Genomic DNA, 144,179 nt, shown 5'->3' on the forward strand with positions numbered 1-144,179 from the left:
ACGCCTCCACGCGCGTTTGTGTGTCTGTGTGAGCGCGCCCCCGCGCGCGTTTGTGCGTGCCTGTGTGTGCACGCGCGCGCTCGCGCGCGTTTGTGTGTGTGTCTGTGTGTGGCACTGGCGGTGCCCAAGAGCCGCCCTGGGCCCTAGGACTAGTAGGAGAGGCCGTAGGTATGCAAATGAGGTTGACTTAAGGCAATAACCAAGCGGGTGAGCTTCCTTGGGGTGGGAGAGACTAAGGGGCGTGGCAACACACAAACCACGCCCACAACGTCGCGGAGGTGACTGGGCGGGCGGGGAGCGCGAGACGCTCTGCCCTACCGTTTGTCGTTGATCGTTGCTCCGCGGTTTAAAGATGGCGGCGGCGGTGAAGGCTGTGGCGGCGGCGTTGAGGGCGCGGAGTCGCCGGAGGCGAAGGGAGAAGGAAAGTGTGTGAGTCGCCGAGAGGTAGCGCGGTGGTTGCTGTGAGGATTCCAGGTGCTGAGCCGCCAGAAACCCTGTCCTAGGGGCTTGGGCTGGGAAGGAGAGGCCGAAGCTGGGCGGGGAGTCTGAGGCCGGAGCCCAGGAGGAATGTGACCGGGGGTCGGCGGTGGCGCGGCGAAACGCGAGCGCCAGGATGGGGCAGCAGGTGGGCCGCGTCGGGGAGGCTCCCGGGCTCCTCCAGCCTCAGGCGCGTGGGATCCGCGGCAGCAGTGCGGCTAGGCCCTCCGGCCGCCGGCGGGACCCGGCGGGGCGTACCGCAGAGACCGGCTTTAATATCTTCACCCAGCACGGTAAGTGCATCCCGCAGCCAGCGGGACGGCTTGGGGGACACCGGGGGTGGAGGTGGGGCGGGGTTCGTAGCCCGGGGCGCTCGGGCAGCCTCGGGGGGCCGAGGGGTGGAGGGTTGTCGGAGCGTGGGGGCGGAATTTGCTGCCATCTGGGCCAGTCACTGGAGGCGGAGTGCCACCCCTCCCCCGCTGGCTCCAGCTCGGCTGGCAACGATGGGGGCGGAGGGGAGAGCGGTGGTCTTGACATGGTGGGGCTGGGTGGGAGACTGGCCTCTACGCTGGGACGCGACTCCGCGCATCTGTAAGACAGATGAAGGGAAGCTTGAGGCTGGATCCACGAGGTGGGAGCATTAACTGGTTGTTAGCAAAGAGAATTTGAGTTTTACCCCCAAGAAATAGGAAAATCAGAACTGAATTCTGGGGAGAGTGTGGCATATATGTAAGTCAGGCGATGCCATGCAGTGGCAGAGTCCTTGCCTAGCCTTCTGTTGGAAAGGTAAGGGGAGAATCTATCATTTTGTATAATTTGCTCCCAAATAGAAATAGAGGGCTTTGCCCAGCCATCCTACTTTGGCTTTGGACTGGGACATAGGATTCCCCGATGGTTGGCAGGGGCTATACATTGGCTGGTATAGTTAGGACGTTGGTGCGGATATGGAGAGGAGTTTTTCCTTTGTATCACTTTTGTGTGTGGTGTGTGTAAACACCCATACCTATGGCGTATAACCTTGGATATATAGCTATATAGTTTGGACTCCATTTGGTCTCATATTTTTAGAATTGTTTCTAAACTTTTTTTTTGCCAGTCCTGGGCCTTGGACTCAGGGCCTGAGCACTGTCCCTGGCTTCTTTTTGCTCAAGGCTAGCACTCTGCCACTTGAGTCACAGCGCCACTTCTGGTAGTTTTCTATATATGTGGTGCTGGGGAATCGAACCCAGGGCTTCATGTATACAAGGCGAGCAGTCTTGCCACTAGGCCATATTCCCAGCCCTGTTTCTAAACTCTTAATGTCATACACTTATGAAAAATTTCAGCATGTACACTAATAATTTATATATCTATTACATATGTGTTTTATAGAAGTACTATGTAATTTATAAATACAAACAGTATAGGACTGGGGAAGTACATCAGAGTTATTGGTTGACTATCTGTTTAGTGTGATAGCACTAGGAAGTTAAATCTCCAGCACCTACCTTACCTCACCAAAAAAACAAAAGACCCAAAACTCAAAATATAATAGGAGTGCTCTGTCTTTCCTTTGGTACAGCCTTGTGGATTCTTTTGCATTTCTTCAGCAAGGAACCGCCCTGCTTTTTTTTTTTAGACCAATATTCTCAAAGAATGTAAAGTAGAAAGGGAGAAAAAAGAAATTAAAACTTCATGGGACTGATATCCTAAAACTTTAGCGGAACTAGAGATATATGTCTTCCATAAAAAATACTGAAGAGCTAAATGCTGATGCTTCAAACTTGTAAACTAAGGAGGTTGAGATATGAAGGATCTCAGTTCAAAACCAGCCCTGCAGAAAATTCACCTATACTCATCCAGAAGCAAAAAGCTAGGTGACAGGCCTGGTTCCAGAGGTAGAGCAGTAGCTAAGGAAGTAAACAAGTCTAGCATGCATGAGATTCCAAGTTCAAGTTTTGGTATCTGACAAAAAGACTGAAGTTAGATGAGAAATATTGGACTTTTCATTTCACCGAAGATTGGTATAGAAAAGAATGAAGTAGAAAAGCTGGTGGGAGGGCTGGGAATATGGCCTAGTGGTAAAGTGCTCACCTCATATACATGAAGCCTTGGGTTCGATTCCTCAGCACCACATACATAGAAAAAAAGCCGGAAGTGGCACTGTGGCTCAAGTGGTTGAGTGCTAGCCTTGAGCAAAATGAAGCCAGGGACAGTGCTCAGGCCCAGAATTCAAGCCCCAGGACTGACAAGAAAAACAAAAACAAAACAACAACAAAAAAGCTGGTGGGTTTTCTGTACAATTAAGGAGAAAAAACAAAAGAGATGTGAACGATTAAGAATCTTTTTTTTTTTGCCAGTCCTGGGGCTTGGACTCAGGGCCTGAGCACTGTCTCTGGCTTCTTTTTGCTCAAGGCTAGCACTCTGCCACTTGAGCCACAGCGCCACTTCTGGCCATTTTCTGTATATGTGGTGCTGGGGAATCGAATCCAGGGCCTCATGTATTTGAGGCAGGCACTCTTGCCACTAGGCCATATCCCCAGCCCCGTGAACGATTAATTAAAAATGGAATTTTGGAGGACATAATGATAGATGCAAGTGAAATGAACCCAAAGATTTCTGATTCTGTGCTTGGACATGTGAGTAAATTGACACCCCCCCACCCCCCCGGCAGTTTTTCTTGTTTGCTGTCCCTAGGATTTGTACTCAGTGTTTCATATTGCTTGAGGCATGCCACCAACCCTTTTGCTCTAGGTGTGTGTGTGTGTGTGTGTGTGTGTGTGTGTGTGTGTGTGTGTGTGTGTGTTGGTCCTAGAGCTTGAACTCAGACTTTGTGCTCTACTATTTGAGCCACAGCTGCACTTCTGGCTTTGGTGTTTTTGGTTTTTTTGGTTTTCTGTTTATGTGATACTGAGGAATTGAACCCAGGGCTTCATGCATGCTAGGCAAGTACTCTACCACTGAGCCACATTCCCAGTCCTTTGGGGTGTTTAATTGGAAAACTTTTCCTGTACCATCTGCCTCCAAATGGTGATCCTTGAGCATCTTGTGCAGCAAGGACTCTAGGTATGAGTACCCTCTCCCACCTCTGTAGTTATTTTTGATATATTGTCTCACCTTTTTGTCAGGGCTGGCCAGAATTGTGGTCTTCTCATCGTGGGTGAGATGATAGGTATGTACCACCATGCCCCATATATATATATATATTATATATATATATTTTGAGATTAGGTCTTGAATGCTTTTTCTTGTGGAACTACTATCTTTCCAATCTTAGTTGTCCATGTAGCTGGGATGACAGTTGTTGATTGAGATCGGATCTCCGGAGCTTTTTGCCTAGGCTGTCCTCAAACAGCAGTCATTTCTAATGTCTGCTTCTTAAGTAGCTTTTGATGATTACACGTATGAACATATGAGACACCTACATCAGGCTTGGTAATTGTTTCTTGGGTTTTTTTTTTGGCCAGTCCTGGGCCTTAAACTCAGGGCCTGAGCACTGTCCCTGGCTTCTTTTTGCTCAAGGCTAGCACTCTGCCACTTGAGCCACAGCGCCACTTCTGGCCGTTTTCTGTATATGTGGTGCTGGGGAATCAAACCCAGGGCCTCATGTATGCAAGGCAAGCACTCTTGCCACTAGGCCATATCCCCAGCCCCGGTAATTGTTTCTTAATGGAGAAGATATAGGAGATTTGGGCCATCCTAGTTTTCCTTTTCTGCTATTAGAAATGTGTTTGAGAATGTCTTTCAGGTACATGACTATTTTCTGCAAATGAGATATGAGTTTATTTTTTATTGAAATCACTTCCTAAAACAGGAAAGAATGGATCAATAGTTTTTAGAAAAGAAGTCTTGTAAGTAGTTTACTTTATGTGAAATGTTAATATGCATTAAACTTGGTCCATGCATCAACAGTGACTATCTCCGTCTAGTATTTTATTCGAGACATAAGATTTTGTAGACAAGAAGGAAGTTATTAAAAGTGAAATAGGAAGAGATTTTGGCAGACGGACAAGATTTGGATCTGTGGAACAGAAAAAGAAAAGGCTTGATAGAAACAATTTGAAAAGGTAGAATGGGAATAGATGTGCTTTGTTGATGGCATAGTGAGGAGGTATCTATTATTAGTAAAGTAGCCTTATGAGTTGGGAAAATAAATTTACAGTATAAATTTTTGGAAGAGTCAAGTTCTGATCCAGACTGGTGTCTGTCTTTGAGTTGCTTTCTGTCTTTTCTCCCTTAGATTTCATTAGATGTTTCTCCTTATGTAGTCTAAGTTGGCTCAAAGTGGAAACCCTCCTGTGTTAGACTCCCACATGGTAGAATTAGGGACATACATGCCTGGCTACCATCTTTGGGTTTCTTTATCTTTAAATTAACAATACCTTACACCATTACAACTTTGTAATTGTACTGAGAAGTTTTGTGAAGAAAATGAAAAGATTGGGTCAAACTGGGTTTTTGTTTTTTTTGGGGGGGGGGGGGACTTGGCGGGCCTGCCCGCGCGCCTCCGAGGAAGCGTTCAAACTGGGTTTTAAGAAACTTTTGTGGTAAATAAGTTTTTTAATCAGTTTAGTTGATTAGTTTGTAGGACCTGTCAATGAACTTAAATATGAAATACTGAAAGATTGCCCTTGGAGGCAGTGGACTGGAGACTGTAGAAATCTGAGGGGTAAGTTTAAGGGGCATTTTGTTTATTCAGCAAACTTTCTTCGTTTTGAATACTTATTGTCCTGGGTTCTGATAATGCATACAATTAGCAAACAATAATATAGCAAACAAACGTGACATAAGTCTGTTTTTTTTTCTGCCTGGGATGGATTTATTCAAGTGCCTGGCTCAAAGCAAGAGGGAGTGGCTGACAAAGTCAGGGTGATGGGGGAATGAGCATGTGGTACCACGTGGCAAAGTCTTCTGACAAGTCTGTTTTTATTTTGTTGTTGTTGTTATGTTTTGTTTTTGTTGTCAGTCCTGGGGCTTGAACTGAGGACCTGAGCACTGTCCCTGGCTTCTTTTTTCTCAAGGCTAGCACTCTACCACTTGAGCCACAGTGCCACTTCCGGCTTTTTCTATATGTATCGTGCTGAGGAATCGAACCCAAGGCTTCATGTATAGGAGGCAAGCACTTTACCACTAGGCCATATTCCCAACCCCAAGTCTGTTTTTTTTTGTTGTTTTTTTAAAATACCAATTGATATTTACTAGTTCTGTAGATCAAGGTGTCTTAGCCTAGGCAGTATTCACATTTTAGGTTGTATAATTCTTGATGTGGGGACCTTTACATAGGAGGATGTTTAGCAGCATCCCCTGGCCTTTACACACTAGATGCCAGTAGCATTCACTTTTGTTGTCTCTGGAAAGCTTTTTTCCAGATTTCTAAACTCTTTGAAAGATAAGGGAAGGCAAAATTACCTTTAGTTAACACACACTGCTTAGAAATATGAGACAGATTCTGAATTAAAAGATGAATAAATTAGATTTGAGTGCTCTTTCTTGTACATCTCTCATAAGACGTGTGAAAAATGATCTCGATTCTAGAAGTATTGTAATATTAGTATTAGAATTAGTAATAATGAGGTTTTTAGTATGTAATTTCATATATGCAGTTTAGGTCTGACAGATTCTTGAGTTTGCATATAGGTTTAAATGGTTTATCAGAGTCAATGAATTTTTTCTCTTTAATCAAAATGATAATTTTTTCTTTGTTAATATTATGTGAGTAGTTTGCCCTGTCAAATTACTTTAGTGAAAATAATGAAGGAAGAATAATAAGTTGGTTTTTGTTATAAAAGGAGTCCTATATGACTTCAGTTAACTTTGTAATGTATTTTTGTTTGTTTGTTTGTTTGATTTTTGTTTTTGTTGCCAGTCCTGGGGCTTGAACTCAGGGCCTCAGCACTGTCCCTGGCTTCTTTTTGCTCAAGGCTAGCACTGTGCCACTTGAGCCACAGTGCCACTGCCGGGCTTTTTCTATATATGTGGTGCTGAGGAATTGAACCCAGTGCTTCATGTATATGAGGCGAGCACTTTACCACTAGGCCATATTCCCAGCCGGCTTTTTTTTTTGAATTGATGTTTTGCCACTACTAATCTAGGGTTGAATATGTGCACTTGTTTTTTTTTTTTTTTTTTTTTTTTGCATCTGGCATACTTTTTCACAGCTAAACGATTTTACTTCAATTTTATTATTCATTTCCTGGAAATTCTATTAAAAATTAACCATATAAGTCAGAAACCAGTGGTTCATGCCTGTAATCCTAAGCCTACTTCTCAGGAGGTTGAGACCTGAGGTTCACATTTTGAAGTCAACCTGGACAAGCAATTCCTTTAACTGAATATCACTTGTATAATAACAATAAAAAATTCCTTGAGACTCTTACTTCCAGTTAGCCACCAAAAAGCCAGAAGTGGAGGTGTGGCTCAGTCATAGAGTGCTATCCTTGAACAAAAATGCTAAGGAACCATCTGCCCTGATTCCAAGCCCCAGTAGGTCACACAGACATATATACACACTCCAATACATAACTATACAATGTGATGATTTAACTAATACAAATTTCCCCTTAAACTCATTTATTTTTATTTTAATTTTTGCCAGTACTGGGGCTTGAACTCAGAGGCTGGGCAGTGTCCCTGAGCTTCTTTGCTTTTGGTTTGCTATTTCTGTTTATGTGGTGCTGAGGAATCGAACCCAGGCCTTCATGCTTGCTAGGCAAGCACTCAAACAGGAAGCCATATAACCAACCCTATTTTTTATTTTTCATGATGTTGTTATACACACATACACATCTCCCCACTCCCCTACCCCATGCCCAAATGTGTCCATGTGTCACAGTACTGGAGTTTAAACTTGGGGACTCACAATCCTGCATGCCTATTTTGTTCAAGGTGGCTGCTCTACTACTTGAGCCACACCTCCACTTCCAGACTCAGCCTTTTAAATCATCTGATTTTTTTTTTTATACTTTGGATCTTTAGCTCATGTTATAATCTTTACACAGTGAAGGATAAAGTCTTTGTAAGTTGAAAATAATACTCTAGAAAGATACAGGGGCCTAGTATGGTGTCAGGTATTTGTTGTTATTGAATGTCTTTTGTTTCTGTTGGAATGGGATTGAAGTTTGGAGGACCTCACATTTGTTAGATAGGCTGTCTACTACTTACTTCTTTTGTGGTTATCTACATTACTTGTGCTTACTCACGTATCTGAGGATGATAGACATATCAAGTCATTGATGTGCCAGGTGGTCTTGATGTGACAAATGGTCTTGATGTGACACAGTAGTCTTTAGGAACTTCTATGTCCAGGCTGGTCTGGAACCATGCTACCTCCCAATCTCTGTCTCCCAAGTTGTTTGGACTAGCTGTTGCACCCAGCTGGTTTATTTATTTATTTATGTTTGTTTGTTTGGTGCTGTTCCTGGAGCTTGAACTCAGATCCTGAGTGCAGTCCGTAAGCTTTTCTGCTCAAGTTATACTTCTGGCCTTTTTCTTTCTTTTTGGTAGTTAGAGATAAGTGTCTCATAGACTTTTTTTTGCTAGTGCTTGCTTTGAATTTTTATCCTCAGATTATCATTCACCTAAGTAACTAGGATTACAAGTACAAGCCATTCGTATGTACATGCATGTGTGTACATATACACAGACACACACTCCACAAGTATATTGGCTAGTGGATTCAACTCCAGGAAGAAAAAAGCTCACCAAAAAAACTCATGGACTATAATATCCTCTGATACTCATCCTTCATATAGTACCTGCTACATAGCAGGTATTCTTGCATAATTATGGGAACAATTGCCTTTCTTAATCTACATAATACTCTTAATATATTTGTATAATAGTCCATGTATCCATGTCAGTTAACACTTTATTTGACAGTATGCCTGCTTAGTAACAGTTTTACTCAGAGGATTTTATAAGCAGTCTTTTTTGTTTGTAAGTTTTTGCCAGTTGTGGGGCTTGAACTCAGGACCTGAGCCCTGGCTTCTTTTTGCTCAAGGCTAGCATTCTACCACTTGAGCCACATCGCCACTTCCAGCTTTTTCTTTCTTTCTTTCTTTTTTTTTTTTTTTTTTTTTTGCCAGTCTTGGGGCTTGGACTCAGGGCCTGAGTCCTGTCCTTGGCTTCTTTTTGCTCAAGGCTAGCACTCTGCCACTTGAGCCACAGCGCCACTTCTGGGTGTTTTCTGAATATGTGGTGCTGGGGAATTGAACCCAGGGCCTCATGTATACAAGTCAAGCACTCTTGCCACTAGGCCATATCCCCAGCCCCATTTCCAGCCTTTTCTATATATGTGGTGCTGAGGCATCGAAGCCAGGGCTTCATGTATAGGAGGTGAGCACTTTACCACTAGACCATATTCCCAGCCCATAAATAGTCTTTTTATTTCTTGCTAATGGAATATAAGATGTTGGAGCTTACCTACTAGGGTATTTGTTTTGATGATAAATGTGGCTTTGTTTGGAGTAGCATTACTGTATATCATGTTAATAATAAAAATCAAGTACACTGGTAACCTTTTTTCTGAATAATTATTGTCAAAGTGATGTACAGAGGGGTTACAGTTTCATACATAAGGCAGTTGGTACATTTCTTGTACAATTTGTTTTTTTGTAAAGAAAGCATTTAATTGCTTCTCATATATTTTTGTTTGAAATTGGCCTTGTACTTGTTAGATAGGCATTATATCAGTTGAGGCAGGCTTTCAACCCTGCATGGATCTTGTATTTGTTAGTTACATAAAGTGATATATTTTATTTATTATGCAATTTTTAGGGCCATATTCATTTCTTTATTTATTTAATTATCTTTAAGTATTGGGATCTTTTTAGTTCCTGAACATCACAGGAGAACTTATTAAGCAATTTTAGCTTAACATTCAATTAATCTTCTTTATTTATGTATTTGTTTATTCTACAATAATTTACCATGTTAAAAGTTCTGAGAGAAATTTTAGATAAAATTTAGGTAGAAGTGCTGTCTAAGAGAAAGTTCTACTCAGGTAAATGTTATTGCCTATCATTTAAAAAAAGTTGAAAAAGGTGTGTGTGTGTGTGTGTGTATGTGTGTATGTGTGTGTTTGTGAGAGAGAGAGAGGAATAAGAAAGTGAGATATTTTGTACAGTAACTCAGTAACTGACTTTTTGGATTATATTTCAGAATATGTTGCAGTCAGTAGTAATTAGAACATTCTCTGAATATTGTGTTCAATTAAACTTTCACTGGAATATATGTGCATATATACACACATTCAGTATAATACTATCTCAAATATAATGTTTGTTGTTTAAACAACATTGGGCTTTAATTTTATGTGTTGAGTCTGTTGTGATGGTGCTGTAGGCTCCTCCATAGTTAACTCTGTCTATGTTCGGTTTTGATCCAGCAGAATGAACACAGACTATAGCAGGTCTAGACCGTTTGTTTCTCTGGTTTGCTCTTTAAGGAGAGGAAGAGTTTAGAAATCTTTTGTTTGATGTGGTCCGGGTCAAAGAACATGTTACGTAGTTTAAGAAATACAGTATTTCTCTTTACAAGTTTTTAAAGCATTTTTCTCACTCTGCTAATTACAATAAATTAATATGACAACGCTGAATTACAAAAGATTGTCACTGATCATTCTGTTGTTCCAGGTGAAACTAGTAAGCACTACTACTTGAACCATGAATCCAGACTAGCTTACTGCTAGTTAATTTGATATGGAATCTTGTATACTTTTCTGCCTGGGTTTGGCTTTGAATCTATCCTCTGATCTCAGCTACTGTGTAGATAGAATTATATGTGTTTACCATAGCATTTTATCTGTAAGCCATTAGTGCCTAAAGCTATTTCATTGTTGGTGAGTTATTAGTTTATAAGAATATGATTTTTAATACAGGATCTTCCTATGTAGTTTATTATTATTATTATTATTATTTTTTGGCCAGTCCTAGGCCGTGAACTCGGGGCCTGAGCACTGTCCCTGGCTTCTTTTTTGCTCAAGGCTAGCACTCTGCCACTTGAGCCACAGTGCCCCTTCTGGCCATTTTCTGTATATGTGGTGCTGAGGAATCGAACCCAGGGCCTCATGTATACGAGGCAAGCACTCTTGCCAGTAGGCCATATTCCTAGCCCCTCCTATGTAGTTTAAGCTGTCCCCATACATATCCTTATGCCTTCACCTCTCATGTGCTAGGATTGCAGGCATACATTAATATGTTTGACTAAGCTTACTTTTTTTTTCTTGCCTACTTACAGTTTTTTTGGAGTGTTTCATCAAAAAAAATTATTGTTGTCAAAGGGATTACAATTCTATTAAGTCAGATTTTGACAATTCTTAGTCAATGTTACCCTTTCCTTCATTCTCCCCTATTTCTCCCCTCCCTTTGACTAAGATTAGTTTTTAAAATTTTTGCCTTCCTTACATATATTTTTTTCTTTTCTTTGGTAGTGCTGAGGAATGACCCAGGCTTCACATAACATTGTACACATTTTATCACTGGGCTACATGTAACCTTTCCACAGTCTTTTTGTTTATATTTCTAATTTGAATTGGTACCAAATTTATATTTTTGAGGCTGGAATTACCTTAACGTGTTTTACCTCATACTACTACTACTAGTGAATAGGCCATTAATTCTTTATCTATATTGTGCCATTCCTGGGGCTTGATCTCAGTGCTTAGTTGCTGTCCAACTTTACCACTTGAGGTATAGCTTCATTCTAGGATTTTTGGTGGTTAATTTTAGATAAGGCCTTCACAAACTTTTCTACCTGGGCTAGTTTTGAATCGGAATCCTCAGATCTCAGCCTCCTGAGTAGCTAGGATTATAGGAGTGAGCCACGAGCATTCAGCTCTTACTGTGTCCAGGCAAATTTCAGTAAAAGACTTTCCTTTTCTTAGCAGTTGTTTTTGCACTTATTTGGTATACTTACTACTTGTGCCTTGTAATTACTTTAAGTATAATTTTTCTGCATTGAATTTCCTGATTGCTTACCGCTAGTATATGGCAAGAAATAGAGTTGAAATAATCACGAAAAAAAAACTGAGGCTGAAAACTTTATTCAAGCGGAATTATAGAGCTTGACACTTTTGGTTATGTCTCTGAATTTCTTTGAATCTCCTGCTTGGTTTGTTTTTCTTTTCCTTGAGAGCAAATAAATGTAATATATGTGTGTATATATAATGTGTGTAAATACATAAATGTAAATGTATATATGCATATATATGCACACAATATGTGCATGTATATACACACATAATGTGCCAGTGTTGGTAGTCATGTATTTATTTAATTATTTGGTATTGGTCCTGGGACTTGAACTCAGAACATGGTGCTGTCCCTGAGCTTTTGTGCTCAGTGTTGTTCCTCTACCACTTCAGCCACACCTCCACTTCCAGCTTTTTTTGTAGCTAATTTGAGATAAAATTCTCATGGACTTTCCTGCCCAATTGGCTTCAAACCATGATCCTCAGATCTCACCCTCTGCAGCTAGGATTACAGTGTGAATCACTATCATCTGACTGTGTGATGGTAGTTTTTAAGATAAAATTTGTTAGTTTTGTGTGAGACAGGCATAGGTATTAATGTTTGGGACTGAAAGAGTTCTTAGAAATAGTATATTCCAATACTCTGATAAGCATACAGCTATGCTGTTACTTGGAGAGCTGAAACACATTGATATGGATGTTTTCTGTTAATAAATTTAGGGGAGTAAATGTAGAATTTTTTTTCATTCATTACTATGTTTACAGCTGAGATAATTTACCACAAAAGACAGATTAATAAGAATAATATGCAGATTTCAATTTATTTGAATTGGAGCTTTCAGAAATAAAGGCTCAGGGAAATTGAAGAGTATATGTTTTTATGCTTACGTTAGACAGTCATGCAGAAATAGAACAGAACAGAAAGCAATCTATTGATAAACCATGGACGCAAAGCCTTTTGATACATTCTTTTCAGTGTGTCTATGGACATTCCTTTCTTCTAGCTTTAAGGCAGGCCCCTTTCGAGTGAGATGTTTTTGTTTTTGTTTTGCAACAGACTGTGTATGTAGCCCATGCTGCCCTCAAACTTGAAATTGTTCTCCTGAGTGTTGAAATTCTGGGTGTGCTATCACACTTGAACACAGTAGGGTCTTTTGGACAGCTTTAGACGGGAATATCAAAATTCTTCTTTGTTTTATTTCAGGATAGAAGGAAAGGTAAGTTAGAATTTCCTACTTTCTTCCCTTTCTCAAGTGCGAAGGTGTTTTATTTTGGAGTAGCCTGCAAGGGACCTTATCACAGACCCTAGAAAAATTAGAATATGAGCTAGTTTTTAGTCATTGATATGGGTATCCTGTGTGTTGTGCACACGTGTGTGTGCATATGCGTGTATGTGTGTGCATGTTTGTGTATGGGAGCATGTGGTATTGGGCCTTGAACTCAGGTCCTCAGCTTTAATTACCTTTGTTGGCATCTGTCTTGGTTTTGGTAGTATTATATAATAATACTTAATGAGCATGTGCTTGTTAACTTTTCTGCAAGGTTTAATTATCTCATTTAATCATAGCTGGTAGGCAGCAGAGCTTGACTGTGAGTTCTCTGCTGTTCCTAGGAGGCTATAGCCTACATGGATGTCACACTGTCTTTTTAAAGCCTTCATCATCCTATAATAAAGTAATAATCAACAATAACATGCAGTTGGCTTTATTAAGGGTTAATAAATTATTTGTTCATTTTGAGATTAGATTTCATATGCTATTTGTCTTAAATCAGAAATGGCTACTAAGAAATCTAGATAATTAGTATTGCCAGGAAAATATTTCTTTTAAGAAGAAATATATGTAAGAGATTAATAGAATAACTTTCCTGGCCTTGGTGTAAAGTATTTTTTACACTTAAAATTCTTGAGGCTTTTTGGTTTTCTAGTTGCATGCTTTCAAGTATAACATTGCTGTAACCATTTCTAAGCATGCTGCTAATATTTACATAGGTTTATGATTTTGGTATCTTGATTTAAGTATGAAAATAATTAGAACCTGCAGAGACTTTGAAGTCATGTCTTCCTTTTTTTTTCTTCTGTCAGTTGTGGTGCTCAAGGCTAGTGTTGTGCCACTTGAACCCACAGAGCCACTCTGTTTTTTTTGTGGCTAATAGTAGATAAGAGTTTCACAGGGACTTTTCTACCTAGGCTGGCTTCAAACCATGGTCTTCACATCTCTGCCTCCTGAGTAGCTAGGATTACAGCTTGAGCCACTGGCACCTGGCTCAGAAGTCATGTAGTCATGTAATCTTATGAGGTTATTTGTTCTATGTACTTCCTCATCTGTAAAATAGGTTAGTATTTCCTAACTCATAAGAGTTGTGCTAATTATTATCTGTAAAATTCTTTTAGACTACATGGTAAAGGTAAGTACTCCAAAAGTGACAACTGTTTTTTTTGTTTTTTTTCTTTTTACTTCTGGTTCTGGGTCTTGAACTTAGGGCCTGGGTGCTGTCCCTGAGTTTTTTGCTCACGAGTAGCATTCTGCCACTTGAGCCACAGCTCCATCTGTGGCTTTTAGAGCTTAATTGGATACGAGTGTCATGGAATGACTTTTCCTCCTTGGTGTGGCTTCTAGCCACCATCCTCAGATCTCAGCTTCCTTAGTAGGCAGGATTATAGACTGATTTTATTTTTAAAGTTCTTTTCTTTTTTTCAGTAGTGGAGATGGGACCTTTTTTGTGTTAGGCAAGAATTTTACCTCTGAGCTACACATCTTCAGCACGTTATTATCAAAGGGAATGTAACTGAGCATACTGGTGATCCTGGCACTCAGTGGATAGAGATTATTATGGGCCTTAAAGGAAGTGATACAGATAATGTATTAGAAATTAAGTCTGAATACGCCGTTTTTATTACTCAAGGGTTGTTATGTTTTTGCTCTGTTAAGTTTTTCTTTTTTCTAGCTGGCTTTTCTTGGTTTCACCTTGTCTACACATTTCAATGGCTGCTCAGCTTGGTATCTTGCTCAGGGACTTGGTATCTTTTTCTTCTGTGCATCTGTTCAGTTTTCTATTTTTTTAAAAAAATTATTCATTTCTTTATTGTCAAAGTGATGTACAGAGGGGTTACAGTTTCATACGTAGGGCAGTGTGTGTATTTCTTATCCAACTTGCTACCTCCTCCCTCACCTTCCCCTCTCCCCCAGTTTTCTTTTCTTTAAGCGGACTTATATTGGTTTCAATTTGTCTTCGTAGTACAATGGATGATCAGCTCAGCTTTATTATTACAACTCTCAATTATGTATTTTTTTGTATTCATCTTTACTATTAAATGACTCAGTTCTCAAATTTAAATCCTTCATTTATTGGTTAGTACACATCAGGGGTTCACAATTTCAAAGGATTTGGAAGTCTTCTTGCTATTCCTCTCATTTTGTCTATGCTATCTTAATATTAATATTGGTAGTCCTTATCACCGATATGTATGTGTCTGTCCTACCTACTCTTTTTTTTGGCCACACAATTTGGCAATTTGGTTTTTAAAATTTCTGCTACATAATTTATCTCTGAAATTCTTCCATTTTAGTAACTGAAGAACTTCCTTTAAAAAAAGTATTTAATGCATGGGTGAATTACATAATTGGATTACACTACAATAGTAAAAATATTTATTGTCACTTTAGATATATACTAGTGCAGCTGTAGAACAAATGCTCAGAAATGAAATTCCTTGAAGGGGTTTAGGGACTTAAAATAACAATGTATTGAATGTCCTTTTCTCTTCATTTTGTATAAAAATTCAGTATGCTTTTCTGAGATGCTTAGGAATTGAGGCATTTTTAATTTTGGTGTTAAATGAGCTTTAGAACATTCACAGATTCAGAATCAAATAAAAAATTCTGAATTCTGAAATGCTTCAATAGTGCAGTTTGTATTTTGGAGCATTTTAGATTAAACAGGCTTAACTAGCTGTGCTAATAGTCTGGCATCTGTTTCTGGGCTTTTTATTGTGTTGATTTTCTATCTTAACAGCGCCCAGGCCCTGAGTTCAAGCCCCAGGACTGGCAAAAAAAAAAAAAAAAAAAAAACCCAAAACCCCCCAAAACAACCAATAACTAGCTGTCTTAATTACACAATACTTTCATACTATTTCATTTATTGTGTCTATAGCATTCTTTATAGCCTGTTGGTAAGGATATAGAATTGAGTTAAACTGCCTATAACATTTTGTTAACTATGAAAGTGACCATAGATGAGTTACTGAACATACCTGTAATTCAGCATCCATATTTGTAACTATTTGTTAGATATCTATTGTACTTAACTAGATATTTTTCTCTCTGAGAATTGAATGAGTTGACTACACAAAATCCTTAGATCAGTACTTAGCATGGAGTTAGTGCTATGTGTTAGTTATATGCCTTCTTTTGTTGCTACACAAAAGGGCTAACTTTTTTCTCTTAGTTTAAAAAATATTTCTAGCTGATCTTATTTGTGGATTTTCTGATATTAACTCTATATAAGCAGTTGGTTTATCTAATCAGAACAGAATATATTATTATAGGTTAGTAACTAACATGCTCCTGTATAGTTGATAGGCATTTCACAAAAATAAATTTTTTTTTGGTTAAGCATGGTGGGTTATGCCTGTAATCCAAGCTACTAAGGAGGCAGAGATCACAGGTTTAGGGTTGCTCAGGCAAAAACTTACTGGGGACCCTATCTCTACATACTAGCTATGTGTGAGTTATAGATAGATAGGAAGAACACATTTTAAAGTCACCTTGAGTAAAAATATGGGAATCTATCTGAAAATAATTAAAACTTTAGTTTGGAGTGTAACTCAAATGACAGAGTGGTTGCCTTTCATACATGAGTCTCTGAGGTCAAGTCCAAATATCACCCTTCCCCCTCTTTTTTTATTTAACTAAGATTATTTTTAAGTGAGTTTTTCAGTATTACAGCCCAATGCAGAGCCTCACCTGTTTGGTAAGCAGTTATATTCAGCTATACTTCCAGTCTCCCCATCTCCTTTTTTTTCTTTTTTCTTTTGCCAGTCTGGGGCCTGAACTCAGGGCTTGAGCACTGTCCTTGGCTTTTTTTGTTTGTTTGTTTGTTTGTTTTTTTGCTCAAGGCTAGCACTCTACCACATGAGTCACAATGCCACTTTTGGCTTTTTCTATATAGGTGGTGTGGAGGAATCAGACCCAGGGCTTCATGTGTACGAGGCAAGCACTCTATCACTAGGCCATATTCCTAGCCTCTCCCCATCTCCTTTTTCATACACTGGGTCTTAAGGCTGAAGCAGAAGGATTGAGAGTCCTAGAAAGTCCTCCAGTCAATAAAGAGGATATTACACTGCTAACCTATACAGATCATAACTTCTCATTCAAGAGATCTTTTTGCCTCACTATTCCAAGTTTAGTATACAAGTGTACAATAACTCATTTTTTGTAATATTATTGAAATATTTTAAGGTTTAAATCTATTGATAGAGCAACTCTTTATTTTCTATTGATAGTGAAAAAACAATGTATAATTAGTGGCATGGCCAGAGCAGGAGCACGCCGGAATTATTCAACGTACTATTCCATTCAGAATGCCAAGATACTTTTGTAAGTGCATGGAATTCTACATATAGATTGAAACAAGAATAGAGATGTAGTTTTTGTATGTACTTGAAATTCAACAATGAGGGCTGTTAATTTTGAGAACAACCATTGGTATAGTAAGTGTTAAAATGTATAATAATCTACACAAGTTACTTTGAAGCCAGGCACCAGTGGCTTATTCCTGTAATCCTAACTACTTAGCAGTATGAGGTCTGAGAATCAAGGTTTGAATCCAGCCAGCAAAGTATATAAGACACTTTATCTCCTGTAGATCACCATGAAGCTGGAAGTGGAATTTTGGTTCAGGTGGTACCAGGTATAGAAAGCCAGACTTCAGTGAAAAAGCCAGGCAGGGACATTGAGGTATTGAGCCCCAGTGCTGCCACAAAAGAAAAAAGGGCAAAAGAAAGTTACTTTGAGAGGAAGACCTCTGTGCTATGATAGTCTGTACTGATAGGTTTCATTGCATTTACTTAATCTAAGTATAACACTTTTTATTGCTATTTGGATTTGACTGAGTCTACTCATGGTCTTTTTTTTTTTTTTTTTTTTTGTTGTTGTTTTAAATTTTATTACAAAAGTGATGCACAGAGAGGTAACAGTTACACAAGTTAGTAATGAGTACATTTCTTTTTGGATAATGTCACTCCTTAAAAATGGGTTACTTGTAATGAACATAATTAGCTCATGGTTTGGGAGATGGGAAGTCTAAGATAAAGAGAATAGCCACATCTAGAGATGGCCTGCTTGCTAGGATTACAGGCAGAAACCGCTAGTACCCAGCAGGAAGATCATTTCTTTCTCTTCTTTTTCTTTTTTTTTTTTTTTTTTTTTTTTAAATTTTTTTTTTATTATCAATTGAACATAAATTTTTTTTTTTTACAAGGTGCTGTGCAAAGAGGGTGCAGTTACATAGTAGGGCATTGTGTACATTTCTTGTGATATCTTACAACCTGTTTTCCCATCCCTTGTCTAGGTCAGGTAGACCCATATGCAGTATACAATGTATCAAGCACATATACAGTGTTCACAGACTTGGTCTCTACTGTCTCTCCATCTCCCTTTGTTAACAGTCATATATCAGGGAGATCATGCCCCTTTGTTTTCTGTGTTCTAGGCTTGTCTCACTCAACATTATTTGTTCGAGTTCTGACCATTTCCCTGCAAATAACAATATTTCACCATTCCTAATCGCTATGTAGTATTCCATTGTGTATAAGTACCATATTTTTTGGATCCATTCATCTGTGGAGGGGCATCTGGGTTGTTTCCAAATTTTGGCTATTGTGAATTGTGCTGCGATAAACATGGAAGTACAAATGTCCTTTTGATATCTTGGGTTTTGCTGTTTAGGATAGATGCCTAGGAGTGGTATGGCTGGGTCATAGGGTAGGTCTATATTGAGCTTTTTGAGAAACCTCCATACTGTTCTCCAAAGTGGCTGTACTAATTTGCACTCCCACCAACAATGGAGAAGGGTTCCTCTTTCCCCACAGCCCCTCCAGCATTTGTTGTTTCCTGAGTTCAGAGTATAGGCCATTCTAACTGGGGTGAGGTGGTATCTCAGGGTTGTTTTTATTTGCATTTCCTTTACTAGCAGGGATGTTGAGCATTTCCTCATGTGTTTCTTTGCCATTTTTATATCTTCTCTTGTGAAGTCTCTCTTTAGCTCTTTTGCCCATTTCCTAATAGGTTTATTGGGCTTGGAGGGGCTTAGTTTTTTGAGTTCTCTGTAGATGACAGATATCAGGCCTTTGTCTGTTGCTGTGCTGGTAAATATCCTTTCCCATATCGTTGGCTGTCTTTCTATTTTGGTGGCTATGACCTTAGCTGTGCAGAAACTTTTTAATTTGTAGTAGTCCCATTTGTTGAGTCTTTCCCCTATTTGTTGTGCGCCTGGGACTCTATTCAGGAAGTTCCTTCCTGTGCCTATAAGTTCTAGTGTCTTTCCTACTCTGTCCTTCAGTAGTTTCAAGGATTCAGGTCTGATGTTGAGGTCCTTGATCCATTTTGAGTTGATCTTGGTGCATGGTGATAGGCTTGGGTCTACTTTGAGTTTTCTGCATATGGCTGCCCAGTTCTCCCAGCACCAGTAGTTGAAGAGGCTATGTTTATTCCATTGTATGTCTTTAGCTCCTTTGTCGAATATCAGTTGGCTGTAAGAGTGCGGTTTTATTTCTGGGTCTTCAATTCTAATCCACTGGTCTTCCGATCTGTTTTTATACCAATACCATGCTGTTTTTGTTATGATGGCCTTGTAGTAGAGCTTGAAGTCTGGTATGGTGATACCTCCTGCACTATGTTTTTTGCCTAGAATTGCTTTGGCTATTCTAGGTTTTTTGCTGTTCCATATGAATTTATGGATTGGTTTCTCTATTTCAGTGAAGAATGTGGCTGGGATTTTGATAGGTATTGCATTGAATTTGTATAACAATTTGGGCAGTATGGCCATTTTCACTATATTGATTCTGCCTACCCATGAGCATGGGAGGTCTTTCCATCTCCTTGTGTCTTCTTTGATTTCCCTTATTAGATTTTTGTAGTTTTCATTGAATAGGTCCGTCACGTCCTTGGTTAAGTTGATCCCTAGGTACTTTATTCTTTTTTTGGCTACTGTAAATGGAATCGTTTCCATAATTTCCTTTTCTGTTTGTCTATTGCTGGTGTACAGAAAAGCTGCTGACTTTTGTGGGTTGATTTTGTATCCTGCTACTTTGCCAAATTGGTTTATTAGATGTAGGAGTTTGGGTACTGAGTTTTTTGGGTCCTTGAGATATAAGATCATGTCGTCTGCGAATAGGGATAACTTGATTTCTTCCTTGCCGATGTGGATCCCTTTGATGTCCTCCTCTTGCCTTATTGCTATGGCTAGGGATTCCAGTACTATGTTGAACAGAAGTGGGGAGAGTGGGCATCCTTGTCTTGTTCCTGTGTTTAGGGGGAATGATTTAAGTTTCTCTCCATTTAATATGATATTAGCAGTTGGTCTGTTGTATATGGCTTTTATTGTTTTGAGGAATGTTCCATCTATTCCTGTTCTCTCCAAAGCTTTTAATAGGTATGGATGTTGTATTTTGTCAAAGGCTTTTTGGGCATCGACTGAGATAACAATGTGATTCTTGATTTTAGTTCTGTTTATGTGGTGAATTACATTGATTGATTTACGGATGTTGAACCATCCTTGTGACTGAGGGATGAAGCCTACTTGGTCATGATGTATGATATTCTTGATCACTTTCTGGATCCTGTTAGCTAATATTTTATTGAGGAGCTTTGCATCTGTGTTCATTAGTGATATTGGTCTGTAGTTCTCTTTTTTTGTTGGATCTTTGCCTGGTTTGGGGATGAGTATGATATTAGCTTCGTAGAATGAGTTCGGGATTTTTCCCTCCGTTTCTATTTCGCGGAAGAGTCTGAGGAGTATTGGAATTAGCTCCTCACTAAAGGTTTTGTAGAATTCATTGGTGAATCCATCTGGGCCTGGGCTTTTCTTAGTAGGGAGGTTCTTGATTACCTCCTGTATCTCACCGTAAGTTATTGGTTTATTTAGTTGATTTATTTCTTCTTGGTTCAGTTTGGGCAGTTTGTACTTCTCTAAGAATTGATCCATTTCTGTAAAATTATTGTTTTTTGTTGAGTAGAGGTTTTGGAAATAGCTCCTTATGATTGTTTGAATATCGTGTGTATTTGTTGTAATTTTTCCTGTGGAGTCCCTGATTTTACGAATATGAGTCTCTTCTCTTCTTTTTTTTGTGAGTCTTGCAAGGGGTCTGTCAATTTTGTTTATTTTCTCAAAGAACCAGCTTTTAGTCTTATTTATTTGTTGAATGGTCTTTCTATTTTCAATCAGATTTATCTCTTCTTTAATCTTTGTAATCTCTCCCCTCCTAGTCATTTTAGATTCTGTCATTTCTTGTTTCTCCAGTTGTTTTAGTTTCATCGTGAGGGTATTCACCTGCTCTGCTTCCATTCTTTTAATGTGGGTACTGAGTGCAATGATCTTGCCCCTCAGTACTGCCTTAGCTGTGTCCCATAGGTTTCTTTGTGATGTGTTTTCTTTGTCATTGTGGCTTATGAATTCGTTGATTTCATCTTTAATTTGATCTGTGGCCCAAGTGTTGGATAGCAGCGTGGGGTTTAGCCTCCAAGAGTGTGTATAGGCTCTGTGGTATCCTTTGTTGTTGAGGGTTACCTTTAATCCACTGTGATCAGATATAATACATGGGATGATGTCAATTCTTTTGTATTTGCTGAGGTTCTTTGTGTGGGCTATGACGTGGTCTATTTTGGAATATGATCCATGGGCTGCTGAAAAGAAGGTGTATTGGGTCTCTGTAGGGTGGAAGGTTCTATATAGGTCTGTTAGATCCATTTGGGCAATGGTGTTATTTAGGTCCTCAGCTCCCTTACTAATCCTCTGGGTGTTGGATCTGTCTCTTGGAGAGAGAGGAGTATTAAAGTCACCCACTATGATTGTGTTTGCATCTATCTTGCTCTGTAATTCTGTGAGAATTTGCTTGACATATGTCGGGCCTCTTTTGTTCGGTGAGTATACATTTATCACCGTGATGTCTTGATTCTGGATTTTTCCTTGTATCAATATGTAGTGTCCTTCTTTGTCTTTTTGAGTGGACTTTAAAGAGAAATCCAGCTTGTCTGAGATCAGGATGGCTACACCTGCCGTTTTGGTGGGTGCATTTGCTTGGTAGATCTTGCTCCATCCTTTCATTCGAAGCCTGTTTTTGTCCCTTGCTGTAAGGTGGGTCTCTTGTAGACAACAGATGTCAACTTTTTGCTTGCGGATCCATTCTGCCAGTCTGCTCCTCTTGATCGGGGAGTTTAAGCCATTTATATTTAAAGAGATCAAGGATAAGGGTGTTTTTTCTCCTTCCATTTTCTTGTTGGGCTGTTTTTTCCTGTTGTTTTTTTTTTTTTTTTCTTCTTGTCTTTAGTGAGCTTGTGTTTCTGCTGGACTTTGGCTATTGAAGTTTCTTTCTGAATCTGTCTGTGTGTCTTTTACGATCTCTGTTGGGTGGGCTTCCCCTCTTAATATTCGCTGTAGGGCTGGTTTTTTATTCACATACTCCTTTAGCTCCTCTTTGGTGTGGAAAGATCTGGTTCTCCCTTCGAATGTGAACTCCAGTTTCGCTGGATATTTGATCCGAGGTTGTAAATTGTTATTCTGAAGTACTTGGATGGTGTTCTTCCACTCACTTCGAGCTTGGTAAGTTTGTGTGGATAAGTCGGATGTTATTCGAATCCTCTTCCCATTGAAAAAAGTTTCCTTCTTCGCTTTGGCTGAATTCAGAATTTGCTCTTTAATCTTGAGGTCTGTAGTCTTGAATATTATGTGCCTTGGGGTGGTTTTCCTGGGGTCTGGCCTGCCAGGTGTCCTATAGGCTTCGGTTACCTGGATGGGGTCCCCTGTGAGATTGGGGAAGTTTTCTGCAATAACTTTATTGAGAACATGATTAAGCCCTCTGCTCTGATATTCGGCTCCTTCTTCTATTCCAATTATACGCAGATTATATCTCTTGTCTTTGTCCATTAGTTCCTGGAGTAATCTTCCCTGAAGCTTCACCTTTTCTTGGAGTGTGGTCATTTTCTGGTTGTTGTCAGCTGCTTCATCGTCCAGGCGAGAGATTCTGGATTCCATATGGTCCACTCTTTGTGTTATGGTTTCAATTGCGGAGTTTATGGATGTCAGAGAGCTATTCATGGTTGTCATATCAGCTCTGATCGTGGAAATTTCTTCCTTTAAAGAGTTGTATTTTAAATCTATTTTTTCATGCATTTCAATTCTCAGGGTGTGGAGATTTTCTTTAAAGGCGGCTTGCATTGTATCCATTTTTGCTTCCATTTCTTTAAACGAGGCTTGCATTGTATCCAGTTTTGCTTCCATTTCTTTCTTGGCTTCCTGGGTGTCCTTCCAGATTTCCGCTCTAAACTCCTGGAATTGTTTTCTGATTTCATTTCTGACGGTTTCGATCATTCCTGTTAACATGTCCTCATTTGCTTTTTTATTCTCCATCTCCTCTCCAGTCGTGCTGCTTTTTGGAGCTGGCGAGTTGGCTTGTCCTTTGATGAACTGAGTTATGTTTCTTTGTGATTTGCGCATCTGGAAGTCTGTGTAGATCTTCCCTCCCTTCTGTGTAGGCGTGTCTGCGTCAGCAGGTGCTGTCGCTGTGGCCCCGCCCACCAGTGCAGGGCACGCCTATCAGAGCGGGCCCTTTCGCCGGGGCCCCGCCCTCCTGTGCACTGTGAGTCCCCTACAACAGGCACTTAAGTGGGGTCTGCCTCCCAGAGCGAGCCCTGGGTTGTTGGGTTGTGCTTGCGCCCTCCCGCGAGTCCGTTGGGTGGGGGAAGCAGTATGTGTGGGGCCCAGTGGGATCGACTGTCCGGGTGTGGCTTGGCACCCTCAGACCTCGCCTCCGCTTCGAGGAGGGGGAACGAGATCAGGCTCAGGTGACCCTGCTGGGCTGGTATTGCCCACCAGCGCCTGTGATTTTAGTTGTAAGAGTCCGCAAGGTCTAGGCGCCTCGGGTGGGGCTTGCCCTGCCGGCCGTCCCTGGCCCCTGTTGGGAAGGGGACGGGGCCGGTTCTGCCAGTTCAGGAACCTTTGGGGGCTTGGGGCTGTTCCGCCCTTCCCCTGCTAGACTGGCTTCCCAGTGCCTGCTGGGAGCTTCCCGCCTGATTTGGGGAATCTTTGTTCCCACGGGAGTGGGGAGGGGGAGGGAGGGAGATATATCGTCTTTGTCGGGCTTGGGTCTCCCGTTGGGGGAAGGGATTATGGGGGACTCACTTTTGCTGCTTTGTGTGTGTGTCCCGCACCGCCGTTGGCCCTTCAGGGGTTGGCGAAGTGTCGTGGTGGCTCCCCCGTTCCCTCTTTCTGCCGCGCTGGGTTCCCTTGTCCGAATCCGGTGTGGACCCGAACTTCTCGTCGCTGCTGGGTGTGTCTTGGTCCGCACCCTGTTTTGTGTCCGTGGGGTCTCCCGCTATATGGATTCTGCGCTCCTGGCAACCTGTCTGCCGATCGCCGGGTTTCCCTTTCCCAGCCTGACCCTGTTTGGGCCAGGGCCGGCTGGTGGGGGGAGGGTGCCCCGATTAATCTCCGGCTCCGTGTAGGTTTTCGGTTCTTCTTTTTTGCTCCTTTTTGTTTTCCTGCGTTTCTCCACTGCTTCTGGATGCTGGTTTTGCTGGGTTCTTGGTGGAGTGTTGGGTGTTGGAGTTCCCAGCTCGCTATTCAGTTGGTGCGAGTCGGGGTGCCTCCCTATTGTCTCGGCGCCATCTTTCTCCTCTCTCTATCTACTCATGGTCTTGATCCCTAGCTTTATATCATTTATTGTAATTTTATTTCCAAATCAGTATTTAATGATAATTTCATAGAATTTTTTTTTGCCCCAACTAGCTTCAAACCACAATTACAAAGGAATAAAATTTGAAGAGATAGGAAGGAAAATTCAAATGTTTCTACAATTCAGTATAAATGAACACATGAAATACCAATTCCTTTGGGAGATAGATAGCAAAGGTAGTAACTACATGGGTAACTACATGAAATTAGAGAAATCTCAAATCAATACCCCTAATGATCCCCCAAAGCTCCTGAAAAAGGAACAAGCCAAACAAAATTCTGTAGACAGAAATAAAATTGACCTGAAATAGAGAACTGAGAAACCACACAAAGTATCAACAAAACAAAATATTGGTTCTTTAAAAAAATTGACAACATTGATGGACCCTTAGAAAACCTAAGAAGAGAAATCACCCACATATAATTAGTGATGAAAAAGGGAATGTCACAAAAGAAGCCAAATTCAAAATATTTTAAGGGAATACTTTGCAAACCTTCATGCCAATAAATTGGAGAATCCAGCAGAATGGATCCATTCCTAGAGAACATCAAGATCCCTAAATTGAGACAAGAAGATGTGAACAGATTAAATAGATTCTTAATAAGCTATGAAATTGTAATGCAATGTAATTGCAGTCCAAGCAAATCCTAGGACTCGATGGATTTACAGCTGAATTCTATAAGTCCGTCAAGGAGAACTAACACCAATACTCCTCAAACTCTTCAATGAAATAGAGAAGAGATTGAAACATTCCATGAAGCAAGCATTATGGTCATCCCAAAACCAGATAGGGATCCATCAGAAAAAGATAACTATAGACATACCTGTGTGATGAAAATAGGTGCAAAACTTCTCCGTAACACTTTGGCCAGCTGACTAGCCAAAAACATCATACACTGTGATCAAATGGGATTCATCCCAAGGATGCAATGTTGGTTCAACATATGTAATTTGGTAAGTATAATACAACAAATCAACAGAAGCAAGGACAAAAATCTAACAGAATTTCAATAGTAGCAGAAAAAGCTCTTGACAAGATACAACATCCCCTTATGATACAAGCTCTAGATATCCTAGGAATATATGGAACGTTCCCCAGTGAAATAAAGGCTGTTTTTGACAAACCTACAGCCACCATCATACTTAATGGTGGAAAAACAATAAAAGCTGGGCACCCAGTGGCTCATACTTGTAATCCTAGCTACTCAAGAGCCAGCCTGGGCTGGAAAGTTCATGAAACTCTTATCTCCAATAAACCACCAGAAAACCAAAAGTGGTGCTGTGCCTAAGTGGTAGAGCCCTGGTTTTGAGCTGAAGAGCTCAGGGACTACTCCCAGGCCCCAGAGTTCATGCCCCACGACTGACCAAAACAAAAAAGAATTTCCTCTAAAATTAGGAACTAAACAAGGATGTTCACTCCACTACTCGTTAATATAGCACTGGAATTCCTAGTTCAGATGACTTGATCCTGTATTTTAAAAACATGTATACTCCTTTTCCAAACTACTAGAGTTAATTAAAAATATGGCTAAAATAGTAGTGTAGAAAATCCACAAAAATCAGTAGCTTTCTTATGTCAACAGTCAGATGGAGACTGAAATTGAAAGCAACTCCATTTGCAATAGTCTCAACAACAACAACAACTTAGTAATTAACCAAAGATGTAAAGGACCTGTACAGTGAAAATTATAAAAATGTGAAGAAGAAAATATTAAGATAAAAATCTTAAGATAATGGTTTGGTAAGAATGGTATTTCTGGAGCATAGAGTAATTCCATATGAGTTCAATTTTTTAAAAATATTTTTTTGGCATATATTGAAGCTTGATCTCAGAACCTTGTACTTACTGGTCTTCTACGTAGCTCTTTTTGCTTTATTTTGGAAAGTGTGTCATGATTTTACTAGGGCCAGCCTCAGATCAACATCTTCCTACTTAGGCCTCACATATAGTTTGGATTACAAGTGTATACCACCACACTCACTTTATTTGTGAAAATGGGATCTTGCTAACTTTCCCAGGCTAATTTCGAACTTCTATCCTCCTCATTTCTGCCTCCTGATTAGCTGTGGTTGTTACAGGACATATTTCTATCCCTGTTCAGGTTTTTGTTTTTCATTTTGAATATTTTCAACCTTATAAATGAGAAATCTTACTGGAAAATGATTATTCATTTGTACTTTTTAGAATTTTTAATATTTATTCATAGTTCTGCCTTTAATTTTTTAGTATTTTATTTCCTCAAATGTGTAGCCCTGATTCTGCTGAGCTAAGTTTATTGAAGGACAAAAAGTAAAACCATTTCAACAATTATTTTGGCCTACACTTATAATCCAGTGTTGCTTAATTTTCCCAAACACCTAAAAATAAGGTAGTGTTATTTCCTTATACATAGATTTTTTTTAAAGTCCTTTTAGCAATTTTTAAACGGAAGTGAAATGTCCTTGTCATGTTGAATGTTTTTGTGAGACCCTTTGAGCAGAATATAATGTAAGGCATTGTTAACTACTGAAAACAAAAATGTGGAGGATGACATCAAGGTTCTATTCTAGTCTTTTTTAAATGTTATGAATTTAATTTCTCTCATGTTGAAGGAAGCGTAGGTTTCCTGTGTAGTTTTTAGGTGGTGATTTAAATTGCAGTAGCACTCCATGATGTTATTAACTAATTTGTAAATTTATATTTACTCAATTCAATTATTACTTTGGAAGTAACTGGCAATAAGTCGAAGTATGTTACAGCTAATGCACATATTTGTTCTTTTCCTTCTTACAAATGTACTAGCAGTTATTTCTTTTATGATGTAGATGACCAGCATGTATTAAGGTGCATCAAGTAACATTTATAATTTATGAAGTGTCCTGAGATTGGTTTTGTTTTACCTTCTTTAAATCTTTTTTTGCCGGTCCTGGGGCTTGGACTCAGGGCCTGAGCACTGTCCCTGGCTTCTTTTTTTTTTGCTCAAGGCTAGCACTCTGCCGCTTGAGCCACAGCGCAACTTGTGGCCATTTTCTGTATATGTGGTGCTGGGGAATCGAACCCAGGGCCTCATGTATATGAGGCAGGCACTCTTGCCACTAGGCCATATCCCCAGCCCTACCTTCTTTAAATCTTAAAGGTATCCTATTTAAAATATACAGTTAAATGAATTCTGTAATGTATTTGTTATATTTGTTGATTGGAAGAGTTTTTAAAGGCACGCATAAATAGGTGCCCCTCAAAAGATAAAAATTTCAGTAAAGGACATTTTCATTAAAATTGCAGTTAAATGAGGACACTTTTTGTACAGAACACAGATGGTCAAAACCATTATTAAAGCCTGTTATTTCCAAAGTAACAATTGAATTGAGTAAAAAGTACACTAATGGCAAGCATGAAACTCAAATCCTTAGGAAGGCCTATTTGCAAGGTTGGGCTGTGGATGGCATCTGCGAACTTGGGTTTGGGAAGGTTACACATCATTCTCAGAATTGTATTGAAAGGCAGCACACTGCCTAAAGCATTTGGACAATGTGCTATATGCAGAACATCTACCTTCTTCCTCAGAGTCTCATAATTTTGTTTTCATTTTTGGAGTACTGCGTCTTGATTTCAGCCCTTTGTGCTTGTTAGGCATATGCTGAGCCACACTTCTCACTTTTCATTTATTTTGGAGATAGGGCCTTCCATTCTATCCATATACATGTCTAGATTGTGACCCTACTCTTTTACTTCTTGTAAGTAAAATGACAGGTGTGTGGCACCAGACCCATCTCAGGCTTTTACTGAGATGGAGTTCTGACAAGTTTTCTGCTGGGGCTGGCCTAGAACCCTGATTCTCCCCAACTTATCCTCTTCCATAGCTCAGATGATAGACTCAACCCAATATACCTCCCTATTGGTTATGAAAGGGTCTTGCATGTATTCCTAGGACCTACAAAATGTGATCCTCCCAATCTTAGCTACCTTTGTAGCTAGGATTATAAGCATGAGCCACTATTGGTGTCTGGTTTTAGTCTGAAATTTTGATACAGAAGATCTGACCACTTCCCTAGATAATCCTTGAGTTACTAAATCTCTTAAGAGGTTATTTTGGACACAACAGTTTACATAGTTTCAAACTCATTGTTGGAGGAATTAAGCAAGTCTTAGAATTCTAGTAGGAAGAACTTTTTGTAAGCTTGTCCTGTTTTCCTTCATGTTTTTTCTCTTGACAGTTTGGCTTTTGCTATAATAAGTCACAGCCATGTATACAATTACATGTTGAGTTTATTCTGTCATTTTGAATGATTGAACCATGGTCTAGGGGTTAGAACTTCGGGCCTGGGTGCTGTTCCTGTTTCTTTTGCTCAGTAGTACCATTTGAACCACAACTATATTTTTGGCTTTTTTACTAGCTTATTGGAGATAAGACTTTCATGTATTTTCCTGCCTGTATTTGGCCTTCAGACCTTGATTCTCAGATCTCAGCTTTCTGAGTAGCTAGGCTTATAGGCATGAGCCACCAGCACCCAGCTGAGCGCTTCTTCATCCTGAGGAAAAGGTGCTTTTGAGTTGGGATTGTGAGTAAATTTATTGTGATGAAAATAACTGTTCCTTACCAGTCCACTAGGGGATACTGCAGTACATAGGAAGAAAACTGAATTATTACAACAGCTTAAGATTTATCTTCTTTTCAGCATAAGAACCACTCCCCTTCTCCCATTTGTTTATGTGAAAAGTATTGTTTTGGGGATGACTTGGAAAATTAATTTCAGAAGAACCAACCTTTATGGAGGTTTTGCTTTGATTTTAAAATTTTGGAATTCCTATTATGATTTGTTTGCCTTGGTTTGTTTTCTTTTGTTTGTTTCTTGGCTGTGTTACTTCCAGATGCCTTCTCTGAGCACTTAAAAAAATGAATGGACAATTTTTCTTAAAAATAGCATAGTATGAGTAATATAATTTTGCTTTTTAAGTTGTGCTTTTTGTGTTGAAAGGTCAACAAGTCTAGCACTCAGTTTGTGTCTGTTAATTCCTGTAATATGTATTTTTAAAATATTCATCTTATGAAGTGTGAAATATTTGGCCTTAGAAACATACAATACAGAGGAGAATTTATGTAAGCTGGATACATTCCCACCACTTGGGAGGATGAAGCAGGAAGATCACATGGTCAAGGCCAGCCTGGGCTAGAAAACTCGACTAAATAAATGGTTTTCAACAGTTTATTTTATTTTTGGGTGCTGTTCCTGGGGTTTAATCCCAGAGTGTAGGTGCTGTCCCTTAGCTCAAAGTTCTACTTGAGTCTATTTCCAACCGTTTTGGTAGCAAATTGTAGATAAAGTATATCATGGACTTTTTGACCTGAACTGGCTTCAAACTGTGATTCTCAGATCTCCACCTCTGAGTTGCTAGGATTATAGTTATAGGCTACTGTTTAACTGTTTTTTAAAAATTTATTCCTAGTAATATAACAAATATAATGCAGCATGATTTATCCTTTAAAAATGTATAGAATAGGGGCTGGGAATGTGGCCTAGTGGCAATTGTGTTGCATATTTAAAACACCAAAATAGGTTTATGGGAACTCTAATTTTTCTGAATGAGTTATAGTTCAAAAAATATATGGTAGCCTTTCAAGGATATAAAACTGATCATTAAAAAATGGAGTTCATGGGGCTGGGGATATGGCCTACTGGCAAGAGTGCCTACCTCATATACATGAGGCCCTGGGTTCGATTCCCCAGCACCACATATACAGAAAATGGCCAGAAGTGGCACTGTGGCTCAAGTGGCAGAGTGCTAGCCTTGAGCAAAAAGAAGCCAGGGACAGTGCTCAGGCCTTGAGTCCAAGCCCCAGGACTGGCCACAAAAAAAAAAAAAATGGAGTTTACCTGTACTAAAGTAAGACAAAAATATATTGAAGTCTGCAAAAGTAAAACAAATCTCACCAAGGAAGCCCCATTTTTTAAGGTGATAATCAGGAGAACAGGTAAGGAAGAATAGTTAAAGCCTGTGCTTGTAGTTGTCATCTTAAATGCGGAGTAGTTCTCTGAGATTTGGTCCATTGTTCTTTGGCATTTCCAGCTAGTGTTAGAATGGAGTTGAGCTCTAGGAAGGATACTGACTCTTCAGTGCCATTCCTACAGTGTGAACTTGGTTGGTTGGTAGGGAAATACCCATTATATCTGATGTCTAAAGGCTTGTGTTGAGTGTGTATGGAAAGACACTTTGGGGTAATATCTATTTCCTCTTCTACTTGCAGTTTGTTGACTGTCTTACCTCAGATAATTGAACTAACGGGTGTAGCTAAAGATTTTCTAGTGATAGATGGATGGTAGTTAAAATATAATATGATACAAGTGTAAGGAGCATTTGAGAAGGAAAGCATTTAATTTAACATGCTCTGAGAAATTCAACAATCTCATTAAATGAGCCAAGTACAACATGAAAAAAATGTTTTACTTTTGCCATTAGTGTTCTACATCTTGAGAATGCAGAGTTTAAAGTTAATGCAGCTTAAGCATTATTGTTAAGTTAAAATTGCACATTTTATTAAAATTTGAAAAGTTAACACATAGTTCAAGATTTAAGAAGTATACAATTAATTTTCATTCTCTTTCTTTAGCTATCAAGTTTTTTCTCTAGGAGGCAGTCAGTATCCCACTTTTTTATATTTAATTTTTTATTGTCACTATAAAGGTGATGTACAAAGAGGTTATGATTACATAAGTAAGGTAAAATACATTTCAGGGGCTGGGAATGTGGCCTAGTGGTAAAGTGGTTGCCTCGTATACATGAAGCCCTGGGTTTGATTCCCCAGCACCATGTATATAGAAAATGGCCAGAAGTGGTGCGTGGCTCAAGTGGCAGAGTGCTAGCCTTGAGCAAAGAGAAGCCAGGGACAGTGCTCAGGCCCCGAGTCCAAGGCCCAGGACTGGCAACAACAACAACAACAACAAAAAACTACATAGCATACAAAAGTACATTTCATTATGCACGTGTCACCCCTTCCCTTACTCGCTTTTTCCTCCCATCCCCACCCACAAATTGGACAATTCATGTTCAACATAGAATTTAGACACAGAAAACTTTCACAATGCCAGGACCTCGGGCAGCGCAAACATTGACACAGATCAACAACTCAAGACTGCAGCATCCAGAGGCAGAAAACTCAGAACCAACACCAGGAACTCAGAAAACCAATACTGGTTGGGCACTAGGACCCTACCCTGGCTGCTGGCAGGAAAACTTGATCTGCTAAAAGACAGCAGGGATAATGCCCCCACACCTGGTGAGGCCCCCCTCCCCCTTTTGAAGCTCACACCCACCCTGGAGGCCTTGATCTAGCCCCTCAGGTTCCCACCGCAGACCAGACCAAGCACCCATTAGTCCGTCAAGAGTGCACCAGCCCAGGGCCAACCACACACCAGCTCACCGGGTCTGAGTGAGCCAGCCTGGGGCCACAGCCCCTCACACTGTGGGAAGTAGATACCAGTCTGGGACTGAGAAGGTGCCAACCCGGTATTTGAGTGAGGACAGTTTCCCACACCACCCTGAGGGAGTTTATACCCTCCGAGGCCCATGCCTGTCCCAATTCAGGGCTCTGGGGAGGACAACCTTCCATAAAAGCAGAGTGGGACCTTACTTCCTTTCCCAACCCCCAGGGCTCAAATGAGGTTTGAGTGCTGGAATGCTGCTCCCAGCCCCTCTGGAAATAGATGCCAGTACATGACTTGGGCCAGAATGAGATCCCCACTATGACTAGTGGGAATCTGATATACATACTAAAATGAATTCAAGATATGAAAATAATAGACATGTCTTCTTTTTTTTTTTTGGCCAGTCCTGGGCCTTGGACTCAGGGCCTGAGCACTGTCCCTGGCTTCTTCCCGCTCAAGGCTAGCACTCTGCCACTTGAGCCACAGCGCCGCTTCTGGCCGTTTTCTGTATATGTGGTGCTGGGGAATCGAACCTAGGGCCTTGTGTATCCGAGGCAGGCACTCTTGCCACTAGGCTATATCCCCAGCCCGACATGTCTTCTTTTTAAACATTTTTTTAACTTTTAAAAATGTTTGATGATTTCTTCTTTACCTTATGTATGGTGTATTCAAGAGTATCTTGGGAAGGGTTCAGGGGAGGGTATAGAACTTGAGAGAAAAAGGGTGAAAAAGTGCAGCAGTGGAGCTCACTAGACGGATGAAAGTGAACTATACAACTTGCGGAGATGGGAGGGAGGGACTGGGAGAGAATGAGGGAACAGATGACACTTTATGAAAGGAAATATACTCATTGCCTGACTTACGTAATTGTAAATCACCTCTGTAATGACAGTAAATTAATTTTTTTTTGCCAGTCCTGGGCCTTGGACTCAGGGCCTGAGCACTGTCCCTGGCTTCTTCCAGCTCAAGGCTAGCACTCTGCCACTTGAGCCACAGCGCCGCTTCTGGCCGTTTTCTGTATATGTGGTGCTGGGGAATCGAACCTAGGGCCTCGTGTATCCGAGGCAGGCACTCTTGCCACTAGGCTATATCCCCAGCCCCAGTAAATTAATTTTTTAAAAAATCTAATGAGTACCACTGCTGCATTTATTCACCCGTTGTCCCTCTATCCTTTTATGTTCTTTTTGGCCAGCCTGGGGCTTGAACACTCTTCCTGAGCTTCTCTTGCTCAAGGCTAGCACTCTACCACTTGAGCCACAATGCCACTTTTGGCTTTTTCTGCTTATGTGGTACTGAGGAATTGAATCTAGGGCTTCATGCATGCTAGGCAAGCACTCTACCACTAAGCCACATTTCAGACGTAAATATATTTTTAGCACTTATTTAATGGACTTTCTTGGCATGTATAAATAACAGTTGCCAACATAGATTCTAAATTCAGACATTTAGTTTTTTCATTACTTAACAATTACTGAGCCTCTATCATGCACTTTTAAGACAATGAAAATATAGCACTGTTCAAGCCATAGTTCTTGCCCTTCTGGATGTTACATTGAAATGTGTGGAGACAGGCACTAAATAGATATTCCTTTATTATAGCATGTGGTGATAAATTCTTTAGATGAAAATAAGGCAAATAAAATGGAGTTATTTTAGATTGTGTGTTTGAAACACAGCCTCTGATGGTGTGACATTTATGCTTGGAAGATGTCAGACCTGTGACTTTCCAGAGAAACATCCCTGGGGAAAAAACTTGAAGGGAAAGTTCTATTAAGGCTTAGTAAACATGTGTGTTTATGTATTTCCATAATTTAGAAGCAGCTAAGTTGCTGGGAAGGACTGACCTCAGTTTTGGATGGAGAAGACTTCAGAGTAATACATAAAAGGAGATAGTGGATAAATGAGTTTAATAGAATTGCAGGTGGCTATTTAAATAGGGCTGTGTACTATCAGAAGGAATTTAGATTTTCTTCTGAGTGGGACAGGAATCTGCTGGAGGATTTAGATAGGAAAGAGTTAAGTCTGGAGAATAAATTCTTGGGGTAATTAAAGGAAAAATGACCAGTTCCATGTAACAGTAGAATATACAACACTGTGCTCACAGTGTGAGCTTTATCACGTTTATTTAGGTGATGTTTTTACCCTAGATTTGTATTCTATTTTTGAAGATTGTAGTACAAAATAAACATAACTCAAATAATGTTTTTCCCCTTTATTGTCAAAGTGAAGTACAGAGGGGTTATAGTTTCATATGTAAGGCAGTGAGTACATTTCTTTTTTTTTTTTGGCCAGTCCTGGGCCTTGGACTCAGGGCCTGAGCACTGTCCCTGGCTTCTTCCCGCTCAAGGCTAGCACTCTGCCACTTGAGCCACAGCGCCGCTTCTGGCCGTTTTCTGTATATGTGGTGCTGGGGAATCGAACCTAGGGCCTCGTGTATCCGAGGCAGGCACTCTTGCCACTAGGCTATATCCCCAGCCCGTGTACATTTCTTACTCAATTTGTTACCTCCTCCCTCATTCCCCTTTCCCCCTTTTCCTCTTCCCCCATGAGTTGTACAGTGGGTTTACACCAAATGGTTTTGTAAGTATTGCTTTTGGAATCATTTTGTCTTTTTATCTTTTGTCTCTCAATTTTGGTATTCTCTTTCCCTTCCCTAGTTCTAATACACATATATACAGTATCCAGGGTACTAAGATGAGATACAGTGATAGCTGGGGTTAAACCATAGGAAGGGAATACGAGAGAAAAAAAAAATAGGTATGGTTTCTTATGGCATGTTGAAAATAATTATAGCAATGATATAACACTTGTTTCCATAATGTGGAGTTCATTTCACTTAGCATCATCTTTCAAATAATATTTGTAAATGGAAACTTTAGTACAGTTTTACAGTTAAATTCTGTTGTTATTTAAAGTTGCGCAATTTTCCTAAGTATCTTGCAGAAATATGGTAAGATTTGGGAGCACCGTGGGGGGTAGTACCTTTATGGTTGTATAGCATGCAATACATTTTTATAGACCATAAAAAATTCAGGTGACTATGTTATCCTATTCATTTCCACTACATTTTTTTGTGACATTTGTAATTAGAAACTCCTTTTTAAAACGCCAATGTGTATAAAAAAAAACCCTTTAAATAAAAATCTAAAAGGCCAAATTCTTACCTTAAGTAGTTTGCTAGTGCTGAAATTAAATGTAATATAAAAAAGGTCAGCATGTAAGTTTTAAGCTTCAGAATGTCTGAATATATCTGTAATTTTTCTGACAAGCTTGCTAATAAGTGTGATATTGTTGGAAAAGGAGGTGAACATAGGAAGTAAACCTGGAGCTGAAACCTCTTAATACTTAACTGGGTGAATAGGAGTACTTTAAATTAGTAAAATCATGAGTAAGGGAGATATGATAACAGAAATACAAAGTCGACATTGTGAAACATGTTAAAATATAGTGTTGGAGAGAGAAAATAAATAAAGTTAAGGGCAAAGCCCCTGGTGTTTAGAGTTCAGTAAAACTTAAATAAGGGTTTATTGGATATAGTCAGGTTTGGGAAAGACATGAAAATCAGTACCTTGCTGTACTAGTATGTGCCAAAACAAATCTGAAATGAATTCTAAGACTATTATATTCATTATATTTATTTATGAAGGAGTTTTAGTCTAAAAGATTATCACTGATTTTGTCTACTATTGATTCTCTTAATTTGGTTCACTTACCTTGGCTTTACAAAATAGGCTTTTGAAGTTGAGAATATAGAAGATGATGTTAGGAAAGCTTTTTAAGATGTTTACATCCAAATGCAGGTGATTCACACCTGTAATTCTAGCTACTCAGGAGACTGAAATGTGAGGATCTGGATTCAAAGTGGATCTGTGCAAGAAAGTCAGTGACCCTCTTAGCTCCAATTAACAACCAAAAAGCTAGAGGTGGAGCTGTGGGTCAAGTGGTAGAGCAGTAGTCATGAGCACAAAAACTAGGACATTGCCTAGGTCAAGTTCTAGCCATATTGCCTGCGTCAGTAGAGGGGGCTGGCATTTAAGAATGATGTTTATTCAAGAGGAGCAGTGTTTTTAAAAAATAAAATTCTTTTTATTGTATTCATGGGTATTTTTTTTACCATAATCTTTATGTACAAATACCTATTCCAATGAAATATAATGCCATCTTTTATTTCTAGATAAAGTAGAAAATAAGTCAGTTTGGTTGAAGAAAGGGTTTTTTGGTTAATTGGAGGTCAGAATCAGAAGGATTTGCTTGGCTTCAAATTGTGGTTCTTAGATCTCAGCTTCCTGAGCACCTAGGATTATAAACATGAGACATTGTTACCATGCCAAAAGCCCTTATCTTTTTGATAGGACTAGGGTTTGAACTCTGGGTTTTATTCTTAGAAGGCAGGCATTTTACCATTGTTCCACACTTGCAGCTCATTCTTGATACATATTTAAAGTAACTAGAGAGTAATCTCCACTCTCCCTTAATTTTACAAAAGGGGAAATGAAAACACAATGGTAAATTACCTTGTGTAGTTATGGTGGAAAAAACACAAGAACTTGTCATTGTTCTTGTTGAGTGCTCTATAACAATTTGCCTTAGCTTCCGTTTTATTTTGAAATAAATTTTTTGTTTGCATTTTTTGGCACATCTCTCTCTATATATATAGCTCAAGTGAAATTCAGCATATAATTTCCTAGACTCTTTTATGTATGTAAACCTTAAAAAATTTTTCAGCTTTGTGGTTACGTTTATGGGTTACTTATTAACTTTGGTTTGAATTAACATTTTATCTATCTAAATTTGTCTAGGAATTTTAAGGGTGCAAAGTGAAACTAAAACCTTTTCTCTTAAAAGCTGTTATAGAACCTTATTAAATTTAATAAGAAGGACCAGTTTGGTTGAGATGTCTGATTTATGTGATATTTTAGGACATTTGTCACTTTTAGAAAATTTATTGTTATAGAAGTGATTTGCAGATAAATTACAATTTCATGAGCCAGGTATGAGTACATTTCCTTCCATACAGTGTCTTCTGTTATAGTATTCTTAGTCTGTTATACTCTTTAAGTATTCCTTTTAAGTATTTAAATGTGTTCTTTTTCACTATATTCCTTGTAAGTATTCTGTTGTAAGTATTCTAACACTGTTATTGTATTTAAGAAAAAAGTGACACTTAAGTATTATACACACAAATTTATGTAACTTGTCTTTTGTCTTTTTTTATTTTTTTAAAGAAAAAGAGAGTCAAGGCCTCATTATATTATTTTGTCCACCCTAGCTCCAATATCTGGGGCTCAGGTGTGTTTCCTGCTCTTAGCCTTCCAAGTAGGTGGGATTAAAGATAGTCCATCACAGTGAATGGCTGTTTATCTTTTCCTTTTCTCAGCATTATGTTTTGAACTCAGGACCTTGCCATGCAACCACTATACCACTTGAGAAGAACTCTTTTGCTTTCATAGGATTTTGCATTTTGCTTGGGCTGTTTTGGACCGTGGTCCTCTTACTTATGGTTTATTTGTTGCTATGAAATGGGAAGGCTGGGTCTAGCCAATGCTGTCTTGGCTATGTGGTGGATGCTAGGGAATTGGGTTTAACTGGCACCATCTTGTCTTAGTGGAGGAAGGTGAAGTCCCACCTCCCAGGTGAGGGGTGTGCCTGAATTCCAAGAGGGAGGAGTGGGGACTTGACAATAGGTTACTGGACCTGTGCAGTCCTGTGCCTTGAACTTGAGAGACTCTTGAGTTTTCTGAGAACCTGCCCCCTGACACACTATCTAGGCACAGACCACCTCAGGCACCATTATGCCATGCCTCATGTCTCCTGTGTCTCCTGGCTCTCCTCAGGTCACCATGGTAACCCACTTCAGTTCTTTACTGGAGCTGATCTGATTTGTTGGTATTGTTTTTCTGCTTTTTCCTCTCTAGCTCCCATAGCTCAGTTTTCTATTAGTGCTAAGTTTATTCTCAGGGCTGCAGGTCTTTGTGACCAAGTCTACCTGCAGACACTGGCTTTCTAATAGACTCCCAATTCAACCTCTCAAAATGAGGCTTCTCTGCTTCTCGAGACTGAGTTACCTTACAACAGCTGGAGTGACAGGGAGTCATGTCTTTTATTTATTGAATGATTAGTATCAATTAATGCATTTTCTGCTCTGGGATAGCCTTGAATTTCCCAATCTATCTGAGTCATTCATTTCTTTTTTTTTTCCTTTCTCTTTCTCTCTTTTATTTCCTCTCTCTCTTCCTCCCTTTCTCCCTCCCTCTCTCCCTCCCTTTGCCCTCCTTTCCTTCCCTTTTTTTGGTAGAAGTTTTATTGGTCATTGAAACCAGCTTATGTTTGGTTTTCCTATTTATAAAACACAGGTAATATTAGTGATTTCCTCACAGGATTATAAAGATGAGCTACGATAATGATATTCACGATGGCATTTAGTAGGTACTTGTTAAGAATGTAGACTCTTTGGGTTCAAATCTAACTTCTGACATTTAGTTGTTTGGGGTTTTTTGTTGTTGGTGGTGGTGTTTTCATTTTTGTTCAAGTCAGGGACTTGAATTCACTGCCTGATGCTTGCTTTCCATTCGTTGGCTGGTGCTATATCTTCTGAGGCACACTTCCAAACCTACTTAGATGTTTTATTTTATAAAAGTTATGTGTTTTTGTTCTGTTCTCTTGAGTCTCCCTTTTTGATAAACATAGCTGTATGGTTTCAGCTGGGTCATTTTCTCATTTCAAAGGTTTCTTTTCATCTTGTCCTTTTTTCTTTGTGTTCAACCTGGCACTGTTTATTGTTTTACTTTTTGTATGCTAGAAAGTTACAGCCTTTACATGTATTGAAGGAAATAATCTGGAGATATTGAGAAAAGGGAATTAATGATTAAGTTGAGAATATCTAGAGCTAATATCCTGTCTTGGTGACAAGTATTAGAGTTAGCACACAAAAGAGCGATCACATAGTTTATTACAATAAGGAAGATATGGCATATACGTATAAGGAGATCAATATAGTAATAGTACTCTTTGTAAATTCTATTCTGGTTGGTTTAGTATTCTAAGTCAACTCATAAGCTATTTTTTTTTAAATGTGGAAGAAATATTAAAAGTTTTAAAAGAGGAGAAAAAGCACACAATACTCATTTATGTCAGTGGGAGAGTGAATGGACTAGGGGAATATAGTACAATTACTAGGCAGTGCCCAGGCCCTGAGTTCAAGCCCCAGCACTGGCGCTCCCCTCCCCCCCCAAAAAAAAGTAAGTTAGTGGAACAAGGGTAAACAAACACAACTATGATACTTACTGGGCACTATGTGGAAAATGAACTGGACATCTTTTTGTTTTGTTTTTTGCCAGTCCTGGGGCTTGAACTCAGGACCTGAGCACTGTCCCTGGCTTCTTTTTGCTCAAGGCTAGCACTCTACCACTTGAGCCACAGCGCCACTTCTGTCTTTTTTCTATAAACCCAGGGCTTCGTGTATGTGATGCGAGCATTTTACCACTAGGCCAAATTTCCAGCCCCTGAACTGGACATCTTGTGTGTAGGAATGGGAGGTCAAAAAACTGGGAGAGTGAAAGAAGTGGAGACATGGTTCAGAAAAGAATTGTACTTATTACTCATTACCTGATTCATGCAGCTGTATAACCCTCTATATCAACTCTATAATAACTTTTTTAAAAAGAACACTTAAAAATAAAACTTTAGGAAGGTAATTTATCTTTCAGAATTTAAAATAAATACTAACTTTTATTCCAAAGAAAAGATGTTAGGAGATCAATTCTGTTGGAGTCAAATAAGTAAAAGAATAGTATTCAAAAGGGATTGCAAGACATATATTTTATGTATGCTGAAGTGTTAGAGTTCTGTAATTCTTAGAGCTTCATTGCAACCCCAATATATTGATGTCCTAAGCATTATTATTTGTTTTATAGGTGAAAATCTGAAGCTTAGATCATTTGAGGGATTTCTAAGATCTTAGAGCTATTAAGTTGGCTTCTTAGGACTACTAGTACTCTTCAATCATAACAAATTAATTTTCTTGCCTGCTTGTCAATCTCAAGCGAAGACTCTTTCCCCATGCCTCCCATCTCCAAAACTGGAGATTGAACCCAAGACCTTTCATATGCTGGTTATATGCTCTACCATTTAGCTATAACTGGCCCGATATGTTTTAGAAATTAGTTTTTTTTTTTTTTTTGGCTAGTCATGGGGCTTGGACTCAGGGCCTGAGCACTGGTCCCTGGCTTCTTTTTGCTCAAGGCTAGCACTCTGCCACTTGAGCCACAGCGCCACTTCTGGCCATTTTCTGTATATGTGGTGCTGGGGAATCGAACCCAGGGCCTCATGTATATGAGGCAGGCACTCTTGCCACTAGGCCATATCCCCAGCCCCTAGAAATTAGTTTTAACAAAATCATTTTCCTGGCCTGGACACTTCACACTCTAGGGGGTGATATTAGAGGAGTTTACTGCTCCTATTATTACCTGCCTTGATCTTGCTGAAAACACTCCCCACCTGGAGGTTTAAAACACTACAGTTTTGTTTAAAAACTCTTTCTTCACCAAAGAACTTAATAATGTGGGTGGAGGTCAGATTCCCAAGGAATGTTAGCAGCTTGCCTGAGCAGACAGCTGTGCATTTAGAATGTCTGCATGGTCCAAATACATTCTTTTTGGTGGCGGTTTGCACTATTTAACAATAGTGAGTTATTATTGAATGTTTCCTATTTGAAAATTTTCTCCTTTTTATCTATAGAAATGTACTTCTTGCTGTTGTTGTGGGGCTTGAACTCAGGGCCTGGGCACTATCCTTTAGCCTCTTTGTGATCAAGGCTTTGTGGTCAAAGTTTTTGAGTGGTTAATTGGAGATAAGAATCTCACAGAGACTTTTCTGCCCCAGCCGGATTCGAACTGCAATTCTTGGATCTCAGCCTCCTGAGTCGCTAGGATTACAGGCATGTGCCACCGGCACCTGGCATGTTGTACTTTTTTCTCTTTGTTTTTGCACATTTATCTTTGTGATGGAGTCAGGGCCTTTAAACAGTTCTTTAAATGTGAAAGAAAAATAAGGGAATTATTAATATAATATGAACTAACATTTTCCATTTTAAATGTTTACCAAAGTGGAAAAATAAAATGCCTGTGTTTCAGATAATTATTTTCTTTTTTATTTTATTGTGACAGAATACCCATAATGTTAAAGCTACCATCTTGTCTAAGTCCTTAATATGTTTTGTATAATATCCTGTTTAAAATAGGAATAGTTCTCTGGACCTGGCTTGCATCTACTTTGGTCAAAGAAAATCTCTGTTATCCTGTTTGTTAACTCCTACTACTTTACTGTTTACTCCATTATAATGGAGAGCCTAGTGATGACAGAACGTGATGTAGAAGTGATAGATATGAGAAAGTGATCCTTGAGAATACAGATTCTGTAAATAGGACATAGCAGCCGCACCCTTCTTCCTTCCCTCTCTCCCTTCCGCTCTCCCTGAAGCCGTTCTTGGAGCTCCTCTGAGAGGTTGTATGGGAAAGCACGAGTCATCATGTATAAAATTCTGATTTTCTTACCTATTTGTTTACCATCTTTAATTTATTCCTTGCCATCTTTAGGAAACAGTCCAAACTCCTTAGAAGAACATCAGAGGCTTTCATACTTTGGTACAGGGTCAGTCCCATACATGCTCCCTAGGTTCTCCTGTAAAGTGTACATGAACACAACAGGCCACACAACAGGTGTGAGACAACACACACAGACATTTGTTTTATTGTTTTAAATGTTAACTTATGTTTAGTCACCAACTCTTAACTTTTAAGATATAGGCCAAGAATACCTTTTAAAAAGGCCTCTCCAGGGCTGGGAATATGGCCTAGTGGCAAGAGTGCTTGCCTCCTACACCTGAAGCTCTTGGTTCGATTCCCCAGCACCACATATATGGAAAATGGCCAGAAGGGGCTCTGTGGCTCAGGTGGCAGAGTGCTAGCCTTGAACGGGAAGAAGCCAGGGATGGTGCTCAGGCCCTGAGTCCAAGGCCCAGGACTGGCAAAAATAAATAAATAAATAAATAAAATAAAAAGGCCTCTCCTTTTGTCTGTATTAGTAGATACTCTTGCTGTATGATACCACAAAACATTCAGATTACATCTCTCTTTTCTTAAAATGAATGGCTGACATTTTTGTTTATGTAAGTTCCAAAGACCATGTCTTATATACCTTTCTACCCCCTAAATCTGAGCCTATTCTTCATAGACTTGGGATTTCAAAGAAAATAAAATAATTTTTTTAAAACACTGTAAGATAGCCGTTTCTCTTGTTCCCTAATAATCACAATATGTAATGTTGCAAATTTAATAGCCCTGTTTTTTTCTTTTTTTTTTCTATACCTACAGTATGCTTGGCAGGACTCTACCCCTTGAGCTCCCATTCTGTGCCTTTTTAAGGTGAAAAATGCCTCAGCACTTGACTTGTACAGTAATAAGCATGCCAATGGTTATATATTTTGGTTTTAATTAGAATTATGTGATTGCCTGTTACAGTATTGGTGGTTTGGGGCAGGACCTTAGAATTATAGAGTTCCCCTTCATTTTTAGGAATTATCTAAGCACACTAAATAATTAGGCTAGATTATGTAAGCCCTTACCCTTCTAGATAAAATGCACCTCAGTTACACACATTTTAAACTCGTGAGTCATTAAGTCACATTTTTGCTTAAGATGTAACTATTGTTAATACAATTTTATTTCTGAATCTCTTACTGCTTTTATCAGTGCTGCTTTTCTTTCATAGTCTGACGTCAAAGGTTGTGTAACCTGGGTCCTTAGAATTAATGATGATAAGTTAGTTGGTGATAAGATTTTTTTCTACAAGAAATCTTTTTTTTAAATTTAATTTATTTATTAATTGAACACAAATTTTTTTGACAAGGTGTTGTGCAAAAAGGGTACAGTTACATAGTAGGGCAGTGTGTACATTTCTTGTGATATCTTACGCCCTGTTTTTCTTTCCCTTCTCTAGGTCAGGTATACATATATACAATATACAATGTATCAAGAACATATACAGTAGCCACGTGGCCAAGTCCAAGAAAATTCACCTAGGACTTTAAATGTAATGTCGATATTATACAATATGTCGACAGTAGTCTTATATGAACGTACATACATAGCTTTTGAGCTATTGTATTCCACTGAGAGGTCAATTTTTTTTTTTTTTTGGCCAGTCCTGGGCCTTGGACTCAGGGCCTGAGCACTGTCCCTGGCTTCTTCCCGCTCAAGGCTACCACTCCGCCACTTGAGCCACAGCGCCGCTTCTGGCCGTTTTCTGTATATGTGGTGCTGGGGAATCGAACCTAGGGCCTCGTGTATCCGAGGCAGGCACTCTTGCCACTAGGCTATATCCCCAGCCCGAGAGGTCAATTTTTGACCTTTATATGTTGAGTAGTTGTTTGGTTTTAGTTACATACTGTTGGGTCGCTGCCCCAATCCTGTGGGAAATACCATTTAACAAGCAGTTTTTGGTTTCACAGACCTGGTCTCTACTGTCTCTCTGTCTCCCTTTCTTAACAGTCATATATCAGGGAGATCATGACCCTTTGTTTTCTGTGTTCTAGGCTTGTCTCACTCAACATTATTTGTTCGAGTTCTGACCATTTCCCTGCGAATAACAATATTTCACCATTCCTAATCGCTATGTAGTATTCCATTGTGTATAAGTACCACATTTTTTGGATCCATTCGTCTGTGGAGGGGCATCTGGGTTGTTTCCATATTTTGGCTATTATGAATTGTGCCGCGATAAACATGGAAGTACAAATGTCTTTTTGATATCTTGGGACTTGCTGTTTAGGATAGATGCCTAGGAGTAGTATGGCTGGGTCATAGGGTAGGTCTATATTGAGCTTTTTGAGAAACCTCCATACTGTTCTCCAAAGTGGTTGTACTAATTTGCACTCCCACCAACAATGGAGAAGGGTTCCTCTTTCCCCGCACCCCCTCCAGCATACAAGAAATCTTTTTAAGCTCAACATAGACATACCCTGTGACCCAGCCATACCACTCCTAGGCATCTATCCTGAACAACAGGGCTCAAGATATCAAAAAGACATCTGCACTTCCGTGTTTATCGCTGCACAATTCACAATAGCCAAAATATGGAATCAACCCAGATGCCCCTCCACAGATGAATGGATCCAAAAAATACGGTACCTATACACAATGGAATACTACATAGAGATTAGAAATGGTGAAATATTGGTATTCACAGGGAAATGGTCAGAACTTGAACAAATAATGTTGAGCGAGACAAGCCTAGAACACAGAAAACAAAGGGGCATTATCTCCTTGATATATGACTGTTAAGGTGGGGGGAGGGGGAGACAGTAGAGACCAGGTCTGCAAAACCCAAAAACTTCTTGTCAAATGGTGTTTCCCTGAGGTTTGGGTCAGTGACCCAACATTATGTAACTAAAACCAAACAGCTACTCAACATATAAAGGTCAAAAATAGACCTCTCAGTGGATCACAATAACTCAAAAGCTATGTATGTATGTTCATATAAGACAAGGATAAGCAAACTCTATTGTTGACGTTACATTTAAAGTCCTAAGTGAATTTCCTTGGCGTAGGCCACGTGGATACTGTATATGTTTTTGATACACTGTGTATTGTATATATGTCTAACTGATCTAGGGAAGGGAAAGAAAAACAGGGTGTAAGATATCACAAGAAATATACACACTGCCCTATTATGTAACTATACCCCTTTTGCACAACACTGTGTCAAAATTTTTTTTAATTAAAATAAAAAAGAACACAGAGGCTTTTCATATTAAAAAAAAAGAAATCTTTTAAGTGTTCTGCCATTTTTAAAAGAACTTTAATCTTTTTACTATAAAACTTTTTATGTGTGTCAAACAGTAATTGGGCTTGAACTTGGCCTTCGTGCTGTCCTTTAGGTTTTTCATTCAGGACTAGTGCTCTACCACTTAAGTCACAGCTCCATCTCCTAGTTCTACCATTAGTTTTAAAATTCTGTCCTTTTATCATGAGTGTAGGTAAAACACTAGTCAAACTTTTTTTTTTTTTAGCACTGGTACTGGGACTTTAATTCGGGGCCTGGGTGCTGTTTTTAAGCTTTTTTGCTCAAGGCTAGTGCTCTACTACTTGAGCCACACTTCTACTTACAATTTTGTGGTTAATTGGAGATAAGATAAGAGCCTTACAGACTTTCCTGCCCTGGCTGGTTTGGAACAGAGATTCTCAGCCCCCTGAGTATGTAGGCCAAAGATCAATTTTTAAAAAGTTGTGAACCATGGCACCTAGCAGATGGAACTTTTAAGCACATTAAAAATTGTTGTGGTATTTCTTTGTTTGCCTGAATCTAAGTACAATAGAAAGTTATTACACATGATTGAAGATGCAATTATTGGAGCTGGGAATGTGGCTTGCGGTAGAGTTGCTTGCCTAGTATGCCTGAAGCCCTGGGTTCGATTCCGCAGCACCACATAAACAGAAAAGAAAGCAGCATGTGACACTGTGGTTCAAGCAGTAGAGTGCTAGTAGTCTTGAGCAAAAAGAAGCCAGGGACAGCGCTCAGGCTCTGAGTCCAAGCCCCAGGACTGGCAAAAGATAAAAAAATAAATAAAAGAAAAGAAAAGAAGATGCAATTAGTTTGTCTTAGGTTTCTTATCTAGCATGGGTAAGATCCTAGGATCCCAGCACTGAAATTTTTTTTTTTTTGCCAGTCCTGGGCCTTGGACTCAGGGCCTGGGCACTGTCCCTGGCTTCCTTTTGCTCAAGGCTAGCACTCTGCCACTTGAGCCACAGCGCCCCTTCTGGCCGTTTTCTGTATATATGGTGCTGGGGAATTGAACCCAGGGCCTCATGTATACGAGGCAAGCTCTCTTGCCACTAGGCCATATCCCCAGCCCCTGAAATTTTTTTTTTTTAAAGAGAATGTTTTATTTGTTTATTTGTTTTGTTTTTTGGCCAGTCCTGGGGCATGGACTCAGGGCCTGAGCACTGTCCTGGTTTCTTTTTGCTCAAGGCTAGCACTCTACCTCTTGAGCCACAGCGCCACTTCTGGCTTTTTTCTATATATGTGGTGCTGAGGAATCGAACCCAGGGCTTACATGTATACAAGGCGAGCATTTTACCACTAGGCCTTATTCCCAGCCCTAAAGGGAACGTTTTATATGTACACTTGTGTGAAATCCCATCCCAAATTTATTTAGATAATTTTTAATAATCAATGTAGTTTATATATAAAACAACAATAGTCTCTGTTGAAATTTTTTTAAAGAATGTGTGGGTAGTGGGATGGGGAGATTGAGAGAAGAGTATACATGAATACATTTTATACATGCTTTACACACCTACACACAGTATTGGTGGTCTGGGGCAGGATCTTAGAATTATAGAGTTCCCCTTCATTTTTATATATAGAAACAATATATAGACATGCCACAATGAAACCTACCTTGAAAAACTAAAGTATACCTGCTAAAAAAGAAAAAAGGAGGGTGGGTGGGAAGAAAGAAGGAAAACCGAATCCTGAAAGTGAATAGGATGAGACCCTATTTTTAAATTTCAAGTCAACTACAAATAATGTATCTATGAGCTAGGAGATGAAGGGGCTTGGGATTAGGGAGCGAGAGTGATGGAGGACAAATAATACTGGTGTACATTTGTCTATATGCAGATGGTAGCTCATTGGAAGCTAACCTGATTAGAGGTTATGAAGGATAAAGAAAATGGAACAACAATTGACGTTAATCTGACTTATTATATATGCACATGTGAATTACCATAGTGAAAGCTTTTATCCAATTATACATAAAAAAGAATGTCACGAGTTGGGTCCTGGTGGCTCATACCTATAGTCTTAGGTACTAAGGAGGCTAAAATCTGAGGATCTCAGTTTGAAACCAGCCCAAGTAGAGAAGTCCGTGATACTGTTATGGCCAGTTAGCCACCAAAAAAATCCAGAAATGGAGCTGTGGCTCAAGTAGTCAATTGCTACCCATGAGTAAAAAAGCCCAGAGTTCAAGGCCTAGGTCTGGCACCAAAAAAAAAAAAAGACAAAATAAATTAAATAGGTTATGTTGGAGGATGGGTATTAGTGGGAGAATGGGTGGCCAAAGGAAAGAGCAAATATGATCCTTGTACTTTGTGTGTGTATATATACTTTACATAGAGCAGTGAAACAGATGACATTTGATTAATGTGTAATATAAACTATACATATCAATGGAAATGTCACAATGAATCTACTCCCAAATATACAACTGATATATCTTAATGAAAGAATCTTTTAAAAAGTCATCTGCAATTTGAAAGACAATACTTTTCATCATGGCCTAAGAAGCCTTTTGGTTTCTTTTTTTGTGGTATGAGGGATTGAACTTAGGCCTTTAGCTTGCTAGGATGGCTATTCTACTGCTGAGCCATACTTCCAGCCCTAGGGATATTTGGTTTTGGTTTTGGTTTAGGGTACAGGTCCTGGTGCTTAAACTCAGGGTCCATGTGTTGTCCTTAAGCTATTTTGCTCAAGGATAGTTCTACTCCTACTTTGTGTGTGTATGTGTGTGTGTGTGTGATTAAAGATAAGAGTCTCAAGGCCTTTACTGCTACTGCCCGGGTGTTCTTGAATCGTGATCTTCAGATCTCAGCCTTCTTGCAGGTGTGTACTACCAGCACCTGGAAAAGTGGCATTTTTTGAAATAGGAATTTTAAATGTAACGTGGAAATGACTTTGGCTTCCACAGCTCTACTTGGGAGAACCAGTGAGCACTTGGGACATTTGTCCACTTCTTTACTCTGGAAGGCTTTGGCTTCACTTCTATGACCTTAAAGGAATGGTAAATATTTGAGAAGAGCTTGAATTCAGGGACTTGGTGCTGTCTCTGAGCTACTTTTGTTCAAGGCTCACACTCTTATCACTTGAGCTACAGCACCACTTTTTCTGAGTAGTTTATTGAAGATGGAAGTCTCACAGACTTTCCTGCCTGGACTGGCTTCAAACTGTAATCCTCAGATCTCAGCCTCTTGAGTAGCTAGGATTGCAAGCTACCGGCACCTGACATGTTTGATAATTTCTAAAATTAAATTGTTGGATTAAGAACATCATGTGAATGCTGGGTGCTGGTGGCTCATTCCTGTAATCCTAGCTACTCAGGAGGCTGAGATCTGAGATCTGAGGATTGCAATTTGAAGTCCAGTGAGATCTTATCTTCAATTAACCACCAGAAAACCAGAAGTGGCACTGTGGTTCAAAGTGGTACAATGCTAGCCTTGAGTGAAAAAGCTCAGGGACAGTGCCCAGGCCCTGAATTAATCCCCACAATAGACACCCCCCCCCAAAAAAAAAGAAAAAACAAGGTTCATGTGATTACTTTTTTGTGATGTAGGCCCAACTTTTTCCATGACAGAGATATTTGCTTATAGATCAGCTTTTGTGAGATTCTCTCTTGAAAAGACTCGAAATTATTATAAAATATGTACAAAATGAAAACTTTCATTTTGGGTAAAATTTCAGTGTTACCAATTACATTCATAATGTTGTCCCACTACCATTGCTATTTCCTAAATTTTATTAGCCAACATGGAAACCCTCACGAGTGAACAGTGATTTTATTCACCCTCTTGGTTACCTGTTTTCTATCCCTGAGAATTTGCCAGTTGTAAATACAGAAGCCAAGCTGTTTGGTCAAGATCAAACCCCCCTCTCCCCCCAAAAAATACTGCAAATTTTCAATCTGAACAATTATAGTTCTCATAACAAAAAAGTAGAAAACTTCCCGTGGAAGTGTAATTAATTGGCATAAGAATAAGAACTTGGGGCTGGGAATATGGCCTAGTGGTAAAGTGCTCGCCTTGTATACATGAAGCCCTGGGTTCAATTCCTCAGCACCATATATACAGAAAAAAGCTGGAAGTGGCTCTGTGGCTCAAGAGGTAGAGTGCTAGCCTTGAGCAAAAAGAAGCCAGGGACAGTGCTCAGGCCCTGAGGCCACACCCCAGGACTGGCAACAAAACAAAAGAATAAGAACTTAAGTCAGTATAATGTTTGATCTTGTTGAACAGACCCACATTTCTGGAGTATTGAACTCAGGGCTTCTCATGCTTGCTTGTTTCTTTGTTCAAGGCTTGTACTCTGCTAGCTGAGCCATATCTCCACTTTTGACTTTTGGCTAATGAATTGAAGGTGAGAAGTTTTCTTTCCTGACTGCCTTGAAATTTCTATCATCAGATCTCAGCCTCCTGAGTCCATAGTGTTACAAGTGTGAGCCACCAGTGCCCTACTCAGTATACATTTTAATTGTTTTATTAGTAGAGTATGGGCATATTGGAACTTGAATTTTGTTATTGCTTAAAATTTATATTGCATTCAATGTAGTTATACCTCTGAAGATATACTAATTTAAGTTCATTTGCAAAGCACCATGAATAGGAAACCTATTCTGTATTATGGCTGTCCTTAAAATGGTTGGCCAATCCAATATACCTAAAAATACTAAATAATAGGGGTTTGAATTCAGGCCTTTTATTTGCTAAGGTACTCTGCCACTTGAGCTACATTCTACAACCCATTTGGCTTTAGTTATTTTAGGTGGGGCTTGGTGTTTTTGCACATGGCTAGCTTGAATGCTTGCCTGTGGCCTTCTGCATTACTGAGATCATAGTTTTGTTTTGTTTTTTGCCAGTCCTGAGGCTTGAACTCAGGGTCTGAGCACTGTCCCTGGCTTCTTTTTTGCTCAAGGCTAGCACTCTACCACTTGAGCCACAGCACTACTTCTGGCTTTTTCTATATATGTGGTGCTGAGGAATCCAACCTAGGGCTTCATGTATACGAGGCAAGTACTTTACAAGATTTCAGTGTGGTCTCACTTAACTTTTGCCCTGACTAGCCTAAAATCTTCCTGAAAAGCTGAAATTTTTTGTAGAAAATGTTCCCCTGACTACTGATGACTCAATAGGGAGGTGGCTATGAATAATTCTTACAAAATGTGTTAAGATCCAAAAGCCACTTTATAAATAATAGTCTACTGTAAGTTTGCAGAGATTATACTGACCACCTTTTATGTGTTTTAAAAGTTGATTTTAGCACCTATGGTTTGCCAGAGAATGGTTGAAGAGATCAGATTTACAAAAGAGATAGCCATTTAAACTGCCTCCTCTTGAATCAAGTTAACTCATTACTATTAAATGAATTAATTACTGTTAGATTTGGGTTGTTTTATATATTTATTTGAGTTTTGGGATAAAGTAGGAAGCAGAAGTGTAACAACTGACTGCCCTTCTTTACCTTGTGCTTAGTCCTGGACATAGATCCTTCCTCAAGGACCTACAGTCTCCTGGAGGATGACTATATTGAGAAGTGGGTTGGGGTTGACATCAAGACTATTCTTGGAGCTTGACTTGATTGTTTTGTGAGTCTTTGGCAGAAGCTGAAAGGTTGGGTTGAATCTTAGGGTATCTCGTGAAATAATCAGCTTTTGTAGCTTAGCAACATTCTTACAACTAGGCCTGGATATTTTATAGGGTTTATATACATATTATTTTTGCTTTGTTGTTTTTATTTCTTAATAGTGTTTTTAATCCTTGCTTAAAAATTAATTTTATTATTATTAAGGAGTTGTACAATGGGGACACTACTCTGTAAATCAGGTGATGAGTTCATTTCTTTTTTGAACAATGTCACTCCTTCCTTCTCTTTCCTTCGGTTTCTCCCTTCTGTTCATACTCAAAAGTTATCTTTTTTTCCCCTAACTCTTGCTCTTTTTGTTTGTTTGGTTTTGTTTTTTGCCAGTCCTGGGGCTTGAACTCAGGGCCTGAGCACTGTCCCTGGCTTCTTTTTGCTCAAGGCTAGCACTCTGCCACTTGAGCCACAGTGCCACTTCCGGCTTTTTCTATATATGTGGTGCTGAGGAATCGAACCCAGGGCTTCATATATACAAGACAAGCACTTTACCACTAGGCCATATTCCCAGCCCACTCTTGCTCTTTTTGTTTTATTTAGAAATAGAAACCCTGTTCCTCATGTTTTCTCCTAGGCTACGGTACTAAATTAAAATTTATGTTTCTGCAGATTCACCTTTAAGGTTTTTATGTCAAAAGTAGAACTTCCAAAAAAGATGTTCAAATGCTTGCATTTATATTAAGCTAGAGAGATGTAATATTAAAAACTACTAAGAATTATTATTATTATTCTGAATCCAGAGTCTTGAACATGCTTGCCAAGCGCTTTACCATTTGAGCCAAGTCCCCAGCCTTTATTTTATTGTTGAGCATGGGGCTTGAACCAATGCCTGGGCTCTGTCCTTGAGCTCTTTTGCTTGTACCGCTTTGAGCCACAGATCCACTTCAGTTTTTGGTGGGGTTAATTGGAGATAAAAGAGTTTCAAGCAGGCTTCAAATCTACAGTCCTCAGATCTCAGCCTCCTGAGTAACTAGGATTACAGGCATGAGCCACTGGTGTGCAGTTTTGTTTTTTTTAATGGCACTGGAATCTGCTTTGTAATTGTCTTTATCTCTCAATGAGTCACATCTGAAAAGAATTTTAAGAAATATGTAATGCATGTATTTAAAAAGGAGTGATGATTGGCTTTGACCAGCTTCCTATAACTGCTTTATAACCTACTCTGCTAAGCAGATTTTCTGGGGCAGTAGCTCACATTGTCATTTATTAGTGGCAGGCTATACAGTAGTAAAATTTTGGGGGATATCTGTCTTCCAAGAGACTAAAATTAACTTAGATGTGTTATTTCTTAAGGACATTCATTGAAGGAGAGTTGTTCCTTAAATTGCTAGCTTACTTCCTTTAGATAATTTCAAAATTGTTCTAATAGTTGGGTTGAGCCTCTACTTATATACTGAGTTTTATTATGAAACAGTCTTGGCAATGGTAGTGGGCCCTGTAGCGGTTCAAGTAAATGGAAGTAGGTTTTGTGTTCTAGTAAATGGAAGTAGGTTTTGTGTTCTGGCCCAAGGTGGGGAAACAAGACTCATTCTGAGGACTTGGGAGTGGCGCAAAGGAACTTAGCTGAGATTTTTTGTTAGCCTGTTCTAATATCTTTTCCCTCTTTATTTTCTCTCTTTGACTTTCATTTCCTGTTGTTAATATAACCATGTATGTTTGCCCATTGCTAGGTACAAAGAAAAAGTAGATAATAAAAAATCTCAAAAAACCCAACCCTAAAACAAACCATCTCATATATTTCTCCTGTTTTTGGAATTTACTAGGAATAACAAAGGGGAAAGATTTGGGGGAAGCTCCTCTGTTTTTCTCTCTGTTTTCCTTTTTTCCTTTTTACTTAGAGCCAGTAGGAAAATTGAGGATATGAAAAATGCTGTAGATTCTTTAGAGAATAGACTGTGGATGGAATAAAGTAATTGAAACGCATTTAAAGATTTCATTTTTAGTTGTACATGTAGGTCTAGGGGATAGTAGGAATATCAAAGAACATTATTACTAGAAAGGCATTGATCTGCATATTTGAAAGTAGGTGAAGTTTCTTATTTAATCTTAAGCATGAAGAAGTAGGAATTGGTTTATTTTTGTTTTTTTATTTTTATTTTCAGGTTTACTTTTATTTTTCTTACTTATTGTCAAAGTGATGTACAGAGAGGTTACAGTTTCATACGTTAGGCCTTGGGTATATTTCTTTCTTTCTTTTTTTTTTGGCCAGTCCTGGGCCTTGGACTCAGGGCCTGAGCACTGTCCCTGGCTTCTTCTTGCTCAAGGCTAGCACTTCTGCCACTTGAGCCACAGCGCCCCTTCTGGCCGTTTTCTGTATATGTGGTGCTGGGGAATTGAACCCAGGGCTTCATGTATACAAGGCAAGCACTCTTGCCACTAGGCCATATCCTCAGCCCCTGGGGTATATTTCTTGTACTGCTGGTTACCTCCTCCCTCATTCTCCCCTTTTCCTCTCTCCTCCATGAGTTGTTCAGTTGGTTTACACCAAATGGTTTTGCAAGTATTGCTTTTGTAGTTGTTTGTCTTTTTATCCTTTGTTTCTCTATTTTGATATCCCCTTTCACTTTCCTAGTTCTAATACCAGTATATACAGTTTCCAATGTACTCAGATAAGATACAGTGATAGTGCGGATACAACCACAGGAAGGGGGATACAAGAGGATCATCAACAATAGAAGCTATGGTTTCACATCGCATGTTGAAAGTAATTACAACAGTAATATAACAGTCATCTCCATAACATGGAGTTCATTTCACTTAGCATCATCTTATGCATTCATAAGGGCATAGCTATTAGGCTCTTGTGGTCCTCTGCTGTGACTAGCCTAAACCTGTTTTTTAGGTATGGTCTTGTGCTTCTTAAGAATCATTGCATTTTTTTGTAGCCAGTATTACAGGTACTCACTGTCACACCAAGTTATTTTATCCAGCTAGGACTTCCCAACTTTTCTCCCAGGCCAACCTGTAATCACTATTTTCCTAATTCTGTCTCAGGTATTTTCAACTTTTAATTCTATTCTTTGCTATTGGAAAATTCTAATGAGCTACTACTTTTTTTTTTAAACAGTAAATTGCCTTGCTTTTTCTTTGCTTCTATTTTTCCCCCCAGGTTTTGCTTTCCAATTAATTTCTGTGAATGTTTAAAGCCTTTATATGTCTGCGTTTTTTTTCTTTAGGGAAACAGACGAATCAACAAGCAACATGTGACCAACAGTAATTAAATTTGAGGGTTTTTTTTGTTTGTTTATGTCAATCTTGGGGCTTGAACCCAGGGCCTGGGTGCTGTCTCTGAGCTTTTTTTTGCCCAAGGCTTGTGCTCTACCACTTGAACCACAGCTCCATTTTGAGCTATTTTTTGGTAGTTAATTGGAGTTAAGAATCTCTTGGACATGCTTTCCCTGGCTGGCTTCAAACTGAGATCCTCAGATTTCAATCTCCTTAGAAGCTATGATTTATAGTTGTAAGCAACCCATACCCAGAAGAGTTATTTTTTGCTTTCTTTTTTTCTTAATCTTGTCAATGATTTTACTGTTTTATAGAAATGAAAACAATTGAGAGAATTTTTATTGGAAACATGAACATAAAAAGTCATTCTTTTTTTTTTTTTTTTTGGCCAGTCCTGGGCCTTGGACTCAGGGCCTAAGCACTGTCCCTGGCTTCTTCCCACTCAAGGCTAGCACTCTGCCACTTGAGCCACAGCGCCGCTTCTGGCCGTTTTCTTTATATGTGGTGCTGGGGAATCGAACCTAGGGCCTCGTGTATCCGAGGCAGGCACTCTTGCCACTAGGCTATATCCCCAGCCCCTAAAAAGTCATTCTTTGGGAATTTAGAGTTCCGTACAGAATTTTATATCTATTTCTTTGAACTTCATGTAACATAACTAAGTACATGTTGTACATTATTTCAAATAGTATAAAGATGAACTTATCCTAAACCTCTTATACTAAGCTGTTTGACAGAGGGGAGCTATGTCTTTCATATTTTTGTTTCTCATAGTATCTAGCTTACTGTTAAGCAGCCAGAAGTGGAACCAAAAAATGTGGGTAGTATTAGGTATATTATTAGTGGGATGATAATTGTTATGCTTCACACATGATCACACAGATCAGTGTGATCATCCATTGTATCTTACAAAGTAGTTGCTCAAATTTTTTGTAACAATGAATTCTAATGTAAATTATTTAAGTCCTCACTAATTCATTGCGATTTTCAAAATCAGCTATCTTGGGGGATTTGTGTTCTAAAGTCTTTTAGACAAAGACATTTAGTATTTCATCATAATGACTAAAATAACTCACTTTTGTTACCAGATTTTTCTAGTTTGATAGTTTTAAACTGATGTTCTTAAATAAACAATAAGAATTACTTCAATTTACTTTCAATACTTGTTTTTTCCTCATTATATCTGATAATTTTAAGATACAGTACTCAGATTTTGTGCTTCTTTTAGTTGTGTGATATGCCAGGTGCTTTGAGAAAAACTGGTTGAACCCTTTGCTTTCCCTTTTTTGTGCAAAGGTTTTGTTAGTGTACATCTTTACTATTTATTTTATTTCTTTTTAATGATGTTATTTTGATATCTAAGTCTTAATTTATCAGAAATTAAGGCTAACAAAATGGGAAAAAGTTCTAACTTTGAGCTCTCTTACTTTTTATTAGTATATAGTAGTGTTGTAAGGAAACTCAGTCACAAGAAACAGGGAAGCCACCACTTAAAAGGCCAAATTATGAATGTTTATTGGAGAGCCTGACAACTGTTGGTAGACCATGTCTCAAAGACTAGCAGCCCCAAATGCAGCTAGCACAAAGCTTATATAGACCAAAACCGCCCCAAATGCAGCTAGCACAAAGCTTATATAGACCAAAACCACACAAGGTATGTGGAATCAAACCCAACAACAGTGTTATACATTATTAGTAAAGTAAACCAGATGAGGACATTTAAACCTAATAGAAAAGCAAGCCATCTAGGGAAACAGAATCAAAGGCTGATTATCTAAGGGAAGCATAGACCCAGTCTCCTTATGTCAGTAGCTATACAAAGGGGAATTTGTGACATTTCTTTGCATAAGTACAATGCACTCTTATCAATACACTCTCCCCCCAGTCACTCCTCCAAATTTTCTGTTGGTACTGGTGTTTGAACTCAGGGGCCTTAAGCTAGCTGATAGAAGGTACTCTATCATTTGAAGCTTGTCTCCATCCCTGAGATCCTCTAGTATTTTCAGTATAACCAAACATTTCTGTTAGATTAGTTTCCCAGTATCTTCCTCTATGGACAGTGTCGAGAAACTTAGATTTTATTTGTAGTAGAGAGCATTTAAGTTAGTAAGTACATGAATTAACTCTTAATATTAACTCTTGATTACTGTGTATATTATTTGGACCAAAAGTAGATCCAACCATTTCTTCCCCCCCCCCCTTTTTTTTTTTTCTCGTGAGGCTTGAACTCTGGGGCCTGGGCGCTGTTCCTGAGCTCTTCAGCTCAAGACTACTGCTCTACCACTTTGGGCCACAGCTCCGCTTCTGGTTTTCTGGTGGTTAATTGGAGATAAGTTCACTGAGTGAACTAAGATTGGTTGAAAATTGAAAGCTTCAGTAAATAGACTATGAAGTCATCCTACCATTTTTTTGCTTCACATATTGACGGCTAATTCCTTGGTGCAAGCAATTTTTCAGGTATGAGCCTTTGGGGAATTGATTGACTCTTGAGGACTTTTCATTTAATCGATTTAGAATATGAGTAGACTACTGGAACATAGTGCAACTTTAAACGATGGGGCCTGGCTGAAGGAAATAGGACACTATGGACATTTTTGTTGTCTTTTTTTCCATGTCTCCCCATTCACAGTACAGATCAGGCACAGGGCCTGGCCTGAGGTTTACTTTTTGTCCTCTTTCTATACAGTTGGTGTAGGATTACAGCCTGAGGAAAGTACCAGGAGGCCTAAAAATGTTTCTGAAGCTGTCTTTCCTTGTTCCTCCTTGTCTTATGAGGTAAACAAACTCAGCCACATATTATTGTTGAGGAGATGTTCTTCCTCACCTCTGACCCAAACTTGATTGAGCTGGATATGGACTGAAAGCCTGAGCTGAAATAAATGTTTCCACTTGTCAGTTGCTCACTGTGACCAAAAGAACTTAAAAAAATATCATATACCAGGTTCTTTATACTTAATTTCATATGTATTTCTTCAAAGTTCCATATGCCTAGCTAGGGAGTGAATGTGTCTGTAAACAAGATTTATGTGTTCTGTGTCCTGTTCAGACAAATGATGATTATATGTACTTATATATGCATTAAATTTATATAATTTTACATTAAGAGAAGAAGTTAGCTACTCTTTCACATGTTTTGGGTGACATAAAATTCTTTCATTACAGGATTAATTGTAAATTATTTTTCCTATGCTATAAACAATGATTCTATAACATAGAGCTGTCATTACATTATTTTAAATAAATGCAGAAATCTATATACCTCAGCAGTTATCTACTTTTCAAAAATACATGAAGAAGCTGGGAATGGTGGTCCGTGCCTGTAGTCCTAGCTAATCTGGGACTGAATTGGAAAAATCACTTGAGTTCATGAAATTGAGACCAACCTGAGCAGCATGTTGAGACTTCTCATTTCAAACAAAACAAAGCAGCATTTTTATGCACAATGCAAACGAGAATATGAACAAGTCCTGGTATTAGTTGCTTATAACTGTTAATACTAGCTACAAATGAAGCTGAGACCTAAGAGTCTTGGTTCAGATACAGCCTGCACAGGAAATTCTGTGAGACTCATCTCACAGACTAATCTCAGCCAGAAGTAGAGTTGTGGGTCAAGTGATAAGAGGCTAGCCTTGAGCACAAAAGCCTTGGCACACACACAAATGTGAACAGGCCTTCCTTTTTAAGTTTTAAAGAATATTTTGTATTACCATACATTACATTGTTCAAAGAATGCTTGCATTGTGATTCTTCCAAACAAGCATAACATGTATCCCATCAACCTCAGTCTCCTCTATCTCACTTCCTTATCTTCTCTGCAGCTGGTTTCACTGCTCTGTTTTTAAACTTACATATCATGTATGTACTTGGACCACATTCATCCTCACTTACCCTGTCCATTCACACAGTCTCCCTCTCTATGAAGAGCATGTCTTACCATTTGATTACTCATTTTTTCAGTGTATATTAATTGTATCAGGGTGTTTTGCCAAGGTGTTTTGAATGTTCATGTGTTACATTTTAATGAAATAAATCCCCTTTTGCTCCTGTTGAGGACAGTGCTTAGCTGTTGTTGGGGACAGGGACCTGTGGCAGGAAGGGTCTCTCCTAGCTAATCCCAATCAATACCCAACAGTTTCCCTTTCACCATTACCTGCCAAGACTAGCACTTTACCACTTGAGCCACAGTTCTACTTCTGGCTTTTTCTATATATGTGGTGCTGAGGAATCGAACCCAGGACTTCATGTATGGGAGGCAAGCACTCTACCACTAGGCCATATTCCCATTCTCCATGAGATTTTTTTTTTTTAATGCTCACAGATAGTATTTACTAGGATGAGATACTAAAACAGATCTTACAGACAAAACAGGAGTAGAGGCAGTCATTTGATAATATCTTGAGATGCCTTAATAAAGTATGTCCAGTATATGGAACACGTCGGTTAAACTATCAGTTTTTTTTAATCAAAAATAAATGAAATTAATGGTGAAAGACCTTGCAAAAGAACCTTTTGTGTCACGTATGAAAGTTAAGACTTACTTGAATGTTGTGGTGAGAAAAATCAGTGAAAAATTTTAAAAATAGAATAGTTACATGCTTAGATTTGCTAGTGTCTAGACAAAAAATAAATAAATCTTTACTGCCTTTGCATATTGGCTTGGTGTTAGATCAGACCAGTGGGTGAGAAAGTGGTAGGTAGACCATTATAAAAACTTGGATGAGGAAGAATTAAACCTAAACTGAAGTTATGACATTAGAGCCAGAAAAATAATTTGAAACTTTTTCAACCAGCTACTAAATTAGTGCCATTCTCTTATATATATTTTGAATAGTGGAATAACATTTCCAATTCACATATACCCTCAATATTTAAGTGTGTGAATGTTATGGTGCTTTTAAAATGATTTGTAAAGAGTGTTTACTAAAAATGCCAATTTATTATACAGAATGTTCACTTTTAATACTTAATGAATAAATATTTTCTTGAGTCTAGTGAATTACTGTTTAGCTGTTATATGAATTGAGTGAAAATATGCTAATCTACTCCCATTATCATGACAGTTAAAAATGCTTTAAAAAGAAAAACTGGAAATTTTCACTGCTCTTTAATGTCTCTAGCTGTCAAGCAAGATCTGAAATTCTTGGTGTGGTGTTCAAGGCATCCAGAACTCTTCTGTTTTCACTTTCTTAGCACCATATTCACATATTCTGTACCCCAAATGAACAGAAATCCTAAGACAATAATATATTTTCTCTTCACTTTCTAAAATTTATTAAGATGTTAATGTTGTCATTTGCCACTCTTGACCTGGAATGCCTTTACTTTAGATGATTGACTTTTTAGTGTATTAGATTGGAGGTGGTACATGGGAGCACAGATCTCTTATTTCCAGTTTACTGACATATCTGTCTCTGGTCTTATTATATAGTACTTAACATAAAGTAGATGTTTAGTAAGTATTTTAAAATTAATACATTGAAGTATTATTGATATTTTTTGTGTGTTCACAGATACATTCCATTCATATGTGTGTATAAAAGCAGTTGTTGCATGCTTCCATAACCCCAGTGAAACAGCTGACTGCTTAGATTACAAAAGATTGTTTATAGATCCTTAGGAATGATGGAGATTTATTTGATAGTCCCTCCCTAGGAATGTGCATTGAAGTCATTGTACCAGGTGGTAGCTACGTTGACTGAGAATTCCAGGAGGGAAACTGGATTATAGCACATTCCTTTTATTTCATTGTCTTTTGGATTAACATAGGCAACAATCCGTTTCTGCTAAGAGGAAAGAATCTTAGATTGCTGAACATATATATATGTTAATGTTTAGGAAAGACCTTTTATTTAAACCTGTGTTAGAATTATGAGCAGAAGGCCTATTATAAGTTTTGAAACTTAAATTCGGGGTAGGTTGCAAATTCTTACCTATAAGGATTGCTAATATTTATTGTTCTTTGATATGTCCTTTATATTATGGCCTTTCATATAACTGGTATGAAAATATGCTTTAATACATTCATTGCTTTTTCCCTCTCTTTTAGAAATAATTTCTATCCATTTGGGAATTTTAAGTGCAGCATTAATGGCCCACACATGGAAATCTAACTATGCAGGAGGCTGATATCTAAGAATCCTAGTTTGAAGCCAGCCTGGGAAGGAAAAGAACATCTCTAATTTACTAGTAAAAAAACAGAAATGGAGGTGTAGCTCAAGTGATAGAGTAATAGCCTTGATCAGAAATAGGTAAAGACAGTGGTGAGGCTCTGAGTCCAAGCCCCAGTACTAGCATACATGCATGTATACAGGTGTGTGCATATACATGCACATACAAACACAATCCTTCTTCCTTTTTTCCAGTTTGTTGTATATTTCTCTTTGGTTTTTTTTGTTTATGAGAAAGTGCCTCACTGTATAGTGCAGGTTGGCCTTCAACACTAGCCTTGCCCTCCTGAGTGCTGGTATTACAAGTATGTAGCACCTTGCCTGCCCAGCAATTTCTTAGTAAATTCACATGACCTTATTACCAAAATAATTACATCCACCCAAGGCATGATTACATTACATGGGATCCCTGTGTATATTTCATAATCCCCCTGTAGTCACCTTTTCTTCTAGTCTTGCCTCTTCACAACCATTATTTCATTCTCCATCACTATAGTTATAGCTTTTCAACGGTCATAAATGGTGTCATATAACATACAGCATTCTGAGAACTGTTTCTTAGGAAAATGCACCATATTGTCATTGGTGTTCATCCAACTTGTATGTATCAAATCCTTTCTTTTTATTGCTCACTGTTATTATATGGATATACTTTATCCTTTCGTCCATCATTTAGATTGCTTTCAATTTGAGAGGAGTGATAATAAACATATCTATGCAGGTTTCTGTGGGAACTTAAGTTTACACTTCCTGTGTAGTTAGGAATGGATTGCCTATTTGTAGTGCCTGTGTTTTGCTTTGTGTGGAAGTGCTCATTATCCTCAGCAATGTATGAGAGTCCCAGTTTGTTTGCATCTTCATCACCACTTGGTACCGTTGGTTTTTTTTTTTTTAATAGTAGCCATTATAATAGTGGTATCTCATTGTGCCTCATACTTTACAGATGTTTGGTGTTCAGTAAAAGGGAGTTATCACTAAATACTGCTAAACATAACAACAAAGTGTGACCTAGAGTTGCAATACATATTTAAATCAAGATTGCTTGCTTTTAAATTGTAAGTGTTCTCATATAAAAAGAATTAAGAATTATATTGGAAAAGGTTATTTTGAGATGATCATTTTTGTTCTTATTCTACCCATATGGTATATTACTTTAAAAATATATTTTTTTTGCCAGTTATGGGGTCTTAAACTCAGGGCATGAGTGATGCTCCTTAGCTTTTTCACCCAAAACCAGTGCTCTACCAATGGAGCCATGGCTTCACTTGTGGCTTTTTGGTGGCTAGAGATTAGAGACTCATGGACTTTCCTCCCTGGTCTTTGATCTCCCAGTTGGCTTCAAATCATGTTGAAATCAGCTTCCTGAGTAGCTAGAATTACAAATGTGAGCTACCAGCACCACCCCCTCCAACCACACACACTCAATCTCCAAAAAAAAAAAAAAAAAACCAACAAAAGTGGGTAGTTCTCTTCCTTCGCTTTCTTTTTCCCTTCCAAAAAACCATGAATGCATTACTAGTAAACTAATTCTAGTCGCATTATTAAAATAATTACACAGTAGATGGAGTGAACTTTATTCCAAGAATGGAAAGCCATTGAACATATGAAAGGGATGAGGGAAGTGAAGAAATTCCCTTAAGACTTGTAAGTGCTAGAGACTGGATTTCAGTTCCTACTTCAAAATTCTAAATCTGTATCACACCATATTACTATAGGTTTGACCTTGAATGTTACAAAGGCTCATGTGTTTAAAGGCATGTTTAGTTTCTTGTTGCCAGTGTTAGGAAGTGGTGACACTTGGAGAAAGTAGGGCCTATTTCTAGTCCTTACAATCTTGCTCAGTATTATGGAAGAATTTTGCTTTGTCTGCTTTACATTGGCTCTCAGAATATTCTGCTCTTCTTCCCACCATTAAGATAGAATCAGCTTAGTGCTGAGGTTCATACCTGTAGTCCTAGTGACTCAGGAGACAGAGACCTGGGAAATACCAATTTGAAGCTAGCCCAGGAAGAAAAGTCTATGTGAGACTCCATCTTTAATTAGCCAGCATGGCCAGACTTGATCAAAATGTAAAATGACAGCCTACAACATGAAAGCTGAGCCTTGTGTTCAAGTCTTTGTAACTCACCATGAATTAATATTATTCCACCTCCAGTATTCTCTTTTCTTTTTTCTTTTTCTTCTTATTTTTGATGTTAGCAGTTGGTCTGTTGTATATGGCTTTTATTGTTTTGAGGAATGTTCCATCTATTCCTGTTCTCTCCAGAGCTTTTAATAAGTATGGATGTTGTATTTTGTCAAAGGCTTTTGGGGCATCGACTGAGATAACAATGTGATTCTTGATTTTAGTTCTGTTTATGTGGTGAATTACATTGATTGATTTACGGATGTTGAACCATCCTTGTGACTGTGGGATGAAGCCTACTTGGTAGTATTCTCTTTTCTTCTCCTACCATCCCTTCATTCCTCACAACAATTCAACAATTGCAATCATGTTATATACACACACAAGCACATACACAGCACTCACAAATATCTGTTAAATCTAGATTCCACACATAAGTGAAAATATTCAGTGTTCATCTTTTTTATGTTTATTGTTTTTTGTAATTTATTAATTAAACAAAAAATTTTTGACAAGGTGTTGTGCATAAAGGGTACAGTTACATAGTAGGGCAGTGTGTACATTTCTTTTTTTTTTTTTTTTTTTTTTTTTTTTTTGGCCAGTCCTGGGCCTTGGACTCAGGGCCTGAGCACTGTCCCTGGCTTCTTCCCGCTCAAGGCTAGCACTCTGCCACTTGAGCCACAGCGCCACTTCTGGCCGTTTTCTGTATATGTGGTGCTGGGGAATCGAACCTAGGGCCTCGTGTATCCGAGGCAGGCACTCTTGCCACTAGGCTATATCCCCAGCCCACAAGTGTGTACATTTCTTGTGATATCTTACACCCTGTTTTTCTTTCCCTTCCCTAGGTCAGGTAGACATATATACAATACACACTGTACCAAGAACATATACAGTAGCCACAAATGTTCATCTTTTTTTTACCTTAGTTTATCTCACTTAACATGATGTTTAGTTACAATTAAAACGCATGAAATATGTTATTTTGCTTTGTTTAGTTCCCTGTGTAGGTGTCATCCTTGGAAGAGGATATTGAATAAGTGAATGATCTGGTAATGCTAAAACATTCTATGATAGCACATTCTATTAGTAGATGAAATTGTTTTAAGGGAGACTAATAAGAGGTGGTAGTGTTGGGCTGGGAATATGGCCCAGTGGCAAGAGTGCTTGCTTGCTTCGTATACATGAAGCCCTGGGTTTGATTCCCCAGCACCACACATATATAGAAAACAGCCAGAAGTGGCACTGTGGCTCAAGTGGCAGAGTGCTAGCCTTGAGCAAAAAGAAGCCAGGGACAATGCTCAGGCCCTGAGTTCAAGCCCCAGGACAGGCACAAAACAAACAAACAAAAAAAAAGAGGTGATGGTGTTGATAGTTATATTATGTCCAGCTATGGAAATGACAAAATAAATGCCTCTTGTACAACTAATGTATGCTAATTTAAAAAATATAAATAAGTAAAACAAGTAGTGCTCAGGTAGCTAATGGCTATGATCCAACCTACTCAAAAGTCCAAGATCTGAAGACCAAAGTTCAAAGCCAGCCCAAGCAGGAAAACCCTAGATGTTCTTATATCCAATTGACTATAAAATGCTAGAATTGGAGCTCCGGCTCAAATAGTAGAGTGATAGCCTTGAGTGAAAAAGCTCAGGGACAGCACCCAGGCCCTAACTTTTAAGTCCAGTACCAGCAAAAAACAACAACAAAAAATTTAAAAAGAATTTTAAAAAACCAAGCAAACCATTTTGATAACAGTAGCTTGGCCTCAAGTACCTTGAACTGATACCAATATCCAGAATTGAATTATGTAGATTTTACTTATGCAGTTGGATAAAAAGGCCATACTTTCTACAGCTCAAGCTATAGAATGTTTGCCTGGTAACTGTAAAGTCCTGAGTTAGGGCCCCAGACTTTAAAACAAAATAAAAACAAAAACTAACAAATAAAAACTCAACTTATAGGAGACAGGGAGAAAATAGTAAGACATAGTAAATGATGGGGCTGGGGATATAGCCTAGTGGCAAGAGTGCCTGCCTCAGATACATGAGGCCCTAGGTTCGATTCCCCAGCACCACATATACAGAAAATGGCCAGAAGGGGCGCTGTGGCTCAAGTGGCAGAGTGCTAGCCTTGAGCAAAAGGAAGCCAGGGACAGTGCTCAGGCCCTGAGTCCAAGGCTCAGGACTGGCCAAAAAAAAAAAAAGGACATAGTAAATGTTCACCAATGAGCATCTCTGAATATAATAAATCTTCTGTTGCTTTGACAATGATATTGAAAAGATTCTCCATAGGGTGGTGGTGCACTAATTGTTGGGCTCGGGTCGCCTCCCCTGGCGTGGGGATCAAGGCTCAGCTAAGCTTCTAACAGCCCCCTTTCTCACCCTCTCCCCTGGTCACCCAACCCGCAGGCAAAGCCAGGGTGGAGCGGGGGAGCCAGCACAGACCTCACGTGCACGCGGCCGAAGGAGAATGCTTTGCCCACCTCCTTAACAGTAAAGAAAGCCAGGCATACGCGGGTCTCAGAGAAGCTGCAAGAGCAATCTGATTTATTAAGGTGGGGGCAAGGACTAATGATAGGAAGAGAAGAGAGAAGGCGATTGGCCAGAATGCTGATAGGCTGCGGGCTTGTCATATGACCCCCTCATGAGCTAACATCACTGGAAAGCGCAGTGCCAGGGAGAGACTGGGGACGCATGGGCTGGCGAGAAAGTTGGGGGCTGTTTGCAAAGCCGGTTCTTCTGGTTCCGGACCCAGAGAATTGTGGCCTGCTTCCGCATTCCCCAGGGCTGGGGGAAGGGCAGCGGCTCGGGTGCGCTCTCCAATGCCCTTTCCCCGTCAAGTCCAAAGGCTGGATCCCAACACTAATGAGGCTCTGCCTCAAGAAAAGAATTTTTTAAAAATACCTTGATTTACCCTTGTGGAAAGAATGAGAGAAGAGAGGAAACTTTAAAAAAAATTCTCCTTCATAGAAATAAGTACATAATTGAGCATGGTGTTTAAAATGACTGAAAGCATAGGCTCATTAGAATAAATTTCACAGACATTTTTTGGCTTAGATTATTTTGGGATTAGGTTTTGGATTTTTGTCCAGGCTGGCCTGGTACTGTGATCCTCCTACTATGCCCCCCACTAAGGTAGGAAGTCACAGGCATGTATCACCACATCAGTCTTGTTAAGATAGTCTCCTTGATGACCTCAATACTCCCAATCACCATCTATAGAGGACCTGGAATTATAGGCATGAATTATTGTACCTAGCCCCACGGTCTTAAATTTTACTTCTTCTTTCATCTATATTAACAAAGATTAGGCTTTTATTTTTTTCTAGTTTTAAGTGGGGCTGAACACTGGTGGTTTTTAACTGTAATCCTAGGTACTCAGGAGATAGGAGTATCAAAGCCTGTCCAAGCTGCATAGTCTGAAGACACTCTTTTTTTCTTTTGCCAATCATGGGGCTTGAACCCAAGGTCTGGGCACACTGTCCCTGAGCTGCTTTTTGCTCAAGGCTGGCACTCTACTACACTTCTTTAAATTTCTGTTTATGTGGTACTGAGGAATTGAACCTGGGACTTCATACATGCTAGGCAAGCACTCTACCACTGAGCCCATTCCCAGCCTAAGACACTCTTTATCTCCAATCAACCACCAAAAAACCTGGAAGTGGAGCAGTGGCTCAAATAGTAGAATGGTAGTCTTGAGCACAAAAACTCAGGCAAGAACATAGGCCTAGAGTTCAAGCCCTAGGACTGAAAACAATAAAGGAAACTCACTGGAAGCTTTTGAAAAATAGAGGAGTGAAACTTGGAAAATGACAGCAGTAAATGAAGTTACTCCCATACTAAAGTATAATAGATGTGTGTGTTGATTGCCACAATGCCCTTTTTACAATTAATATATACTGACAAAAAAGAATGACAAGTAAAACAGCCTATGTTACAGTGTTGTACCAGCAGGAAGGAGAGTGTGAATGAGGGTGAATATGCTCATAATATTTTAAATGCATGTATAAAAACAAGAAAAATGAAACTGTAGAAGTTGCTTTAAGAAGGGAGATAAATGGGGCTGGGGCACAGATGGATGTGTGAGAGAATGATTGGTGAGTTGATTGTGATACATCATGTATATTTATGGGAATTTCACAACAAATACCCCTTGTAGAATTAATATTTGCTAATCTTTTTTTTTAAGTTTTAATATTACAGTTTTTCAGGCCAGGCATGGTAGACACTCTTGAAGTTACAGTAGTTGGTAGGTTGACATAGGAGAGAGAGGCCATCTCTGTCTCAAAAAACCCTAACTCCCAGGTTGTTGTTTTCTAGCATTGTGCCATCTTTTTTAACCTGTATTAACTACGTAGATAAAAAGTTTTGAAGACTTCTGACTATGCTTATGAGTCATGTAACTATTAACTTGGTTGGTGTAAATGATAAGTTTTTCTAGGGCTTTTTTTTTTCTTTAAAAAATGTTCTCAGTGTTTTACTGTATACAGGTTTTCTCCAAGGAAATGTTCTGGTACAATCTTACCACACTTCCTTAAGATAAAAGCCTTTGTATGTACTAATCCGAAGTTTACATTATTGCTGAGCTATTTATTTCTCAAGAATGTGAGTACATATATGTATAAAACATTCCTGAGCTACTGAAGTAGTTCTCTTTCTGACTCAGTCTTTTGGGGTTTACTACATTTCCCATTCAGTTATTCCACCCCATGGGTTGTAAATGCTTACATTTCATTGGTTCCCTTTGGCCACTGCACATCCACATGCCATTGTTTGTCAGACAGTGGGATTTTAAGGGTTGCTCTTTGCTTGGGACACTTTAACTTTTGTGCTTCTGGTTGGAGGTATGATGCTAGGGACAGTTCTGCTTCCATCTCATGGTTATGACAGGGATCAGGACACTGCACTTTGTTGCCTATGCCATGAAGTCTCAGAATCTCCTCTATCCAACTTGACAGATACAGGTATGGATATTTAAGAGTTGATAACTTGGGGGAATCCCCATAGACTGCTACAATAATCAAGTGTCAGTGGAAATATTAAAATAATTTACTACCACTTCATTCTTGGTCAGCAAGGCTTATCTGCTTGTTCTGCTGTTTTGTAGTAGAATAAATACTTAATGATAGAATATATGTAATATGTCTTACTTTGTGATGGTAATATATGCATGTCTTGATTGAAGAATTTAAGATATATTGAAAACTTTAATTATTAAATAAACACAATTTTAAACAGAAGTGTTTAAAATGTATTAGTTTCTTAGAAAATATATAATCAGGTTGTAATTCAGGCAAGATAAATGTCTATAAAGTACTTAAAATGTCTAAACTGAAAATGTGATATTTTAATTTCTCCAATTATTGTATGACATATTATTAATTAAACTGAGGAAAATTTCCATAATACTAATTGGTGAAGTGGCTGCAATAAGGTTAAAACATTAAGTTCTAAATTAGGCCTGAATTTGTGTTTCACTTTTATTATTTTCAATTTTAATTTGTTCCATAGTAATAGTCCTAACTTTGCTTTTTCTGATACTTTGTTTTATTTTTCTTGTATCCTTCATGTGTATCAATAAAACAAGATGTCATAATTACATTTTTAATTGTCATAAAGTGTTTCTGCTATACCCGAGTTCTTTACATATATAAAAGTCAGGGTCTTGTATTCTTAAGTCCATGATCTACCTCAATAGAAGTGATTCATGGAAATTAGTTCAGTTGGTATCTAAGTAATCTAACATGCAGTAGTCATTTATATTGTTCAAAAATAAAACATTCCCAGCCTACACACTTAAATTCCTGTGGTACAGTACATCTGAGTCATCTAGATATCACTGTTTTAAATGAAGAAAGTGGTTAAGACGAGACTCCAGTACTCTCTGTGAAACACTTTGACATTTGCTCATTCTTCCCACAGCTTTTGTTTCATTTTGGTTTAGCCTTTGTTCCTCAGCTGGTTCTCCTCTATTTAGTTCTTTAATTCCTCTTCAATACATGTTCTTTCTTGGCCTCAGAAAGTTTAGGATTTTTTTTCAAGTGGTTTTCTTTTTGTTTGATTTTAGTAAAGAGGATGTCCTTTTGGTTGATAGCCAGTGCAGATGGATTGGACAGGAAAATGACCCTTAGTTCTATGAGAACAAAAGAGTGAGGGGTAAGAAAGAAGAGCTTTTCTTTCAACCAAAAGGACCCAGATAAGAAGAGAAATAAAGACTGAAAAATATTGTTTTCTAAGTTATAAGTTGTTTGCGTTTTTTGCCTCAAATATAATCTATATCTTCTATTTAGTACTTCATATGTTTAGAGCATATATGACATTGTTTGACTTGGATATGTCCTTTAATTTACACAAAATGGTTGTATAAGTCTGTCTATTTTGTTCTTTTGTCAAATAATAGAATTTTTAAGAAGTTGACTCTTTTTGGGCTTGGAATTCCTCCCTTGAAGCACATGTTCTAGACACATCATCTCACATTAACAATCATCAGTACAGAATCTGTATTCATCTTACTTAGATGGTTATCCAATTTAAAGTTTTATATTCTGTCTTATAGCATCCTCTATGAGTATGGCAGTCCATATGATTTATTCGTTCAGTAAAGCTTTTTTTGAAAGTCTCACTATTCTGTTAACAAAATAGAAAATTTTCTGTCCCTCTGTTGGAGTAGTTAGATAATATCAGTTAATACAATAAGTAAACAAGTTAGCAGTAATAGATGCTATAGTAATAAAGTAAATGAGGAAAGGGAATTTGGGGATGTGGGAGTCTTATTAGGAACAACATTATTCTGTACTTTTAAACACAATAGTTAAACATCATACTGACAGGATAATACCTGAGTGAAATGTCTTGAGGACCAGGCTTTTAAGCAGAAAGTAAAGCTATTAGGTAAAGCCCTTCGGTAAAACCAGTACAAAGATCCTGAAGCAAGAGTGTGCCATCATATTCTGACTATATAAACAGCAAAGCTGGCGATTAGCATGAGGCAGGCTAGGGGAGTAGTTCATTGAGCTGGACTGGGAAAAGAAAATGTGAAAGTCTTTTAGGTTTTTTATGACTTTGGTCTTTTACTGTAAAATTGGGGGACTAATTGGTTTGCTTGTTTTTTAAATGTGTGTGCGTGCGTGTGTATGTGTATGTGTATGTGTATGTGTATGTGTGTGTTGGTACTAGACTTAAAGTCAGGGCCAGGGTGCTGTCCCTGAGCTTTTTTGCTCAAGGCTGTCACTCTACTACTTGAACTACAGCTCCAATTCTGGCATTTTATGGTAAATTGGAAATAAGAATGTCTTGGGTTTTCCTGCTTGGGCTGGCTTTGAACTTAGCTCTTCAGATCTCAGACTTTTGAGTAGCTAGGATCACAGCCATGAACCACCTGAGCCCTACTTGTTTTCCTTGTTTTTAAAAGATACATTGGTTGTACAAGAGCCGTTCATTTTGACATTTCCTTAGTTGGATGATGTACCCATCAATATTGCCACCTTTTATTCTCCTTCTTCCTTCTTAAAACAGTTTCAACTGGTTTTATTGTTTCATTTCATAGTTTTAAGCAGAATAACACAATCTGACTTATGCTTTAAAAGATGGCCAATGAAAAATGCCAATATCTATTATTATTAAGAGTTGTGCTAAGGGTTTATAAGTCAGATTATGAATACAATACTTCTTGGTCATTGTTACCCCTTCTGTTGTTCTCTTCATTTTCCACCTCCCATTCCTAACCCCAAGTTACGCAATTTAATTTTCAAATAATGTGCATTGGCAGTAATGACTACATTTTCGCACCCTCCCGTCCTTCATTCCTGTGACCCTGTTTGTCATTTTCCCCCGAATATTTCCATTTCAGTTTGTGTTTATATGCATATAGCCCTGTATGTGTTATTACACATATTGTACTTTAGATCCTGCTCCTACATATGAAAGAACACATGTGGTATTTGTCTTTCTAAGCCTGGCTTTTTATTTCACTTAACATGTTGTTCACGTCCATCCGTTTCTCTGTAAATGACCTTTTTTTTTTTCTAATGGATGATAAAATTCTATTGTATATATGTTCCACATTTTCTTGAACCACTCGTTTTAAGGCAACTGTGCTCTTTCCATAACCTGGCTATTGTGAATAGAACAGAAATGAACATGGATATGCAAGTGTCTTTCCTGTATCCTGACTGGAATTGCTGTGGTATCACTGGGTCATAGGGTAGTTCTATGTTTAGTTTTTTTAGTAATCTCCAAACCACCTCCCAGAGTGGTTATCTAGTTTATATTTCCACCAGCAATATAATAGCGTCCCCACTCCAATCTCTGCCAGCATTTGTTATTGTTTAATTCTTGATGCTGGCCAATCTTGCAGGGTGAGATTGAATATTAATGTTGTTTTGATTTGTATTTCTTTTATGGCCAGAGATGTTGAGAATTCCTCATGTATTTATTGGATTTTTGTTTGTTTGTTTGTTTGCCATGTAGTGACTGGTATTCATTGGAAGAGGGGAGGGAGGCTTTCGTTTCTTGAGCTCCTTTTATATTCTGGATGTTAGGCTTTGTCAGATGTATATTTGGTAAATATCTTCTCCCAATCTGTTGACTCCTTTTTTCTTTTTTGTCCTTTACTGTGCAGAAACTTTGCAGTTCAGTCTTGTCAAGTTTCTTGTATTTGCTGAGCCCCTTGGAGTGTCTTCAGAAAATTTTGCCAGTGTAGAAGATGGCCAGTATTTTAAAAATAAGCAGTAGAGAGCAAGTATATAGAATCATGGAAAACAGTTGCTTTCTGACAAAATGTAGGTGACAGATGAAGGTGATGATAGGATGTTGGTAGTTGAGAAGGTGAGGCTTGGGGTGCCTTTTTTATGATGGGGGCTTGAACTCAGGGCCTATGTGCTGTCCTTGGGCTCCCCCCACCCCCCAAGGATAGTGCTCTGACACTTGAGTCAAGGCTCTATTTCTACTTTTTTGGGGGTACATAATTGCAGATTAGAGTCTTTTGGACTTTCCTGCCAAAGCTGGCTGTGAATCACCATTATTCAAATTTCATCCTTTTGAGTAGCTAGGATTAGAGGTTGTGAGCGACCCCAACCTGGGTTGGGTGCATTTTTTAAGGCGAGTACACTGGATATGGTATGCAATAGTAATAAAGGAGTCATGAATTATTACCAAAGTTTTGGCCTCAGTACTTAAACCAGTAGAATCACCATTAGCTAAGACGGGGAATTCTGTGGGGGAAGCATTTTTGTGACTGAGGTTAGAAGTGCATATGGTATGATTTGCAAGGTAGCATTTTAAAAAAATATCCTATTAGGATTAACATTGGCTTCAGTATTTGCTTATGATTTCCTTATTTGGGTTATTAATAATGCAAAACTTCTGAGTTCAGGTTTTCTCCTTATAATTTCAAACAAGGAGAACTTTGTCCTGTGAAAAAACAATGAAATGTAATTAGAACTATTTAAAATCATTAGATACAGTAGTAATAAAAATTGTAACATACTACATAATAACAATGTTTTGTCCTGGTCATGGAGTTCTTTATGGACAGTAATACATGTGAGTGTGGTTTTCTTTTTAAAATAATTTTATTTCAATAAAGGACAATCTTTAGTCCAGTAGAAATTTTGCTGAGGTAGATAATCTTTTCATTGGAATAAAGAAAAACAGAACATGTGAGCAGTTTAAAAGAATTTTCATTTATTTATTTATTGCCAGTCCTGGGGCTTGGACCCAGGGCCTGAGCATTGTCCCTGGCTTCTTTTTGCTCAAAGTTAGTACTCTGCCATTTGGGCCACAGTGCAACTTCTGGCCATTTTCTATATATGTGGTGCTGGGGAATCGAACCCAGGGCTTCATGTATGTGAGGGAAGCACTCTTGCCACTAGGCCATATTCCCAGCCCCTTAAAAGAATATTTCTTAAAGTATGATGTTTCATTTGTTAGTTCTAAATGCATTATCTTTGTGTATATATACTTTATCTGTTCCATTCACTGTAACTTTGTAACTCTATGTTTAAACACAAGAACATATTTGCTTTCAGTTACTTTTCAAAAATATGAACATGTATTTTAGAAGTTTAGCATACGTGTTTTTTTCCCTCTTGGTGATTGTGGAGTTTTAACTCAGGACATTGTGCTTTGTAAGCAGGCACTCTTTGTCATTTGTTTCATACCCCCTGTCCCCTATACTAATTGGTTTTGGTGGGGTTTTTGTTGTTTTGCATTTTTAAATTGTTACTGTTAAGGGATTACAGCTCCCTAAGTTAGATTATGAGTAGAATGCTTTTTGGTCAGTATCACCTCTTCATTTGTTCTCCCCCATTGTTGTCCCTCTCCCATCCTCTACCCATAAGTAACATAGTTCTTTTTCTTTTTTGGCTCAAGACTAATGCTCTACAGTGGTAGAGCCACTGTCCCTCTTCTGGCTTTTTTTGTGGTTAATTGGAGATTAGAGTCTCATGGACTTTCCTTTCCCCAGCTGGCTTCTAGCCAAGATTCTCATATCTCAGCCTCCCCAAGAGTGAGTTTTATAGGCATAAGCCATTGGTGCCCATTCATAGTTTTTTTTTTTTTTTTTTTGCCAGTTCTGGTGCTTGAACTCAGGGCCCCTGGGTATTGTTCCTGAGCTTCTTTTGCTTAAGGATAGCACTCTACCACATGAGCCACAACACCACTTCTGGCCTTTTCTGTTTATTTGGTACTGAGGAATTGAAACTAGGGCTTCATGCATGCTAGGCAAGCACTACCACTAAGCCACCTTTCCAGCCCCATAGTTCATTTTTCATATAGTGTACCTTGAGTATAATGTATTTTCTCACCTTTTCTCTCTCCATTTCTGTACATTCCCTTTGCCCACTCCCAAAACATGTTTCTGCTTTCTGGTGTTCATTTGATGAGCAGTCATTCTTTTTTTTTTTTTCTTTTTATGGCCATTCTTAGGCCTTGAACTCAGGGCCTGGGCGTTGTCCTTGAGCCTCTTTGTGCACAAGGCTAGCACTATACCACTTGAGCCACAGCACCACTTCTGGCCTTTTCTGAATAGTTTATTGGAGATAAGAGTTTCACACAGACTTTCCTGCCCAGCTGGCTTGGAACCATGATCCTCAGATCTCATCCTCCCGAGTAGCCAGGATTATAGGTGTGAGCCACTAGTGCCTAGCCCCAGACAACCCTTAACGTAAAACAAAATTTAATTACCTCTAGAATTTTAAACATGTATTCCTTCAGAGAAGGAAGAATGTGATGGAGTGAAAGAAACTAATAAAACTGCGAGTTGCAGATTTACCTTAGAATGGGAAATTCTGTCTGTATCATGTAGATAGTCATGAAACTAATTTTTAAACATTAGTTAATGTGATTTGTAGATTAAGATATACACCTCAGTTTTCTATCATTTATGTTTTTGTACAAATTGGGAATTCAAGCAAGTGTTACTTAACACATTTTCAGAATTCTTGACAAAAAATATAGCTTTTAAGGCTAAGCAATATATTGAGCCTTGGGAAACAAACATATAGCATGTCAGGTTTTAAGAGCATAGGAAAGAGACATGTGAAATTTTTAGGGGAGCTGAATGTTGTTCAGTAAGAAATCAATTAAAAGAAGAATTGGAAAAAAAACCCTTCTAGGTGTCATGGACCGCAAGAATAAAGGCCAAAATGTGGGAAAGCATGGGGTGTGTGTGTGAAAGGTCAATTTTAGGTGGGAAGAGGAGATATGAAGCTAGAGAAGTAGGTGTCCACTTGCTGCTTATGGATGGTCTTGAAGGCCATTACAAAGGAGTCTTCAGATTAATGTGAACCATTGAAGAAGCTTAAGAAAAGTGATATGGTCAAATTTTTTTCTTAAATAGATCACTTTGCCAGCTGTGTGGAGGATGGATTTGAGGGAGACAAGACTGGAGGCGGTAGTCCAGGTGAGATCTGTTGGTAATCTGCACTAAGGCTTTGGAACTAGAAGTGAAGGAAAGGGAATGGTCTTGAAACAAATAAATCCACAGATCCTGAGGGGTTCTCTCCTTTTCACATGTGATTATTTTTTAAAAAGCAGTTTTAAATTAATGAAGTGAAGAAGCAAGCATAATAGAAAAATGTTATTTGAGATAGCTCGCTAGTTTGTGTTGACAGCCATAAAAGCAGTCTCTGGTATCTAGAATTCCATAACTGGAAGAGCAGTGTATTTTTGTGTGTGTATAATCTACCTGGGCTATGGGAAGGAGGTGATCTCCAATGAAAGTAGTACAAGGATCACCTGTCTGTAGCATGAGCAGATTTTGAAACTGTAAAGCCTTGAGGAAGAAACGATTACAAGGCTTTAGCTACTGCATATGGTAGAAACTCAAATATCCAGTGGTGCTGGTATTTTCTAGAACTTCTGCAGGAAAAATAATTTTTTTGCCTTTTATTGGGGGGGGGTGTTGGTTTTTGTAGTGGGACTTGAACTCAGGGCTTTAACTTTTTACTCCAGATTAGTGCTCTGACCCTGAAGTCATAGCTCCTCTAGTTTTTCTTTCCCTCCCATAGTTAATTGGTGATAATAGTCTTAGAGCTTTGGTGTTTTGTTGTGTTTGTTTGTTTTTTTAGTCTGGGCTGGTTTTGAAATTCCATCTTTAGATCTCAGTCTCCTGAGTAGGAAGGATTGTATGTGTGAACCTCCAGTGCCCAGATAACAACTAGATTTTTTTGCCAGTCCTGGGTCTTGAACTCAGGGCCTGATCATTGTCCCTGGCCTCTTTTTGCTCAAGGCTAATGCTCTGCCAACTTGAGCCACAGCGCCACTTCTGGCCTTTTCTATATACGTGGTGCTGAGGAATCTAACCTGGGCTTCGTATATAGGAGGCAAGCACTCTTGCCACTAGGCCATATTCCCAGCCCAACAACTAGATTTTTAAAAATTATATCAAAACAATGAAAAGTTGTAAATTCTTGTAACATTAGACGATATTTTGGAATGTCTAGATAAAATGTTTTAATATTAATATAAAGCATGTTGGACTATTTACATTAAACCAAATCTTTTTTATTTTTTTGCTAAGCAGATAATTTTAGGGTCATTTTAATAGACGAATATTTCTATCTTTTTTTTGTCCAGTCCTGGGGCCTGAACTCAGGGCCTGGGCACTGTTCCTATGCTTCTTTTGCTTTTGTTTTGCTTTTTCTATTTACGTCATGCTGAGGAATGAAACCCAGGCCTTCGTGCATGCTAGGCAAGCACTCTACTACTAAGCTACATTCTCAGCCCCCCACTGTTTCTATAATTATATGAAACAGGGGGTCTGGATTTATATATTTTTGAAGAAAAGAAAACCCTTTCTCTGTAATTTCCCATGGCAAGAGTAAGAATAAAAAAGGAGTAGTTTAGGATGACTTATCATATATAACTATTCCTTATTTTAAGATAATCCTAATAGAGCCTATATGCATCTTTTTGCATTTTTGTTTTGCATTTTGAGAAAACTGTACTTTTACTATTTAGGTCTGATTTAAGTGAATGCATGTAAGTCAGAGCTAAAGTGTCATTTTGTGGTCTTTCCTCTGGCTGCCTTTTTATATTTTCATCTAGTAAATTGCTACCTCATAGTCAGGAAACACAATATCTAATTGCTCATTTTTTATGACTTTATAAACCATACAGTTCGGTCCCCACTTTGGAATCGTATGGATCAGTTTTGAAATAGTATGAATGTTCAGCTGCTGAACTGATTGTGAATTTTTTTGCTTTTTCGTGTCTTTCAGAAGCTTTGCACCGCCCATATGGTTGTGATGTTGAGTCCCAGGCCCTGAATGAAGCCATCAGATGGAGCTCCAAGGAAAACTTGCTTGGAGCTACTGAGAGTGACCCTAATCTTTTTGTTGCACTTTATGATTTTGTAGCAAGTGGTGATAACACACTCAGCATTACTAAAGGTAAGACTTCTATGTAGCATCCTCTCACTTTCTAGTTTTCATTAGTAGTTAAGAAGTAATGAGCCTTGGACTAGCTTCTGTCAGTGACTAAAATTAGCCATGTGATTTGGTACTTTCAGTTCATTCTCTTTTGTTTACATGTATATAGATATGGTATGTAGGTATATATAGTATATAAGTATATACATATATATACACTTATACTATATATATATATAGATACACATCTTCTGTGTGTGTGTGTGTGTGTGTGTGTGTTCCAATTAGTCTTGCCCCCTCTATCATTCTTACTTCCTAGATCTGCGGTGGGGGATGGTGGTTTTGTTTTTTCCCTTTTTGAGGTGCTGGGACTTCATACATCCTAGGTTAAGGCTCCACTACTGAGCTACATTCCCATGCTCTGAACATCAAATTTTAACATTCATTCAGATTCACCAATAGCAAAAATTAGTAAAACTGAGTTTTTCAGATTGAGGTACAGGTATCTCCTAAAGTGGGTATGATTACATGAATGTCAAGAGTTTTCAAAGACATAGGTAAAATAATATTGTGTTGTCTTGTGTCAAAATCTTTGGGGCTGTATTGGGGACAAGATAGTAGTAATAAATTGTGGGGCAGATTATTGTATTTATGCAATTGAAGGAAAATTTGCATAATGTTAGGATACAGTGAAAGAATTCAAAGAAAATTTCTTTGGATGACACTGCAATCTTTTAATTTTACTGTTACTTCATAGGAGAAATTTGCAAAGCAATGACTCAGATATGTTTTTCTAGGTATAATTTTCTTGTTAGTGTTTTCTAAGATAATTTAGTTACCAAGAAAATGTTGATAGTCTAGTAACTTGTTGGTTACCAATTAAGGCACCAACTAGTCTTTTGCTCAAGGACTTAGATTTCTTTTTTTTTTTTCTTCAAATTTTTATTATCAAAGTGATGTACAGAGAGGTTACAGTTTCATACATTAGGCATTGGATACATTACTTGTACTGTTTGTTACCTCGTCCCTCATACCCCCCTCCCCTCACCCCCTTTCCCCTCTTGAGGTGTTCCATTCACTTAGACCAAACAGTTTTGCAAGTATTGCTTTTGTAGTTGTTTTTCTTTTTTTTTACCCTGAGTCTCTCAATTTTGGTATTCCCTTTCAATTTCCTAGTTCTAATACCAGTATACATGGTTTCCAATATACTCAGTGTTACAGAGGTAGTGTAGGTACAACCACAGGAAGCTGATACAAGACCATCATATATAATAGATGCTACAGATACACATGGTACGTTGAAAGTAGTTACAACTGTGATATAACAGTCGTTTCCATAACACGAAGTTCATTTCACTTAGCATCATCTTATGTGTTCATACGGGTATAGCTAATGGGCTCTTGTGATCCTCTGCTGTAACTTGCCTAAACCTGTACTAATTACTCCCAATAAGGGAGACCATAGAGTCCATGTTTCTTTGGGTCTGGCTCACTTCACTTAGTATAATTTTTTCCAAGGACTTAGATTTCTTTTATCTACTTCAACAATGGTTTGTGATTAAACATCCTTAAATATCAGATTTTTCTATTATTATATTTCTATTATTTTCTATTAATATAAATGATGTCATAATAAAGATAGTTTATTTTAAAAGATTAAGAAAATATTTTAGAGGGAAAATAAAATTTTAGTTTCTTCTCAAATTTTAGTCCCATTTTCACATGTTAATATTATGATATCTTGTTTTAATTAAAAATATTTAGCAAGAGATAGTGCTTGCATTTATGCCCGTAGTTTGATTCTATCTTAATTATGAGGACCAGTAATTTTTTACTAGTTCTCTTTAAGGAAACAGCAGTATAAAACTGCATATACAACTTTGTCTTTAGTTTTTATAGACTTAGCTACAGTTTAACAATTCTTCAGATTTTCTGTCTGTATACAGTATATATTATATACATATTTGTGGGGGTTGTGTTTGTTTTTGTACACTGGTGCTAGGGCTTGAACTCAAGATTTGTTTCTTTGAAGGCCTGTGCGCCTTTCCTTTTGAGTCACAGCTCCACATCTGCCTTTTTTTTTTTGAAAACTGGTTAGTTGAAGAGAATAGTCTCAGGGATGGTCTTGCCCAGGCTTGCTTTGAATCATTGTTGTCAGATCTGAGCCTCCTAAGTAGGCAGGATTGTGGGAATGACACTGTTACCCTGCTAAATTCCTCATGATATAAACATTTCTTCAGGCCATTGAAAAAGATAGATTTTGATTATTTTGAGTTATTCCTTTACAAAGTCTTCACTGACCTGGTAACTTTTGAGACTTATGCCTTTGATTAATTTGCCTTTCTTCTGCTTTCTGATACTAGGAAGTAGATGTCATAGCTCCAGAGGCATATGTATTAAAGATAAGAGACTCTAAGGTGCTGCAAATATTCTTTAGCTTAACATTCATATATTGTTAATGATAGATACCTCTTTCACATCCCTTCTCTGTTTTGACAGAAAAAAGCTTCTATCTATGCACACATTTAGACCATGGAAGTCTAAACTTGAGGCTAACAACTTTAATGGGGAAATTAACAACATTGAAGTTGCTAGCACAGATACAGTGAAGAGAGTAGGGTTGTGGTTCCAACTAAGGAGTCTGCTTCCGTTTCCATGTGCTAATTTTAGAGGAATGGATAACAGTGAGTCATTCTTTGTGGGGAATAGCAGGGAAACTGGGAAACAATTACGGTTTTAAATCTTGATTCCTGGAAACTTAGGTCCTTTGGGAATCCTTACTGCATACTTGCATACTTCCAGCTCTACCTAGCCGTTTTCTTGGTGTAAATTAATTGTTTACTTTTATCAATGGCTTGTTGCTTTGGTGCCAAGTGAAAATTAGAAATAATTTTATATTTCACATTTCTTATTTCTAATCTTATTATCATTAATACTGAACCATATATCTAGGATTTTTTTGTTTGTTTTTTATTGGTACTGAGGGTCAAACCCTGCCTTGCGCTTTTTTTTTTTGCTAGTCCTGGGGCTTGAACTCAGGGACTTGAGCACTGTCCCTGGCTTCTTTTTGCTCAAGGCTAGCACTCTACCACTTGAGCCACAGCGCTACTTGTGGATTTTTCTGTTTTTATGGTGCTGAGGAATCAAACCCGAGGCTTCATGTGTGCGAGGTAAGTACTCTACCACTAGGCCATATTCCCAGCCCCTTCCTTGAGCTTCTTAAGGCATTCTACCACTGGAGCCACAACCCAGTGAAAATCAATGTATTTCTTTAATGTATTTTTCTTTTGAAGAGTGAACACTATTTGTTTCTAGCTATTTTGTAATCTTTCTATCTCTGTATGCCATCTTACCACAATACATAATTTTAATGAGGATTTTTTAAAGGTTGTATATAATTCCTTTAAAACCTATAGTCAATACTAGAGACAAACCATTTCTTATTTCTTATTGTGTTTCTGTGGTTGTAGCTACAAACTAAAACAGTAGTCAGGATGTGAATAGCCATCTATGATTTCAGTTTTTTTCTTGACAACATTGTCATAAATGTTTGTGATTCATTTTTCAATGAATTTAAACACTTCTTCAGTTTGAAACAGTCTTAACGTCTTTCATTCTGTGATAATTCATGGCCAGGTGAGAAGCTACGAGTCCTTGGTTACAACCAGAATGGCGAGTGGAGTGAAGTTCGCTCTAAGAATGGACAGGGTTGGGTACCAAGCAACTATATCACCCCAGTGAACAGCCTAGAAAAACATTCCTGGTACCATGGACCAGTGTCACGCAGTGCAGCAGAGTATCTTCTCAGCAGCCTGATCAATGGCAGTTTCCTGGTGCGAGAAAGTGAGAGCAGCCCTGGGCAGCTGTCTATCTCGCTCAGGTATGAGGGCCGTGTGTATCACTACAGGATCAATACCACCACAGATGGCAAGGTAAGAGTTACCAGTAACTACCTCTAGATGTGGACTGGCTCCTTTGTAGAAACAATACTCAGAGTAACTAAAGTGGAAAGTACTTTTTTTTTGGCCAGTCCTGGGGCTTGGACTCAGGGCCTGAGCACTGTCCCTGGCTTCTTTTTGCTCAAGGCTAACACTCTGCCACCTGAGCCACAGCGCCACTTCTGGCCATTTTCTATATATGTGGTGCTGGGGAATTGAACCCAGGGCCTCATGTATAGGAGGCAAGCACTCTTGCCACTAGGCCATATCCCCAGCCCGGAAAGTACTTTTTATGCATGAAATGAAATAAAATAATTTGCTAACTTTGTGAGTTAGAGCTTGCACTTTTCAGAAGTTTATTAATGCTATTTAGAAATTGTATATTAAGAGTATGTGGATAAGCTAGATTTAAAGATGAAAAATGAAATTTGTTGTATAAGCTCTTCTAATCACCAACACACAGATGTATACTCAATGTGTTGATGTAAGGCTAGAGGCATGGCTTGGTTGTTAAAGAGCTAGCTAGTGAGCAAAAGTGTCAGGACAAGAATCAGGACAGAAAAAAAGGAAGGAAGGAAACCAATACATTAATGTAAATGTATTCTTGAGAATTAGAATTACCTCCACTATAAGGTCCACAGAGGAAGAATTTAGGCTTCTGAGATTGGCATGTATTGCTAATCTATGTTAGTATAAATAAATAATTCTGTTATGTAGCAGTGTGCATATTAGGAAGACCAAGCATGTTAGAATGGATTCTTGTAATATAACTGCTATATTTTACAAATTATAAAGCCTGAGCTTAAGTAAGGTCTTATGTTGAACAGCAAGTTTAGGTTGAATCCTACCCCCACCCCCACTTTTTCTTTTTATATGATAGGCACTGCGGGGGGGAAGGCATTGATTTTTAAAGCCAGCAGACCCAGTTTGCTTTTTTAAGTATATAATTAATTAAATTTCTGGCCTTACATAAACCTCAATTTCCCTGTCACTTAGTAAATCCCATCCTATAGGATTGTTGTTGGGATTAAGTGAATAATTTTGCAAAACATAGTAACTCCTATGAAGTAGGAAATAAGTAGATTTCTAGCTTTCTTTTTTCTTTTTGTACCACCATATGGATATAGTATATTATAATGTGGCCCAAGCAAATAAAATCAGATAATTCATAAAAGAGACATAGTAGATAGTTTTTTTGTTTGTCCCTTTTCTCCCACCACTGCTGACAGAACAATTTCAATGAGGCATCATTTATTTTGCCTCATAGTTTCAGAGTTTTCAGTTCAAGGTCAGCTGGTTCAATTACTTTTAGGCTGTGGTAAAGCAGAATATCATGGTGAGGAGTAGGGAGTGCCTCAAAGGTGGCAGGAAGTAATTTGGAACATTATATGAACACCCCAGTGACTTGCTTCCTTCAGCTGGGTTTCATCAACTCCAATTTTGGAAAAAATGCCGTTGAATTATGAGTCCATCAATATACAATCCCCCATTGAGGTGAGAGTACTCAGTTCAATGATTAGATCCACCAGCTAGAAACTTCAACACTTGTGCCTTTTTGGAATACTTCATTTCTAAGCCATAACATATAAGTGCATGTGTGAGTCAGAATTCATGTGCAGGAATTTTGCTAGCAATATTATTTGTGATAGTACCCTCTTTTCCCGCTCCCCTTTTCTGGGGTTTGGACTCAGTATCTCATGCTCTCAGCTTATTTGAAGTTGGTGCTTTCCCAGTCTTTATGGCTCTTTGGTTATATTTCGGCAGCATCTCATATTTTTACCTAAGCTGATTTGGCCTACTTGGAAAGGATGATAGTCACATATCATTACACCCAGTTTTATTAGTTGAGATGTGGCCTTATGAACTTTTTGCTTAGGCTGATCTTGAAATGCAGTCCTCACTAACTCTGCCTCCAGTGTTGCTAAGATTGTAGGTGTAGCAACTGTGCCCATCCTAGAACATTTCTTTTTCACCTATTATATATATGAGGGTTCTACAGTCTTTACATTGTCATCATTGTTGACAAAGGATCTGTGTATCATAGACTGGCCTCAAACTCAAGATCCTCCTTCCTCACCTCTTGAGTTCTGGCAATTAAAGGTATACATCACTATGCTGGTCTCGGTTCTACAGTCTTGACGCTCAGAAATTATATGAATAATGAGCTTGATGATACATTTGTACCCCAAAGCATGGTTAATTTAGCAAGAGGAAGCAGGGAGGTTTAAGCTTAACTTGGCATTCTGTTTCCCCTCGCTGTGATCATTTAACTCTTTTGCCGTAACTCTTATTATCCTGTCTTTGTATTTCCAGGCAACAATGGCTCACACCTAGCTACTGAGGAGGCTGAGATCTGAGTATTGGTGTTTGAATCCAGTCCTGCTAGGAAAGTCCATAAGACCCTTAATCTCCAATTATCCATCAGAAAATAAGCCAGAAGTGGAGCTGTGGCTCCAGTGGTAGAGCACTAATCTCTTTTCAAATTATTTTGTCTCCTTTTCTCCTCAGGTATATGTGACTGCTGAGAGTCGCTTTAGCACCCTGGCAGAGCTTGTTCACCACCATTCCACGGTGGCTGATGGGCTGGTGACAACATTACACTATCCAGCACCCAAGTGTAATAAGCCAACAGTTTATGGTGTGTCCCCCATCCATGACAAATGGGAAATGGAACGAACAGATATTACTATGAAGCACAAGCTTGGAGGTGGTCAGTATGGAGAGGTTTACGTTGGCGTCTGGAAGAAATACAGCCTTACAGTTGCTGTGAAAACATTAAAGGTGGGTTGCTAAGAATTACAGTTTTCAGGCATCTTTTTGTGTGTGTGCTGAGTCACTTGGAAATAACAGCATTCCCTTTAACTTTGGAACTCTTCCACCCACTTGTGCCAAACACGTCTACAAATTGTGGTGATTAAACATAGAGCCATGCTGACAGTGCAGGGGCACAGTATTCACTGCAGTGCAGTGAGACCCACACATGGGACAGATTGTTTTTAGAAGCTGTTGATGTACATTTCAGTAGGAGTTTAGAAGAAAATTGTAAGTTAGTAAAGTAAATCAAGCTGTTTTGAGAAAGACCCCTGGTAGACAGAATTCTTCATGCATTATCTAAGAATCATGAGGTTTCTTATTCTGTTCTTTATCTCCCTTATATGCAATTAGATCCCCCCCCACTCCTTTTTGGGGGGAGTTGGGGTGATTTTTGAAGACATTATACAAAGAAGTCCAGGCTAGACTTGAATTCCTAATCCACATGCTCTGGCCTCCAGAATGGCTAGATTACTTCTGTTCTAAAATCTACAGAAATCTTTTTTATTCCCCAGATACTGTCCTTTCTCTTCTTTAAACATTACAATATAAAAATTACAGGGTTATCTAGCACTCAGTTCTTTGAAGATTTGCATTGTTTCTGAAGCCCTACATATCTCTCACATAGGCTTATTCTTCAGGTGTGAGTGGTGGTCAGTTCTGTTTATTAAGTATATCCTACATGTCCAGCAATGTGTGATGCTTGCAAATATGCATTGCTCCTTAAGAAATCTGTGGTCAAATCAGGAAGAGAAAACTATAAGCAGCTAATTATTCTGTCTCTTTATTCTAATACTAAAGTGTCTACAGAAATAAAAAAAACTGAATCATCCAGTTAAAGTCTCCCATGCTTCAGTTGATTACAGGACATAATTGTTAAGTTTTCTAGCCCTACTAATTTTTACTCCATTTTCTAATATTGTATAAGCTTAAATACATTATTCTTACTTGAATTTCTATAAAACATATTATATTGTAATAAGCTTTCTTAAATTAACATGCTAATATCTTCAGAAAAGCTATTCCCTTTGAAACTGAAGATGTGTGAGTTGACTGAATTTGGATGGAAGTTTTTCCCCTCTTCTCCCACCCCCCCCCCATTTCCCCCTTTTTAGGAAGACACCATGGAAGTAGAGGAGTTCCTAAAAGAAGCTGCAGTGATGAAGGAAATAAAACATCCTAATCTGGTACAACTATTAGGTGAGAAAGCCTGAACCACAGATTTCCTTCCTCAGATATTTTGTATATCCCCCAACCCTTTGTTACTACCTTCAGTTGCCTTTTCTATTTGAAAGAGAGAGAGAAAAAAAATAAATTTTAATTATTGGCATTGCTAGGATCTAGATCTAGGGAGGTGGCTCTACCACTTCAACCATGACCCTAGTCCTTCAGACCCTTTTTTTGAATCACTATTTGGAAGCCGCAAGTATGATTTACTTTTACAAATTATTTTTATAAGCTGGAGATTAGTCGTAATGTATCTGATATCATGTATGAGTCCTTATGTTCAACTCTTATCACCACACACACACACACAAATCAAAACCATTATTTTCATCAGTTGGTTTTGTGTTTAAAACAAAATAATAGTGGCCTGAGTTGATTTCACTGTATATATATATGTGACAAGATACCATAGCAAGAACTGTCAAATACTTTAACAAAATGCAGATATTAAATACAAAGCTATCAAAAAGAAGCAAATTAAAGATTGGGATCACATATATCAGCTTCCCTAAAGAAACCTTTGAATAACCCTTTTTCCATTTTTCAAGTTGGGTTTATTCAAATTGAGCTAAGTTTACCCAAGTTCTTGTTTTTCTTAATAAGGAATCTGCCTTTAGCATATCAGATCATTTCACTGATTACAATGTTTTTTTTTTTTTTTTTTTTTTTTGCCAGTCCTGGGCCTTGGACTCAGGGCCTGAGCACTGTCCCTGGCTTCTTCCCGCTCAAGGCTAGCACTCTGCCACTTGAGCCACAGCGCCGCTTCTGGCTGTTTTCTGTATATGTGGTGCTGGGGAATCGAACCTAGGGCCTCGTGTATCCGAGGCAGGCACTCTTGCCGCTAGGCTATATCCCCAGCCCTGATTACAATGTTTTTACAAGGAGTTTGAACACTTTCTAATAAATGAGTTTTATCTTTCATCTGTCAGGTGTGTGCACTTTGGAACCGCCGTTTTACATTGTGACTGAATACATGCCATATGGGAATCTGCTTGATTATCTTCGAGAATGTAACCGAGAAGAGGTGACTGCAGTTGTACTCCTTTACATGGCCACTCAGATTTCTTCTGCAATGGAGTATTTAGAGAAGAAGAATTTCATCCATAGGTATGTAAAACCTGGTTATTGCCTGAGACTAATCAGGAAAGCACTTTGCTTGATATGATCATAAAGAAAAGTAAACTTCCCAGATGATTTAAAGGAAGTTGTTCTCTCTTTCACAGGACCTTTTATGTCATTTCCAACTTTTAAAACCTGTTGTGTTCTGTTAAAGTCTGTAGTTTGGAAACAGAGATCTCTATTTTGTCCAGCACTATGATCCTATTGCTCCATCTAGTGGCTGGTTTTTAAAAACATCATCTCTCTTTGAGTAAAACTTTGTAGGAAAAAAATCTGTAGTCCACTATATCCTATCTTGATATGAAGACAAATTTATTTTTATAAAACTCTCCTTATTCAGTATTATATAATTGCTTCTTGATAAATACTGTACAAGTGATACAAATTAGGCTTTCTATCACGTTAGTGATTACAATAAAATACATCTTTGTTGGTTAGTCCTCTCTTACCAACTCTGCTTATAGCACAAAGAACCAATAACAAAGCAAGCATTCATGGCCATTTTTCTCACGATCTGAATGGGTCCTATTTCTCACAGAGATCTTGCAGCACGCAACTGCCTAGTGGGAGAAAACCATGTGGTTAAAGTAGCTGACTTTGGCTTAAGTAGACTGATGACTGGAGATACCTATACTGCTCATGCTGGAGCCAAATTTCCAATTAAGTGGACAGCACCAGAGAGTCTTGCCTATAATACCTTCTCAATTAAATCAGATGTCTGGGGTAAGGTTGGCATGTTTTCCTTGATGTTATTTTATTTTTCTCATAACGAATCTCAGTTCTTTTGAGAGCCTGCCTACCTCCCTCCTTTCCTCCTTCCCTCCTTTTCCTTCCCTCTGCCTCCCTCCCTTTTTTTCTCACTCCTCCTCTTGTATACCTGTACCATGTACCATATCCTCTTCTACCTGTATCATGTCTTGATCTCAGGGCTTCAGGCTCTAACTTGACTTGCTTGCTCACAGCTGGTGTAATACCACTTGAGCCATGCCTTCAGTCTGACATTTGGCTGGTTAATTGTACATAGAATCTCTTGGACTTTTCTGCCCAGGCTAGCTTTGAACCTCAATCCTTTGATCTCAGTCTCCTGTGTAGCCAGGCTTACTCACATGAGCCATTAGTGTGTGGCTTAGAGCTTCTCTTTTATATGATACTGAAAACAGGAAGTGTCCCGTCCCCCTCCCCCCCCCCGCAAAAAAAAATGCTGGACATGACTGTACATGCCTATAACCATAGTATTTTGCAGGCTGAGGTGGGAGAATTACAAGTTTGAGGCCATTCTAGGCTACATATCAAAACACTGTCTCAAAAATTCAAGGGATGCAGTTCATCAATAGAGTACTTGCCTAGCATACAAAATAACTGGATTGGGCTGGGAATATGGCCTAGAGGCAAGAGTGCTTAACTTGTATACTTGAAGACCTGGGTTCGATTCCCCAGCACCACTTATACAGAAAATGGCCAGAGGTGGTGCTGTGGCCCAAGTGGCAGAGTGCTAGCCTTGAGCAAAAAGAAGCCAGGGACGGTGCTCAGGCCCTGAGTTCAAGGCCCAGGACTGGCAAAAAAACAAACAAACAAAATAACTCGATTAAATTTTTTAAAAAGAAAGAAAAAACAGTACTAGAGCTGGGAGCAGTAGTACATGTCTATACTTCTAACTATTCCATAAGCTGAGCTGGGAAATTATTTAAGCCCAAGAGTTTGAAACCCACCAGGGCAACATTGTGAGAGCCTCCCCTCCCTTCAAAGACTTGTAATGTACATCTCACATTGTTTTGAACTTTTAATAGTGCTTTGTTAAAAGCCATGGTAAGTTTTTTTTTTCTTTTTCTAGAATTTTATCTCGTTTCTAGTAGGAACCTAATAGTTAGAACAAGCTGGTATTTGGATTATGAGCCCACAGAAATAAAGGAGAGAGAGAGAGAGAAAGAGAGAGAGAGAGAGAGAGGGAGAGAGAGTCCCCGTCCGCCTGCCTCCCTGTCTGCCTGAGAGAGAGAGAATGTTTATGTGTATGTTGGTCCAATGGGTAGAATTCAGGGCCTCTGGGCACTGTCCCTGAGCTTTTTTGCTCAAGGCTTTATCATTTGAGCCATAGATCTACCTCCAACTTTTTTTTTTTTGGTGGTTAAATAGAGATAATAATCTCAGGGGCTTTCCTTGATGAACTTGCTTAAAGCCATGATACTCAGATATCAGCCTCCTGAATAGCTACAATTATAGGTATGAGCCACCACCTAGCCTAAGTCTTTTTTTTTTTTTTGGCCAGTCATGGGCCTTGGATTCAGGGCCTGAGCACTGTCCCTGGCTTCTTCCCGCTCAAGGCTAGCACTCTGCCACCTGAGCCACAGCGCCCCTTCTGGCTGTTTTCCATATATGTGGTGCTGGGGAATCGAACCGAGAGCTTCATGTGTAGGAGGCAAGCGCTCTTGCCACTAGGCCATAGTCCCAGCTCCGCCTAAGTCTTTTTTTTTAAGCCCGTGCTGGGGCTTGGACTCAGGGCCTGAGCAATGACCCTGGCTTCCTTTTGCTCAAGGCTGGGACTCTACCACTTGAGCCATAGCGCCACTTCTGACTTGTTTCTGTTTGTGTGGTTCTAAGGAATTGAACCCAGAGTTTGCTGCATGCAAGGCAAGCCCTCTACCGTTAAGCCATATTCCCTGCCCCCTAAGTCATTTGACTAAAAATCTCATTATGAAATTTGGTTACAACTAAGTTATAACAAAATAAGCTCCTTCCTTCCTCCCCTCCCCTTTCCCTTTCCCTTTCCCTTTCCCTTTCCCTTTCCCTTTCCCTTTCCCTTTCCCTTTCCCTTTCCTCCTTCCCTTTCCTCCTTCCCTCATCTCTTCTCTTCTCCTTTTCTCCTCTCCTTTTTCCTCTTTTCTCTTTTGGATACTACTAGAGTTGAAACTCCAGAGCCTATGTATGGTTACTTAGCTTGCTTGTTCAGCTGGTGCTCTACCACTTGAGCTACAACTGAGTTTTTGCTGAGTATGTTGGAAATCAAAGTCTAATGGACTTTCCTGCTTAGGCTGTACTTGAACTTTGATCCTTTAGCTTTCAGACTCAAGTGTGTAATTTTACAGGCATGAGCCACTAGTAATAGCTGTGATTACTTTTCTCTGCTGAAATTTTTATTTGCTTTCAAATGAATTGTTCTTTGTGTTATATTTTACTAGCTCATTTTAAAATCATGAAACTAGGGGCTGGGGATATAGCCTAGTGGCAAGAGTGCCTGCCTCGGATACACGAGGCCCTAGGTTTGATTCCCCAGCACCACATATACAGAAAACGGCCAGAAGCGGCGCTGTGGCTCAAGTGGCAGAGTGCTAGCCTTGAGCGGGAAGAAGCCAGGGACAGTGTTCAGGCCCTGAGTCCAAGGCCCAGGACTGGCCAAAAAAAAAAAAAAAAAAAAAAAAATCATGAAACTCATTAAATAGATCAAAGACTATTCTGGGGCTAGAAGCATGGTTCAGCAAGTATGAGACCCTGAGACCAAACCCCTAATAGAGTAAAATAAAATTACAAAGACTGTTCTATGAGTAGTTGGATTATGCCACATACTTTTTATATTGGTCATAATTTATTATCCCACATTGTACTAAAGAAAACCTAAATAAAAGTTAAAAAAAATTTCTGCAGTATTACTATAGCAGGAACCTTACCAGTCATTAAGAACTGGTATAGGATATATTAATGTTGTAATAAGCATTTATAACTATGACTCAGAATTTTAAAGAGTAGTTACTTAATGAGAATAAAGTAACTAATACAAAAGATGAAAAAATAAGCTTTTTTTTTTTTCATTCCTTCATGTAGCTTTTGGTGTATTGTTGTGGGAAATTGCTACCTATGGAATGTCACCATATCCAGGAATTGACCTATCTCAGGTTTATGACCTATTAGAAAAAGGATATCGAATGGAACAACCTGAAGGGTGCCCTCCTAAGGTTTATGAACTTATGAGAGCATGTGAGTATTTTTGCATAGTTTAATTTTGAAACAGTAATTCAGTATGGTTACCAAAATTGGAAACGTTTTGCTAGAATTGAATCTAGACTCATATTTAAAGGGCTTGTTATTGGTTAGCCAGCTGGCACAACATTTGATACACCATTGAATCTTATTGGAATCCTAAGAATAGTTGTCTATGGCCCAAAATAATTGCACTGTTATTTTTTTAATTGTATCTTTAGTAAGAAATTGGGTGCACAAATTAAGTTAAGGAAGGAATGCTAGATAAAATGTTTGCTAAAGCGTATAGATAATGTATAAAAGTAGCCTCAGTGATGAGTGAATAAAAAGATCTGACTGAAGATTATAAATAAGGCAATGAATAGTAATTGCAGCTGTTTGAACATAAATCTTTATATTATTTTCTCATTAAATATTGACAAATATGAACTGTACTTTTCTCATTTCCTGTTAAATTTGTACTTGATTCTGTGTTACATTAAGTTTGAAAACATGATTCATTTGCTTTATCTTTCTACTTCTTCAAAAAAAAACTTGGTCATTTTTCTCACTTCCATTCACTTCTGTATAGTGGAGGGAATAGCAGCCAAGATTAAATGAAAGGACCAGCATTGGGGAGTAGGCTCTTATATTTATATGTCTGGAACTGAGAAGCAGTTTCATTAGTACCATAATGAGCATCCCTTAGCTCTACTTGATGATGAGTGGACTTCATTTTCTTGGCTGCCACTGAATATGTAATCCTCATACCGAGAAAGGTCTTGATATTGTGGTATTATGACATACAGGCTGGAAGTGGAGCCCTGCTGACAGACCTTCTTTTGCTGAAACTCACCATGCTTTTGAAACCATGTTCCATGACTCCAGCATTTCTGAAGGTGAGAATCTAGTGGACTTACCATTGACTACTAGGTGGATGGTAATAGATTGATGGCAACTAGCTCGAACTACTTTGCAAAAATAGTTCTTAAACTTTCTATCTGTTTGAAGATCATGAGTTAACTTTTTTCAATGAGTTTATTGCCCTTTATTGTGTTGTTGCTTCTTTTTCACTTTTCAATTATATCTCATTTTTGCAATTATTATCTCACTGAAACTACATTTTAACTTGAAATTAGTTCAGTCTCACTCTAAATAAAATTAATAAATTTACTAGCTCTCTACCTTTTGGTACAGAGAAAAAGAAAAATATTTCGCAGCTGCACCACCTCTAAAATACTCCAACTAGGTGTTTGTAATCCCACGTACTTGCATGGTTATAGGAAGATCTCAATACACTGCCAATCATGGGCAAAAACAAGAGATCCTATCTGAATAATAACTTAAGAATAAAAAATTGTTGGGGGCATGGCCCAAGTTTTAGAGTACCTGCATGTCAATAGTAAGATCCTAAATCCATAGTACTCCCCCAAAAAGTCAGCTATTTTTTTCTTTTTTCCTTTTTGGCCAGTTCTGGGGCTTGAACTCAGGGCCTAGGCACTGTCCTTGAGCTTCTTACCACTTGAGCCACAGCATCACCTCTGGCCTTTTCTGGTTATATGGTACTGAGGAATTGAATGCAGGGCTTAATGCATGCTAGGCAAGCACTCTACTACAAAGCCACATTCCCAGACTCAAAAGTCAGCTTTCTAAACTACAGATACCAAAACAGAACACAGTCATAAAGGCAATATCTGGAAATTCCCATTTCTACAAATATCTGAAGAAAATCAGATAAAAATAAGATTTAGCTACAAGAGCATAATTGCTTATATTGAAAAATATGGATTTGATGTGGTGATGTATGACTGTAATGCTACTTTCTTGGAGGTACAGACAGAAAGATCTTCTGTTGTTGTTGTTGTTGTTGTCCTGTGGTTGAATTCAGGAACTGAGTACGGTCCCTGAGGTTTTTGTTCAAGGGTAATGCTCTACCACTTGAGCCCAAGCTCCACTTCTGCCTTTTTTCTGGTCTTATAGACTTTTCTGCCCATGCTGGCCTTGAACCGTAGTCCTCAGATCTCAACCTACTGAGTAGCTAGCATTACAGGCAAGAGCCAACAGTGCCTGGATCTTGAGTTCAAGGCCAGTCTGGGAAAATTTTTGAGACCATGTCTTAAAACAAACTAAAAAACGAAAGGACAGCCCAGATATCCTACAGTAGATGAATGGATCCAAAAAATGTGGTATCTGTGTTGTAAGGAAATTCAGTCACAAGAAACAGAGAAGCCACCACTTAAAAGGACAATGTATGAGTCTTTATTGGAGAGCCGGAGGACTGCTGGTGGATTCACGTCTCAAAGACAAACACAAAAGTTCAATGCGGGGCTGGGAATATGGCCTAGTGGCAAGAGTGTTTGCCTCCTTAGCACCACATATATAGAAAACGGCCAGAAGTGGCACTGTGGCTCAAGTGGCAGAGTGCTAGCCTTGAGCAAAAAGAACCCAGGGACAGTGCTCAGGCCCTGAGTCCAAGGCCCAGGACTGGCAAAAAAAAGTTCAATGCCTATTTGCATCTGATAATAAAATAATACTTATCGAGATAAACTCCAGGAGATGGAAATAAGAACTTTTTCCTTTGTTGTTGGTTTCTTTTCTTTCCTTTTTGTCTTGTTTGTTTATCTGTCTTTGGGAATTTAAGGAGGGCACATAAATAGAGGGACTAATGGTGAACAAATGGTACAAAGTGGTACTCAGTAGATGCTTTGTAGAAAATGAACTATACAACTTGTGGGTGGGGATGAGAGGGAAAAACTGGGAGAAAGAAAGGGAATGGGTGACGTTGTTCAAAAAGAAATGTACTATTTACCTGACATATGTAACTAAACATCTAAACATCACCTTTATAATATATATGTACATATATATACACATACATATATGTGTGTACATATACATATTATGGTTGGTTGTGGGGCTCGAACTAGAGGCCTGAGTGCTATACCTCAGCTCTTTTTGCTCAAGGCTAGCACTCTTCCACTTGAGGTATAGCACCACTTCCAGTTTTCTAGTGGTTAATTGAACATAAGAGTCTCACAGACTTTCTTGCCCCAGCTGGCTTTGAACTGTGATCTTCAGATCTTAGCCTCACGAGTAGCTAGAATAACAGGCGTGAACCACCATCACCTGGCTATAATAACAATTATAAAAAGAAAAAAAAAAAGGACAGGGATCCTGCCTCATGAGGAAGAATACTTGCTTGCCCAGTATGTGTGATGCCTTAGGTTCAATCCCCAGTACAGAAAAAAAAAATGATCCAAATGATCTATATGCATTTGAAACCATGCTTAACATCACTTGCCACAAGATGTACAAATTAAACCACAGTCTACCACAGTGTGCCTATAAGAAATTAAAATCACACAAATAATGCCGACAGCATCTAATTTGGTAAACATGACTAAAATTTTTTTGTATACTGCTAGTGTGAGTCCAGGTTATGATAGCTGTTTTTGGACAATTTAGCATGACTACATAAAGCTGAATTACATGTACTGTGTAACCTAGCTGGGACTATATGCATGTTCCACTGTACCTAGCTGCAACTATACACTTTTCTATTCTGTTATCCATTGTTCGTCAGTTGTATGCTTTTTCTGAAGAGAAAAATTCTCTTTCTCTGCCATAAAATTGTCTTCATTGACCCTTTTGTGGTTTTCACAGAGGTAGCTGAGGAGCTTGGGAGAGCTGCCTCCTCCTCATCTGTTGTTCCATACCTGCCCAGATTACCTATACTTCCTTCAAAGACAAGAACACTGAAGAAACAGGTAGAGAACAAAGAGAACATTGAAGGGTCCCAAGATGCCACAGAAGATCCTGCTTCCAGTTCAGCACCAGGTAGAATCAGAATAGAAACTGCCTTACTTAAAGAGTTTTAGGGCTTGGTGCTGTTGTCCCTGCTTTCATGCACTTTTTGTCTAAGAACAGCAAGGTGGCTCTGGTCTTTTGTCCCTCATTGCTATTACTGGCAGTCCTGTCAAAGGCCTAGTACATAATTCTGTCATCCACTCCATTTCTTAAGCTCCTGGCTCCCACATAGATCCCATGCTTCCAATTTGCAGGGGCATAGGGGGAAAGCACTCCTTTACTGAGCCTTATAGATAATGCCAGGTTTATTCACTCTAAGAGAAAAGATGAATGCTAAAGTGATAATCAACAGGTTATTTCTCCCCATCAAAATCTGTATCACATTTGGAACAACAATCACTATGAAATGATAGTGTGTTAGTTAATTTTTTCTGAGTAATGACAGCACCTGACAAGAACTGACAGATCTTTTATAAGGGAGCCTTAGTCACTGTAATAGTTTCACTTCTTGTCTTTCACATTATTGATTTTCTGTTTCTCATCAGGGTTCATTAGAAGTGCACAGGCCTCCTGTGGGTCCCCAGCCCTGCCTCGAAAGCAAAGAGACAAATCACCCAGTAGCCTCTTGGAAGATGCCAAAGAGACCTGCTTCACCAGAGATAGGAAGGGGGGCTTCTTCAGCTCCTTCATGAAGAAGAGAAATGCTCCCACACCCCCTAAACGCAGCAGCTCCTTTCGAGAAATGGAGAATCAGCCCCACAAGAAATACGAACTCACGGGTAACTTCTCATCTGTTGCTTCTCTACAGCATGCTGATGGGTTCTCTTTCACTCCTGCCCAGCAAGAGGCCAATCTAGCACCTCCGAAGTGCTATGGGGGGAGCTTTGCACAGAGGAACCTCAGTAATGATGACAGTGGAGGGGGTGGGTGGTCTGGCATCACAGGCTTCTTTACACCTCGCTTAATCAAAAAGACACTTGGCTTACGAGCAGGTAAACCCTCAGCCAGTGATGACACTTCCAAGCCTTTTCCGAGGTCAAACTCTACATCTTCCATGTCCTCAGGGCTTCCAGAGCAGGACAGGATGGCAATGACCCTTCCCAGGAACTGCCAGAGGTCCAAACTCCAGCTTGAAAGAACAGTGTCCACCTCTTCTCAACCAGAAGAGAATGTGGACAGGGCCAATGACGTGCTTCCAAAAAAGTCAGAGGACAGTGCTGCTCCAACCAGGGAGAGACCAAAAGCCAAACTGTTGCCCAGAGGAGCCACAGCCCTTCCTCTGAGAGCTCCCTCTGGGGATCCAGCCATTACAGAGAAGGACGCTTCAGGGGTGGGGGTGGCTGGAGTAGCAACTACCCCCAAGAGTAAGGAGAAGAATGGTGGTTCACGACTTGGGGTGGCTGGAGTTGCAGAGGATGGAGAGCAGCCAGGTTGGTCTTCTCCAGCCAAGGCTGCATCTATCCTCCCAACCACTCACAACCACAAAGTGCCAGTCCTAATCTCACCCACTCTGAAACACACTCCAGCTGACGTGCAGCTCATTGGCACAGACTCTCAGGGGAATAAATTCAAGCTCTTATCTGAGCATCAGGTCGCATCGTCTGGAGACAAGGACCGACCTCGACGGGTAAAACCAAAGTGTGCCCCACCTCCACCACCAGTGATGAGACTACTGCAGCATCCATCTGTATGCTCAGACCCTGCAGAAGAGCCAGCTGCCCCAACTGTAGGACAGCCCACTTCAGAAACCCAGGAAGGAGGAAAAAAGGCAGCTACAGGAACTGTGCCCAGCAGTGGGAAACCTGTGAGGCCAGCCATGCCTCCACCTCAAGTGCCTCTGCCCACACCTTCCATCTCGCCAGCCAAAATAGCCAATGGCACAGCAGGTACTAAAGTGGCTCTGAGAAAAACCAAACAGACTTCTGAGAAAATCTCAGCAGACAAAATCAGCAAAGAGGCCCTGCTGGAATGTGCTGACCTACTGTCCAGTGCGATTACGGAACCTGTACCCAATAGCCAGCTGGTAGACACTGGACACCAGCTGCTTGACTACTGCTCAGGCTATGTGGACTGCATTCCTCAAACTCGCAATAAATTTGCCTTCCGAGAGGCAGTGAGCAAACTGGAACTCAGTCTGCAGGAGCTGCAGGTTTCTTCAGCAGTCACTAGTGTACCTGGGGCAAACCCTGTCCTTAATAACTTATTGTCATGTGTACAGGAAATCAGTGATGTGGTACAAAGGTAGCCACTGTTAGCCTAACAGGAGATGCACACATTTCTGAGGGAGAGGGACTTGTTTCCCTTTGATCTTGTTTTTAAAAAAGTGAGAGACTGATACTTGAGTGTGTTTATGTGAAGTACCTCAGATCCCTGGGTTCTCACGTTTACAGGTTCATCTCAAATCACAAAAGGCAAGCCACATAAGTATGAGAGTGGTAAATTCAGTGAGGGAAAGACGGTGGAAAAGGTTGGAAGCTGCACTGGAAAATCAGGGAACTTGCATCTGTCGTAAAAAGAAGAAACATAGCCCTTTTCCTGCCTGGAAGAATAAACATGCAAGTCTGGGCTACACTCAGTCAGGCACCTGTCTGGGCTCTGGTAGTGTAATTGTGCTCCAAGTCTCTCAATGATTGTGGAGAAGAATAGAAATGTAACATGAGGTTCTATTCAAGATTGTTGGAGGTGGCTTTTGGCCTTGCTTCCACAGGTCATTGCTGCTGTAGTAAGAACTGCAAATCAGATTACATGAGTTCAAAACAAGGAAATATGGCCCTGTCTTTCTGTTCCTATCCTGATTTTTATTGTTGCATTAGTTGGTGCAGGAAAGAAAGAATGCTGAAAAATTTAAAGCAGTCATTTTCCCCAGTCTCTAGTGCATTGTTTACTATGGACCAGGATTGACGTTCTGCTTTGTTGGTGACTATTGGTAAACTTTATGTATAACGGTCTACTTAATGGTTCTTCTCTGCCCCTTGCCTGGCAAACTGTCTCCCTTTATTTCTAGCAGCATTCAGGGCATTAAACCAACATTGATTTTGAAAATAGTGGCCACTACAGGTTTTCACAGGGAATCCTTTTTTGTGTCAGTACCCTTGCACAATGATAAATTGGCCAAGGACATGAGCCGTTGTGTACTTAACTAAGATCTAGCTAAGCCAAGAGGCTTGCGACTGAAAGGAGCTAGGTTGGTCAAAATGGCTTTTCCTCTGTACCTTTTTTTCCCTTCTCATCTTAAAGCCAATCTGGGTGGACCTAGGGAAAGGTATTCTCTCAGTTACCCGCACATATTTTCACATGCTCTTCTCTGACCACTTTTTTGTCCCACCCCCATCATTGTGCTTGTTTGTGTCATTCACATTGGGAATATTATTTATTTTGTATTTCACCTCAATTTAATTACAGAGTGCAGATTTGGAGGAATCTGGGTTTTGGAGTAACAGACCCTGGGGAACTAGTAACTTAATCTTCAAATGTGTTTGCCCTCAAGAAATAGGCATTTTTCTCCTGCTACTGAAATTGTGGAAGCTAAGTAGGATGGCTTAGAACTGAATCTGATGGGTTAGACATTAATAATGTTCTTGGTATCAAGTTTTGCTCCAGTTTCTCCTTTTTTTTTAATGCTTTATGAACACTGTACTCCCCAAAGAGAACCCAATGCAAAATATTTTAAATTTTTTTCTTCAGAATAATTTCAGATGTATGATAGGAATTCAACATTGAACAGCATGTTTTCTTCCTGGCTTTGTTATTGTTCTCCTGCCAAACCACAGCCCCATATCATAATCTATTAAATGAAGGTAATGGTACATGTTCTCAAGGGTGTTTTGCAAATAAGTATGTAGCTATCCCATGGAGGGTGTCTCTGGAGATCACTTGTAGTTCAGTGCTGTTACAGTGATTTGTTTTTTATTTTCTTGGCCAAGCAGCAGATACTGTTGGTTGAGCTTATATTGAGAATAGTATACTAAGGGTAAAGCTATTTTGGATAGAGTTGGGCATCTTTGTCTAGGGAAGAAATTTTCATTTTCATTAGAAAGAAAGGCAGTAATTCTGCTGCTCCAGAAGAGGCTCAGATTAACAGAAGGACTGGGAGGAAAGATGCAGTATTGGTCACCTTGGTAGATTTTGGATGACCTCTGTGAATTGGTTACCTGCAGCTATAGTACAGGCAACTAGTGTGTAGCTTAAGTTTCCTTACAGTAGTTAGGAGAAGACCTGGGATTTAAAAATCCACATCTTAACCATTTTCCTTGGCCTCCTCATCCCCATCCATGTCCTTAAACTTGAACTTATTTTACCAGTTATCAATCTTTTAATGTTGAGCAGGAGGAAGCTCAAATTTTACAATATTATTATGCTGCTTTTTAAATTTATCCCTGTCATTATGGGATGTGAGTTAAGGGATTATAATTGTTTTCAGGGGATTTTTTTTTTTTTTTTAACAAGGGCTCTGTTTTTTCCTTAAGAGTTCTGAAACTAAGCCTTGGAGAAACACTACTTATTATAATTTGAGACCCTTGGTTTTCTCACCATAGGTGAGAAACAGCCAGGGCTGTTTCTTACTCAGGGCAGCACCTAATTGCTTCTTGCTTACAGTCGGTGCTCAGTAAATTTGTAAATTTAATTTTCAGTTTAACTGTAAGTCTGTCATGGTTGCCATCAACATATTCTATCACACCCATTCATGTAATGCTTGAACTGTTTAACTTCACGGGTTCAGGGTTTGGGATTCAGGTTAAAGAGGCACTGTCAACTTGTTATAAAAGTATCTCTTAGGTGGTTCATTTTTCTGCCTTCAGAGCACCAGCTTAAAAGAAAAAAGCCTCGTGTAAATTAAAAGGTTTCAATTCAAGCCAGAGAAAACTGCTTTTAGAAATTGAAAATGCAGTTTAATTTTATCTATTCTAAAAGCAAAGTAGAGAAAATAAGAGAAAAGGCTCTTGTATAGCATGGCTGCTAATTCCTAATTGGTTATATGCACACCTGCATTTTGGATGCTATGCTACAGCTTGATTCCTTTCATCTACCCTTAATAGGATTTCAGTTTAGATTTCAAATCTGCCTTAAAATTCATTGTTTTATCTTGAGTTCTTCTTGGTTGTGCTTTACACAGATTACTCTCTTGGAAGGCTTTGTGTAAAATTACAATTTAATATTTTAAGTGAAAACCTCCCATCATTATTTCTAGAGATACGGCCTTAAATTCTTTTTTGTTCTCAGCCAGGAGCGGTTGGCACATGCCTGTAAACTTACTTACTCAAGAACTTGAGATCTATGGATTAAAGGCAGCCCAGGTTGAAAGTCTGAGATTTTTTCACTAGTAAAAAGTTGAAAGTGTTGGTAAGGCTCAACTGGTAGAACGCCAGTATTAGGAGAGTGGTCAGAAAAGCTGAATAAGAGCACAAAGCCCTGAGTTTGGTACACACACACACACACACACACACACACACACACACACACACACTTGCTGTCTCATTAACAATGTATTACACATGTTCTTTCAGTGAATTGAACACGGTACCAAGCCGTGAGCTCTATTACGCAAGAAATTTATTCCGTCTTTTTCTAGTGACATCTGCAGAGAGGTCATTATAGTTACTACAGGCCCTTTCCTAGCCACATTTCTAGGCTTAAATTGGAAATTTTCTTACACTATTTAAAATTTGGCAAGTAAAACAGTTCATAATTAGCACAACATGCTGCTTCTGGTAAGGCACAGTTCATAATTACTTAAACCACAGAGATTTTTTAGTTTAATGGCTAAGAACTTGCGCTTTGAAGCCAGTCTAAAAGGCACATCATAATAACCTTCCTAAGCCTCAGTTTCCCCAATGCAAAACAGGGATAATAATAGTAACTACCTCAGGGTTGTTGTAAGGGTTAAATGATAGTGTTTTTAATATGCTTAGCTCAAGTGCCTGGCACACAATGAGCACTCCATAAATGTTAACTACTGTTATGAATACATAATCCAGGACTGCAATAGCATCATTCCTTATGGTTTTGTTTTGTTTTGAAGAAAAACAGATAAATTAGCCCCACTCCACATCAGAATTCCCAGTGGAGTGAAGTCTCAGTCATTGTGTTGTCCAAGAATCTCTTCAGGTGGGCTGGGAGTGTGGCCTAGTGGCAAGAGTGCTTGCCTCCTACACATGAAGCTCTCAGTTCGATTCCCCAGCACCACATATATGGAAAACGGCCAGAGGGGGCGCTGTGGCTCAAGTGGCAGAGTGCTAGCCTTGAGCAAGAAGAGGCCAGGGACAGTACTCAGGCCCTGAGTCCAAGGCCCAGGACTGGCCAAAAAATAAAAGAATCTCTTCAGGTGTTTCAAACTCCCATCACTGAACATTGTCAGTGCCCTTTGCTTTATAGTCTAAGAAACTAGAGAAGAGGGTTAGTTACTTGTCAATGATCTCAAAATAGTAGCAGACTCAAGGATAGTATTCAGTCTCCTGACTTTTGGTTACGATCTTTCTACCATATCTTCTATCTTGTGAGACACTGCTAAGAAGTGACTCTTGTTAAAGAGACAATCAGCCCTCAGTGGTGCACATTCTGTAAAGCACATATGCTCCCTGGCATACTCTGACCTTAGGGGCTTAAATGTTGAGTAATGGTAACATTATCAATGCAAACAACCAGCAAACCTAGTGACTTAATGATTATCTGAGCTTTTTCTCTTAGCCCTCCACAGCAACAGCAATCTGCACAATGGTCTTAAAGAATATCAAGTACCAGCTTAGATTTAAATGAAAAAGTTCAGTATCTTAGTGACTATTAAGATAATATATATAAAAGCACTTTGAGAAAGTATCAAATGTAATATAATATAAAATTGTATAACATTTGATTAGATGCTGATTGACTTAAAGGCTCTCATGTGTTGGGGACATGCAGAATATATAAAGAATCACCTATAATTTATTTCATTTGTAAATATGAAAGTGCTATTAATATGTGCAAGTATAGCAAATGTTTTACTGAAGTTACAGCTCCAAGCTGAATAACCTCAAAATATTTGGAACCAATATATTGGTTTAATTCTTACCTTTAAAAGTAGTATAAATGATGTCACACACTTGTAATTACAGCACTTGGGAGGTTCAGGCAAGTGGATCATAAATTTGAGGCCAGCATGTGCTACAGAGAAAGACCATGTATTTTTTTTTTAATTTGGAAACTAGTTAAAATATTCTTTTATTGGCATGTCAGTTTACTAATTGCTTTTGCTTAGTTAGTAAATCCTCCCATAAGTTTTTAATTTCTAATTTCATCTGCATTACTTCCTTATACAATTCTTCAGTACCCTTCTCTCAGAATTCTCATTCTCTCCTCACTGCATTGAACTGATTCTGATATTTGAGCAGCGGTTCTCTCATTTTGGAGACCTTGGTGGAGAAGGCTTCTGGGATGGCGTCGGCTTGCTGCAGGTGGAACTGCTGCTCCTGGATCTGCTCAGCGTACCGTTTGGCATCCTGCAGCAGCTGTACCTCTGACTCCTGCGTGCTTATCACAGTGTCATGCAGCAAAACGTATTTGGCTTTTAACTATGCCATTCTGATTCCAGGAAGTTTCCCCAAAGCATGTAACATGTGCAGAAAAATGAACGCTGGAGTTTCGGATAAATGAACAAAGCTTCCATTCATAGCGGAAGTTTGTTGTGGGAATGATGGCATAAGGAGACCCTCTGTGTCCTTTCCATCTTCCTCTTCTTTCTATTCCTCTTCCTTTTCCGTGTCCATGGTATCATTTTCCATTTTTCACAACTCTTCTCTTGCAGAGGGAGTCTACATGCCCATTTTTTTTCTTCAAGACCATGTATTTTAAAACAAGAAGTAAAGTGTACGCTATAAAATAGAGGGTCCAAGGGATTCTAAGGAATAGGGCCCTTAGAAGCAATCTTTCTTCATCTTGGAAATTTCCACACTCCATGTTTAGCTATTAACTAGCATCTTCAGTGTGATAGGTGCAGACTCATTATCCATGGTGTTGACAGTTGTTTTTAACTTATGTCCTGCATGGTCTTGTGGGTTGTTTTCTTTTGTGGTGGTGGGGAGCTGGATGACCATAGAACCAGTGCCCTTGAGGAATTACTTTCTTAGTTTCCTACTATAAATAACATTGACATTTATCATCTTTTTTCCTATGAGGAGTAGCTGAACTTAATTCACTTATTCCATTATTAAAATCTTCACAGACAACTTGAGTAATGGCGATTTTTGAGTTTTAGCTGCATTTCTCCCTGACTTTGCCTTCCTTTCTACTTCTGCTGTTGATATCATCGTTATTATTAGGCTCTTCTCACCTTGCACTTCCAGGAGTTCAGATTGGGCTGATGGGGCTATCTCTGGTTTTGTCCTTGATGATTTTTATGTTTCATTATCTTGCTTGCATTGATTTGCTCTGTCTCTATGTGGTGTCAGTTTCTGTGCACTGTGCACTGTTTATGGCCCATCTTTTTTTTATGTAAAAAGGCCCTAATCACTACATGAACACCCCCTCTCTGTATTGATAGACACTAGCTGCTGATATCCCTAACCTTTTCTTCCTTCTCTTCAGTAACACAGATACCTTGAAGAGGTTCACTTCCATTGGGGAATGGTGAACATTTAAGAGAGCTAGAGAAAAGCAGCTTTAAAGGAGCCCATACTTTGCTGATACAGGTTGACCCAAGGGGCCTGTACTTTCCATGTGACAACCTAGGAAACTGCTGCTAGCCTTAGCCTCACCAATCAGAGAGGCCAGGCCTTGGCTGCTTCTAAAACTTGCCTACTCCTAACAGTCAGTGTATCTATACTATTTGAGTAGTTCCATTTTTTTTTCTAACTAGTAGACTTCAAAAAATCAAAGGTGGCTTTCTGGGGCACGTGTCCGCACTGCTGTAGCAGCTACTGTTACCTGCCCTGCTCAGTGCAAGCTTGTGGTTGCTGGAATATACTGCCATCCTCTATGGTCTGTTACTGATGGGCTGCTCCCTGTTCCAGAGCATCCTGTAGCTGATGTCATCCGCTCTGCTTTGTCTTTTGTAAGGTTCAGTATGATAACCATCTAGACAAGTTTCTACCTTGGGCCTATTGTTTTCCATGCCTCCCTCCTGAGAGGCGTGGTCTATCTTGAGTGTGTGAGGAAATCCTTCCTTCTGACTTATGATCCTAGATCCTAGAGGTCAGGAAATGAGGGCAGGCTCCCTTGTGTGGTCAGGATAAACAGAACTGTGTTCCTCCCGGAGGAAGGAGGCCTGGAGCAAGTTGTCTCCATTCTGAGCAGAGTTGGAGTGGTCAGCAGTAGAGATAGGGGCCTTCAAATGTGGGTTCATGTGTGCCGCTGCAGCCGGGAGCAAGGCCGGGAGCAAAGCAATGATGGAGACCAGACCCTGGAATTGATTTCAGGGTACCGGGGGACCTGCTGCCTCTCTCCAGCATCAGATGCTTCTGGTCCCATGGACAGGGTTTTTATTCATTATCAGACAAAAGTACACGCAGGAAGATGGCTACATCAAAGAGACTACTCCAATAAGGGCAGAAAGATGGCTACATCAAAAAAGATAAAGGTGTCAGTTAGGGGGGGAGAAATAATTCTAGGATTGGCAATTACCCGTAAACAAGTAAACAACCAATTTGCATAGGCCACCTGCCTGGCTCCAAGGTCTTGTGATGTCTGGGAATAACAGGAGGATGAAGACTGGCCATTGTAATGCCAAACACAGTAGATCTTGACTGGCTGCCCTCAGCCTTCTGAGGGACAGAGATTGAGGTTCCAATTCTCCTAAGGCCAGCCTTATGGCTTTGCGTTTACTGTTTTCCACATTCATGAGTCTTGCAGAGGAAAAGACTTTCACTGTGTTGATTTTGCGGGGAGACATGAGCTGCATCAGAAGTTAGAAGTCCATTCAATGAGACTCCCTCATTTGTGGTGTTCTCCCATAGAATGCCAGCTGGCCAGTGGCTATACCCTTCTCCATCCAACTTCACTGAGGGAAGGAGGCTCTCATTTAATTCATCCTCCCTCCCTCCCTCCCTCCCTTTCTCCTTCTTTCTCTTCCTTCTTCCCTTCCTCTCATTTTCATTCTTCCTTTCTTCCTCATGCACATACTTCCTTGCACCTGTGTCTTATTTAACTTTTTCTAGAAAAATTGTACCTTTTAATTGGCCGTGTTAGCTCAGCCAGATGTATGTGCAGTCTCAAAACCTGCTGATCATGTAATAGGAAATTATATCTTAAGTTGAAAGGCTAGGTACAACTAGACCATACACACCATCTTTGGGGCAGGATTGTGATGCCTCTCCTCTGTTCTGTGAAATCCTTTGTTGGAAGTTCTTGGGTGCTACATTTCACTTCAAACTATTCAGTTGTACACAGAGCTTGGTAGCTTTGACCATACTACTTAATACTAAAATCATGGTGGAGGCAAACTGTCAAATGCTAACAAGCTTCGTGGAAGGGAATGCAGAGAATTGTGTAGTTGGAGTTTGCTAGATTTGCTTTTCCTATATTTAGGCCCTATAAAATTTCATTGAAGAATGAGACTTGTGGCTAATACAACTATCACATGAGTACCTAATTTTCAGCATTTACAACAAAATAGGATATTTTGCAGTACTTTAGGATCATCGCTAATATATCTGAAATAGCACTCTGTATTTTTTAAGTACCATACTGTGTATTGGAAGTGGCAAGAATGCCAGGGGCCAGTTGCTTCTGAGAGATGGAGGCCATATAAGCCAGCTTACTTTCATTTTGACATCTAGTTTTCACTCTGCACTCCACTGTGAAAGAATTTTCTGAGATCTTGGGAATTCTCCTTGTGTTGACTAATTAGACAGTCTCCTTAATTTAGAAAGATTATCCTTCAGGAAAATTAGTATTCAGAAATCTGGAAAGAACAATGAGATGCTTTATTTCATAAAATCCAGTAAAGGAAATCCCTCACTTCTCAGATCTGTGTAGAGGCTACAAGTTTATGGGCACAAATAATCTTATGCCCATTAATAGAGGGGGAGTTGGAAAAAAGAGGAGTTACATATTTGCTTGTGGACAGAAGCAGTAGCATGTTTGGTGTGCTGCATGAACAGGCCGACTGAGCTGTTATATGTGCACAAAAACTCATCCCCCTACAGACCCTGTACTTATTACCCCTCTTTCTAATCCCCCTCTGTAGTGACTCTCATTGCAGAACCCCCAGTTTAGTGCTTGCTTGGTTAAAAAAAAATGATGTTTGAACATTTCATTGTGGTTGAAAGAACTTTGTCCTCCACTATGCTAATTGAGTCTTGAAAAATCTGAGTTTATACCAAAGGTTCCAGTCTACAGGTGTATGTGGGGCACAGAGGGTGAGGTCTGGAGCAGGCATTGTGTGCATTGCCAAGGGACACAGTACACGGTGAGACAACATGGGATCCAACTGAAAACACGTCAATCATGGGTCACACTAGCAGTGTTGGGTGTTTGTTCTTAATTGTTATTGTATTATATTTTCAGTTTTTTGTTTTTCTAATTTAATTCTCTGTTGTCTGACTGTGAACTGCTAACAGTGTTAAACTTGATGTAAATAAATTATGCCCTTAAAAGGACTGCTCTTGTTGTCTCACAAGGTTTGCAAGTTGTGTTTTGTTTTAAATAAAGTTTCCAATATTTCATTGGCAAAGTAGGTTTGAGATTGGAATATTTCTCCGATGACTTTATGCGAGGGTATCTGAGCAGAATCTATATAAAATAGGTAACTTCAAGATAAAAAAGATGATTTTTAAAAAATCACATTCTTTCAAGTGTGAAGGTGTGACCACTCCTCGTCTGATGGATTACATTTGTTTTACATAAGACTTCAGCTGGAATCCGTACTGGTGTTCACAAGGTAGGTTTTGTTTTGTTGTTTCTTTGAATAATGTTTTAGTAAAGCATTGGTCTCCCCTTTGACCATTTCTTTGTGATGAAAATATTCAAAATCCTGTCTTGTAGCATGTGGAAATCCATACTACATTATTATTGTCTATAGCCATCTTACTGTGCCGTAGCACAATAGGGAAATTACCAATGTAGACTCAACTTCTATTAGATCAACTTTTGTAGATTACACATCAGAGTGAGACTATGCAGTACTCCTTCTTGCCTGATACAACATAGCTGATGTCTGCTCCCATACATGTTGTCATGAATGATTTATTGTTTATCTCCCTATTTATTTTAGCCAGTTCTTGTGTGGTTTTGTGTTGTATTTCTCTTATATGTGATACTGAGCAGTTTCTCATATGCTTGCTAGCCATTTGTATACTGTTGAAAAACATGTCATTGCTTTCGACTGGAGTGGTGCTGGGGATTGAAATCAGTGCCTCACATTTGTTACACAAGTGCCTTACTACTTGAGGCACACCTGCAACTTCTATTTTGCGTTGGTTATTTTCAAGGTAGGTCTTGCTTTTATGTCAGGCTGGCTTGGGCTGCAGTCCTCCTAATTGTGCTTCCTCTGTAGCTGGGTTAGCAGGTGCACACTACCATCCATGCCCAACCATTGAGTGAGATGGAGTCTTGAGTATTTTTATGCTTGGACTGGCCTTACACCTCAGGTTGACAGTCGAGTTTCTGTTGCCCACTTTTTTTCTTTTCTTTCTTTTTTTTTTTTTTTTTGCCAGTCCTGGCGCTTGGACTCAGGGCCCGTGCACTGTCCCTAGCTTCTTTTTGCTCGAGGCTAGCATTCTACCACTTGAGCCACAGCGCCACTTCTGGCCTTTTCTATATAAGTGGTGCTGAGGAATTGAACCCAGGCCTTCGTGTATATGAGGCAAGCACTCTTGCCACTAGGCCATATTCCCAGCCCCCCATTTTTTAATAGGGTTATGTGGGGTTTTGTTAATACATTTTCCAAGTTTCTCATATGTTCTGGATTCTGTATCCTTTGCAAATACTTGCTCCCATTCTCTGGGTTATTTTTAATTCCATATAATCTTACTGGTCTATTTTCCTTTTGTTTCCTGTGCTTTCAGGGTCTTGTCCAAGAAATACTTGTACATTCTAATGTCTTGAAACAGTTCCTATATCTTTTAGTAGCTTCAAATCTTGCATTTACATACTCAATTCATCTCCAGTTATTTTGTATAATTGGTGAGATACTTTTCATGTTGATTTTTAATTTTTGTGTTCTGTTCTGCAATGTTGGGGATCAAACTCAAGGCCTTGCACAAGGCTGTTCAAGCTTTCTACCACTGACCTCCATCTCTAGCCCCTGTTTCTTTGAGACAGGATCTTCCCATTTAGCTTATGCTGGCCTCAAACTGAAGATCCTCATGCTTCTGCCTCCCAAGTGCTCGGGTTCCAGGTAGGCACCACCACACCTAGGTATTCTTAGTTTTGTGAGGACTATCCCTGCTGTTTTCATTGTGGCTGTGCCAATTTATGTTCCTGGTGTGTAGCAGTTTTCCTTTCTCCACATCTACATCTACACCTGGATTCTGATTTTCTTTGGGTTTTTTGTTTTTATAAGAACAACTGTAATTGGGATATGGTAATATCTCACTTTTGGGTTTGATATACATCTTCGATGGGTATTGATTTTCAGCATTTTTCATGGAACTATTGGCTTTTTGTGTGTGTGGTGGCGGTACTGGTTCTTCAGCTGAGGGCCCAATGACTTGCTAAGCAGATCCTCTACCACTTGAGCCATGCCTCTGTTGCTAATCACATAGCACATGGAGAAGCAGCAGGGACCAGGGGGCCCAAGGCTCACCAGCTCACCAGGCTCACCAGGGAAGGTTATCATGGGGAAACAGTTTGTATAATTAATTGGCTCCCTTATTATTTTGAAAGTGAAGACTACAAACCAGGCAGAATCCAAAAGCATGTTCTACTTTAACTTTCAAGGTCTAGCTCTCAGCCCTTCCAGCACTAAGGAAGGAAGGGGTGGCATTGTAGCCTCTTAACCTTCTACAGAGCTGTCTGTTTTAACTCTTTCATGGCCAGCATTCTGAGTACTGTCCACATGGCATTCCAACCTCTCAAACCTTTTCCAGGTTTCACAGCTTAAGAGTTCCCTACTAGGGGAGAAGGAGGCAGGAAATGAGGGAGGAGGAGGTAACAAATTGTACAAGAAATGTACCCACTACCTTACGTATGAAACTGTAACCCCCTGTACATCACTTTGACAATAAATAATTATTCAGGAAAAAAAAAAGTTCCCTACATGCCTCCACCTTTTTTTTTATAATGGAAGGACTTTTTTGTTTTGTTTTGAAATAGTCACATTTTGGCCCGCCTCAGTCCATGATCCTCCTACCTATTTATTCCTCCTGGTAGCTGGGATTACAGATATGTACCAATTTTGCTTTTGGTTGAAATGAGGGTCTTGAAAACCTTTACCAGGGTGGTCTCAAACTGGGATCCTCCTGAGTAGCTTGGATCTTGAGGATTCACCACTGTGTCCAGCCCTTTTGCTCACTTCCAGGTTCTTCAGTTATTGGGTTTTTTTTGTTGTTGTTTTGGTTTTTTTAACGGTACTAGGGCTTGAACTAGCTCAGAACTAGCTTGAACTAGCTCAGAACTTTGTATTTGTACTCACTAGGAAGTCACTTTACCTCTTTGGTCACACCAGCAGCCCTTTTTGCTCTAGTTATTTTTGAAATGGAGTCTTGCTTTTTGCCTGGTCTGGCCTGGAAGCTCAGCTTGATCATAGCAGTAATGTTTTTAATGTTAAATTGGGCAGTATTCTGTTGAATATTTTTACATGTATGATAATCAAGATAGTGACCAGTAATTTTTTTTTGTTGTTATTTGGTTGATTGTTGTGTCTTTGTGTAATTTTGGTATCAAGGTAATGCTTCCTGGAATAAGTTTGGAAGTATCTCCACCTCTTCACATTTTAGAACAGTTTGAGTAGAATTAGTACGTGCTTTTTTTGTGTGTTGACTTTCTGAGACAGGTTCTTGTTATATGTAGCCTGATCTGGACTAGGACTCAGTGAGTGTAGAACTATCAAGCTGGCCTTGAACTTTGAACCTCACATCTTATTCTCTTTTTTAAGTCCTAGAATTATAGGTTTATACCACCATACTTGGCTTTTATTTATTTCTTTTTTTTTTTTTTTGGTTTTTTTTTTTTTTTTTTTGGCCAGTCCTGGGCCTTGGACTCAGGGCCTGAGCACTGTCCCTGGCTTCTTCCCGCTCAAGGCTAGCACTCTGCCACTTGAGCCACAGTGCCGCTTCTGGCCGTTTTTTCTGTATATGTGGTGCTGGGGAATCGAACCTAGGGCCTCGTGTATCCGAGGCAGGCACTCTTGCCACTAGGCTATATCCCCAGCCCCTATTTATTTCTTAAATGAATTTAATGTGACATCATAGGTCCTGGGCTTTTATTTAATGGGAGACATTTGTACTGATTTAATTACACTAAGTTGTATGTGGCCAAGAATTTTTCAATTTATACAATCCAGTTTGTTAGTATGAAGTTGTTCATAAAGTTGTTAGGATCTTTTGTGTTTCTGATTATTAGTAGGTCAGTCTTTTTTTTTTTTTTATGTCTGAGAGTCATTCTCTAGTGGTAAGGTCATCAAGTGCCTATGTAGGAAGCCTTAAGTCCCTGAGTTCAGTCCCCTCTATTCAAAACAAAAAACCACAGAGTTCTTTTTTTTTTTTTTTTTTTGGCCAATCCTGGGGCTTGGGCTCAGGGCCTGACCACTGTCCTGGCTTCTTTATGCTGAAGGCTAGCTAACACTCTACCTCTTGTTTTTGTTTGTTGCCAGTCCTGGGGCTTGGATTCAGGGCCTGAGCACTGTCCCTGGCTTCTTTTTGCTCAAGGCTAGCACTCTACCTCTTGAGCCACAGCGCCACTTCTGGCTTTTTCTGTTTATGTGGTGCTGAGGAATGGAATCCAGGGCTTCATGCATGCAAGGCAAGCACTCTACCACTAATCCACATTCCCAGCCCGAGTTCTATTTTTATTTAAAAAAAGAACAACAAACACCTTTGTTGCTGCTACTTTGCATTTTAGCGTATTTATATTTACTGTGCTGTTTATAATTTTTTTCCTTTTAGGTTTAGTTTATTTTTGTTTTCTAGTTTCTTTACATGTAGTATTAGGCAATATGAGCTCTTTCTTTTTCTGATGTAAACATAAACATATATTACTATAAATTTTCTAATTAAAACTTTCTTTGCAGTGTTTCATAGATTTGAATATGTAAATTTATGTATTTCATGCGTGTGTGTGTTCTAGGGCTTTAAAACAGGCTTGAGCTCTTGCTCAGCACTTGCCCACAGCTAGTGCCATGCTTGCTGTTTGGCATTTTGCTGGTTAATTGGAAATGAGTGTTAAATTTATAAGCCTATACTGGCTTAGAACCAAGATCTTCAGATCTCAACTTTTTGAATTAGCTAGGATAATAGGTGTGAACCACCACTGCCCAGAAAGATAAGATAGTGTGTTTTCATTTGTGTCAAGTAACGCCAAATTCCGTGCGCCACCCCCTTTTTTTGTGCCAATCCTGGGGCTTGAATATAGGGCCTGGATGTTGTCCCTGAGCTTTTTGTGCCCATCCCAGCTCCACTTCCAGCTTTTTGGGTTAATTGGAGGTGAGTTTTACACTCTTTCCTTTCCAGACTGGCTTCAAGCTGTGATCCTCAGATCTCAGCTTCTTAAGTAACTAGGGTTACAAGTGTGAGCCACGAGCTCCTGGCCAAATTTTCCCTTTTTAATTCTTCACTTGATCTATTGGTTGTTCTTGAGTATGTTATGAATGTCTATGTTTCTAGTTTCCAATTTAATGCCATCATCAGAAAAAGTTAATGATTTCAGTCTTTCTAAATCATTTTTGGTCTAATCTGTCTTACTCTGGAGAATGTTGTGTGTTGCATTTTGCAGCTGTTACAGTATAGTAGGCGTTTTTGTTTTTATATTTTGCTTTGCTTTCTTTTGAGCAGTCTTGCTGGGTAACCAGTGCTGGCTTGTGACCTAATGTAGCCCCCAAAATCATGATCCCCTGCTTTACCCTACCAAGTGCTGGAATCATAGATGTGTACTACCAACTTGAAAATTTTGACAGTTTTACTAGACTTGTCTTTCCCCCCCCCCTTGGTCCTGGGACTTGAACTCGGAGTCTGGGCACTATCCTTGAGCTTTTTTACGTAACACTAGTCCTCTACCACTTGACCCACAACTCCACTTCCAGCTTTTTTGGTGGTTAATTGGAAAAGTCTCAGGGGCTTTTCTGCCCCCAGATGCCTTCAAACTGTGATCCTCAGATATTAGCCTCTAGATTAGCTAGGATCACAAGCATGAGCCACCTGTGGCTGGCTAGTCAACTTTAATATCACTTTATGATGTGCAGTACATATTTGATCTTCAGCTTTCCCTTGGGACTTCCTGTGTACTTTGGTAGCAAGAAGGTCTTGTTACTCACATGCTCCTTTCAAACATGCCTATTGTGCTAATAAGTTGAATACAAGAGGATGGGGTTTGGTGCTAGGGGAAGCAGTCATAGTAGAGGTTTAGGGAAAAGGCAGGAAACAAACTTAATCATTGGTTAAATGATTTTACATATTGTAAATCCTGCCTTGGGTTTGGAGAGCTACCAGGGATGCTGAGAGGGTGGCTCCTGAAGAGGGCATGGGAGAGCTACCCCACCGTCCCTCCCAGTGCTTTTTTTTCCTCTGCATCTCTTCCATCTTGCTGAGTTGTATTCTGAGATCTGAAGATCCTGGTTTGAATCCAGTCTGAGCAGGAAAGTTTGTGTGACTGTTATCTCCAATTAACCACTAAAAAGTTGGAAGTGGAGCTATGGCTAACATGGTAGAGCACCAGCCTTGAGTGAAATGGCTAATGAACAGTGCCCAGGCTCTGAGTTCAAGCACCAGTACTGGCACATTCAGGGGGGAAAAAAAAGAAAACTAGAAGAACTGGGTAGAAGTCAGGCTTATTTAAAGCCACCCTCAAGAAGATAGCGAGGTTTCTTTTTGCTCCAAACCTCTTAGGAGGCTCAGGAGCATGGTGGCTTGTTAGGTGGGAAGGTACAGTCGCTGTGTCCCCTAGAACACTGAAACAGACCTCAGCCCAAGGTATTTATATGAGGTGAAGGAAGGAGTTGGGAGTATCAGATGAAAGGTGTGAATGTGAGGAGGGGAAAGTATGTTATAGCTTCTGAAGGGAGCTGCTGTCATATGACTGAAGTATGACTGGAACTACGTGCTCTACTTCTGTCTTTCTCAAGATGTGACGTTCAGATCCTGTTTTTATGACACCAAATATGGCTGGCCTGTGCCTGAAGAACATTGACTGATTCCTCTGAAACTGCTATCACATACTTTCTATATTGGGTTTGAAGCATTTACAGCTGGTATGTATGGTGTGTGATATGAAACCAAGTTCCTTTAGCTTATTTGAATGTTTATCAAGTACCTGCCTTGGCTAGGCGAGGTACTCCCCAGCCTTGGGATGGCTGAGTGCTTAAGCCCAGCACTTCCATTTTACAAGTGCTACAGTGAGAGGGATGAAGAGCGCTTGAGAGTATGCGATGACATAGAAAAGACCTGTGCGTTACAGCAGAAGTGCCCTGAGGAAAGAACAAAAAAAAAAAAGGAAAAACTGGGAGGTGTAAAGGTACAACACTGCAAGTGTCCAACTTCCAGAAGTCACTAGTTCCATGTAGAGGAGCACTGGGCGTTGGAAGTGCTTTCCCATTTGAGCTGGAAGGGCAGGAGTGAGTGGTTCCATGTGCAGGCACACTGGTGAGCAAACAAAGCGCAGCCTGTACACAGCCTGCCCTGTGAGGCAGGTTTGCCCCTTGCCCACCAATCCCATCAGCATCACTTCGGTTTTGCTAAGTGACTAGTAAGAAAGGAGACCAACAATGTTAGAAAAATACAAAAGTTTAATCTGTACGTGTAACATCCAAGGCTCCTATTTTTCTCAAGATAGGCTTATTCTTGCCCTTCTGCCAGAATTACTGGTATGCATATCACCACACACAGCTAAGACCCCTAATCTTTTTTTTTAAGTGTGGGTGCCTTACATTTACCTGATTTATTTATTTTTCCAGTCCTGGAGCTTGAACTCAGGGCCTGAGCACTGTCCCTGCCTTCTTTTTGGTCAAGGCTAGTACTCTACCTCTTGAGCCACAGAGCCACTTCTGGCTTTTTGTGTGGTGCTGAGGAATCGAACCCAGGGCTTCATGCATGCAAGGCAAGCACTATACCTCTAAGCCACATTCCCAGCCTCATTTACACGATTTAAGTTTTCTCTGTGCACCTTTCCTTTTAGCCTAAAGTCTTTGCTGAGCTGCTCATCCACAGCTCAGTTGTCCTATAGGAGGAAGAACTGTAAGGCAGACCTAGCAGCCTGCAAACTTGGGCTGTACTCACTACCCTTGGGCTAGAACTTCCCTGTTCTGTAACCCAGCAACCCTCCAAACTCTCCAGTCTCTTGGCCCATCTTGGCAGGTCTTTAAGGCACCATGGGATTTTATGAACTGTCTCTGCTAATTACAGGCCATGCTTGTCCACACAAGTCATGTGTTAGTGATTGCTGGACACTACCTGATGCCTTGGACAGGTCACAGTAGTAGAGACAGGCAGCTTCAGAAAGCCCTGGTGTAGCCATCAAGGCAGGAAGTAATTAATTCTCTGGGAAATCAATTTGCAACCCTGGGAGGAGAAGAGTTGCACCTCCTTGGGGACATAGATCATCATCTTGGCGATTTCATCCAGAGCTGCTTCTGTGTACTGGAGCTCCCGACTCACGAAAGCATCACGTACGCACAGCCTCACATGACGGTACTCCAGTGGCAGGAAGGGGACAAAGAAGTCAACCAGGTTTTTCTTCACAAGACAGCTGTGCCCAAAGCCACTGTCTGAAATCAAAACCCAAATTTAGCTGGACACTGGTGGCTCGTGCTCTAATCTTAACCACTCAGGTGGCTGAGATCCAAGGGATGGCAGTTCCAACCCGACAGAGAAAAGCCCACCAGATTCCATCTTCAATTAACCACTAAAAAGCCAGGCAGGGGATAGGACTCAAGTGGTAGGGCAGTACCAACAAGAAAGTTGAGCAGTCGGGTGCTGGTGGTGCATGCCTGTAATCCTAGGTACTCAGGAGGCTGAGATCTAAGGATCAAGGTTCAAAGCCAGTCCAGGCAGGAAAGTCCATGAGACTCTTATCTTCAGAAAACCGGAAGTGGCACTGTGGCTCAAAGTGGTAGACCACTAGAATTAAGCTGAAGAGCTCAGGGACAGCACCCAGGCCCAGAGTTCAAGCTCCAGAGCAGACCAAAAAATAAAAAAATGAGGCTGGGGATATAGCCTAGCGGCAAGAGTGCCTGCCTCGGATACACGGGGCCCTAGGTTCGATTCCCCAGCACCACATATACAGAAAACGGCCAGAAGCGGCGCTGTGGCTCAAGTGGCAGAGTGCTAGCCTTGAGCGGGAAGAAGCCAGGGACAGTGCTCAGGCCCTGAGTCCAAGGCCCAGGACTGGCCAAAAAAAAAAAAAAAAAAATGAGCATTTGCAAGGCTCTGAGTTCAAATCCCAGTTCCAGCCAAAACAAGAAAGTCAAAGTTACCTAGAGTCTGAACCTAGCTGGAATTTTAAGTCATCCCTACCCTAAGGCCAAGCAAGAGCTGATTTCATATACCAGCCCCAGGACAGCGTCTGTTGCAGATGCCAGGAGCCACACCACTGTGTCTTCTTGAGGTAAAGAATACCAGGTTAAAAATGGCTAGTACAGACACCAGGGAGGGGCACAAGTGCCAGGGGTGTGGCTTGCTTTGGTGGAAGTGAGGTTCTGAAGCTTCTGTCTGCATTTGCAGGGCCGTGGCCACCATTCTCTTTAACGACATTTACAAGAAAAGAGTTAAGTCTTTTTTTTCTCTGCGGCAGGGAGATGGTCCTTTTACCTGTGGATTCTGTGATGTCAGCCTGGAGGTAGGGCTCCAGGTGCTCCATGGTAATTTCTTCCCGGGACTGTCCAGACAGAAGCAAATTCAGGACTCCCTCATTGATGACACTGCCCCCAAGGTTGCTGAAAGAGACCAGGGTTGCTTAATACATTTTAATTTTTCCTTTTTTGTGTGTGTGGGGTTTTTTTGGCTGTACTGGAGTTTGAACTCAGGACTTGGTGTTGCTAAGCAGTTGCTCTACCACCTAAGTCATGCCACCAGCAATAGATACCTTCATTTCCATACTTCCTTCCACCTGAGTTACCTGACCACCAAGAGATGGCGGCTGTCGGGCCTGGGCCTGTACTCCACAGGAGAGCTGGTCACAACTCAGTGGCTTTCAGAAAGACCATGTCCTTTGCCACCCACCCTGACTCTGTCACTCCTATAAAGCGCTCAATATCATTTGGTACATGACAGACAAATATGCTTCTTGCTTGCTGCCTATATTAATAATTTTGTATGACTCATGAATGATGTTAAAATATCCAAATGATTTTTGGCTAAAAGATTGCCCACCCCTGCTATATATAACACTTGAGAAGGGGGTGCCAGCTACTCATATCTGTGGCTACTCAGGAGGCTGAGGCTGTGAGGGTCCCCAATGGAAGCCAACCCAGGCAGTCAAACCCAAGAGACTCATCTCCAGTTAACTAAGACAAAGCCAGAAGTGGATGTGTAACTGAGGTGGTAGAGTGCTGGCCCTTAAGTGTAAAATCTAAGCAAGAATGTGAGGCTTTGAGTTCAAGTACTGGCCCCCAAAAAGAAAAACTTGTAAGACTGGCTAAGTTAGGTAAGACTGGAATCTTCCCTTTGTGTGCTCTGAGGTATGCAAGCCAGATGTGTAAGGTTCCAGAACAGTGTGGTAAGTGCTGATGCAGAAATAGGTTTCCTTAGGATACTGCTTCCACACTGTCCACAATTCATACTGGACGAGACTGTCAGATGCCAGGAGTGTGAATGTGTATTATGGACAGAAGCGGTCTGGGGAGCAGATGGGACAGCTAGGCAGTGACTGGAAGAGGCGTAGAGTTTGTGTTGACGAGTGGGTGAGTCAGCTCTGAGAGGCTGCACCAAACAGGCATGAGGTAGTGACAGAAAGGTAGTCCCTAAGTTTTTTTTTTTTTTTTTTTTTAACCAACAGTCTGTGTTCAGAGATGATGGAGAAAGGATGGGAGAATTGGAGAGTTTAGGACAAACACCGTTGATAGGCTTTGGCCCTTTTTCATGTCCATCCAGTGCAAAGAGCAGGTGTTGCCTTGGGCACTTTGCTTCTCTCAGCAAGTGAAAGATGGGGATGAAGCTTGGTTTATGCAGCTTTTGGAGATGCTCCCTTTTTGCCTTTCCCCTTCTCTCTCCTCCTTTGTCTCCCTTTCATCTGATGTACTGAAATGAGGTTAGAGACTGGAGGAAGGAAAGAAGACAAACCCAGAGAGCCAACTGAGAAGCTGAAAGGAGGCACTGGGGACCTGGAGCCAAGAACGTGTCCTTTGGTTTCCTCCCTGGAGCAGCCCTGACCCTTCTGCTGGATGGGGGTGGGGCGCCTTCCCCTTCCACACTGAAAAGGCACTCATTTTTCTCTTCCTGAACCTATGGGCCAGGAGCAGGGCTGTAGTAACAGAACAGGGAAGGCAAGCAGCAAGTTAAGGAATGGAATCTGCTATCTCCTTTCCTCTCCTCAGAGGTTCTTCTCTTGACATCTTCTGGTGCATTAAGTCATTTCTGTTCCTTTCCCCCTGTGGGCAAGGCTCCCTCTGTCTGTTCCCTTGTTTGTGGGAAAGAGGCTGGCTTGGCATCTTTCCGGTGAAGGATGTTGAAGCAGGTAAGCCAGACTGCCTCCTTCCTGAGGCCTGACATCTCTCTGCTTGAGGAGCCTTGAGAAAATGAGGGCAGTGCCTTTCCCTAACTCAGCTAGATACTTGTCCATCTGTCTGTCTGTCCATCCGTCCCCTCCCCAGATGAAGAAGCTGCTTACAATGCTCACCGCTTGCTCCCTACCTGTCCTGGAAGGCAGCTCACTAAGGCACAGGCCTGCAGCAGCAGCAGAGGCAAAATGGGCTGCATTTGAGGCTGTAGCCTCCCCTGGCCAAGGCTCCACCGACAGCAGGCTCCAGGGAGGTAGAACACCAGTGGAGTCACAACAGCCCTAGGAACATTGACTCCAGTGTCTTCCCATCTCTATCCAGAGACCCAGCAGACCGTAACTAAGCTTGTTCTGAGCAGGAAGCTTGAATTCTTTTATCTATAGAACCCCAATACCCAGCTTGGTGCTCAGCACACAACCGGCCCTCAGTAAGCTTTTTAGATGGAGAGCTATGAAATTTGCCTGTATGTCTCACCTGGCTTCTGGATTTCCCCTCCTGTTTTGTTCTAGCTGATACCTTCTTCCCTACCATGTTTCAGTTGGCTCTCACCACAGGACCTTATCTGGGTGTTCCTGTCTTCACGGCCCCTCCTTCATCCTCAGTGCGGTGGCTCCGGCACCCACACGCCCTCCCTTCTCCCTGGCAGTTCCTTGCTGCCACCTGATTCACAAGCCCCCTGTAGCAACTCAGTTCCCCTCCACGTCCTCCTGGCTACCGACCGCCATCTGAAGCCGCCAAAGGGCCAGTAATAAACTCAAACGCCACCTGCTCAGTCTTTCCTAAAAAAAAAACAAATAGGTTTAAGTGATGTCTTTGCACTTTAGTTTTCTCTTTGGGGAGGAAGGGTTGACTTTTCTTTTTCTTTTTTTCTTTTTAGTCTCACTGCGTAGCCCAAGATCCTCCTCCTTCACCTTCTCATGTGCCATCCCATGCCTAGAGTTTCATCATTGGTAAAATGAGAGAATCAGGCCAATCTAAGGGGCTCCCCAAGCAAGGCAAATATGCACGGATCATTTTTCACATGCTGAGGTACAAAGCCTGGGAATATTACTCAGAGTTCTTCACATTTTCTCTGCCCTTTCTATCCTGATAGAAACTGGCATTAGTAGCCCTCTTGCAGCTTCAGTAAGACAGCTCCCCCCTCCAGTCTTGTCATGTGACCCCAGGGCCTTTCATACTTGGTAGAAATGCACAGAACTAGTCAACACTGGTGATAACCAGGTACTGGACACCCAAACACGAGGCACCCCAATTCTTCCAACACAGATGAGGGATAAGCTGGAACACCCCAGCCCAACACACACAAAGCTTCCTGTGCATCAAGCCCCACAGTAACTTCCCTACTCCTAACACCCATCAAGTTGTTCAGGTTGGAGGACCTTAAGAACCGACCTACAACAACCTTGAGAGCCTGTGGAACCCAGTGTCCAACAAGTAGAGCCCGAAGAACAAGAACCTAGATTAGAAGCAAAGGATGGCACCAGGACTGAGCAGAGTTATCTACTTCTCTACAAGTTCCAGCTGGACCAGTTTAACAGGTGTGACAAGGCTGCTGACTCCCAATGACAGCCAAATAGCTACATTCTCCTTCCTTGGTACTTCCCCTCCCTGCCACCCAATCCACAGAGTTTGGAGGCCTTTTTGGTGGACCACCAATAAAGCTTGCTTTTTCCAAAATCCCAGTGCCATCATTTTGACTTGTCTGCATGCATGGTGGGCAGTGAGCCCTGCCTGGCATTCTCTCTACTTGCTGATGACAGCCACATGTGCAAGTCTCATTTCAAATAGAAGGTTCTGGATATTTCCCAGGATCAAACTGCAAATCCTGCCCTAGTATATGATTTGAGCCACTCAAAATTCCAACAACCTTTACTGTAAAGAAGAATCAAGTCCAGAGACTCAAATCTGAAACACACTTTCTTCCCCTCCCATCACTAGAGCAGCTGAGAACCTTCAGGGGGGTTAGCGAGGGCCACTGCAGGGCACGCTAGCCCATGGTGGGTGGGATATGAGCACTAGTAGACATGGTTCCACGCAGTATGAGACAGACTGGAAGCCTAGCTTGTGCTGTATCCCACTGAACAAGTCCAAACCAGAGTCACTGGAACCCGAGAGCACATCATAATTCGAGTGGCCCTCTGAGGCCTTGTCATACATTTCCTCACTGGAAGGCAGTAATGACATCTGGTGAGCTTTTCCAAAGCCAAGATTCCACCCAGGCGAGCAGGCTGTATGACAGCATGGCCCATCATCCCACCAAGGTCAGTCACTGGGGGAAAGGGCAAGATTGTCCAGAGGATAGAGGGCTTTCTCATTGGGGCAACAACCAAAATACTACAAAGGCCAAGTCATTGCATCACACTAGGAAAATAGCCCAGCCAGGGGTCTGCTAAACAGGTGAGTCAGTGCCACAGCTGGTGGTACAAGTGGGGGAAAGGCCAGTTGCATCAGGGCCAGGGCACTGGCCTGAGTGGGGGGGGGGAGGGGCGTTAGGGAGGAGCTGTGGGAGGTGCTTCTGTGCAAAAGTGAAAGAATCCAACAAATACAGAAGGTGCCAGCTACAGACTTCCATTCCCCGGGAAGGACTAGCATCTGTAGCAGCAGTTCAGGGCTGTGCCAGCCCCTCCTCCACCTTCAAGAAGAAGCCTCAGGGCATTCATCCATCCTCTCTACATTCTGGGGCCTCCACCTAGTTCACAGCCACAATCCATCCCAGCTTATGCAGTAGACAGTGGAAAGCAGTACAGAACCTGGGGAAGGGAACTGACCTGATTCTGGGCTGAGTCATGCAGAAAATACCTCTTTTCTCATAAACTTCCCGCCTTGGGAGCCTCGCCTCTCACCCATCTCCCATTTCAAGGTCAATGGTAAGCTCCCAAGCCTGATTTGCATGCCAGGAAGAATCTAGAAACACAGTCCCCACAGTGGTTTATACCTTTTTCATCCTGTCTTCAGGGTCTACAGCTCATCCTCCAACTCTCCAGATCTGGAACAAAATCACTCCCCCTCTTCACTACAGCCAGGGAGGAGGTAATTGTTTTGAGTATTAAGGCACTCAAGAAATGCAGAGGTAGGCCATGTGCAGGTGTCTCACGTCTATAATCCTAGTTACTCAGGAGGCTAAGATCTGAGGATCACAGTTTGATGCCAGCCCAAGCAGGATTAACCTCCAGTTAATCACTAAAGAGCCAGAAGTGGCTCATCTGTAGAACACTAGTCTTGAGCACAAAAGCTCAGGAGAGCACCCAGGCCCCCTAAGTTCAAGTCCCAGGACTGGCGCAAACAACAATAAAAACAGACAAAAACAACATACACACAAAGTTGAACAGTGACATCTAAGTTTGCTTCCTGCAAAGCAATTTCAAGGGCCTGATACAAGATAAATGAAAGCACAGCTGTGCATACTTGTGGTTAAATTCTGTGTCCAGATATCTCAACACTAAGAGCTCTGAGGTTTTGGAAGAGTACTGGAGTTTGAACTCAGTGTCTTGTGTTTGCTAGGCAGGTACTCTACTACCAGACAGGGCCACAGCTTTTGTCCTCAACTGCAGTCCCACCTCTGTTCCCAGCTTGCTGTGATTACAGGTACATTACCACACGGGGCCCCACACTGAGTATTAAGCTAAGGATTTCTCCAGACCCGAGAAGAAATTGACCTTCCAAGTCTGGAGGGAGCACTGGCCGTGTTGGACTTCTGGGAGCTATGCTGTCCTCTGCCCAAGCCTTCCTTGGGAATTTTCACTGCTGCTTTCTACTTGCTTTGCAGAATGCTTTCACTGTGGGAGTAGCCTCCCTCTATCAGAAAGATGCACTGGACTGAGAGGCTCCCCTTTTTCTTGCTTGGTCTTGCAGTTAATCCTCCAGCCATGCCCTGGGCGGCCTTGGCCTTGGCCCAAGCCCCTCTGAAGTGCTAAGGGGAATAATGGGGCCTGAGGGCCCCAGCCTAGCTTTTTAAGCAGTGAGGCTGTTCTTTCTTGAGCAGGTAGGAGCTCCTAGACCTGAAACCCTCACGTTGTCAGGAATGACCCCTCCTCCCCAGTCCTGACCCTGCTCCCCTGACCTCACCTGAGAAAGAGAAAGATGGCTTTTGGAGGCTCGGCCTGTGGACCCTTGCTGACCCGGGGCTCCAGGTATTGTCCAAGGACCTCCAGCAGCTCGGGGTGCAGCTTCTCAGCCTCATCGAAGATAAACAGGCTCTGGTGGCAGCTCCACTGGGTCCTCTGGATCTGGCTCTGCAGCTGCTCCTGAACAGGAAGTGGAGAGCTGGCAGGAAGTGGGGTGCAGGCAGCTGGGGCTCAATGACTGTTTGCCCAGCATGGTGGATCACCTGGGACTGGGCTCCACCCCCAGATCTATCCAATCAAGCCTCTGGGTGGGCTCAGGGCTAACAAGTTTCCCAGGTGACTCTCATGTACCTAAGGTGGGCAATCTCAGCTTCAGTAGAGGGCAAGGGCCTGAAAGTTAGTGAGAAACCCTCCCATACTTGGGAGCAGGCCCAACTCCAGCCCTACTGTATCCTCTCCAGGATTAGGTCCTATGCTGGAACTAGAGGCCACCTCACCCACCCCCAGAGCCAGGAGTCCATCTCTGCCGTAAGAATGAAGTCAGAGAAAAGGCTCAAGGGCCAGGGGCAGCCACGGTCACCAGCCCTGCCTTCCATGCTGGGCTGAGAGCTCAAAGGAGGGAGCCTGTAGCCTACGCAGGGCAAGGCAGGGGGAGCAACCTGAAACTGGGGGACTCCTACCAGAGGCAAGACAGCAAGCAAAATCTCAATTGGACAGTGCTTCTTTGTGGTGTTCACCAGAGCAGAGCACAGGATATATTCCTTGGAGGAAGCTCCCAGCAGTCTACTCCCTGTCAATCTTTATCAGTCACCCAAGATGTGGGATGTGCAAGTGAGTGTACACATGTCAGTTTTCCCATCAGACTTTGGGATCCATAGCAGTTTGGCCACAAAAACAAGTAATTTTTCCTGGTAAATCCTGCTGATCATCAAAAAACAAACAGCAAGCACAGGCCATAAAAACTTCTGCCTAATAAAATAACAAGTTTGTGGTTGCTTTGCTGTTCTTGTAGCTTGAACTCAGGACCTGGGCATTTTCTCTGAGCTCTTTTGCTCAAGGTTAGTGCCCTGCCACTTGAGCCACAGCTCCACTTCCTGCTTTTTTGGTGATTAATTGGAGTTAAGAGTCTCGTGAACTTTCCTGCCTAGGCTGGTTTTGAACCACGATTCTCGAATCTCAGCCTCCTGAGTAGCTAGGTTTACAGGCGTGAGCCACTGGTAATTCTGTGGAGGTTGTCTGGGCTCCATGTGGCTGTTGTAGAGGCAGAGCTCAAGGGAGCTGCTGGGAGCATTGGTCCTTCCTGGGCTGCGCAGGGCCTCTGCTGTATGCAATGGACTAAGTAGAAGTCTCCATTACAGCTTCCCCCACCACAGCCACCTCTCCACGGCTCCAGAGCCCACCCCTTGCAAGCACAGGCTGGCATCAGGGTCTCCCTTTGGGCCCCACCTACCACCTGCAGTGCCCATCCGTACCTTATACAGGTCCACATACTTGGAGTGTGGAAAGTGGAAAGTGGCAATAAACATCTTGACACAATCACTCCTCAGCCCGTCCCGATACAGGTTCTCTGCCAGAATCCGTGCCACGAAGTTCTTGCCTGTGCCAGACCAGCCATGGAATGACAGAACCAGTGCCTTGTCTGGTTGGGGCATCTCTAAGTAGCTCCTGACTGCCCTCAGGACCAGATCTCTGGCCAAATGCTGGCCATGCAGTCGTGCTGTCAGGTCCGATTCTAAGCCTAAGGGCAGGAAAGAGGCCACATGAGAGTCAGATGGCATATTCCCCCTGGTATCCCCAGCCACCTCTGAGGTGAAATCAGTTACTCTTCATCCCATGAGCTTCAGAACAAGACACTAGAGGGCACACCTCCTGAAAGCAAGGACACAAGTGTTATTTTTGAAGAGGTTACAAAGTCAAGATTGAACTCAAGCCAGGTGCCAGTGGCTCATGTCTATAATCTTAGCTACTGGATCTAAGGATCTTGGTTCAAAGCCAGCCTGGGCAGGAAAGGCCCTAAGACTCTTATCTCCAGTTAACCACCAGAAAACCAGAAGTGGTTCTGTGGCTCAAGTGGTAGAGTGCTAGCCTTGAGCTAAAGAGCTCAGGGGCAGCACCCAGGCCCAGAGTTCAAGCCCCATGATGGACCAAAACAAAAGATTGGATATAGGGTAAGAGCAAATGACCCATTCTGAAGACACCCTAGAACAGGTGACAGGGAACAGTACAAGTGGATCCTGCCCACACTCTGAGATGCTTCTACTCCTTAGTTTCAAGTCTTAAATATGTCAAGAAGTGAGGATAGCATCCTATTTCAATTTGGTACAGGTATGGTGAGCCCATACCAAGCTGCCCTTCAGATTTGGAAACCAGGAAGCTGTGCTGCTGTCTGAGGTGTGGCAATCACCAACTGGAGTTCTGAATCAATCCATTTGGCATACTACACCAGCCTAGAGGGGACTGTGGAGTCTGGAGTGAAACCCTGCAAGCATCATATTTCCCAACCACAGTGTCACAGAAGGGAAAATTAATATTGCTTCCCTCTCCTCCACCCTCAGAACCGCGTTGTGGCATATTTAATTTTCACACCAATTCTGTAAGGCAGACAGGAAAAAACTTCCTAAAGTTTGTCTGCTGGGAAGAGATGATGAGATAGGAATTTCACATGGCTCTTCTGGTTCCCAGACAGAACAATTCCAATATCCAGTCCCTTTCACAATAATTAGGTTAAAGGCAGAGAGGCAACTTGTTGACTGTATGCTTGGGGTCTTACTCTCAACCAGCTGAAACTACAGCCATACTTCCCCATCTATGTGCAGTCCAAGGTTCTGTCCTATACCAAACCCTATGGCACTGGCACTTCCAATGAAGAGACCTAATATCTATGTGAGCCTCATTTATAGAGTTACAAGAGAACTCTGGGCAAGAAATAACTCCTGGGAAAAACAGAAAAGCGTCACAAAGGACTTTGTGGGCCTTTGTCAGCTGAGGTTGGATGCTAAATACTACTGTCTGGGAGTTCAAATCCAAATAATCAACAATATGCAAGTAAAGCCACCTGAGGGAGGTTCGTAAGTCATTATTTGAGAGAGAACTTAAAAGCATAATGGTGGGGGCTGGGATGTAGCTCGGTGGCAAAGCGCTTGCCTAGCAAGTGCAAAGTCCTGAGTTTGATCTCCAGTACTAAAAAAGAAAAGACCCCCCCAAAATATAGTTACCCTGCCCCCCCATAAAAGCATAATGGTGGGGCAATTTTCACATTATGTAATGGTTAGTATGAATTAGTTTATAACAACAACAATCTTTGGTTTGGGTATGCTTGCCTATAATTCTAAATAATTAGGAGACTGAGATCAGGAGGATGGAGGTTTGAGGAGATCTCATCTCTACTAACAAAATGGTGAGTGTAGTGGTACAAATTTGCCACCCTAACTACCACTTAACCAATACAGGAGGATCATAGTTTAGGCTAGCCTGGGCAAAAAGCAAGATCCTATTTGAAAAATAACAAAAGGGCTGGGTAATGGCTCAGGTAGTAGAGTACCAACCTAGCAAGTCAAGGGCCAAGTTCAAACCCCAGAAATGGAAAAAAAAAAAAAAAAGGGTGGCGGGTGGGGGGAAGGAAGAGACAAAGAGCTGGGCTCTAGTAGCTCACGCCTGCAATCCCAACTACTCAGGAGACTGATATCTGAGGATCAGGGTTTGAAGCCAGCCTGGGAAGGAAAGCCTGTGAGACTCTTATCTACTTAAGAAAGCTGGGAGTGGTACAGTGGCTCAAGTGGTAGAGCGCCCAGGCCCTGGACTGCCTAGGACTGGCAAAACAAATAAACCCAAAACAAACCCCAAACCAGAAAGAGACAAAGAAAATAATTGCTTATTGTTCTCAAGGTATGAAGCCACTAAGTTATCGTCACTGAACCCTAGAATGCATTTTTCATTCTGCAGACATTTGTTGGCTATCAGTTTGAAAGGGACAGTTGTCTTTTTTTTTTTTTTTTTTGAGACAGGAGTTGCCATCTAGCTGAAGCTTAGCATTAGACTTTCAATATTATTTCCTCAGCCTCCCAAGTGCTGGAATTATAGGTTTACCACCATGTTCTGGGAGACAGGGACATTAGAAAGTAATGTTAGGTCTGCCCAGGAGAACAGAACAGCCCCTCCCTTAATATTTACCTGAAAGCAGGAATCATGTGAATGCCAATCATCCGACTGTGTGTAAGTAGCAAAGGACCCCAGACTCTGAGGTCACTTCCTCATCCACTTACGTCATTTCCTGAACTTCCCTGGTCATAACTCCCTGGGACAGTGGGAGGTTTCCCAGGCTCTGAGATCACTTCCAAATCTGCTGTGGTCCCACCTCCCACCTTCCCCTAAGATGTGGGGCTTGCAGTTTGCCCCCCTCCCTCCCTGCCAGTGAACTCTTTTCTGCCTGACCATGTGGTTTCCTTTCCGGCGAACCTTACAATCAGCCCAAATTTTTGATTGGTTCTCTTTCTCAATAATGCCAACCATCCTTAACAGGCTGCTGTTCCACATTATAGACAGGTATTCTGGGCCTGATTCTCGAAGGGTCATGTAGATTTGTTGGATTATGAGTTCATCCCTGTAAAATCTTCAGTATAGGGCCTGGAAGATTGTAGGGGTTCCCTGGATTTGTTATTCTGCTTCCTTAGACCTACTGCTAGGGCCGGCAGGAAGGTGTGGTAAGGAGTGACAAATGAACAGAGGAAACCTCCAGTGTAGACAGGATGGACACTGACAATCAGGGGTCTGGGCTTCTCCGACATCTGGTAGTGTCCCTTCCTCAACAGTTGTCTTAGCTGGGTGTGACATGTTCATGGTATTCCCACGGACTCTAAGAAGCTCTGAGCCCTTAAACTGATGGTAAATGGGTCTCTTGCACCATTAAAAACAAGTAATAGGTTTATCTTCTCTGATGAAAGTATCTTAGTGTTGTTTCCAACAACAGGATGGAGGGGTTGTGTAGCTGGAATTCTATCCTTAATCTAAAAAAAATCCACACTTAGGATGGAAGTGCTTTGATCTCAGGTCCCAGACAAGAGAATGCAGAAACCCACTAATTGCACCATTAAAGTTGGTGTGGTAGCTGGGCAGCAGTGGCTCACCCTGTTAACCTAGTTACTCAGGAGGCTGAGATATGAGGATTGCAGTTCAAAGCCAGCCTGGGCTGAAAAGTCACCAAACTCTTATCTCCAATTAACCACCAGAAAACTGGAAGTGGCACTGTGGCTTAAAGTGGTAGAGAGCTGGCCCAGGCCCTGAGTTCAAACTCCATGGCTGATAACAACAACAACAACAACAACAACAACAACAACAACAACAACAACAACAAGTTGATGTTTTTCCTAATGTTGGAAGTCCTGGAAGCTCAGTATCTTGCCCAAAGGTCCTCAAATATCTACAGATTTCGATTTATCATGACAGTTCCTGCTTGGAGGGGAGGTTAGCTGGATGGTAGAAGGTCCTTGCACCCCAGCCATCCTTCCCCACAACTCCCCCCCCCCGCCCCCGCCCCCATGCGGGTCTACCAGTCTAACCTGAAAAGTTGTTGGAGATCCTGCAGTCTCGCCCCTCACAGCACTCCTGGAAGCTGCGGAACCACGTGGTCAGCCGCTCTAGGGACCATTTGCCCCACCGGGGAAGGTTCCAGTCTGGAAAAGAGCCATGAGATGGAGAGGAGAGTCTCTCATCCATGAGACGGACGAAAGAAACCCACCACTGAATTGTTCAGGGACAGCGCCAGAATCCAAACGGGAGGCCCGACCCCAGCTGGAAAGCGCGCCGGCCTCCATCAGCAGCAAAGGAGCGGCCGGTGGCGGGCGCCGCACTAGCGCGCCCACCGCAGACTTTCCTCCACGCGATCGGGTAGGTGGAAGAAGACCACGCGGTAGTTGATGGCGGAGTGGGCCAGGGCAGGTGTGTGTGTGTGGGGGGGGGGGTGTTTGAGGAGCGGGGGCAGGAGGGAGGTCCAGGGCAGCATGTGGAAGTGGCTGCACGCCAGCTGGTGGGCGTCCGCCAGGTGGTCCCCCGGTGGCGGCCGGGCCCCTAGCTCCCCGCTGTGCTTTGCCTCCTGGAAAGCCAGGCTCTTACCCAGGGGGGACGAGGTCGCCTCGTCATTGTCCTCACAGTGGTCGGGCCACACCTGGCAGCTGAAGAGTGTCCAGTACCGCCTGGAGAGGGCACCGGCCGCCCCCAGTTGCTCCTTCAGGCGCCGGACGCCAGGCCAGGCCCACGATGAGCCGGGCTCGTCCTCGCGCTCCCGCGGGCTCTCGAGGAGGCCGCGGTGCCCCGGCGCCCCCGGGAGCAGCAGCAGGAGGAGGTGGAGGCAGAGCCAGCGCGGGCACCGCGGGAGCCGGACGCGCTCCATGGCGCCTCGGCGGGTCCCGCTCGTCTCCCCTAGCTGCTGGGAGACTGACTGGGAGGAGGGAGACAAGGGATTGGTGTTGCCATGACGACTGGCTGGCCGGGTGGGGCTAGTGAACCACAACTTGCCAACTCTCCCTTCCTTGTGACCCGATTAGGGAACCGAAACCTAGCCTGGGACACAGGCAGCTCGAAGCCAGTTTTAGGCCTTCTTCACAGGCTTCCAGGAAGCAGTCTATTCTGGGGGTGATTGTGGTTGCAAAGGTGACATCAGGTCCTAGGACCTGTCTATCACTCAATTACTTTCGTGCAGCTATGGTAGCCCTTGTGAGAACAACTACATAAGGACACCCTTTTGTACCTTGTTTCTGGTTGCGGGCCAACTTCCTCCCAACCCAATAAGGGAAGCTGTTGAAAGCATCTTAGGCAGCCAGCAGCAGTTGGTTGCAAGAGTCAGCTGAGTGGAGAAGCCCTGAGAAGAGTTGGGCACTAGAAAGCCGGTCTGGCCAGGTTGCTCTGGCTCTTCTGCAGAATATGAAACCAGCGAAATGAAAACCCGTGGCTTACACTGATGCAATCTGCCAAAAGAGGAAGGGATAAGCTCCGTAGTGGAGGTATTTGGGTTTTGGAAACCCCCAGAATCACAAGGAAATCATACCATCTCCTGTAAATAATTATATTGTGTGAAAAATGCTTGGGACTATAAAGAGCCACTACTTCCCCTTCAGCTTTCTTCCTAAATGGGAACAAAGGAGGAGGCAGATTTCAGGGGAGCTTAGTGTATTGTTAGCATTTCCCTAGCCTCAGGTCCTCAGCTCCTCCCACTAGCCCCCAGATCCACCCATACCTAATGAACTACTCCTACTCACTACCTACTTACTTCCCCTTTACCCACAGAGAGAGAGAGGGAAGCTGCCACCTGGATAAGGTGCAGACACGCCATGTAGCTCCCATGGGGACTATGGCCCCACTAATAAACCTCCTTATGAACCTTCTTCTCCGGTCTGTGATTATCTGCACGTGGTCCCCTGGGATGGCCATTCATGTATTTTTCAGTATCAAGTTAGGAGCCATCAGTGGCCTTGGAGCACTGTGTGCTGGCTGGAAACGTGGCTAGTCATGGTTAGTGGATGTCCAGAGGTAAGGTGAATCTGGGCACTGTGCCTCACAGGAGTAGGTATATGTCTGTGTCTTCAAGCACACACTATTTAGGGTTGTTCCATCTGCAGCAGGGCACCAAATTTGTCCCCCCCCCCCCCCCCTTTCAAACAAGCCAGGGAAGCCAAATCAGCATCTTTGTTAGAGTTAGGTTGAAAAGTAACACGTGTTTATATTGTATCTTAAACCATCAGTGCTATCAGAACGGAACCTAAGTTTTCTACGGAGCGACAGAGCATCAGTGCACCCCAAACATGTGGAATCCTTCACTGGTAGTTATCCTTGAACACACCATAAGCTTGTCTTATTGGGAGGTGGTGGAAACCTCTTAAGAAGCGGAACCTACTGCAAGATCTTTCAGTCACAGGGGTGTTCTAGGGCGATTGCAGGAACCCAGTCTCTTCCTCCTATTTTCCCCTCTGATTGTGGTAAGCAGTTTTGTTCCATCATGAGCCATACCCCTACACACACACTGAAAGGATATACACAATGGACTATAAACCTTCAAAGATATAAACAGCCTCTAACACTGAAAATCCAAATTAACTACTTCCTTTATAAATTAACTATCAGGTTTTGTTACAGTGACAGAAAGCCAGCACACTATCAGTACTTATCTGAAAACATTAAAGGGTCCTGCCATTGTCTGTATAGCTCCAGGCATTGCCTACTTGCACTATGCCTCCACTTCCTCCAATGTCAGTCACTTCAGCTGGGCACTGGTGGCTCATGCCTATAATCCTACTCAGAAGGTTGAGATCTGAGAATCGAGGTTCAAAGACAGTCCAGGCAGACAAATCTAAGAGACTCTTATTTTCAATTAACCAGGAAAAAGTAGGACCTGAAGGCATGATTCAAATGGTAGAGTATCAGTTATGAGCAAAAAAGCTAAGTGAGAGCTCAAGGCCTGGAGTTCAGGTCCCAGTACAAGAGCGTGCACATGCACACACACGTCCTTTCATGGTGATACTGTCAAGACTAACTCAATGACAGCCAGGCGTCACTAGTTGATGCATGAGATCTGAGGATTGCAGTTCAAAATCTAGCCCAGGAAAGTCCGTGAGACTGGTAACTCCAACTAACCACTCAAAAACTGGAGTATTTGAGTGTTTTGAGATGTGGCTCAAATTGGTAGAGCACTACCCTTTAGCAGAAGCGCTCAGGCCCAGCATTCAAGCCCCATGACTGACCAAAAGAAATTCAACAAGTGCTTCATCTCAATAACATTTCCATATCTATCTATCTATCTATCTATCTATCTATCTATCTATCTATCTATCTATAATATGGAGGTCAGATCTGGCCAGCGAAAGATGGCCAAAGCTGACTCCATCTCCCCAGCCCCATCAGCTCGGGAAAATTCGCTCTCCCAGTAAACAATAGTGTCCCCTCCCCAAATCCACGCTTTAGTTCTTGATGGGTGTGCCTGGATTCCTACTGGAAGGGAAGCCCCATCCTCAGGTAATGGGAGTTCATGAATCCCAAGAGACAGGGGTGGGCACATGGCCCATAGGTTACTGAACCTGTCAAGTGCTTGGAACTGGGAGCTTCCTGTGACCCTGCCCCATGACCTGACCCTATTTAGGGGCAGGCCAGCTCAGGCACCATTACGCCATGCCACATGTTCGAGTCTTGCATCTGTGGTCCCCATGGTGTCCTAATTCAGCTCTCCATTGGAGCTAAATTGGTTCGATGGTACTTGGAAATCCTCCGCAAGTCTCTGTGCCACTGTCCTGTTCTGTGTTATGTTTTTCTGAAACCTGGGACCAGTCCATCTGGAACTTCCCCAATAAATCCATCGTTTTACTTAAGACTGTCTCTGAGTGGTGGACTCTTGGAGGGACAGGGGATTCTCCCCCTCGGACGCCACTACACTGTATTTTAAAAGGACTATTGAATGGCTTTAGTTAGTACTGGTATGAATTTATGTTGATAGAATTACTAACCACTATGACTAGCTAATCGTTTTGAGGTAGAATTCTTGCTTAGCTTACCACATGCTGCCCCCCAAAAAAGATAGAGATAAAAGTTGCTAATTATTGTTTATTAAAAAAAAACTTGTGGAAAAAATGATCTCTGCTTCTAGGTAGTAATAGTTCCTGAGAACTGGTTTAGAGTGAGCAATTCAACTTGACTCCAAGACATTCCTTTTCCTTGGGAAAAAAAAAAGTTTTCTCCAGAATCAACTTTACACAGAAACAAAAAAATGGATACACTAACATTTAGCTAAGTCTCAAGTATTTCAATAAGTTTCTCCACTTCATTCTCAGGGAATGGAGGCTACTGGCTTAAAAATTTCAGGATTTAAGAGCACATAGAGGATGGAGACCTCTAGAGGCTACTGTGGAAACCACAAGCATGGTGTGGAACCATGTTCATTGCAGCACTATTTACCACAGCCAAGGTATGGAAACAGTCCAGATGCGCCTCAATGGACAAATGGATCAAGAAAATGTGGTATATATGAATTTTCTATCTATCTACAGATTCAACTATTGGACATACCTAAATATAACTATCTTACATAGACAAGAATTATTTTTTTTTGGCCAGTCCTGGGGCTTGGACTCAGGGCCTGAGCACTGTCCCTGCTTCTTTTTGCTCAAGGCTAGCACTCTGCCACTTGAGCCACAGCGCCACTTCTGGCCATTTTCTGTATATGTGGTGCTGGGGAATCGAACCCAGGGCCTCATGTATATGAGGCAGGCACTCTTGCCACTAGGCCATATCCCCAGCCCATAGACAAGAATTTTATTTCTCCTGTAGGAAGAATATTTCATCACTTGCAAAAAATTGATGGACCTGGAAAAAATTCTATTAAGCGAAGTCAGGCCTAGACAAAGGCTGCATGTGTTCTCTCATGTGGAAGGTAGATGTAATTTAAAAATATACAAGCAGAACATCGATGAAGTCTTATGTAAGTATACATCATAAATGTATTAACCAACATATGGCATATGCAGTAGAGAATTCAAATGGTATAGCTCCTTAGAAAAATGAACTCACAGTCCAACAAAATAGCAGGAAGCTGGTACTTGAGATGTGTTGCAGGGAGGACATAGGGAGAGAGGTAGAAAGATGAAGGGAAGAAAAGGGGGTGCAAATGCAGTAATAATATTCAATTCACATCCCATGAAACTAGGAAAATTGAGGGGAGGTAGAGCTGGAAAGGATGAGTGAGAATGCTTAAAGGGGGTAGTACTGGTCAGGATGTATACTGACATATTGAATAGTAACAAAAAAGCTAAAAATCTGAGTTTCCTAAGAGCTGTAAACAGGGCAACTTACCTTGTCTTCGTGTCTGTATGGTATAATCTGCTGACACGTTCTTTAGGATTCATAATTCTTTGCTGCTAAAAACTACAATGTTGGGCTGGGGATATAGCCTAGTGGCAAGAGTGCCTGCCTCGGATACACGAGGCCCTAGGTTCGATTCCCCAGCACCACATATACAGAAAACGGCCAGAAGCGGCGCTGTGGCTCAAGTGGCAGAGTGCTAGCCTTGAGCGGGAAGAAGCCAGGGACGGTGCTCGGGCCCTGAGTCCAAGGCCCAGGACTGGCCAAAAAAAAAAAAAAAAAAAAGGAAAAAAAAAAAAAAACTACAATGTTGACTGGGTGTTGGTGGCTCAGGCATGTAATCCTAACTACGCAGGAGGCTGAGATTTGAGGATCACAGTTTGAAGCCAACCTGGGCAGAAAAGTCCCCATGAGACTCATCTCCAATTAACAACTCAAAAACTGTAAGTGGAGCTGTGGCTCAAAGTGGTGGGTAGAGTGCTAGCCTTGAGCAAAAGAGCTCAGGGACAGCACCCAGGCCCTAAGTTCAAGCTGCACAAGTGACAAAAACAAAACAAACCTACAAAGTTGGAGTCAACTGCTAAACATTATAAGAAGTCTTGAAGAATGATCCTATGGAAAACTCTGGTGCAGTTACAAGCTATGGACCTTCTGAAGACCAGTGAGAAGATTAAACTTCTTACCCACTGGATGCTATGAAGCAATCCCTGTGGAAGGTTAAGTGGAGGCAAAAGAGGCAAGCGGTCCCTTATGAAACAGGCAAGAAATTGGTATAGGAAAAAGGGGGGAATCCTGACAGGGAGAAAAAAAAGGTTAACAGAAAAAGATGATACACATAAATATGTATTAAAATCTTTATTTTCTGAATTGAAACCCATAGAACACAATAGAAATTTGGGTGTGCATCTGCTGTTTGGCATCCTACCAAGTATAACCTCTACTTGTACAGCAGCAATGAGGAAATCCTTGGCAGACCAAATGAGCGTAGTGACTCCTATATCTCCCTTTAGGCAAATAAATTAACTTCCCAAATTAGCTTCCCAGTAAGTTATTTCCAGTTTCCTAATGTTTTGCTTGTGAGGAACACCTTAGTTCCTAAAACCTGTGACAGTCCCTACCCTACTCACCACCCAGACTGTAGCAATGAAAGGGCAAGAAGCCAGCCTGCCCCACAGAACAGGTCCACAGAGGCAGGCTTACCATGTGCACAGCCACAGCTGGCTCACCAGAGCTGCACAGCAGCTGTTTGCTGAGCAAATGGTCCTTGTCACTTAGGATCCACTCATAGACTAAGCTTTATAAAGTCTACTTATAGTCTGAGTTGAAGCTAGCTTCAAGTCCTTCTGTAATGTAGATCAGTATTTCCTTGTGTCAAAATAAATGCTTTCCTTGCTAGAATACATAGATAGCTATATATTCATACACCTTTGCCCATGTTCCTAGAAGCCCACACTCACAGGATGACCACGCACAAGACAGCTTGCTGACAGAGGCTGTTCTACCATCTTGGAGTGTGGTCAGAGGACACAGAGAGAAAAGATGCTGGAGGGACATAAGGCGTGGGAAGGGGAAGCCAACATTTGTATATTTTAAAGAAAAGATGATTTCTTTGGATGACTGAACCTCCAGGTCACATTGAGAAATTGCTATGTACAGAATTCAACTTTCTCAAAAAAGTATATAATAAATGTTCCTAATTCCTTTTTCTTCTTAAAATTTGACATGTTAGCCCTGAGGATAAACAGGGAGAAATGCCTTAAGTATACATGGAACAATATTCTGAGCAAATCAGAGCCTAACGTCTTGCAGAAAAATTTTTCTCCTGTCCCCAAACCACAATGCAGCCTCATATTTAAGAATAGCTTTAGAATGAAACCATATATTCTTGTGCCAACTCAAACCTCAAAACACACATTTTTAAGAGTGAGAGTAGAAAATACTCATTGGTTCTGATTTTCCTAATATTAAAACATATCCATATCTTTACAGATGTAATGTATCCATGGAGATACACTGAGTTGGAATATCCAATTTAGAGTTGACTGAAATTCCTCCAATGAGTTGATTTCACTATCCCAAGCTTTTAATAAATAAGCAAACCAAAAGAGGTTGGTGTCACAAAACTTTAAAAGAAGATACCTCTTTTTTTCAAAGAAAACTTAGTGTTTATGAATTTTAAGGCCACTAGCTTTTCTGGTTGGTTTTCTTCAAGTTTCACCCAGATACACTCTTCCAGCTAGCTAATCCAGTCCTAACGAGAACACAAATAATACCCTCAGTGTCATGTCACACCATTTTTAGCTGTGGATCTGAATACCTCTTAGTATCCTGGGGGTAAAAATAGGGAAAAGAATAAAATGACACTTTTTTGTAACTTCTTTGAAGAAAAGACAGATATTTTTTCAAAGCAGCTTCCCTTCCTGTGTTTTTCCTCAGAAGAATTTCCTGCTTCCACATTAGGAAAGAAGTTCCCAGTTTGAGAGTGGTTCTTCTTTATTTGTGTGCTATACTAAAGGCAATATGTCTGAAAAGACACTGAGCCATAATTTAGTTCAATCAGAAATTACTCAGGAGAGCAGAGCTGACTAATATTCTATCTACTGTCTCCTAACAGTGGCTTCCTAAAGCTCTGGGGTGAGCACTATCCAAGCTGAACTGAGAATCACTCTGGACACACACAGCAAGCAAGTAGCCTTAAAACTGCAATCAATGCCTCCTTTGGTTAACATTGTGTTTTGTGCTAATGTTTGTTGTCTTAAATTCAATACTCCTTAAAAAAAAAACCCAGCTCATTCTTATATCCACCTCAAAGTACATATAGACAGTATGGAAGTTTTATGATTTCATTCTATTTTAAAGTGTTACAGGGCAGTCAGTTAAACTGGGGCACAGATGCAAATGCTGTTTTTAAAAGTATAGCTGCCTAAAACTGCTAAGCAATGGCTGGCATTAATAAGTTCAAACACGCTGCTTAAATATAGTCTGTTTGACTGAAGTACAGAATCAGAACCACATCTGGACTAGTTGGGAGGGAAACAGCTTTGAGAACACAGGTGAGTGGGCAACTCAGGCCTGTCCCCTTTGCCCTGTAATTTAAGCAGCTGCTTCCATGTCAAAATCACCTTGCCAGAACCCAAAGCTAAACTTGTGGTTTAGCAACCGAAATCTGACAGTACTATGAGGAGACAGAAGAATACTACTACATCATGAGCTAAGAGCTAACTCCAAATGAGATTAAATGATGAATGTAGGATTTGGAATAAATAAAAACCTGAATGCTCTTTCTGGTAACTTCTTTAATTTCAAGACTTATTCTAATTCTTATTTCAAGATTTATTTTAATCTTCAAACAGTCTAAATCACAAGCTAAGCTGCCATCCAGCAGGATGTATGTTATCTGCTGTAGCACAGCTGCCTTTCTCACATGGCAAGACCAGGACTGCAGATCTGCCAGACAAAGCAACTTTCATGACCAAATGGTGGAAATTTACTTAAGAAGAGAAATGAGGATGGCAGAGACAACTAGAATTCCTGACTCTTACTCAAGGTATTACCAAATGTTTGCTTTGTTAATTTGGAATTTGCCTACTTTAGGCAAAAGGCAGGAAACAAACAAAAAGGCTCCATAAAGATAATCATGCTTGAGCTGTAACAGTATTTTCTACAGAAATAATGTTTTGGTTAATTTGAATGTGACTGTAGCTCTGCAGCTTTTACTTACCCACAAAGTCACATTGACTTTGTATATACCTAAGAACTGAAATAGAAGGGAACTTGTTTTTCACTAATTTAGCCACTGATTCTGATTCTTCAAGATGAGTCTCTCCTTCCCTGAGTTAGTCGAAACTATACTACCCAGTTGTTTAAAAGCCTGAACATCTTCCTCTTTGTCCTTCCCTCCAATTCTATCTTAAAAATGGATCTCTTCAACAGAGTGTGCTATTTTGGCTCAACAGAATGAAGGTTTAATTTGCTGCCATTCTGAAAAAGAAACTAAGCTTTCCAATTTGACTAGTCCTGGGACAAAAAAGACATGTCTGTGAAACAGTTCCATAAAATCCACAGGTGTGGTGAAAGACTGAAAAGTTTACCTCAAAACACACTCTGAAGCCAGTACCAGCATTCACCTATCCAAATGCCACACCTCTGTTTGTCCTTTGGCATGGGATTTATAAAGACTGACCATTGCTAGAAAGCACAACTGCCAAGGAAATCAGCTGATTCTGTAGAAACAGCTCATGCTCTAATGGTCATGGTTTTTGTTTTACGCCTTACTTACTACAGAAAACCCCAGAAACACCCGAAGACACCCTCTCCATTACCAACAGAACTTTTCACTGGCCAGCTCCAAGCCATCTCATGCCATTAGGAATTGTTTGTGCTGTTTTTCTATCTTTGTAAAAATGTTTCACTAATTTTTTGTTGAAAATCACAAGTGGGAGAGAGGCATTCTATCTTCCACCAGCACAGTGTCCATCCCAAATTGGTCAGTGCACTGCTTTATGGTGGCCAGGACATTCAGGAGCCGCTGGTCCACAGCATCCAGGTGAAAATCAGACAGCACAGGGGAGATGGGGTCATGGGCCAGGGCAGATTTTAAGGCAGACTTTAGCACTCCATTCTTAAGGTAGTTCAGTCTGTTCCAGGTAGAAACCCGAATGCTGAAAGAAAAAGTTTTAAGACGTTACATTAAAAACTATCAAGCTGAGTTTAAAGCCTACATGACAAAAGTTAAAAAAATTATGTACAATATTTTAACTAGAAAAAACATTTGTTTCGGAATTACTTCATGAGAAAGCTACATTATCATGTTTTGGTCTGATTTATGGGTAATTATACGTACATACATACACACACGTATATTCAATAAAGGAAAATCATGAACTAAGGAATGACACTGATTAAGATGCTTGTTACTCATAAACTGACATGTTGACAACTTGAGTAAAAAATAAAAAAAACAAAACATAAACCAATTTGAATGTCCAATAATTGGAATAGTTAAACAAATCATGTCTCACTCACCAAGGAAATTATGCAGCCATTAAAAAAAGTTTTGAAAATTTAGTGTGGCATGGAAAATTTAGAGGAAACACATCTTTTACTTTAAATTTGTAGGATAGCAAATGTTTGGGTGAAGACACTCTATGTGATTAGGATGAAGCACATAACAATGTTAACAGGCATTATTCTTGGATGTAAATGGGAGACTTAATTTCCTCCTTCAGGTTACTAAATCTATATTTCTACCATAATGGGGATTTATTTATTCATTCATTATGCCAGTTCTGGGGTTTGAATTTAGGACCTGGACTCTGTCCCTGAGCTCTTTTGCTCAAAGTTGGAGCTCTACCATTTGAGCCACAGTTCCACTTCTGGCTTTCTTTTTTTTGTGTCAGTCCTGGGGCTTGGACTCAGGGCCTGAGCACTGTCCATGGCTTCTCTTTGCTCAAGGCTAGCAGTCTACCACTTGAACCACAGTGTCACTTTCAGCCTTTTCTGTTTATGTGGTGCTGAGGAATCAAACTCAGGGCTTCATACATGCAAGGCAAACACTACTGCTAAGCCATGTTCCCAGCACCCACTTCTGGCTTTTTGGTGGCTAAGAGTCTTACATACTTTCCTGCTCAAGCTGGCTTTAATCCGTGATCCTCAGATCTCAGTTTGCTGAATAGCTAGAATTACATGCATGAGCCATCAGTGCCTGGCTTTATTTGGTTTCATTATCTTCAAAGGAGATGCCATTTAACAAAGTACTTTGAGTATAATGCATCTTGACCAATGTCACCCCTTTCCATATTCTCACCTATCCCTCTCCCTTGCTTTTCTTAATTTTGTAGGCTATACATTGAATTCTTGACTGTATTTCTTCCACTTCTCCTACAAGAAAAATTCTTAATAAAGCAGAGATTACTAAGTAAGCAGAAATGTCAGATTGCACATGGAAACCTATTCTGCAGCTACTTAGAAAAGAAGACTGAAGCTTGCATAAAACAGAAAGGATGGGCATGCAGATTTCTTATTCTAAATTATTCTATAAATTTTGCCCAAAGCATCAGTTTCCCCGATGTGGACTACATGTACTTTATTGCCTCTCAGATACAAATTCACCCTTCAATATATAGTTTCTCAAAGAGGATGGAATTCATTTAAGATCTTTCTTCTTTTAAGTTTTCTGGGTAGAGGGGTTGGGAATATGGCCTAGTGGCAAGAGTGCTTGCCTTGTATGCATGAAGCCCTGGGTTCAATTCGCAGCACCACATATATAGAAAATGGCCAGAAGTGGCACTGTGGCTCAAGTGGCAGAGTGGTAGCCTTGAGCAAAAAGAAGCCAGGGACAGTGCTCAGGCCCTGAGTCCAAGGCTCAGGACTGACCAAAAAAAAAAAATAATAAAAAAAAAAATATGAGTAAAGCACAAATAATATTGGGCTGGGAATATGGCCTAATGGTAAAGTGCTCACCTCGTAAGTTTTCTGGGTAGAGGTATACTGCAGGAAGAAGGAGGCTCTCTGGATGCTTCTGGCTAAAATATAGTGGATTGGTGATCTCCCAGAAGACAATCTTAAAATCTCAGCTAGGACGGGTGATAACTTTTCTGAGGCTCTCTTGACAAAGGAACCAGAGCCTTGCAGGCTATCTACCCACCCTAGTTCAATCTGCAGGCCCCAAATGTGCTTTAGTGGTGGCCCAGCAGATTCCTACTGAATAACCTCTCCCTCTACAGACTGCTGCCTGCCTACATTCCACCTGCACTCAAGAGGGTTGCTATAGCTTGCCTAGCTTCCATAAATGAGCAAATTTCACTGCTAGCTAGTGGCCTGACTGTCCCTCCTTCACTGAGGCCTAAATTCTTGCCTTTTATGTTTTCCTTCCTTGGGTATTTTCCTTCATCCCCTGTTTTCTCTTATGCTAGCTATTGCATTAAAATTTAATAATGTTTAGATACTAAGTAACCCAGTTTAACACAAGGCAGAATCTCCTGGTTAAATCAACACTGATATTAGCAACACAAAATACATCTTCTTTCACTTCTTAATTATATGTATTGTTATTTCCCAGTATCAATAAGCATAATTACGGATTACCAGAGTAAACTATTTTTCTGTTGGTACTAATGATTAACTCAGAACTTCTAATTTACTAGGCAAGTGCTCTAACACTTTAGCCAGGTGTGGGTAGCCTATAAATGTTACTTTTGGCACAAGTTTGTTGAGATTGAAAAAACAAAAGGTGTGGGCTTAGCTCAGTGGGAGAGTACTTGTTTAGCATGTGTAAGACATTGCTTGAATTTGATTCCTACCACTGCAAAATAAAATTTTTTTTTAAAAAAGAAAGGGAGTGAGGGAGGGAGGGACTAAAAACAAAGCAGAGAAAAGCAAAGCCAATCAGTTCCTAGGAGAGGCAGGCAGTCTCACTGCCATGTGAGTGCTTCTGGACTTGCTTTTCTGTATGGTCAAGCAGGTGAATCTCCATGATTCTTGATGTACATACTTTTTTTCTTCTACAGCACTTGCTAAATCTTATTTTCACAATCCACTATTTTTTTGCATACCTTCCATACATCATTTCATGTCATCTTAAACTGGTAAACACAGGGTTTTCTAGCTCAAGGACATATAGCAAGCAACTGGTAGATCTAGGACTCCAAACAGTTGCCTTTGCAATGTCTGTTTCTGTAAGGGGGCAGGAAGGCCTTTGCATTTGTTCAGGAAGAGCTGCCATCTTCTGACTAACACTGAATACTTACTGGCAGTCAGTCCACTTTTCTACGTACTTTTCTCCATATTAGATTCAGGAATGCAAGGATCTCACTCCATTCTAGAGCTGTCTATGGACAGAAATCAGGAGATACATTCTGACCAGTTTGAGTGGATATGTGCACCAGATACATAATGACATAAATACTTTAAAATCAGGTGTGAACTAATGACCTAAGACAGGAGCTCCTTAGAGCCCAGTTTTTAATCTCATTTTCTTGATTTACCTCTCAATTTCTTTGTTCCCAATAGAGACATAATGATTAAATTCTTATGAAAAGCTGCTTATGGTTTATACTATTGTAAATTGAGATATATACTGGGAGCTGGTGTTTAATGACTCTAATCTTATCTGTTTGGTAGGTGAAGATCTGAGGATTGAGGCTCTAAGCCAGTTGGAGCAGAAAAATCCATTAGACCCTTATCTCTAGCCAGCAAAAAGCCAGAAATGAAGCTGTGGCTCAAATGGTAGAGTGCTTGCCTTGAGAGGAAAGGGATAGCACCCAGGTGTGTTCAAGTCCTAGTACTAGCACAATAAACAAAACAAACAAAAAATAAAGATATGCAAACCTAGGAGGTATATGATGGGTGAGAAGACTTAAAGCCTCAAAGAAACCAGGCTATAGCAACTTAATATACAGATTTTACTTAGATTTTTGAGGGCAAGGGTAGGAAGGGTGAGCAGCTGATTATTCTGATATTAAACCAAGCACAGATACATATTACTAACAAGATTATGAACTTCTATTTGTACAAAATTAAAAATGAATTGTAAGCTTTGAATTACTTCTACCTTTCCCCGATTCAGGGAGATCTTAGGATATCTAAAAGTTCTAGATTGGAAAAGTATGAAAAGCCACTGCTCAGGTAACAGGAGGATTTATAATCAAGAAAACTTATGTACTATTCTGCAAGCCTGAAAATGAAGGCAGTGCAGGCACATGTGTTTGCTATGCATAACTTACATGCAACACTGATAGAGAGGGGCAAGAATGCTTCTCTCATCCAGCGAGGGGTTCCCAAAGCTGAAAATTAAATTAAAACTTAGTGAATTAGGTCGAAGTATCAGTTCTCATCTCATTATCAAAGCAACAGGAAATTCTGTATGAAACCCAAATGTAATCCTAGATAATTTCATGCTCTATCAGCTAAAATCATTTAAATTAAAAATAAGCAGGGCATGACCAATTAGACATAGTATCACTAACAGTCTGTACTGAAGTATCTACAAATAACTCATCTACAAGGATCCTATTTCTTGCTAAGATAATATATGCAAGCTGCTAGAGTCTAAGTATGGCAACAGGAATGTGAAAACCTCTTAACTTGATGAACTCTTTACTTTGTGTGTTCTCCTAAACAAGCAGATGGCCATTAATTATAAAAACAAGCTAATACTGTTCTACTCCAAAATTACCAATATCCTATTCCCTAAGATATAAATATATGCAAAGTTTCAAAGTGAAAAGACTGCAGACAGAGTTTTGAGAAAACATTGATCCAATGCAGACATAAAAATAATATTAGAGGGGCTGGGAATGTGGCTTAGCAGTAGAGTGCTTGCCTTGCATGCATGAAGTCCTGGGTTCGATTCCTCAGCACCACATACACAGAAAAAGCCAGAAGAAGTGCTGTGGCTCAAGTGATACAGTGCTAGCCTTGAGCAAAAAGAAGCCAGGGACAGTGCTCAGACCCTGAGTCCAAGCCTAAGGACTGGCAAAAAAAAAAAAAAAAAAAAAAAAGATATTAGAGCTGAGTGCCGGTGGCTCATGTCTGCAATCCTAGTCAGTCCTCAGATCTGAGGAGTGTGGTTCAAAATCAACCAGGGAATGAAAGGCCATGGAACTTTATTTCCAGTTAACCACCAAAATGCCAGAAGTTGAGCTTTGGCTTAAGTGGTAGAATACTAGCCTTGAGAAAAACAAAAAACAAACCTCGGCCAAGCACCAATTGCTCACACCTATAATCCTAGCTATTCAGCAGGCTGAGAGCTGAGGATCCAGGCTCAAAGCCAGATTAGGGCTGGGAATGTGGCTTAGTTGCTAAGAGTACTTGCCTAGCATGCATGAAGCCCTAGGTTCAATTCCTCAGACATGAACAGAAAAAGCCAGAAGTGACACTGTGGCTCAAGTGGCAGAGTGCTCGCCTTGAGCAAAAAGAAGCTTAGGGACAGTGCCCAGGCCCTGAGTTCAAGCCCCAGGAGCTGCACGCACATGCGCACGGCACACACACGCACACACACACAAATTTTTTTTTTATTAAAAAAAAGGAAGTGGCGCTGTATGTAGCTCAAATGGCAGAGCACTAGCCTTGAGCTGAAGAGCTCAGGGACAGCACCTAGGCCCAGAGTTCAAGCCCTATAACAACACAAAAAAAAGGAGAAGAAGAAAAAAGATATTAGGAACCAAGCAATGGTTACTCATACCAGTAATCCTAGCTACTCAGGCTGAGAGCTGGAGGATCATGGTTTGAAGCCAGCCAGGGCAGAAAAGCTCATGGGACTCCATCTCCAATTAACCAGCAAAATACCACAATGGTATTTTGTGGTCAAGAAAGCACCCTGATTCTACCAGTGGGAGGTGGGGGGAAACAATTCAGAATTGGGAAAGGAGAAGCAATTATGGAAAAGTTGTCAAACTTTCACTTTTTTCTCCAAAATTTACCTTAATGGTTGGAGAATCTGCTATCTCTTAGGACACTGTAGGCTCTCCAATAATAAAAGGCAAAGCGGCTGCTACAGTATAAGATAATTGTATCTCCAGCCCATAAATTCATGTTAACACCTAACCCCCATGCAACCGTATTAAGAGTTTGTAAAGCCTTCAAAAAGTGACTAAATGATGAGGACAGAATCTCATGCACAGGATTTATGGCAGTAGGAAAGAGGCCAGACAGAGCTTGTACATCTCTTCTACTGAATGAGGACACAAAAGGTACCATCCATGAGGAATGGCTTCTCACTTGATAGTGAATCTGCTGGTACCTTGTTCTTAAACTTTTTACCCTCTTCGACTGTGAGCAATAACATTTTGCTGTTTCTAAGTCAACTATGGTAAGCTATGTTGTTACAGCCTAAGATAGTAACTGTTTTGGGACATATAAAATACTATGTTCAGGGCTGGGAATATGGCCTAGTGGCAAGAGTACTTGCCTCATATACATGAAGCCCTGGGTTTGATTCCCCAGAACCACATATATAGAAAATGGCCAGAAGTGGCGCTGTGGCTCAAGTGGCAGAGTGCTAGCCTTGAGCAAAAAGAAGCCAGGGACAGTGCTCAGGCCCTGAGTTCAAGGCCCAGGACTGGCCAAAAAAAAAATAAATAAATAAATAAAATATATATATACACACATATGTATATATGTGTATATATAATATATATGCATATATGTATAAATATATATAATATATCTATTATATATATTATGTTATTATGTTCAGCAGGGAGTTGGTGGCTCACATAACTATTTAAGAGGCTAGATCTGAGGATTATAGTTCAAAGCCAGCCCAGGCAAGAAAGTCTATTAGACTCTTATCTCCAATAAACTACTCAGAAAAAGCTGTAAGTGGCACTGTAGCTCAAGTAGAATACTAGCCTTGAGCACAAAGAGGCTCAGGGACAGCATCCAGGCCCCATGACAGGCAAAAACAAAACAAAACAACAACAACAAAAACCCTACCATTTTCACAAGTCCTTACTTGTTTAGGAGTAAATATAGGATATAAATATAAAGTTTAGGAGTAAATATAGGATTGATGACTACTGCTGTGTTGGTTAGAGAGAGCGGTAATGTTGCTTACTGGCCCTTTACTTTCTATAACTGCCTGTTGCTCAATAGAAGATGGTGGCATCATGTACAAAAGTTGCTCAAGCATTCTTTGCTGAGGAGCCAAGCCTCATCTTATTCCCAGCATCCTGGGTTACGGCAGTAACCAGGGGCTAGGTAATTCTGGGTTCCAAGGAAGCATTCTTCCAGCAAACACTTATAAAGTGTAACTAAAGTATATCTTTAAACTGAACTGCCTACCCTGGAGAATGCAAAGGGCAAAATGGAAGTACAATGTGCTCTCTAAATAACTCAGACCTAAAATAATAAGGATATTCTTATTTGTTCAAAATGAATAAGCTTCTCTTAGGACAAAAGTTAACTTGTCTTTATATAAAATCACTGTGCAACTGCTCATGAGAGCAAGTCTGGGCCTTGACTGTCCTAGAAATAACAAAATATATTATCAAATGCCTGAAATGCACAAACCTTTGTATTCCATATAATCATAAATAAATTCCATATTCTGTTAAATCTGAATTTCTCAGATTTGAGGTTATGTAAACATGATAGCCAAGAAAGAATGCTACAGATAGGGACAAATTGGCTTTTAGATGTCTGTAAAGAGGACCACTTTCTAGTTTTCAACAGCATTTCAGGGTGCATTTCCTGTACTCTGAAATTATTCAGGGTGAAGGGAATGAGGTTTACCAAGAGCTAAGGCCCTATGTGGAAAAAGGACATTTTTTAATTAATTATACTCTGGATACTTGCTTTTAGTGTAGATCTAAAATGTCCCCTATGGGCTGGGGATATGGCCTAATGGCAAGAGTGCCTGCCTCATATACATGAGGCCCTGGGTTCGATTCCCCAGCACCACATATACAGAAAATGGTCAGAAGTGGCGCTGTGGCTCAAGTGGCAGAGTGCTAGCCTTGAGCAAAAAGAAGCCAGGGACAGTGCTCAGGCCCTGAGTCCAAGCCCCAGGACTGGCAAAAAAAAAAAAAAAAAAAAAAGTCCCCTAAAGGCTCATATACAAAGGTATATGTGGTGTTACTAGAAGTTGGGAGAACCTTTAGGAGGTGGAATAAAGTTAGGCTATTAGGGATATATCCCTGAAGAGGGCACTGGGACTCTGACCTCTTTGATTCCCACAGGTTATGAAGTGAGCACTTGGTTCTACTACATGCTTTAAGTCTCATCCCAAGCCTAGATGCATCAGAATTTATCAACCACTGATGGAAATCTCTGAAACAGTGAGGCAAAATAAACGTTTCATACTTACATTGGTTTATCTCAGGTATTTGTCACAGTGATTGAAAGCTGACTAACACAATGCCCTAGAAAATATCCTTTTGCATATAGACAAAAGGTAGTCCGTAGTCCTTCCAGTCTTACCTTTTGGCATTATCAAGAAGGATTAGCATACTAGCGCCTTCATCATCTTGAAAGCTCTCATAGTGATGGCGGTCAGCATTGCCAATCAGGTAATCAAAGACTGCAGTGTCAATGATGTCTAAGAGGCGTGGGCCTGAGTCATATGGGGACGTTTTCTTCACAGCATCACAATAGCTCTCATCATACTCCCACCTGGAGCCAAGGAGCATTACAAGGGTTATTACTGAGTGCCAATAACTATACCTAGCTATTTAGTTTTGATCTTAGAAGTCACTCAAAAACCATATGCTAAAGCATTGGTTGCCAGCCTGTGATGCTACTGAAGGAAAAGGGCTAGAGGAAGGAAGTTAAATCACTGGGGGCATAACCAGAAGGGGAATATAGAGACCTGAGCTCCACCTCTTTTACCACAACGAAGTAAGCAGTTTTACTCTACAACAGATTCCCTACAGTAATGCTCCGCCTTTCCATGGTCCCAAAAGCAATGGAGCCAATCAAGTATGGGATAAGAGATCTGAAATGTGAGCTAATAAAAGATCTCTTTTTAATTTACTTATCTTAGGTATTTTAGGATTCAGAGGTCTTTGAGTTTGGGAAAGTTTGGGGAAGTAGGCTGAAGAAAGGCTGGAATGCAGGCTGGGAATATGGCCTAGTGGCAAGAGTGCTCATATACATGAAGCCCTAGGTTTGATTCCTCAGTACCACATATATAAAAAAATGGCCAGAAGTGGCGCTGTGGCTCAAGTGGCAGAGTGCTAGCCTTGAGCAAAAGGAAGCCAGGGACAGTGCTCAGGCCCTGAGTTCAAGGCCCAAGACTGGCCAAAAGAAAAAAAAAAGAAAGGCTGGAATGCTAGAAGCAAAAGTTAATGGATGATTCTGGGATAGTAAAGGCTCTGCTGATTGAAATTTCAGATGGAAAGAAGGGTCTACTGGGGATTAGATTAGAGGCCACTCACATTACACTTGACAAAGAAGTTGTCTACATTGTTTCCTATGCCCTTAGACTTAGCAGGAAAGCTAAATTTAAAGGTACAGAATGTTTTGTAAGTTGGAGGAAATGCCAAGGCAGCAGAACTGTTGCTTTTAACTAAATTTACTATGAGAAACAGGAGTAGACAT

At 40.5% G+C, this 144,179-nt stretch overlaps 3 protein-coding genes, 2 long non-coding RNA genes and 1 pseudogene across 12 annotated transcripts in view; 2 read left to right on the forward strand and 4 right to left on the reverse strand.

Annotated features, from left to right (window-relative positions):
• Positions 1 to 365: 365 nt before the first annotated feature.
• Abl2 (ABL proto-oncogene 2, non-receptor tyrosine kinase) lies at positions 366 to 96,243 on the forward strand. Of its 7 annotated transcripts, none has more exons than XM_048356401.1 (13): positions 366 to 770; positions 73,584 to 73,646; positions 75,466 to 75,636; positions 79,252 to 79,547; positions 82,062 to 82,334; positions 83,480 to 83,564; positions 84,521 to 84,698; positions 85,249 to 85,433; positions 88,524 to 88,676; positions 89,468 to 89,557; positions 92,322 to 92,495; positions 93,011 to 93,244; positions 93,530 to 96,243. In XM_048356401.1, exons 1-13 carry the CDS (start codon positions 614 to 616, stop codon positions 94,708 to 94,710), a joined length of 3,240 nt encoding a protein of 1,079 aa, XP_048212358.1. In that variant the 5' UTR covers positions 366 to 613; the 3' UTR covers positions 94,711 to 96,243. The 7 variants fall into 7 exon arrangements, with proteins under 7 accessions (XP_048212358.1, XP_048212356.1, XP_048212359.1 ...); XM_048356405.1 differs by lacking the exon at positions 366 to 770 and adding an exon at positions 65,456 to 66,708; XM_048356399.1 differs by having other exon boundaries at positions 93,011 to 96,243.
• LOC125360292 lies at positions 56,066 to 56,182 on the reverse strand (annotated as a pseudogene).
• A 1,574-nt stretch (positions 96,244 to 97,817) lies between the features above and the next one.
• On the forward strand, positions 97,818 to 99,628 carry LOC125359541. Its single transcript, XR_007212572.1, has 2 exons — positions 97,818 to 98,570; positions 98,788 to 99,628. It is a non-coding gene; the product is annotated as an uncharacterized LOC125359541 (long non-coding RNA).
• Positions 99,629 to 101,350: 1,722 nt separating this feature from the next.
• On the reverse strand, positions 101,351 to 108,421 carry LOC125359542. Its single transcript, XR_007212573.1, has 3 exons — positions 108,411 to 108,421; positions 105,409 to 105,412; positions 101,351 to 101,433 (listed from the first exon to the last, which is right to left on the reverse strand). It is a non-coding gene; the product is annotated as an uncharacterized LOC125359542 (long non-coding RNA).
• Positions 108,422 to 111,574: 3,153 nt separating this feature from the next.
• Tor3a (torsin family 3 member A) lies at positions 111,575 to 126,409 on the reverse strand. The gene is made up of 6 exons (XM_048357366.1): positions 125,412 to 126,409; positions 124,859 to 124,972; positions 120,776 to 121,041; positions 119,305 to 119,483; positions 113,333 to 113,457; positions 111,575 to 112,290 (listed from the first exon to the last, which is right to left on the reverse strand). The coding sequence occupies exons 1-6, from the start codon at positions 125,686 to 125,688 to the stop codon at positions 112,040 to 112,042; spliced, it is 1,212 nt and encodes a 403-aa protein (XP_048213323.1). The 5' UTR covers positions 125,689 to 126,409; the 3' UTR covers positions 111,575 to 112,039.
• A 4,570-nt stretch (positions 126,410 to 130,979) lies between these two features.
• The window catches only part of Fam20b (FAM20B glycosaminoglycan xylosylkinase), a 51,504-nt gene continuing 38,304 nt past the window's right edge, over positions 130,980 to 144,179 (reverse strand). Inside the window, exons 6-8 of one of the 2 annotated variants that reach the window (XM_048356693.1) lie at positions 143,061 to 143,252; positions 138,863 to 138,922; positions 130,980 to 134,800 (exon numbers count right to left, since the gene is read on the reverse strand). In XM_048356693.1, the coding sequence (XP_048212650.1) occupies positions 134,569 to 134,800; positions 138,863 to 138,922; positions 143,061 to 143,252 (484 nt within the window). In that variant the 3' untranslated portion in view covers positions 130,980 to 134,568. The remainder of the gene's footprint in view (positions 134,801 to 138,862; positions 138,923 to 143,060; positions 143,253 to 144,179) is intronic. The other variant, XM_048356694.1, reaches the window with a different exon arrangement.

Source organism: Perognathus longimembris, chromosome 11 (assembly GCF_023159225.1).
Source record: "Perognathus longimembris pacificus isolate PPM17 chromosome 11, ASM2315922v1, whole genome shotgun sequence".
NCBI classification, from domain to species: domain Eukaryota; kingdom Metazoa; phylum Chordata; class Mammalia; order Rodentia; family Heteromyidae; genus Perognathus; species Perognathus longimembris.

Bases quoted from the DNA above. Each gene is read 5' to 3' on its own strand.
- Tor3a (XM_048357366.1), bottom strand. From the start codon at position 125,688: ATGGAGCGCGTCCGGCTCCCGCGGTGCCCGCGCTGGCTCTGCCTCCAC. The intron at 119,484-120,775 runs GTACGGATGGGC...CTTCCTGTTCAG, and splicing joins AGTATGTGGACCTGTATAAG to GAGCAGCTGCAGAGCCAGAT. The intron at 113,458-119,304 runs GTGAGGTCAGGG...GGTCTCTTTCAG, and splicing joins GCCATCTTTCTCTTTCTCAG to CAACCTTGGGGGCAGTGTCA.
- Abl2 (XM_048356399.1), top strand. From the start codon at position 614: ATGGGGCAGCAGGTGGGCCGCGTCGGGGAGGCTCCCGGGCTCCTCCAG. The intron at 85,434-88,523 runs GTAAGGTTGGCA...TCCTTCATGTAG, and splicing joins AATTAAATCAGATGTCTGGG to CTTTTGGTGTATTGTTGTGG. The intron at 89,558-92,321 runs GTGAGAATCTAG...TGGTTTTCACAG, and splicing joins TGACTCCAGCATTTCTGAAG to AGGTAGCTGAGGAGCTTGGG.